This window comes from Terrapene carolina, unplaced genomic scaffold, assembly GCF_002925995.2.
Source record: "Terrapene carolina triunguis isolate 2854851 unplaced genomic scaffold, T_m_triunguis-2.0 Scaffold189, whole genome shotgun sequence".
Lineage (NCBI taxonomy): Eukaryota > Metazoa > Chordata > Testudines > Emydidae > Terrapene > Terrapene triunguis.
Window position 1 is genome coordinate 14,325,869 of NW_020664540.1, and position 133,151 is coordinate 14,459,019.

General features: G+C 48.4%; 1 protein-coding gene across 2 annotated transcripts; it reads right to left on the reverse strand.

Annotated features, from left to right (window-relative positions):
• Window positions 1–47,534: 47,534 nt before the first annotated feature.
• Window positions 47,535–119,780, reverse strand: FRMD6 (FERM domain containing 6). Of its 2 annotated transcripts, XM_024214802.2 has the most exons (15): window positions 119,724–119,780; window positions 116,469–116,538; window positions 85,942–86,191; window positions 84,124–84,214; window positions 80,183–80,262; window positions 78,764–78,840; window positions 75,909–76,095; window positions 68,206–68,361; window positions 64,795–64,860; window positions 63,485–63,553; window positions 60,337–60,511; window positions 57,157–57,492; window positions 55,981–56,112; window positions 52,878–52,969; window positions 47,535–51,329 (listed from the first exon to the last, which is right to left on the reverse strand). In XM_024214802.2, exons 3-15 carry the CDS (start codon window positions 86,038–86,040, stop codon window positions 51,057–51,059), a joined length of 1,833 nt encoding a protein of 610 aa, XP_024070570.2. In that variant the 5' UTR covers window positions 86,041–86,191; window positions 116,469–116,538; window positions 119,724–119,780; the 3' UTR covers window positions 47,535–51,056. The 2 variants fall into 2 exon arrangements, with proteins under 2 accessions (XP_024070570.2, XP_024070571.2); XM_024214803.3 differs by lacking the exon at window positions 116,469–116,538 and having other exon boundaries at window positions 119,724–119,774.
• Between the last annotated feature and the right edge of the window lie 13,371 nt (window positions 119,781–133,151).

Genomic DNA, 133,151 nt, shown 5'->3' on the forward strand with positions numbered 1-133,151 from the left:
GGGCTGGGGCAGGAGGTGGGGTGCGGCTCCGGCAGGGGGTGCAGGCTCTGGGGTGGGGTTGGGGGTGCAGGAGGGTGCTCCGGACTGGAATGGAGGGGTTCGGGGGGCGGGAGGGGGCTCCGGGCTGGGACAGGGGGTTGGGGCATGGGAGGGGTCAGGGGTGCAGGCTCCAGGTGGTGCATACCTCAAGCAGCTCCCAGAAGCAGCTGCACATTCCCCCTCCGGCTCCTATGCAGAGGCGCGGCCAGGCAGCTCTGCGCGCTGCCCCGTCCACTGGCGCCGCCCCTGCAGCTCCCATTGGCCGCAGTTCCCAGCCAATGGGAGCTGTGGGGGCGGCACTTGGGGTGGGGGCAGCATGCGGAGCCCTCTGGCTGCCCCTACATGTAGGAGCCAGAGGGGGGACATGCTGCTGCTTCCAGGAGCCACACGGAGCCACAGCAGGTGCAGAGCGGGGCAAACCCTGACCCCGCTCCCTGGCTGGAGCTCGAGGGCCGGATTAAAACGTCTGAAGGGCCGGATGCGGCCCCCGGGCCGTAGTTTGCCCACCCCTGGTCTAATAGAAAAGTTCTGGCCTTTTTTAACACTCACAGGACCATATCCTCAACTTGTTGGGTAAATCGTTGTAGTGCCATTGAAGTCGAGGGTGCTATGACAATTTACACCATCGTTTTTATTCGCTATCTGCTGCACTGCCTGGGTTACACGCCTAAGCATGGACCGGAAACAGGCCACTTTTCAATTCAGTTAGAAACATTGTAACTGTGTATTCTAAATGAGACCACATGGGCCCGATAGTGCATCACAGCTTTAGGAGAAAAACCTTTGCTGGAGAGCTATCATTTGCAATACCGTCGATTAACTCCTGCATAAACACATGCGACAATCACCTTGTCTTGCTAGGGCATTTCATAAGAATTTTTAAGCTTTTTTTTTTTCTTTCTTTCTTTTCTTCCCCTTTTGCTTCTTGCATTCATCTAGAATTTCTGTCGATTTCCTGGAAAGGATGCAATGGACTGTGATAACATGGGTTTCCCCTCTAGTTACCATGGCAACACTGAATGACTGATTTCCTATGTTGCCAGGCAAATGCAGTGGATGATGCAGCCTTTGTGTAACACAGGGCAGGCAGTAATTAAAAAAAAAATCCACAAACAAAAAAAACCTCTCCAAGAACCTACAAAATCACAAGGAGTCTGGTGGCACCTTAAAGACTAACAGATTTATTTGGGCATAAGCTTTCGTGGGTAAAAGCCTCACTTCTTCAGATATCCTATTTCCTCACACCCAAGAGAGGGAAAAAACACACTCTCATTGTAAATCTTTGTCTGTCCCAGATGGGGGGTGGGGATCCTTTTCAAGGGTGATGAGCCTGGATAGGAGAGGTGTGTGTGTGGGGGGGGGGGGAAATACCTTTTGCCAGGCATATTGGGCAGATGACAGAAGAATTACACGGATGCCTTTTTTTTTGGTGACTGTGATTCCACCAGACTGGAAGCCTTGACCATCCACTTTATTTATAGCCACAGTGTCTCTCTCGTGATTTTTTCTTTCATCCGATTCACAAGTTTTCATTTTTATTCAGTGCACACGCACACAGCTCATCTGTGTCACAGGTCCTCTACTGCTAGGGTGACCGGACAGCAAATATGAAAAATCGGGACAGGGGGTGGGGGGTAATAGGTGCCTTATAAGAAAAAGACCCAAAAATCGGGACTGTCCCTATAAAATCGGGAAATCTGGTCACCCTATCTACTGCCAACAACCAATGGCTACTCTCCATTAGCCCAGGAGGGAGGGGCTTGTGCTTCTGAAGCAGGAGGAGCTGTGCACCATCCCCAATGTCGCTACGAGGCCCGGTACTAACTGAGAATTTCGTAACTGGATTTGTTACATTTAATGGCCCGAGCGTGACTACCGTTGCCAGCCATCGGGATGTCATAGGATGGCTATATATAACGGCTGCACATCTGACTTTCAGAAACGCTTTCTCAGAACCCCACTCAACAGCATTAGCGCATGCCAATAATCTAACCAAAGCCAATGGAGGAACAGCATGTCCGATGCCAGCATCCCAGCCGCCAGTCATGAGAGCTGCTTTGAAATCAAACTCTGAATTGTCCAAGGATCTAAACTTGGGTTTCTTTCCCCTCAGTTTTCCTTTGTGCCTCTCCAACCGACTGTATAACAAATAAACACGCAGTAGGAAAGAGGGACATGTGACTAAAGTCCCACGGACAAATGTCCTTTAACACGGCACTTCCTTTCCCCCCTGCGGCGGCGCCCCACTCACGGTGGTTGTCCTTGATCAGCGGAGACCCAGAGTTTGGAGGTGCTGCTGCTGCGGCGGCCTCAGCTCTGCCACTGGCTCACTGCTGTTGCTCCCCACTGTTGTCTCTGCCACCGCCGGCCGCCACCTCTGCTGCTGCTTGCCACTCACTGCCACTTCGCCACGCTCCGAGGTTCCACCCTTCAGCCCAGTTCTTAGCGATGCCACTTCGGCGGCCGCTGCTTCTTCGTTGCCTTTTGCTGCAACGCTGTCCCCACGCCCCTAAACCGGCTCGTGTGCGATTTCAGCTCTAGTCATCACGGATCGGAAACAAGGACTCGCAACGGAGTCCAATCGGTTCAGTCTTTAAACACCGGGGAGGGTCAAATGGCACCCAGGGACTTGGCTGCACTTCAACTGCAGCAGCGCCACTGTAGTGCTTCAGCGTAGACGCTACCTGTACTGAGAGGAGGGGTTCTCCCATTAGCACAGGTAATCCCCTTCCCTGACAGGCAGCAGCTAGATAAACAGAATTCTTCCAGCAACCTAGGGCTGTCTACCCCAAGGGTTATGCTGGCTTCACTGAGACTGACAAGGGTGGTTGCATTCAGGACTGTTTATTAGTTTCCATAGATCAGTGACGCTCTTGTGCTCTGAGAGTAAAGTGTCTGTGGCTAAGAAATTCCTTTGCTAAGCCCATGTTGCTTGCTTTACCGCCACATTGTTCCCTGAAGGGGTTAACTGGCAAACCAGAGCTCCCACAGCCAGGTGGGCTCTGGGAAAATGTATCTGAGCAACTGGAAGCCAGGGAGGGCCCTGGTTCTGGTTCCAGGTGGCTGGACTGCAGGGTCCCACTCCCCAAGGAGGGTGTTGGACACAGGGTCCATACCTGGGAGTGTGTCTGAGAGATCCAGAGCTATGACCAGTGTTCAACCACTACCCATTGTGACACCCTGGTACCCCTTTATCCATATTTCCCTATGCTAAATACGAGACACCTGGTAAAATTACTCGTATTCAAGCGAGTTCAATGGCAATCAGTCAGAACTATGCAGTACAAACATTCAAATTAACATCAAGTTGACCGAGCCCCTGTTAAAAAGAAATACTACGTAGTTGGATTCTTTTTATTTACCTTCTTATCTTTAAGGCTTTAGGGTGACAAACACCCCAACCCCCCCCCCCACACACTGGGAGATGTGACACACACACAAACACACGCTCCCATACACCTCTCTTACACGGGGCGGGGGGAAGTGTCACCAAGTAACATGACCCTCCCTTCTCGGTGTTCTCTGCCCTCCATGCTTGGCTGGGCTGCCAGAATGGACCCGCCTATCCTGGTACCTGGTGCCACATCTTCCTGAGGCAACACGTGGGGGGGGGGTGCAGGGTCACATAGAATCATAGGACTAGAAGGGACCTCGGGAGGTCATCTAGTCCAGTCCCCTGCACGCATGGCAGGGCTAAGTATTATCTAGACCATCCCTGACAGGTGTTTGTCCAACCTGCTCTTAAAAATCCCCAATGACGGGGATTCCACAACCTCCCTAGGCAATTTATTCCAGTGCTTAACCACCCTGACAATTAGGAAGTTTTTCTTAATGTCCAACCTAAACCGCCCTTGGTGCAATTTAAGCCCATTGCTTCTCGTCCTATCTTCAGAGGTTAAGAAGAACAATTTCTCCCTCCTCCTTGTAAAAACTTTTTATGTATTTGAAAACTTATGTCCCCGCTCAGTCTTCTCTTCTCCAGACTAAACAAACCCAATTTTTTCCAATCTTCCCTCAGAAGTCATGTTTTCTAGACCTTTAATCATTTTTGTTGCTCTTCTCTGGACTTTCTCCAATTTGTCCACATTTCTTCCTGAAATGTGGTGCCCAGAACTGGACACAATACTCCAGTTGAGGCCTAATCAGCGCAGAGTAGAGCAGAAGAATTACTTCTCGTGTCTTGCTTACAATACTCCTGCTAATACATCCCAGAATGATGTTTGCTTTTTTTGCAACAGTGTTATACTGTTGACTCGTATTTAGCTTGTGATCCACTATGACCCCCAGATCCCTTTCTGCAGTACTCCCTCCTAGGCAGTCATTTCCCATTTTGTATGTGTGCAACTGGTTGTTCCTTCCTAAATGGAGTACTTTGCATTTGCCCTTATTGAATTTTAATCTATTTACTTCAGACCATTTCTCCAGTTTGTCCAGATCATTTTGAATTTTAATCCTGTCCTCCAAAGCACTTGCAACCCCTCCCAGCTTGGTATCGTCCACAAACTTTATAAGTGTACTCTCTATGCCATTATCTAAATCATTGATGAAGATATTGAACAGAACCAGACCCAGAACAGATCCCTGCAGGGCCCAACTTGTTATGCCCTTCCAGCATGACTGTGAACCACTGATAACTACTCTGTGGGAATGATTTTCCAACCAGTTCTGCACCCACCTTATAGTATCTCCATCTAGGTTGTATTTCCCTAGTTTGTTTATAAGAAGGTCATGCGAGACAGTATCAAAAGCCTTACTAAAGTCAAGATATACCACATATACCGCTTCCCCCCATCTGCAAGGCTTGGTACCCTGTCAAAGAAAGCTATCAGGTTGGTATGACACGATTTGTTCTTGACAAATCCATGCTGACTTTTACTTATCACCTTATTATCTTCTAGGTGATTGCAAATTGACTTCTTAATTATTTGCTTCATTATCTTTCCAGGTACAGAAGTTAAAATGACTGGTCTATAATTCCCCGGGTTGTCCTTATTTCCCTTTTTATAGATGGGCACTATATTTGCCCTTTTCCAGTCTTCCATGACTTTCAGAGATAATTGCTAATGTCTCAGAGATTTCCTCAGTCAGCTCCTTGAGTATCTAGGATGTATTACATCAGGCCCTGGTGATTTGAAGACATCTAACTTGTTTAAGTAATTTTTGACTTGTTCTTTCCCTATTTTAGACTCTGATCCTACCTCATTTTCACTGGCATTCATTATGTTCGACATCCAATCGCCACCAACCTTCTTGAGGGCTGCTTGTTGTCACATTAGAAAAAGCCAGTCCAATTTACTGTGATTTTACTAAGAGTCTCTATGGAATTATGACATCACACGTACAAGAGACTGAAGCTTGAACAACTGAGAGTGGGAAGGTGTTTGGGGTAACAAAAACCAAAGAGTTTCTGTTTTAACTTCTATATACTTCAAACTCCTGACAGCTAGTTGGGAGAAAAGTTCTCTTTGCTAAAGATTCAAGCACAAGCAAGGGCTGAGACAAGTCTTGCTTCAGTTCTCTAGTCCTCCTAGGAGTTCTCCAGTAAAAAACAGGGAATACAACTGTTAATATTCCTGCTATTCCTAAAGTATAAAACAAACAACATTAATTTTTTTCAGGCTTTCTTCTCAATCATAAAGCAGCAAAAGCAGAAACTCAGCAGAAACAGACTTCTCCTTTTCCATATCACTTGTAGAACATTAATATTTGTATCAGCCAGCTCCAAGACCACTTCTGCAGTTGCTCTGTGGTTTCCTTACTCCAATGCCATTTTTACATTTATCTTCAGAGAACTTTTGTTCTTAACTAAGCATGCCCACATGCTTTCAGATTATGCTTTACTGGCCTGAAGTGGCAAGCCTCATCTTCTGCTTTATAGGGGCGAGTCCTTTACCAGGGTGCCACCGGCAGCTAATATTAGCAAAGCAGCAAGGGAAGAACTATGCAGCAGTCTGGAGAAATCAAGAATACTTTGATACCTTTAACTTACGAGAAAATGTACTGGTAGTGGAAGGAGTCACAGGGGACTTGCTCTACCAAATGATAACAGTTCTAACTGCAGTTTCGGTGTTTCAGTTTCCAACAGGTTTCAGTGTCAGCTGCCTGTTGCAGAACCTGGAAAGGGGTCCGCAAGGTATTTGAAGCAACAGTTATACAAATCTTTTCCTGTTGGGTTAATTGCTCCCCACCCCTGCCAAATCAGTTCGGAGCTAGAACTCTTTTCTATGTCTAAGAATAAAGTAATACATTCTACATTTCACCATGCTCTGTGTTTGTAATAGCAAAGCAAGGTCAAAGAAGAGCTCCTAGCCAGTCCTGGTTGTATAGGGCATAGGTCCCACCCCAAACAAACATACGCTAAGATATTAGCCCAAACAACAGAAACCACAGCTCATATCAAGAGTAGGGCCCGGTTCTGATCTTACTCTGATCTTACCAGTAGACCTTCACTGAGTTCAACAGCTTTACTGCTGATTCCCACCAGGTGTGACCCAGGTCCTAGGCAATCGTCTCGCAGTGCCCAGAGCGTCTCTTCAATGCAGACCAGGAAGCGGTGGGGGAGTGTCACTGCCTGCTCTGCAACTCAGCCTTCAATGCTAGGCTGCTGAGGCTCACAGCCTGGGCACCGACCGCCAGCATACACGTTTGCAGGTCCCATCCTAGCTTCCACTGCCCAGTGACTCTTTGCAGGGTGATCCCAATCCCCTCCCAGTCCCGAATTTTCCCAACACTGTCTGCCAATGTGACAATCTGCTGAGGCGCTCAGAACTGAGTTACTGCGTTATCCCTCTCAGCCTCAGCAAGTGAGAGTTTTGCTACTGCTCAGCTGCGTGACACCAGCCTGTCGGGCTCTGCCAGCCTAAACCTTGCCTTTCAGGTAACAAATCGTGAACCCCAACTCCCGAGTTCCCCAGACATCCCCCTGCAGTGTCCAGCCCTCTCCTGGAACACACTCAGAAGTTATTGACTTTGTTTTTCCTTTAAAGAGACCATACACGGCAGGCTCATCAATTTAACTGGCATCGACAAACATCAAACGCGTTTAATAGTAAAAGTATATTTAACAAAAGGACACAGGATTAAGTGATACCTAGTATAAGGAATAAAGATAGAAAGGGTGGCAAGCAAACAAAACTTTTAAGACTAAAACTTTATTTTTGCACGTTACAATCTTTTCCTAAGCAGGTTTCTCACCTATATTCAGTTCCCGGAGACTTCAGCCCCCTTGGTTGAAGGATAAGTTCATGGAGGATAGGTCCATCAATGGCTATTAGCCAGGATGGGCAGGGATGCAAAAACCATGCTCTGAAGTGTCCCTAGCTTCTGATTGCCGGAAGCTGGAAATGGGCATCCCCAAATGATTGCCTGGTCTGCTCATGCCCTCTGAAGCACCTGGCATTTTCCACTGTTGGATACTGGGCTAGATGGACCATTGGTCTGATCCAGCCTGGCCATTCTTATGTTCTTATCCAATGTTCTGTGATTTGAAGAGCTTCGTCCCTTTGAATCTCCCAAGTGATGGATACCAAAATGGCTTCCTGGTTCTGCTTATATGTCCCAAAGTTTATTCACCTTGTTACAAGAGGAAGGAAGGTTTCCTGCTGTTCTCCCCTTACTGTTGACTTCCCATCACTCTGCTGATTCATGTGTAAATGGGACTTCCATTTTTGTGATCCCATGATACTTAATTTACACTGGAGACTCAGACGGGTAGATAGCTGCTTTCACTCCTGTCTGGGAGCAACCCTGTTTCTCCTGGTGTTTGGTCACAGACTTTAAAGCATAATATCAGTGAGTATCCATAACTCCTCAGATAGTATTAACAGAGATATTTCACAACGAGATGAATCACCAGTGCGTCGCAGAAAAGACCTTACTCGATACACTTTTATATTACAGTGATATTGTATACAAGGAGCTGATTCAGTTGTTTATCATTCAGCCCCCCTCTCATTTTAGACCAGTAAACATTTGCAATGTATTCTTCTGAGGCATATCCCCAGATGAAGTTTCTCTCTCCAGCTGGGATATAGAAGCCATGCTGTTTTCTCTCCTGCTTGTTAGCTTTGTTTACCTTACATGTAAATGTACCTTCCTTGCCTCTGCCGGCCAGCCAGCCTGGCCAGACAAGCAAATACACATTCCTTTGTCCAGGGCAGACTGGGCTTAGGTCTTGCTTGCCAAACACACTTTATCCATAACTCTTTGGACTCACCCTGTACATACATCATCCAAGAATATTAATGATCAGTGAGTTATTAGCTTTCCAGTGAGATCTTACATGTCACCTTTTGGGTATGCCCACTTCGTCAGACCCATGCATCTGACGAAGTGGGCATTCACCCACGAAAGCTTATGCTCCAATACATCTGTTAGTCTTTAAGGTGCCACAGGACTCTTTGTTGCTTTTTACAGATCCAGACTAACATGGCTACCCCTCTGATACTTTTGGGTATATATCATGACAACAGTGTGTTAGGTGTAGTGAGTTTGTCAGACCTGACAAGAGTTGCTAACACAGAGTAGTGAACCACCAATGTGCCTCTGTGTCACAGGGTTCGGAGCTGGCATTTGTTCCATGGAGTGCCTCCCTGTAGCACAGCCTGATCAAGCAGCCGTGCAGAATCCCACTCACTCATTTGCTGCCCCGGGGGGGGGGCAGGGGGAGATCATTGAGAGTAAAGTAACAGTTTTCTCATTACAGTGAAGGGTGACCGAATAGATTTTGTGGCTGAGCTGGCAAGTTTTCCACGATGGTTTGGCCAGGCTGGGCCAAGGGGATATTACAAATGGTCACAGAGCTAAAGCAAAGAGCTAAAGTGGCTATGTGGGATGAAGAGGAACTGGGAGGGTGTCTGGCTCATGGTGTCTGTAATGGGGTTGGCATGCATCTCTCACAAGTATCTCCCCCCCCGCCCCGGGTTGGGTGTGTCTGCAGTCTTTAAACCAGTCCCAACCCTGCCATTGGGTTGTACCCCCAGAGCTTCCTTCCTGGAGGCAACGGTTTTGCAATCTTAGTCTGTTTTGGCCCCAGTCTTCAGCTGGGCCTCCTGACAGTTCAGTCCCCTTCTGGGGATTTACTGATCATAGAATCATAGAATATCAGGGTTGGAAGGGACCTCAGGAGGTCATCTAGTCCAACCCCCTGCTCAAAGCAGGACCAACCCCAACTAAATCATCCCAGCCAGGGCTTTGTCAAGCCTGACCTTAAAAACCTCTAAGGAAGGAGATTCCACCACCTCCCTAGGTAACCCATTCCAGTGATTCACCACCCTCCTAGTGAAATAGTTTTTCCTAATATCCAACCTAAACCTCCCCCACTGCAACTTGAGACCATTACTCCTTATTTTGTCATCTGGTATCACTGAAAACAGTCTAGATCCATCCTCTTTGGAACCCCCTTTCAGGTAGTTGAAAGCAGCTTCCAAATCCCCCCTCACTCTTCTCTTCTGCAGACTAAACAATCCCAGTTCCCTCAGCCTCTCCTCATAAGTCATGTGCTCCAGCCCCCTAATCATTTTTGTTGCCCTCCGCTGGGCTCTTTCCAATTTTTCCACATCCTTCTTGCAGTGTGGGGCCCAAAACTGGACACAGTACTCCAGATGAGGCCTCACCAATGTCGAATAGAGGGGAATGATCACGTCCCTCAATCTGCTGGCAATGCTTCTACTTATACAGCCCAAAATTTTGTTAGCCTTCTTGGCAACAAGGGCACACTGTTGACTCATATCCAGCTTCTCGTCCACTGTAACCCCTAGGTTCTTTTCTGCAGAACTGCTGCCTAGCCACTCAGTCCCTAGTTTGTAGCAGTGCATGGGATTCTTCCGTCCTAAGTGCAGGACTCTGCACTTGTCCTTGTTGAACCTCATCAGATTTCTTTTGGCCCAATCCTCTAATTTGTCTAGGTCCCTCTTTATCCTATCCCTACCCTCCAGCATATCTACCACTCCTCCCAGTTTAGTATCATCTGTAAACTTGCTGAGGGTGCAATCCACGCCATCCTCCAGATCATTAATGAAGATGTTCAATTGTAGGCCCTTCCCCAGTGACCTATGGCGGGGGGATGGGAGGGGAAACAGGGCCCACCCACTACTCCAGGTCCCAGCCCAGGAACCCTAAGAATAGTAGCTACTCACTGCTGTGTCCCTTTAGTAAAACTGTCTTCAGTTCCCTAGGCCACTTTCCAGTGGCCCCAGCCTTCATCAGCGTCTTACCCTTAGCTCAGGGCTCTTCTAAGCTCAGGCCCAGTAGCCAGCCAGGAGCTCTTCCTTGCTCCCCTGGTCCCTACTAGTACTGGGCTGTCCGTTGTGCTGCAGTTCCAGCAGCCAGCCACACCATCCACACTCCTCCAGCTCTAGCGAGGAACTGCACTCTCTCTCTACTCTGTAGATCCTTTATATAGGTCCCTCCTGGGTCCTGATTGGCTGTTTCCCCTGCAGCCCCTCTAGCCTGCTTGGAGGATCTCTCCACTGCTGCTTACCTGGGATGAGTGTGGCAGGACCCTGAGGCCTCCACCAGCGGGCCTCTGGGCCTAGTCCACCCTGTCACAGTGTCCATGCAAGGAGCGCTTGCGTTAAACAAATATATTTATTGTCATTTGTAACTTTGTCGCCTCATAACAGCACACAAGCGAAAGCCTGCCCTTGGCTGCAGCCAGCTCTCTGCTCTGGGCAGCGTTCACAGAGCCCTGCTGCGTGGCCAGGTGACCCTTAGAATTGCCCACACCCTTACGTAGCAGTAGCAGCTGCAACCAGAGGTGTGACTGCAGCATGTGGCGGGATACCCGTGCCAGTTTTGATCTAGCTCGCTCACTAAATATAGCGGTGAAGATACAGCAGCATGGGCTTCAGCATGGGCTAGTGATGGGAGTTCGAACCCAGGTGGGCGAATACAGTCCACGCTGTTGCGTCTTCATTGCTATTTTTAGCCAGGTTAGCTGGATCAAAGGTAGCATGGTTTGCGTCTACACAAGCTGCAAATCACACCTCTGCATACCCAGAGGGGGTTTTAAAAGACTCTCAAACAGACACTGCAGAGCATGCAGTGCTACTCATGACAGCACAATCAGGGATCATTAAATACTGACTGTGTAGTGTGCAGGACAAGCCTACGATTCTATCCTAGGGCATGCCTGCCCAGCACGCCCCCTTGTGGCCTGCTGTGGCCCTGCAGGCATATTGTGTACAGTGCCCGTTGGGGACTGGTTTATTCACTCATTCTACAGAGGGAAACTCCAGTTCACACCCACTCTAGGTCCCTATAAGAATCTTGGTGAGTTGCCCTCCCCCCCCCCATTCAGGAAGTCCCAGCCCTTCTTCTGGAGCTGGGCTGCATTTCACACAGTCCTTTTGCCCCTCTCCTTAAGACAAGGGCCTCCTAACTCTCCTTCCACAGCTGGAGTTGTACTTTAAGCCAGCCGTAGAGGCACGGGCAGCTGGCCCTTTTCCCAATCCGTCCTTCTACCCTCAGGTTGGGTGGGTTCAGTAACCAGACCTGCCCTGTCTTCTCCCAGCTAATGCAGGGCCCTGCAGCTGTCCTCTTACTCCCGTGAGTGTCTCCAGGCATCTGCCCTGATACGATGGAGGGTGAGAAGAGAGCCCTGCCTTACCCTCTCTGCAAGGTCCAAGGTACAGTAACAGGAGTCCATCTAAATGCTACATCTGCCCAGGACCTCTATGCCCATATCTCCTCAGGCCTTGCGTATCAGACCACCTCCACCTCTTAAAGAGCCATGCCATGTGATGGAGAGGACTGACCTTAAGGGCCAGATGACTTGGTCACAGACCTCAAAGCACATTTTCAAAGAGTCGCTCTATCACCATCCTATGTCTCTTGGCCCAGCGGGGCAGAGGGAACTATAGGCCGGACCCACAGCATCCACTGAAGTCAATAGAAAGATTCCCATTGACTTCAGCTGGCAGGGGATTGAGCTCTTGGGCACCGTGGCGGTGAACAATAGACCATTTTCCTAGGGATGCAGAGCCCAAGGGAAGGTCCTTGACCACTGACGCTCCCAGTGCTTCACACGAGGGCCGTGTCAGGGCACGTCTGAGCCAGGATGCTGTGCAGTGCCCCTCTTTGGTTGGGCAGCAGCGTGCGGTGCTGGGGAGCGCAGGACTGGCTGGGCTAGTGCCATTCCTTGCACGGTGGGGATTTTCAGAAGCATCCAGCACTGGCCTACCTACCTCTGCCACCACTGACGTCAACGGGAGGGTTACCACCAGCTTCAATGGGAGCAGAACTGGGCCATTGCTGAGCTCTTTGAAACACTCTAACCTACCTTTCTTTTCCCCAGACCTCAGAGGTGGCTCCCGGTGGTTGGGAAAAGAAGGCAGAGCAGGGCCGAAGGTTTGTGCGCAGGGAACTATCAGATCATAATTTGAAACCATTTAAGTTTTCATCCGACTATAATAAAATCTGCAGGATATTCTTAGTAACAAACAACAATCAAAACCCCTCCGAGTCTGTTTCTCTCTCTCTCTTCTCCTGCCTCTGCCTCCCGAATGATGCAATTAGCTATACTCGGTATTTCCTGTTGCACTGGCAAATAGCAGGGAACGATTGTGAGCCGTTTGCCAACCCCTGAAGCCCACCTGTCACGGCTAGTGCCTCAATTGTCCGTCTTCGGGCACATCTCTTCTCGGGGCCAGTTCTAGGCTTGGGGCACAGAAGGAAAGCTCGTCAGCGGCAATTGTTGTTTTAGGAAATCATAAATGAGGTGCACACCGTTCTATGAAGCGCAGCATGGAGGGCCGGGGGGAGATCGCCCTTAACACCAGTGGGTTACAGAATTCCCAGGGGGTCACTTGTACAGCCAGAGGGGCGGGGGGGGGGGAGGTTTCTAGTCAGCCTCTGTTTTGCAGAGTGGGTTTGTTTGTATTCTTAGAATTGCACAAATGTAGCTGAAGCAATAGAAAGCTCCTCTTGCGGAACGCGCCAGCCTACACTCAACCCCATTAAAGGGCAGGGTAGGAAAGTCAACTGCTGTAGGGTTTGCATCCTGGTAACTAGAGCTCCTAAACTGCACATGCCCTCCACTGCACTGTGTGATTGTCTTACGAGAGGGCGCCAGGATCCCAATCAAGAGTCAAGCCCCCTTTGTGCTTGGCGCTGTTCTGACATAGAACAAAGCCAACAGTCCTGTCTCACCGAGCTCACAGGCTACACATCAGTTTGGCCACAACGGGGGCCTGAAACAGACCAACCGGGCGGGTTGGATGGGAGGCCCGGGGAAAGCTAAAACAAAGTTTAGCAGACTGGTCACAGCTCACCCCCTGTCTTGCCAATGGCCCAGGCTTCGTGACAGAGGCAGGTTTTGAGGGGGGTTTAAAGGAGGACAGAGTGGCAGCTTTATGGATCTTGACAGGGCTTCCCCCCATATTTGTGGCAGTTTTGTGGGGGAGGGAGATTGTCAGAAAGGTACTAGAGGAGAAGTGGACAGGCAGGTGGTTGAGGCCACCATCACGGGCAGAACAAAGGCTGGCGCCGATGGCTTAGTAAAGTAGTAGATCGTATGGAGAAGGTGGGGTTGAATGGTAAGGGCTTTGTAGGCAAGGAGCCTGTGTTTGCTCTAGCTGATGAGGGGGAGCCAGCGGAAGGACACAAAGAGGTGATGTGGCCAGAACAATGAGCCAGGAGTTGGATCCTGGTAGCAGCATTCTCAATGGGCTTGGGGTGGGTGGGAGGAGGGGGCACCGTGGCTGGCGACAAGGCCAGGGACAAAGAGAGTGTAGTAGTCAAGGGGCATGATAAGGCTGAGGATGATGATGAAGAACAAAGTAACAACTGGAGATGGGCTCAAAGCATCGCCAGGCCTGGAGCACCTCTGAATTCTAAAGACATTTGGATCTGGAGTGGGTGATGCTGACCCATCGCTAGTAGCTGTTTCCTACAGTCCATCATCAGTCCGATGGCTGGCGGGATGAGAAAGTGGAAATGCAACCCACACACCTCCTGGGTGTGGTTCTCTGTCCCATCTAGTGGCACCGAGACCACGTAGAGAGAGATGAATGAATCTGCTCTACAGACTTAGCTAAGGGCCATGTGGCTTTTAGCTCATGCAGTAGAGGCTCATGCACTAAGCTCCAGAGGTCCCAGGTTCAATCCTGCCCACCAACAACCGGGGTCTGTCGGCATCACAGAAATAACCCAACTGAAAGGGTAAAGTCTTGGATTCCCAGGTGGCCTCAGCTAAGCTCACCTGTGATCAAACGCTACAATGAGAGTAATTGACCCGTCAGTCAATTACTGTTCGAATCCACTCAGTACGCCTCCTTGAACCAGGCAAGCAAATCTCCTTCCTGAGTCATGTTGTACCCTGGAGTGAATAACATTTACATCTGCCTCCTTTGATCCGCTCTCGCTATCCAGCACTTGGCAAATGTTACCCTGCTGGCTAGCAGCAGGTCACAGTCAGTCAACAGGCCTCAGCCTGAATCTCCTCACAGCAAGGGCAGCTGTACGCAAAGTGGCTTGGGGAGGACCAGAACAAGGCAATAGGAGGAAGAAAAGGCACCTGAATACTTCAAACCCAGTCCAGGCCATAAGGGAATCTTATTTCAGAGCCGCCTGGCCCATTGCAAAAGATCCTGGGTGTTTAGGCGGGGGAGGTGCCAGAGCCCCTGGGGATGCTGGTCACATGTGGGTTTCGGTATCTGAGAGGCAGTTGGGTCTGACGTTTGAATCACTGCATCCCAAACAAGAGGATGGGCCAGTGGAGAATCCTGGGCAAAGAGGACCAGATGTCTAGTGTCTGTAGTTTGATCCAGTTAAAGACGCCGAGCAGGAAGAGGCTCAGTCGGTCTCATTCTCGTTGGTGCCCAGGCATTCGGCATGACGTGTAATGTGCGTTTATACCACAATAACAGACCCTGCCTAGACAGCCGCACACAGCGTGTAGCCCTTCGCTGGGTCCATTCGCTGGGGCTAGAGCGGGTTGGGAATTTTCCAGCCGATATCCAACACGGTTTGATTGTCCAGTGGGAAAAACTGAACCGAAATCTCCATGCAACGTGAACTGAAATATTCAACATTACACCACCTTTTCCTGCGGGGGGGGGGGGAGGCCTGCATGGGCTTGTGGGAGTTGTAGTTCAGCTCCTTGACGGGCTGAGCTCACTGGACTACATCGCCCCCATGCACCATGGGTCTCGTCCCCTCTGACTGAGATGCATGGTGCATCCTGGGAGTCACATGAGTGCTTGAAGATTGATCTCTCAGCTTCGGGGTGCTGCTGTATCTGTAGAAACATCTCCCATTCCCCCCACCATTCATCCCTCCACCCTTTGGTGATCTCCAATCCAGCCATCCCTACATTTCTCTGCAGCTCTTGGTCGCCCCCTCACTGCACAGTATCTCCAGTATCTCCCCCTATCTCCACTCGCTTCCCAATCCCTCTATGCGGGGCAGGGCGATGTTGTCCAAATTGCAATTTTTAGGTCAATTAAAAAAAAAACCAGGAAAAAATGAAGTGTTTGCAAATCCAACCCCACCCCCCATCTCTCTTGCCTTTTGCCTCAAGTTCTACCCTCTCCCGCTCACCTTCAAACCCCAGTACATCTTTTCCCCCCACTCCTATGTCCCTTCTCCCACACAGACCTCTTCAACACCTCCTTTGCTTCTTCCTCCCACCAATGTCCTGAGTCCTCCTGCCACGCCACTCCTTGCTCTCAGAACTCCCTCCTGCACCCTGCATGCCCAACAACCATATGGATGCCCACCCCAGAAAGCAGAGGGGGCATCTGAGACTAGGCCTGCATCTGGACTGCACTGTCTATGTTAGACTGCCACTGCTCCTTCGGGCGGGCACAGATCCTTCCTTTATGGTTGGGACAGCAGACTGCAGACATAACCGCACCAGTACCGGAAGACAGATTTGCGTGAACTTGTCCTGGCTCCCAAATTAAAACAAGACCCCTTTGATGGCCTCATGAGAACCACAGCTGCAGGAAGCTGAGGAGATGGGTAGAATCACTTCTTCTGGCATGCCCAAGTGTGTGACTTCAAACCTTCCCCATACCTGCTGTAAACAGATGATCCTACAACCCGGTCCATCCATTGGCTCTTCCTATCCTGCCACCTACTGGTCCCCCCTCTTGCCCAAATTCTCCCTTTGTCCTGCAGTGCTATTCAGAGCTCAGCTGGCCCATGACTCACTCTTAACTATTCAAATGCTGCTTCTGCTCCTGGCGTTCATTCGCAAGGCCAAGTGACGTGCCAGGTGTTTCAGGCGGACAATAGGAAGAGAGCCCGGAATCCCCTGCGGAAAGAGGATATTTTTGGACGGCCGTTCAAGTGCATTTGACTCTGGCCGGATGCAGGAAGAAGAAAAACAAAAGAAAGCAAGAAAAGAAGAAATAAAACCAGGAAGCACACTCCGGAGAGGAAGCCAACGCCAAAGAAAAGAGATGGGGCATTGGCAGACTGGTCTCATTTGATTAGCCAAATAACTATGGGACGCCCCCCATGCCACCCCCTTCCACTTCCCACAGGGGTAGTCAATAGGCGGACTGTGAGCCAAATCCGGACTCCCAGATGCTTTTGAACAGACCCCAAAATCTTTTTATTTACTTATTATGTTTTGTATTATTTTCTCTGGAGTCTGGACTTTGAGTCTCCCTTGACCAAGAAATTTGGACCACCACAAAAATAATTGACTATCCCTTTCCTGAACCCTTATAAAGTGATGTTTCTGCAGTGGGCACCTGCACGTGGCAGCTAATCCAAAGTCTAGTTGAGTCAATGGAAGGGTTTTCCTGGGCCTTGGATCAAGCCCTTGGTAACCAGTTCTGTTCTTTAACACGGCAAGCACTGGGCTGTTTTTTTGCAGAGATTAAATGTCGTCCCTTTGCTCTACCTTCCGGGGGCTCTGGGGCAGTGTAATGGTTTTGGGGAGTCTCTCTGTATAACTTATCTGGTTGATACGTTGAAGTTACTGTTATGATACTGCTGTATCATGGAAGGCCTCTCTGGCTCTGTGCATCCGACATTGCTATCAAGCCTTTAAGCGTGTATCTCCCAGCCCAGGGACAGCGGTGGGTTGTCAGAACTCAACAACTGTCTATTTGAGGCCCTTGGGACAATGTCTTTGGCAGCAGAGGCTTCCTCCTCTTGTCTGAAGAAGGGCGAGAAATGGAGAGAATGGAAATTCTCTCAGCAGGACAGAGGTGACCAAGCAGGAGGTTATACAAGGACTCATGGGGAATGGGTCAACAAGGAGCCATACAGGAAGTTTGAGCAGGCCAGAGAAAGGGAATGGACTGGCCAAGGTCAGAGTAGGTGAGCTGAGGGAAGAAGGCTCTAAGCCATGCACTGCGAAATGAAGGACCCTGGACAGCTCCACGTGACCCTGACCCCAGCCTAAGGAGTGCCCTGGAATGGTGAGGAAACTGAGGCAGGGAAGTGTGCGTAGGGTTTATTATTATACTTGGATAGGTGTGTGTATTTGTCGTGCTATTAAAGGAAGAGCAATAACGGGTTAGCATCCAGTGCAAAGTCTGTATGCGTTTCGTGCGCCATCTTATCCTGTGCCCCTGAGAGCCTTAAACTGCAGCCAGTATGGTGCACGGCTGGAGTTCAGAGAGAGCGTGGGCATAAGATACAGGGGAAGTTTGGTTCCAGCAGCTAGGCAGCAGGCTGCTTGGTCTAAGCTCATAGGAAGGGTGCCAGATAGAAGATCTGCAACCTGTGAGTGCCTGCAGATCCTAAGGCAGCATCAGGGCCTGGGCTCTATGGGCTTGAAACACCCGGGGAGTCAACGGCAGGATCCTCTCACAGCCATCTAGTGCGTGGCCAAGGTGGACGGTGCTCAGCTGGAGCTGTGACAAGCAGGTTCTCCTTTGCTCTGCACACTGGGCAGTTGTTAATAGCAGTGCAAGGAGAAAGATGGCCCAATGGTTAGGGCTCTACCTTTTTTCTTTTATTGGGGTATTGGTTTTCATAATCATTTGTCCCCATAACGAGTGGCACTGGTGGGGATACTGGGAAAATGGAGTGTCTAAGGGAATTGCCAATAGAGCCAATATTCATAACTTCAACTACAAAATTTCTACACACATATAGACAGCATAATCATAACCAGCAAACCATCACCTTGTCTTAGACACCTCATTGGACCCTCTTTATACAAGATGTGGTGCCACTGCAGGACGTGGTTGCAACTATGTTCTATATGGTCCCAGTTCAAATCAATAACATGACACCCCCAGCGCAAAATTGATGCAGGAAGGGATGACACAAACATCACTGACTGCATCCCAAAAGCTCCCCATCGTTGGGTCTGTCTCACTACAGCTAGTATTGGGTTAGAAGCCGTACCAGTGTATAACAGAAATGGTTTATCAAAGTCATGTTCAATAACATGATTGAATCTCTTTACAAACTCAAGGTAAAACTTGGTTAGAATAATAGTGGATTGGATCTGCTCTTGCAGCATGGTTCCTGTATGTCTCATGTGACCTTGCCAAGAGCTAAAGAAAACAGCTACTTTATCCATACAAGCTCTGGCAAATGTTTGGAACCCGATTAACATTAAGTTAATGTAGATATTAATGTTGTTCATAGTACAGGAATCTTGGCATTTAGCCACGGAAGCAATATGGTAGTGTGCCTCGATTTCCCTTTTCATACAGCACATTAGGTCTGGAATGTCTTTTCCCCTGTGAAAAGTTCCAATACTGTTTACAGGCATTAACAGTGCAACATCAGTATAACAAGGCCTTTTAACATAAAGTCTGTTCTCATGTATTTCTTTTACCACATTCAGGGGATCTTCCAAAAGATTAGGCACATTGCACATTTTTACAGTTTTTGGTAATAGCAACACATTAGTTACAAAAATTACCATTAGCAATAACAACAAATCCATTGCAAGTGTCCATTTACAATTATGTTTGCTATGCCACACCTTTGGCTTAATACCACTGGGGATTTGGCATTTTAGGGTTAACCTGTGGCTTCCCTTTGCAAAATTAAGTTCTTCTTTTTCTCCTTGTCCTGCAGGAACAAACCCTGATTTCTCTTGCTTAACAGAATTCACTGGCTGATGGGGTGGGTTCTCTGTGCTAACAGCTATTAGCAAGTCCTTCCTCTCCCAGCCAGGCAAGTAATTTGCATTACCACAGACAGGAGCCAGTTCACCAGTTTTCATATCCTTAACTGCTATCATTTCCAAGGCTGGATTCTGTCTTAAAGAGATACCACATAAATCCAAAGAGTCTGAGGGTGAGAGTTTGCTTGCTCTCCCCTGCATCCTCAAGCATTTAGCCATAAAACTGTTCTGCTCTGACACACCAGTAACCAAATCTGTTCTCAGACCCTGAAGCACAGACTGCTCACTTAAAGAATCAGAATGGATTCTGGCTGTCTCCTGTTCCATCTTGTGAATCTCCTGTTGCCTCTGTCGAGCTTTCTCCTCAGCAGCCAGAAGCTCCAGACGGCCCTTATGAGCTTTTTCTTCTCTCTCATCAGCTTCTTTTCTAACTGAGCCAAGGCTTGCTTCTCTTTCCTTCGAATTTCTGCCAGTTTTTGTTCATGTTCAGATTGCAGGCTGTCCATCAGGGCTGGCAGTTTCATTGCTTCTGCTGTTGCTTTTTGGCTCATGGTCACTGCTCTTTAACCAACAAACTCTCAAGACCAAAATTCAAATTTGGATAGCATGGGGTTCTGACCCAAAACTTAACTGACCCGGTTCTGTGGATCCTAGCACGACTACACCACTGTAACGATGCGGTTCTGGCAGGACCCAACTGAGAGTGCCAATTCAGGACAAATCGCTTAAAACAGGGCAGTTACAGCCCTAGGCTGGGGTTTTTCCACCTCTAAGGCAAACCAAACCAGCCAGACAAAGAGGACTTTGGTCTCACCCCACTGGCTAACCACAAGTTACACAAGCAATTCCCTTAGACACTCCAGTTTCCCAGTATCACCACCACTGCCACTCGTTATGGGGACAAATGGTTATGAAAACCAATACCCCAATAAAAGAAAAAAGGTTCGCTCGATCCCAAAGGACCAAGCCCCAGATCCAGGTCTATATACGAATCAGATTTTACCCTCAAATCATGCTGTTGCCAATCCTTTAGAATCTAAAATCTAAAGATTTATTCATAAAAGGAAAAAGATATAGATGAGAGCTAGAATTGGTTAAATGGAATCAATTACATACAGTAATGGCAAAGCTCTTGATTCAGGGTTGTAGCAGTGATGAAATAAACTGCAGGTTTGAATCAAGTCTCTGGAGTACATCCCCAGCTGGGATGGGTCTTCAGTCTTTTGTTCAGAGCTTCAGTTTGTAGCAAAGTTCCTCCAGAGGTATGAAGCAGGATTGAAGACAAGATGGAGGAGAGGCATCAGCCTTTTATAGTCTTTTCCAGGTGTAAGAACACCTCTTTGTCCTTACTGTGGAAAATTACAGCAAAATGGAGTCTGGAGTCACATGGGCCAGTCCCTGCATACTTTGCTGAGTTGCAAGGCGTATCTGCCTTCTCTCAATGGGTCAATTGTATAGCTGATTGTCCTTAATGGGCCATCAAGCAGGCTAGGCAGAGCTAACACCAACTTGTCTGGGATGTTTCCCAGAAGCATAGCAGAAGTTTGAAATACAGACAGTATAGAGCCAGTATACAGCCAGTATTCATAACCTGAACTACAAAATTGATACACATATAGACAGCATAATCATAACCAGTAAACCATAACCTTGTCTTAGACATCTCATTTGACCCCCTTTATACAAGATGTGGTGCCACTACAGGACTTTGATTGCAACCATGTTCTATATGGTCCCAGTTCAAATCAATAACGTGACACAAGGGAACTGGAGTGTCTGAGGGAATTGCTTGTTCTCAGGGAGGTGCCCACATGTACCCATCATGTGATGCTCCCAATGGTGACACAAAAGCATGAATACCAACCTCAGGGCAGACTGTTAGAAACCAGGGCACAAGCCCCAAGGTGGTTGTGAGATCTACACTTCAATTTCACCAACCCACTGTACCAAGGGCAAACTCCTCAGGCCCTTTAACAGCCTTAATACAGAGGCTCGGACACTCCCCTTGGGTATATGGGTCTGTCTTACTACCCAGGTGAGCATAGTTCTGTGATAGCTGGGCTCTTACACCAAGAATCACAGCAATATTCAGATGAGTCCTGATCCCAAAAGGCAGGTCACTTACCCGAGGTCAATTGCACTTTAGGTCTCACACCGAAGACAACGCTTGAAGCCAATCCTATAGTACCTATATAGGAAAAGGAAATTGGAGCATTATTTACAGGGTTAAAGCAAGCAAATATAGACACATGAATGAGTTACCGTCTTAGAGCACGTCTACACTTCAAACGCTGCATCAGTGCAGCTGCGCCGCTGTAACGCTTTAATGAAGATGCTCTAAGCTGACAGGAGAGAGCTCTCCCATTGGCCTGGTTAACCCACCTCCCTGAGAAGCGGTAGCTACGGCAACAGGAGAAGCTTTCCCACTGACACAGCGATGTCTACATGGGGGGGTTAGGTCAGTATAACTACGTTGTTCGGGAGTGTGTACGTTTCACACCCCTGAGTGATGTAGTTCTGCCGATTAAGGTCTGTAGTGTAGACCAGGCCTTAGGTTTCAAAAGGTAATGTAGGCTTCTATAATCAGCAAGCTCTCTTTTTCCTTTAGGGCTACCCCAGGCTAAGCAGCTGGGGATCTCTTGCTTATGCCTAGAAACCCCCTGCCCGCCCAGAGTCCAAGAGATCCTGAGCGCCATTGGTCTGGAGTTTTGATCTCCCTCCTGACATGTGCGCTGAGCTGCACACTCAGCTGATGGCAGCAGTCCGCTCACATGACCCCTCTTCCTGGGGACGAGAGCAGAACAACAATAAGAGTCTTTAGTCCTGTTGTTGATGGTTTCTCAATCCAGATGTAGGGAGTTTCCAGTTGTAAACTCCAGTGGTAGCCCGTCTGGTATCAAGGGGTCTCGTCTTTCAGGTGGGGTGGGATGCTTTCTGCAGATGAGCAACTCCTCCCACTCATTAATGTCCCTCTCCTTTGTGGTGGTTCGTACAGTCACATTTCAGAGTAGCAGCCGTGTTAGTCTGTACCCGCAAAAAGAACAGGAGTACTTGTGGCACCTTAGAGACTAACAAATTTATTAGAGCATAAGCTTTCGTGGGCTACAACCCACTTCTTCGGATGCACAGATGTTCACACGACACCCGCTCCAACATTGCATTATTATATGGAGCACAGATATTACAAGTCAGATTTAACGCAGGCAGCAACGCGCAAGTAGCCGACAGAGTCCAAACACTGAACACTTCCTTATCATTCTAACACCTAGTGTATCACTATTAACCCACAGATGAGCCAGGCAGATTGCAGCTGAGACCTTGGCATCAGCTAGCCCCGGGCCTGCCAGCAGCACAGTCCCTGTACATACATAATGGCTGGATTTCCTCACTGCTTAGTAATTGCATTCCCCAGCTGCACTGAAACTCCTGGCGAGACAATGGAAACGAGGACAGCTTAACTACATGGCTGCAGAGAGCGAAGCCGAGCGCGGAACGGGCGTGCGGGGGGATGGTCCCCTCCTCCAAGTGTTTTGTTGTTAAAGGAAGGCCGACGTGGTTCTGGTATCTCAAGGATCACTGGCAGTGGGATGCAGCACAGGTCCTGGGCCAGGGACTGATGATGGCTCTGGGATGGGGTTGTATAAACCCACACCAGCACAGAAGGGGGTCAGGAGTTGCTTTGGGCTGGAGTCGCCTCACTCTGCTGCACCTGCAAGTCATGCCAGGACTGGAAGGGGAGTTTAAAAGGAGCAAACACTGCTCAGTAGGGAGAGAGAAAGGGACCAGGTTTCTGAGCTTCCCTGCTCTGCTCTGAGGAAGAGGGAACACAGATCCTCTGTCCCCAAAAAGGGGGAGGAGACTGTCTCGTAGAGCTTGTCCTGGCGTTGAGGTAAACTCTTGCTTTGGTATGTTTCTCCTCTAGTCTCCATCTTGTTCTGTAGAAACAACACGTAGGACTCCATTTTGGACGCCCTCCTTCATGGACAGCTTCCCGCCCCTCCCTTTGCCTTTTTCAAATTAGAGTGGGAAAGGCAGGGAGCGGTTAGGATCATGTGACTGCGTAGTCTGCCCAGCGACCGCAGACTAAGTGGCAGCCCCACTGGGGCCAGGAGTATCGCGTAGGGTGTCAGGTTCCAGCGGTGTCACACACTGCATGCACCTGTTTCCATTTCCACCGGCGAGTCCGCACACTACCACTCAGGACGACGCACAGGGGACTGAAGACAGAAGAAAGAAGACAAGCCACGTACCTGGTGATTGTCGCATCCTGTTCCAGCGTTCTGGTGGTCCAGCGTTTCCAGTTTTCATTGGTTCTGTCCAGGATTCCAGAACCATCCTCGTTGCGGGGTCGGGTTCTTTCCGTGGGACAGTCGGGGTTCATCCCTTGGACGATCGGGGTTCGAGCCTAGTTCATGGAGAGAGATGGTACTGTAGTTTCCTTTTATTGTCTTTTGGTTATCAGGTTTGTGGGCTCCGGACTTCAAGTCCATTTGCATCTGCTGTTAACGACCGAGCCATTTGTTATTGCTTGTGCTTTTGTTATTACTTGTGCTTATGTTATTTAGCTTTGTAACAAGGGTTCTGCTTGTAAGACCACGCTGGTCTAATACATCTTGTTGTATTTGCACCTTACCCTGTTGGTTTTATTCTTAACTACCCTGGGGACAGATATGGGAGAGGGAAGGGCCTAAAGATTAGCCCATCTTCTGAGCGGCCGCAGAAAGTATACACCTTAAAATCTGTTTCGGGGTAACACTGGAGCCCCAGCAAGCTTTGGGGAGGCTATGACCTGTCCAGGGCCCCTCTGAAGAACAAGAGGCCAAATATCCTGGCTCGACCTGCCTGCGGGCTTCTTTTGTCTTCTTCGCCTTTTTGTTTAATTCTTTCGCTCCCCTTGGATTGCTCGTTTGCTTCCCTTAGGACTCTGAGAGGGGAGAAATAGTCAGAAGCCCTTGGCGGGAGGGCGGAGAGCCTGTCATAGCTAGATTGATGGCGGTAAGGATAAGGCCTTCTCCTGTAGCCATGTGGTAAGGCCTAAGGCCTATGTCTGCAGCCATATTAGGAGAGCAGCAGCCATTAGCTGAGAAGCAGGAAGTCACATCCTCACTTTCCATCTAAATGACATTAAAACAACGTAAGATCAGGCCGTGAAGAAGAAGACCCCGTCCTAATGGCACCCACTATCACCGGATAAAGAAACAAATCTTAAGATGGTTAAAAGAAACTTAGTTGGATAGTATCCTGTCTGGCAAGGAACCACTTCTCAACCATTGTGGTTGTGAAATCCTCATTTCTGTATTGTTTTGTCATTATGGTCCCCACTTCCCTGTTGTTTGTCTGTATGATCTCTGTCCGGTTCTTTCATTGTTTCTGTCTGTTACATAATTAATTTTGTTAGGTGTAAATCAATTAAGGTGGTGGGGTAGGATTGGTTAGAGAATTTTGTTACAATATGTTAGGATTGGTTAGTAAAATGATTGGTTAAGGTACAGCTAAGCAGGACTCAAGTGTCACTATATAGACGGGGGTCCCAAAGGAAGTTCTTTGGGAACCAGCTCCAGGACACAGCCCCAAGATCAGAGCTGCCAGACCTCAATGCTCTGCCAATGACACCGTGCAGAAGCTGGAGTCCCCGGATGACCTTGATCCTGACTGGCCAGCCGGGCCGGCTCCAGGGTTTTGGCCGCCCCAAGCAGGCAAAAAAAAAATAATTGCTGCGATCGCGATCTGCGGCGGCAATTCGGCGGAAGGTCCTTCGCTCCGAGCGGGAGTGAGGGACCATCCGCCAAATTGCCGCCGAATAGCTGGACGTGCCGCCTCCCTCCGGAGCGGCCGCCCCAAGCACCTGCTTGCCAGGCTGGTGCCTGGAGCCGGCCCTGCTGGCCAGCAAGAAAAGTTTCTCTCTCTTATTGGGAGTGGTGAGCATTGTATGTGTAGTGTGTGCATTCTGTTTTGGTGATTGTTAATAAATAGAGGTTAAGTAGGATATTACTGTGTAAGGCTCTTTCACTGGTAAAAGACCCCATAAACCTGCAAAAGATTAAGCCGTGAGTCCAGAGGGAATGGGTGTTTACCCGGAGCCCAGAGGAGTAGAGCCCACGGAGGGGTAAAGTTAGATGCCTAAATTAAGAAGGTTACACCTGAGCCCTAGGAACAGGGTAAAGGTGGGTGCCCTAGAGTATGCGAACAACAGAGAATTGTGTGCGGGTAACACAGCGGCCGTGCGCTCCGAAAGGACTAGACGTGTGTGAACGCACTTTCCAGGCAGCATCTGATGGGGAGAGCTCCCTGACAGGCTCTTGCGGTGCTAAATTCACACTCCCCTCCAACTCCCGGAGGTTAATCTACTCTCTCTCGCCTTCCTAAACCTGTCGTGAACCCCAGGCCAGCTCCCACCTGCTCGTGTTCCAATGCAGAGACCTCAGCGCAAACCTTCCCGCATGGCTCCAGCCCCATTTCCCAGTGGCTTGCCGGGGCTGTTTTGGGCAGGTCGCCTTGCCATCGCAAGCTACCGGGTCGTGGGTTAATCAGCCTGCTGCAGCTGGTCTGAAACGCTGGCTAATAGCTCGCTGCCGCAGCGCCCATTACTCCCCCGCCTGCGTAATGGTTCTCGTGCGTCTAATCAGGCCTGTCAGAGGCTGTCAACTCGGGCAACGCGTCGTGCACGCCAGCTGCATTGGGTTTGAGCTCCAGCAACGAGCGCGGGCAGTTGCTCTCCCCCTCACAGGGAGCTTTGCACCTCGTGGTTAGGGAATAAAACCAGCACAGTGACAGTTCTAGTCACACGTTTCAAGTGGCCAGTTCTGTGGGTTTAAATCACCCCCCCTTCAGTGCCAGGGCTGGAACCCTGCCTGAGCGTTTCACGGACGTGCACAAGACTCTTCGGGTCTGTCTACCGAGCAGAAAGAACCCCCAACCGTCAGCAGCGAGTCGCAGAGCCCGGGTCAACTGACTTGGGCTCAGGCTGCGGGGCGAAAAGGAGTGCAGCCGTTCAGGCTTGAGCGGGAGCCTGGACTCTGATCCCCTCCCCCACCATGCCGGGTTTCAGAGCCCGGGCTCTGAGCCCCTCCCCCCACCCCAGGTTTCAGAGCCTGGGCTCCAGCTGCAGCCTCTGCACGGCTATTATAGCGTGAGCCACATGAACTCGTGAGTCAGTTGAGCTGGACTTGGAGACTGGCTGCTGCGGGTCAGTTTTTGCTGCCTGTACCTGTTGTGTTCTAATTCTGCTGGGCGTGTCTCCAGCCAGGCGTGCAAAAATGGAGGCATCGGACACGTCGGAAAGCCTGGGCCTCTGCCACATGGCCCAGGTCCCAGAGAGCTAGCCATGCAACCCCCATGATCTAGCTCAGGGGTAGGCAACCTATGGCATGCGTGCAGGAGCACCGCCAGCTTTTTCGCCGCCCTAGGCGGTGGAAGGTCCCGCCCCCGAAATGCCGCCCCCCACAGAGGCGGCGGAAGGTCCCACCCCCGAAATACCGACGATGACCGGGGCGGCCGAAGATCCGGCCGCTGCGGTCGCCGCCCCCAAAATGTTAGCGCCCTAGGTGACCGAAGATCCGGCTGCCGCGGTCGCCACCCCCAAAATGTTAGTGCCGTAGGCGACCGCCTAGGTCGCCTAATGGGTTGCACCGGCCCTGCATGCGTGCCGAAGGCGGCACACGAGCTGATTTTCAGTGGCACTCACACTGCCCGGGTCCTGGCCACCGGTCCGGGGGAGCTCTGCATTTTAATTTAATTTTAAATGAAGCTTCTTAAACATTTTAAAAACCTTATTTACTTTACATACAACAATAGTTTAATTATATATTATAGACTTAGAGAAAGAGACCTTCTAAAAACGTTACAATGTATGACTGGCACGCGGAACCTTAAATTAGAGTGAATAAATGAAGACTCGGCACCCCACTTCTGAAAGGTTGCCAACCCCTGACTAGCTTATCTGGCCTGGTGCTTTAACCAGAAGAGCATCCTTCCTCCCCTTCAAACGGGAGAAGGTGCTGGCCATCAGCAGAACACTTCAGTTTAGTGCAAACGGAGAAAATCTCAGGTTGAATGTCTGAATATACCCCCCCCCCCGAAAAGAATTATTATATTTTATTTTGACACAGAAAAAATAAAAAGGATGCCAGTCAAAGACTCTACCAAGCAGCAGCCCACAATCCCACACTGACATGCCCATGTATCCCAAACTTGCCTACAGTGGGGTTTCCTGCAACTTCATCTGGGGCATCTGGGACCAGCCATCACTGGAGACAGGACCCTGGACTAGCTGGACTAATGGGCCAATCCAATACAGCAATTCCGATGGCCTATAAAGCTAGATGAAACAGACAATCCATCTCTCTGTTAGATGCCTGGGCACACCGAGTGAGGATGGAGACAAGAATATTCAGGAAAAAGAGCAAAATACCCAGGCTTGCCCAACCACAGTCAGAGTGGAGTTCTGGCTGGGGGCTGCATTGCTGGGGCCAGGAAACACATATAGGGGCATTGCTCTTGGAAGCTTAAATAACCAGCATCCTCCCTTTCCTCTGCACATACTCAGATTGACTATTCCACAGAATCATAGAGATGTAGGGGTTGGAGAGGTTAGTCCAGTCCCCCCACCTGTACTGAGGCCACCCCTGACAAGTCTTTGTGTAACCTGTTCTGAAAACCCTCCAATGATGGGGAATTCACAGCCTCCCTTGGAAGCCTGTCCCAGTATTTAACTATTATTATAGTTAAAAAGATTTTCCTAATATCTAACCCCAAATCTTCCTTGTTGCAGATTAAGCCCATGACTTCTTGTCCTACCTTCAGTGGACATGGAGAACAATTGATCACTGTCCTCTTTATAACAGTCCTTAACATATTTGAAGACTGTTATCTGGTTCCCCCATGTTCTTTTCTCAAGACAAAACAGACCCAGGTTTTTTTAGCCTTTCCTCAGAGGTCACATTTTCTAAACCTTTTATCATTATTGCTCTCCTCTGGACTCTAGCCAGTTTGTCCACATCTTTCTTAAAGTGTGCTGCCCAGGACCGGACACCATACTTCAGCTGAGGCCTCACAAGTATCAAGCAGAGCAGGACAATTACCTCCCGTGTCTGACGGACAGCATTCCTGTTAATATACCCCAGAATCAGACTAGTTTTTTGGGGTTTTTGCAACTGCGTCACATTGTTGACTCATGTTCGGTTGGTGATCCACTATATGCCCCAGATCCTTTTCAGCAGTTCTACCACCTGGCCAGTTATTTCCCATTTTGTAACTGTGCATTTAATTTTTCTTTCCTATGTGAAGTACTTTGCACTTGTCTTTATTGACTTTCATCTTGTTGATTTCAGACCAATTCTCCATTTTGTCAAGGTCATTTTGAATTCTTATCCTACCCTCCAAAGTGCTTGTGTAACCACACACCTCCTGGGTGTGGTGTTCTGTCCCATCTAATGGCACTGAGACCACTTAGAGAGAGAGATAAAATGAGTCTGCTCTACAGCCTTAGCTAAGAGCCAGTTGACTTTTAGCTCATGCAGTAGAGGCTCATGCACTAAGCTCCAAAGATCTCCGGTTCGGTTCTGCCTGCCGACAGCCAGGGTCTGTGGGCATTACACTTGCAACCCTGCCTGGTTTGGTGTCAACCACAAATTTTATAAGCATGCTCTCCAGCCCATTATCCAAGTCATTAATGAAAATATTGAATAGTACCAGACCCAGGACAGATGCTTGTGGGGCCCCACTAGATATGTTCCCCTGTCTGACAGCAAACCACTGATAACTACTCCTTGAGTACAGTCTTTCTACCTGATAGTAATTTCATCTAGACCACATTTCCCTACTTTGCTTATGAGAATGTCATGTGGAACTGTGTCAAAAGTCTTACTAAAATCAAGATCTATTACATGTACTGCCTCCTCTTAGCCACTAGGCCAGTAACTCCATCTGAGAAGGAAACTGGGTTGGGTTGGCATGATTTCTTCGGCCTGGTCTACACTACGACTTTAATTCGGATTTAGCTGCGTTAATCCGAATTAACCCTTCACCCGTCCACACTACAGAGCCAGTTAATTCGAATTAAAGGGCACTTAAAATCGATTTCTGTACTCCACCTCGACGAGCGGAGTAGCGCCAAAATCGATTTTGTTAATTCGAATTAGGGTTAGTGTGGCCGCACACCACCGAATTAATGTGGTTAAATTAATGGGGTAGTGTGGCCGCACACCACCGAATTAATGTGGTTAAAAACCGAATTAATGTGCTTAGTGTGGCCGCGCACAATCGAATTTATACAACCTGTTTCCCAAATTCGAATTATCTAAATTCGGATTAATCCCGTAGTGTAGACATACCCGAATCCATGCTGGCTATTCCTTATCACCCTATCATCATCCAAGTGCTTACAAATGGATAGTTTAATAATTCATTCCTATGTCATTCCAGGTATCAAAGTTAGGCTAAATGGTCTATAGTTCCCGGGGTCCTCTTTGTTCCCCTTTTTAAAGATAGATACTGTTTGCCCTTCTCCAGTCCTGTGGGACCTCAGCCAGCCTCCATGAGATTTCAAAGATAATCACTAACGACTAGCTTAAGCTAGTTCCTTCAGGATTCTCGGATGAATTTCATCAGGCCCTGCTGACTTGAATACATCTAACATTTCTAGACGTTCTTTAACCTGTTCTTTCCCTGTGGTGGCTGGTGCCCTTCCTCCTGTTGTTAATATTCATTTTGTTCATTTTCTGGTCTCAGTTTACCTTTTTACAGGGAAGACTGAAGCAAAATAGGTATCGAACACCTCCGCCTTCTTGCTGCCATCCGTTCTTAGCTCTCCTTCCTTGCCACGCGGAGGCCCTACACTTTCCTTTGTCTTTCTCTTGCTCCTAATGTAGTTATAAGATCTTTTCTTCCTGCTTTTTTGCCCCTTGCTAGGTGTAACTCATTCTGGGCCTTAGCCTTTCTGATTTTGTCCCTGCCTGCGCGTGCTAATCGTTTTGTACCCCTCCTTAGCCATGCATCTGTGTTTCCCCTTTTTGTAGGACTCCTTTTTGATTTCCAGGTTGTTAAAGAGCTCCTGATGGAGCCATTTTGCCCCCTAACTATTCTTTCTCTCTGTCCTTCACATTGGGATAATTTGCTGTGGTGCCTTTAATATTGTCTTTGAGAAACTGCCAGCTCGCCTGAACTCCTTTTCCCAGTAGATTTTCTTCTTTCCATGGACTTTACCTGCCAGCAGTCTGAGTTGGTTAAAATCGGGTGGGTTTTTTTTTAAGTCCATTGTCCTTATTCTGCTTCTCTCACTCCTGCCTTTCCTAAGAATCATGCCATCGACCATTTCATGATCACTTTCATCTGTGTTGCCTGCCACCTTCAGATTTGCACCCAATTCCCCATAGTCAGGGCCGGCTTTAGGCCGATTCAGCCGATTCGGCTGAATTGGGCCCCGCGCCTAAGAGGGCCCCGCAGCACTCCACCCCGCCCCCAGCTCCTCCCCTCCCCTGAACGCTCCGCCCCCTGTTCCTCCCCCTCCCCTGCTTCCCGCGAATCAGATGTTCACGGGAAGCCTGAAAAGAAGCAGGGGCAGGCGGCGGCAGCAACAGGTAAGCTGGGGGGGGGTGCGCGAGGAGGGCTCCGGGGAGGGGAGGCGCGGCGCGGCCCAGTCCAGCCCTGGCCGAGCACCCCCAGCCCCGGCCCCAGCGGCTATGGCTCCGGCCCGGCTCGGGCCCCGGGGCAGTGGCCCCAGTTCCGGCCGAGCACCCCCAGCAGGGCCCCACGGCTCCGGCCCCGGCCGAGCACCCCCGGCCCCGGCTCGGGCCCCGGGACGCCGGCCCGGCCCGAACACCTCAGGCCCCGGCGGCTCTGGCTCAGGCCCCGGGGTGCCGGCCGCGTCCCCAGCCGAGCGACTCCGGCCCGGACCCAAACCCCACGACCCCAGCCCGAGCGGGGCCCCATTCCTGGGGGCGGGGCTTGCCAGCGGCAAGCCCCGCCCCCAGGAATCGGGCCCCGCTCTCGCTAAGGCCGGCCCTGCCCATAGTGGTCAGAATCGAGTCTAAAATGGCTGTCCCCCTGGTTACTTCCGCCACTTTCTGAAACAAAAAGTTGTCCCCAACATGTTCCAAGGACTCATTGGCCATTCTGTGTTTCGCTGGTTTGTGTTTTACATGCATCACAAATGCAGGTTTCAAGTGCAGACACCGGGTCTCCTCCCATAGTAGGGAACAGTGAAAAGGGCTCAGCACAGACCGGTGACTTCACATGCTACTCCTGGAAAACAGACAACTTCCCTCCACACATAAGACTGGGAGGATTTCATAACGCAGTACAGAGAACAGCCCACGATAATGCTCCTGGCTGCTGCATTTGAGGCCCTCTAATTCTGCTGTCACAATCTCTTGACCTCGGCGGAGAGGAAAATTAATGCCAATCTCCTCAAGTCATATTTACGCCCGAAGAAAATGTTTTAAACATTAGCAATTGTTCCAAAGGCTTTACCACCTCAAAGCAGATCAGAAAAAAAAAAATACTATGGAGCAAGATTGTCCTTCATCCCCACTTTGTCGGGAGGGGCATCAGGGAACTCGGATCAAAATCATAGCCCGCTGCCTGGTGTCCTCGGGTGAGGTGCACTGGGCCAATTAGTCTTTGCAAGCAGAAGCCCACATTCTTTGCTGTGCACTGTCTCCAGGGGGCTGAAGGAGCTCTCAGCTCCTTGATTCTCCGTTTGTTTTTTGTGCCAGTGGCAGCAGCCCAGGGCAATATAAATATTAAACCAGAATGAGACTGAAGACAGGATTTGGCCCATTACATGTCATGGGCAGGTCTACAGGAGATTAGGAATCGAGGGCCCCCACCTCCTCTCCTTCCCCAGGCAGCTCACCTATTGCAAGGAATGGCACGTGCACAGTGCCGACTGCTAGTTACCATCTCTGGTAGCATTTAGCAGGTGCCCGGATGCAGGCTCCTGATGCGTTCCGAGCATGCTGGTCACTTCTACCCAGAGGAGGAGAACTACAGCTTCTCTCACTTTCATAAGTCTGTTTGGACCTTCTGGCCAATGAGAATTAGGGCTGAATTTCTACCCATGCTGGAGTAGGAGGAGCACCCAATAACGGCCCGAGCAATGCCATTCCCAGCATCTTTGCAAAGGGCTGGCGTTTCAGCCAAGAGGCATTCCCATGCAGCAGCCAGGGGTGGGGGACAGATTGGGAAGGGTGCTGAGCACACAACTCCAGTCGGGGCCAATCGGCGCCATGGCGCCTCAGCACCTCTGCAAATCAAGTCCTTAGCCTCTAGCGCTAACTTCTATCTGCTCAATCAGCTGCAGCCCCCCTCAAATCCACCCTCCCCCCAGCTCAGCCGGCAGGGTGAGCAGTGCCGCTGATGGAGCCTTATCTTTGCCTTCCCAGTCTTCTGCCCCTCAGACCCTGTTACTAGTTCAATGATGGCGACAGGCTCTCGTTACAGCCACTACCCTAGCGCCCGGGGGGATGTGCCAGCAGTAAATGCCACAGGATTTAGTGCTTAAGACAGCAGAATGGGGTGATGGTCCCAGATTTGGGGCGAGGAGCACAAACAAACCAGGTCACTTCCTTTGCAAGGGCCTGATTGTTTTTAGACACACCTCTCCCACTCCTGCCTCACTTGACTGTGACATTTACAAATTTCCCATACTAACTCACACTTCATTTTCATTTCAGACTTACCTCGCCGTCTAAGCAGTAGTGAAATGCCAGGCTCTCTCTGTTCGCTGCCTCCTTTCAGCCGAGATCAGGGCCCCACTGAGCGAGGTGTTGGACACAGAGAGAGTCTTAGCACTTAGCAAAATGCAGTCCAATGGCACAAACAGCAGGAGGAGAGAGAGAGGGGAATTGATCTGGCAAAGGTCACACAGCAGAGCTGTGAACAGAACTTGGGTTTTCAGAGTCCCGGTGTCCTACCCTTCACCGACATTCATTATTTCTCACAATGACAGATGCTCAGAACTGAGCAGCATTGGACTGTTGTGATCATCTAGTACCACAAGATGGCACCGGAGTCCTCTTTTTCTCTCTCCCCTTAGGGGAAGGTGGAAGCAGTCCACTTGCAATGGAAGGGATCCAATATTACAGGAACGCCGAGTAGGCACCTGAGTCCAAGACGGCCTTTGTGGCATGACCAGCATCAGCAGGATGTGTTCGGTGGTGTCACTTCCCGGCTTGGCTGTGACGGGTTTGTCTGGCGCTCGGCGAGGCGGAATACACTAGGGCCTGCTTCTGTAGTTTATAAGTCTTAGTGGCATGGTTAAATGAGGGGATGTGATACTAGTGTACGAAAGATCCTCGTCTTGTGCCCCTGCTCCCCCGTGTTATGGTTATTTATGCTGCAGCATTTTTGCTGTCTAGTTCCTGTCCCACTTCCGTGTCTTTCCCGTGAGCAACAGAGAATGAGGACATGTGGGAAACAGTTGGGTGGTCTTCACAATTAGGCAAAAAAGAGATCTGGGTAATTGCCTTGATTTAATTCTGAAAGGCCAGGTTGAAGAAAGCAGCATCTGGGGTCAGTCAGAACAGGAGAGGGCCAGAGAAAAACAGGACCCGAGTTTGAGCGTGGGTATTAGAATTAGATAAATTCATGGGGGACAGGTCCATCAATGGCTATTAGCCAAGATGGTCAGGGACGCAATCCTGTGTGCTGGGTGTCCCTAAACCTCTGACTGCCAGAAGCTGGGACTGGACGACAGGGGATGGATCACTCGATAATTGCCCTGTCTTGTTCATTCCCTCAGGGGCACCTGGCATTGGCCACTGTCAGAAGACCGGATACAGGGCTAGATGGACTGACCCAGTGTGGCGGTTCTTATGCCATTGAAGCACTGGGACAGTCGAGGCTAAACCTTGGAGGACTGCAGGCTGAAGGCCCGGGCTGGGAAACCTGAGCTTTGACGGTGTGGTTTTCTATTTGAAAAGCCTTATGCGTGTCCTTTCCCAGCTCGGGGAGGAGGCTGAATAAAACTTTAGGCCGAGAGAGAGAGAGAGAGAGAAGCGTAATGAAAGCCAGACCCACTGCTCGAGCTGCGCCTGGGTCAGTGTAGAAGAGGGGGGGAATCCTTTGTCCTTGGTGTCTCTAGGGACGTACCTGGTCCTCACTGTCACATTGGCCGGGGGCTGCCCACCCCACAGTAGATTTTATCCTGATGGCACCCATGGGAGCCGGCTGTGCTGTTAGCTAGAGACCAGAGGCACTGAGCACCCCAGCGATTGACCGGGGTCACACAGGGAGCCTGGGCAGAGCAGGGACCTGAAGCCAGGTCTCTCGAATCCCCAGCCAGCACCCCATCTTACCTGTCTCAACCCAACGTCGTCCCCCTGAGCCCTTGACCCTCTAAGCCTGGATCCGCTGGGAAGGAAAAACTCCAGCTCCCACTTCAGCAGCCTCTGAGCCTAACCTGCCCCAGCTGGTGTTAAGGGGGTGGGGTTTCTGTATAGCCCAGTGCATCCTGGGGCATTGTGACATCACAGAGGCCGATACAAGGGCTGGTGCAGCCACACCAGTGGAAGCAGTAGGGGTCTCTCTGGTTGTGGGGGCACAGCTGGTTCTTAGAGGACCACCGGCTCCTTGAGGAATCCGAATGGGGAGGGAGGCAGCTGGCTGCACCTTAAAGATGGCCTGGGGTGGGGGTTCAAGACTGGGAGTAACACTAATCCTTGTACCACTCCCCGCTCTGCCTAGCCCCATTAGTTCTACACAGCCCCAGCCCCGGGGAAGGGCTCAGCGACTGACAGACCAGAGTGAGGCCTGGAGCGTTGGAGGGGCGCTTCTCCCGCCCTATATCGGTGCCCATCCCCATGGCCTCTGAGCACCTCCTCCGCCACTTCTGCTGCCATCGCTGGGCCAGAGCCGGCCAGTGCTGCTTGCTCCCTGGGCGCTGCCAGCTGCACTGCTCCCACTCCCACGCCCCAGCAGGATTGGGATAAAGAGGCCAAATCAGCGGCTGCTAAAAAAGGGTGGAACTCCACGGACGTTGACGGAGCTGCCCCGTGCAGCCCAGCCAGGAATGCTGGGTGACAGATCAGGCGATGGGAGAACTGGGCGAAGGAAAACCAGGCCAGGGAGAGGGGGCGAAACAGGCAGGAGAAAGGGCTTCTCAGCCCCTAGTGCTAACACAGGCCTGCGTGCTCACTCCTCTGACAGTCGCATGGGGGGGTGTTAACCCTTCCAGTGCCAGAGCTGGGAATGCGCCCCTCTCGTGTTGTTTGCTAAGGCTAAATGGTTAAGGTTTGGCAAAGTCATAAGGGACTGAAACCAGACTCTTCTGATGGAACGTGTGAGCTGACAATACTGCCTAGATCTCTCGGCCTGTGGCAGGGGTTTGGTTCGTTGGAAGGTTTGAAAGCCTGGAAATTCTAAGTTTGTGGAAACAACCTTAACTCTGCCCCCATATTCCAAAACACGCTCCACGTATCCTCTTTCTAATGGTAAGTCTTAGTCAATTGTTACCAATACCTGGGGCCAGGTTCTCAGCTACAGCAGGACAGCAAGTCAGCCGGGGCTGCAATGGTCACCTATGTACTCCCTGGAACCCCCTGCCACCCATTTGTAGGGCTGATCTCTCGGCATCGAGTTACAGCAGCCTGAGAAGTGCTCTAACTAACTGGTTCTCAACCCGAGGTACGCAGAGATCTTCCGGGGGTACAGCAACTCATCTAGCTATTTGCCTCGTTTTACAACAGGCGACAAAAAACACTAGAGAAGTCAGAATAAACTAAAATTTCATACAATGACTTGTTTATACTGCTCTATGCACTCTCCACTGAAATGTAAGTACAGTATTTATACACCAATTGATTCATTTAAGAAGTGTATGGTAGCAATGAGAAAGTCAGCCATTGTTCAGTACTAGTGCGCTGGGCCACTTTGGTATTTTTAGCGCTGATTGTGTAAGCGAGTCGTTTTGAAGTGCGGTGAGACTTGGGGGTCCGCTAGACAAATCAGACTCCTGAAAGGGGGACGGTAGCCTGGAAAAGTTGAGAGCCGCTGCTCCGACTTACAGTGGCTGCTAATGGCCACAAGGGGCCGACATTGCAACCATGGATTGGCGTAGCTGAAGTGTCTGTTGGCCACCTCCCCTTTCTTTGCTACACCGGCCGGGGTGGAACGGGGCGGGCAGTGGTGTCAGAGTCTCTGTCACACTGCGAGCGGATCTTACCAGCCCCAGATAAATAAGCTTTTGGGCCATTGCTTATCACACAGATCAGTTGCATCTCCCTGTGTTACCTTGTCCCTCCCCCACAGTCTGTTTGTAGCCGCCTGTTGGCTCATCTTGTACTTAGATTGTAAGCTCCAGGGGGCAGGACCCATCTCTTTGAGCTATGTTTGTACAGCGCCTAGCACAACGGGGCAGCAGCAATGCAAATAATAACTCAGAACATGCTAAAGCCCATTGCTACCCTTCTATCCCCGTGGCCGGGGGGGCGGATCAGCTGTATCACAGCAATCAGTGGTACAGGGAGTGCAGCTCATCTCTACGGGTCTGATTGGGAGTGAAATCAGGAGTCGCAGCGCTTTCAAATGCCTGGAAGTGAGATCAGAATCCGGCCTAATTGATTTACCCTGGGGCAGCCCTTTAGAGCAACGAACCTGTAAAGCCCCTTGTTTGTAGGAAGGCAGCGTAAAGGGCTGGCAAAGCCCACGTACCTGGCACTCATTGTGAAGAGCACCGGAGGGTACCTCCCCCCTGGCTGGCTTCCAGAGTCCAGGCTGCAGCCCGAGCAGGAAAATCTATGGTGCTATTATTAGTCCTGTAAGCCCAAGTCCATTGACCCCAGCTCAGAGTCGGTGCCACAGGTTTTTCTTTGCAGTGTAGACACACCCTGGTTTGGGGCCTGGCGAGCCAAGCACTGCAGAAGGGACCTGCCCCCAACTCGTCTCAATCAAATGCTTTTATATCTATAACTAAACGAAAGGACCAGCTGCTGGGTCACCCCTCTGCACTCCTCTCCCCCACCGGCACTAACGGGGAACAAGAGATCTCTGACGATGTATTTAATGGCCTCAGGACTTACCAAGGAAGGTAGGAAAAGGGCCTTGGTCTCTTTGTAAAGGGAGAATAGGAAAATAAACAGACAATGTTTGGTCCAGATTCCGCCCTGAGTTACACACCAGCTGATTTGCAAGCAGGTACGTAGGCTCACACATGTGCACGCACCCATAGATTCCCTTTGCTTCACTCCCCTCTGCAACCTTTTGCCAAATACGGATGTCTAGGCCATAAGCTGTACATAATCAGCAGGGGCCAAGGAGAGAACACAGCCCCAAAGCCGGGTCTAGCCCCTGACACATTCCATACGGCAACGAGCAGGCAGGGCTGGGGGAAGAGAATAGCAGGAGGAGGAGGAGGGAAGGGGAGAAGCGTGTGTGGCTGGTGGGAGGGGAGGACAGAAAAGGACGGGCAGATGGGCTCTCTCAGGTATGCCCAGGTGAAACACCATGGCAAGGTTTGCCATAGGTTGGGCGTCAAAGAGGGTGGACATGACAGACTCCCCCTGTCCTAGTGAGGTTCCAGCTTCCAGCATAGACAACTCGCAGGCCCTGGTGCAGCGGTCAGGCCAGGATGGGAAGAGGACATACGGGGGATGAGAAGCTGTGGCTGAAGCACCAACTCCAGCTGTTCTGTGCTGGCATAATGGCCCACAGCCAGCCTCTGCAAGACACCTCAATATAGAGCCGCCCGGGAGCTGCTCTAAGCTGGGAGGTGTGTCATGGCTGCACAGGCCCTGACATTGGGAGGCACAAAGTTGGCTCCTTTCTTCTCCCTGCTCTTTTCCTGCGCCCAGCGCAGGAAGGGCGCAAGGCAAAGTGGCTCCCTGCAGCTGGCCCTGCCTCCTGGTGCGTGGGACGACGATTTACTGCGCTGGATTGTCTTATCAAAGGCAGGTTCACACTCCTTCCTCCCCAGTTTGGCTTTTGCATCTTCCACCTTTATTAGAACCTTGTGGTCAAGGGCACAAAGTGAGACCCAGCCAGAGTCCTTCGTGCCCAGCCACACTTTGTGCTGACGTGCGCGAGTGACGAAAATGACCTCAGGGAAACGCTGCCCCGCAGCAGGTGCAACAAATCACAACAGACGGAGCGCCTGGAATTTCAGCCCGGCTCCGAAATCCGAGCTCCCCTTCGCGGAGCAGGGAACTGCGCTAGCAGCACACGGGGCCTGGGCAGGAGACAAGGGGTTAACGCTCACCAGCCTGGAGCCCTGCTCTGACAGCACAGCCCCGGCAGGCTCACCAGGAAAACAGGCCCAAGGGACTTTTAATACAGTGATGTGGCGAACCACAGTGATGCCGTTAAAGGGCCAGATGCTGTCCTCACTCCCACCTGTGGCCCCTGCTGGATCCAGTTACAGGGATCCCATCTGCTGGTTTGTGATGCACGGTGGGAAAGGGCTCCCAGAGGCGTTTTGTTAACGGCCACACATCAGCACAACTCCCACGCCAGGGCTAGGGCTCCTGGCTGAGTCTCGCCTGCCGCTGGCCACCTGCCTGGAGGAGAAGCTGCAAGAGCCAGACAGTAACTCTGGGGGCCAGATCCTCAGCGGATACCAAATCAGCAGATCTTTCCTGACTTCAGTGGAGCTTTGCTGCTCGACACCCGGGAAGGATCTGGCCCAAGAGGTACAAAACTGCCTTCGGTCTGAGTCACTGGAGAGCTGAATCCCCCTGGAGCGCTGGCTGCCTGGGGTGTGGGCAGCCTTCTTGCCAGATGGGCTGCTCTCCATGTTCAGGGGGAAAACAAAGCCTGTAGAATAATAACCCCCCCCTTAGACCAACTGCTGTTTAATCAGTTCAGAGGTACAGTCCTCTCGCCACACCCCCACTGGACTGCATCTTCCCGTCCTCTCCGAACATGGCCCAAGTGGTGTCCTTGTTTTTACTGCTTCTGCTTTTCTACAGTCTCTCCTTTCTTAACCCATCTTTTCCTTCGCTCTCCCAAGCCCACGCGGTGGTTGTCCCAGTGGGCACGTCACACAGCTCGTCTTCGCTACAGGACTTCGGCCTATCGATCACTCATAGATCATTCCCGTTAGAGAAACAACAGAACTACATGTTGAAGAGGGACAGCGGGACACTCACAGATCTGCCTGTTGTTTAACCAGGAACTTAACCTTATTGACACAGCTGTAAGGATGGGGGGAGGGATAGCTCAGTGGTTTGAGCATTGGCCTCCTAAACCCAGGGTTGTGAGTTCAATCCTTGAGGGGGCCACTTGGGGATCTGGGCAAAATCAGTACTTGGTCCTGCTAGTGAAGGCAGGGGGCTGGACTCGATGACCTTTTCAAGGTCCCTTCCAGTTCTAGGAGATGGGATATCTCCATTAATTATTATTATGAAAGTCAACACAGCCCACAGAGGCAGGGGTCTGATCAGGGAGGTGGAGTGTTAGATTAAGTCCAGAGGAGAGGAATTAATGGGCAGAGAGCATGTGAAGCTGTCAAAGGGAGCCCATCTCAATTCCCTTCTCTGCCACAGACTCCTGGTGTGACCTTGGGCAAGTCACTTTGTCTGTGATTCAGTTCCCCATCTGTGCAATGGGGATAAGAGCCCTGCCTGGCCGGGGAGTTGTGAGGATAAATACAGTCAAGATTGTGAAGTGCTTTGGGATCTCCTGCTGAAAAGAGCTAGTGGTATTATTATTATTGCTTGGTCTACCATCTGGTGCTGAAAATGCATCACCTCCACATATGCACCATACCTGTCCATACACACCGCTTCTCTAGAGCTGGCCCGTCACGTGCCTCAGCCAGGAAATTCAATGGTACAATTCCTTCGCTTGTTTCCATTTCACACAGATGCCCTGTTAAGGCCTGGCCGTTCACAGCCCAGAGAGTTATTGATATCACACGGACTCAAGGGCTCTCCCAGCCTGCGGTTCTTGCTGAGCCGTAACTAGCATTTTTCTGATTCTGGTGCATGTCATAAAGAAACCCACCATATTGTTGCATTGATGTCACTGAAGCTGTTTTGTCTCATTTAAAGTTAATACTAACAGCATGAAGAGTCATTCTGAGGCGCCTTAAGAATTCTGCCCTATACGCGCAAGCTACTTACGTTATCATCACTTTATAAGAGTTGTCATTTTTTCTACCTAAAGCACAGAGCAGAAAACTCTGGGGGCGTAGGTTCTGCTAGTGGGCCAGCCCCTGGCCAGACTCATTATTTAAGAGTCCCTCCCCCCCATCGGTCCCAGGAACGCTAGTGATTGCCAGCAGCTGAGGAGCTGCCCCATATCACCTTGCTGAGTTATTGAATCGTAGGACTGGAAGGGACCTCAAGAGGTCATCTAGTACAGGCCCCTGCCCTCATGGCAGGACTGAGTATTATCTAGACCATGATGGTTCCGGCGAGAATTAGAAGTAGTCTCACTGATAGGAAGTTCCATCGATAGCCTCACCCATGTAAGGGTCTGTCTACACTGCACTGTAAGCCCAGGCTCAGATTTGGGTTTAGGCCCAACGGCCCCTACCCTCCACGCACAGATCTGTCTGACCCGGGTCAGCAAGCACCCAGAACCCAGGTCCTAGGACTCGGCCATGGGGTGGGGCTGAGCCCGAGTCCTACTGAGTGTTGGGCCCATGCCCTGTCATTCTGGAGTGTGGACGCACCTCAAGCCGCAGACCCAAATCACCTTTTACTCAGAAGAAATGCACCGTCCCCCTGCAAAATAAGGTCGCAGTGCTGTCATCGAACATAACCCGTAGGGTTAGGGGGGACGGCAAAGGTCATCTAGCCTAACCCCCTGCCCAGATGCAGGATTGTCCCCGGGACAGAAACGGGTTCATTGCTTGCAGGAAGACGTGTAGCTTCAGAAGTGCCTATTGCATAGCGATGTCAAGAAGCAGGTGTTCCAGGGGGAATGTTGCGCCTCAAGAAGGCAATGGTGCTCTTTACACAGTTCGGAGGACATCGCTCAGGGTCAGGGAGTGGAATTCAGAGTCATCTCCTGTGCTAGGATCTCATTTTCGGCCAGAGCATCATCAAAAGGCTATTTTTGGCCTCAGCAGGTGAGATGCCAGGGGAAAAAACAACACTTTCTTTGCCATGTTACGCCACCCAGAATTCAAGCTTGGAGCCAAACCTTCATGTGCCGTGCATGCCCATCCCTGCAGCGTAGGCAGATTCACTGTCCCCGAGGCTTGCTTGCTTGAGCTCATTAAAACATCCAGACTTGGTTGGATATGGTTTCTTGAGGCAAAGAAAACAAGACAAAAAACTATATTTGCTTAAACTCGTTAAGCAAGCAAATACTTTGTTCAGGAGCCCCGTTCACCCAGCCGCAATACGCCGATACCACTGCATGCATGGCAGCTTTACATGGGGCTTAGAGACCAATCGACTAACCCAATGGCACATAACGTGCTTTGCATTTCGGCTTTCCCCCATTTCTCCAGGGGTATGTCCACTGGCTTCCGTGTGATGGAACGGCTCATGTGATCAAGGCCTATGCTGACCTACATGCTTTTTAAAAATGAGGGTGGCCAAGATTTTGACTACATAGAGGCCTGAGCTTCTGAAAATACTGAGCACCCAAAGTCTGAACATTCAGCTGAGTGGAGGCACCTGCGAAATCATTGGTCACTTTTGCCACTCTTAGCCAGCGTGCACTGCTTCTAAGTCGCAGCGTAACTTCTATGCAGTGTCTGGACTTGGGTACCAGCATCTCACCACCATCCTACTGGGAGGCAGATACTGTTACGGTGCCAAGATGATCGGAGCTTTAGGCAGAGGGACTGAGAGCTGAACATTCTTAGCAGCTAGGAGTCCGGTGTCACCTTAAAGACTAACAGATTTATTTGGGCAGAAGCTGTCGTGGGTAAAAAAAAACACTTCTTGCATCTGAAAGCATCACGAAAGCTTCTGCCCAAATAAATCTGTTAGTCTTTAAGGTGCCTCCTTGTTGTTTTTGCGGATACAGACTAACACGGCTACCCCCTGATTCTTAGCAGCTGGTTGTCATTTCCAAGGGGATGTTACCATCAGCATGAAAAGTAGAGGTCCCTGTTGCATACGCTTGCCTCAGTGTCCCCAAGGCCCCTCTATTGACTGTGTGCTGGTGCCTGCCTTTGCAGCAATAGCTACATTAATGACACAGGTAAAATCCATTCAGGCATTAGAAAGATTTGCACCTTCCAGCCATAGCCCCATGCGCAGAAGAGGGAATACAATGGAACTGCTGATATGGAATGACCCCTAAATCAGTGACAGTCCATGTAGCTCTCCGTGCTCTAGCGCCGTGGTCTTCATTCATACCAAATGCCCATTGAAGTCAGTTCGCAGCCTGGGCCCCAAACAATGGAGGCTCCCAAAACCACTCGTTGCTCTTGCCGATCTCAGCCAGTGTGTGCAGGTTTGAAGTGGCAGCGCAGCTCCCCTCGAAGTCAGGGGAGTTTGGGAGGAGTGAGAACTCCAGGATTTTTGGAGGCCAGGGGGAGGAAGAGGAGAGGCTTGTGTTTGGGTATAGAGCTTGGTGATATTTTTCACACAAAACATTTTCGGTAAAAAAAATGCAGCTTCAGATCAACAAACATTTCCCGCAGTCATGTCAATTTTGGTGACTTGATTCAGTAAAAAAAAGCAAACAAACAAAAACCCAACCCCCCAAAAAACAAAAAACACCCAAACCAACCACTCTAAACAAGTTTTCAAAAAAGTAAAACCCATTTCACGTCAACGTCTTCTACATGCTACATTTCAATGCTGATTTGAAACGACTGCTCCTTTCCAAATGACCACTTTCATTTAAAATATAATTAAAAGAAAAAAAAGTGTTTTGTATGACGCCGAACAATGTTTGTTGATGTTTTGATTCACCAAAAATAGTTTAAAAAAAATTGTTCTTGAGTCAATCCAAAAGTAATTCCCCTCCCCCTAGAATTGCCATTGGGGCCCGGTCCATAGAGCGAGTTCTTGGGCACTACAGTAAAACAAATAATGATTAATAATTACGCTCACAGCTCTATTTGGGCATACCCTACATCTTGTCATGTAATTGCTCACGCACACACACAGAGTTCATTATTTAGGATCTTTAGTTTATTTTTAAACACCAATGGTTGTTGCACACAAAAAGCCCCTGCTTCAGAGAGGCGCGGGGGCCAGAATTGGATTGTTGCCTCGGAGCACCTGGCTTGTGGACCTTGCCAGTAGGTTAATCATAGAACTGTAGGGTAGAAGGGACCTTGAGAAATCATCAAGTCCAGCCCCCTGGGCGGGGCAGGACCAAAGGGCCAGCTCATGCCCTGGAGATTTCTGGATTACGCCTCCTCCACTCTGACCCTCGTTGTAAAAGGGATTAGCGCCTGCTTCTATAGCGTGACTCTTTGGACAGCTCTCTGTGGGGTCAGGATCCTCGTGGGGGATGGGCCAGGGAGTCCACAGAGAAGATGGCCGGAGGCCTTTTATTAGGGTTGCCAACTTTCTAATTGCTGAAAACACAACACCCTTGCCCTGCCCCACCTCTGCTCACTCCTCTCCTCCCTCCTCTCCATCGCTCACTCTCCACCCCCCACATCACTCACTCCCCCCTTGCCCAGGAATCACCTGCTTCCTGCAGACACAGGCTGGGAGGAGCCGAGATGGAGGTGCCCAATCGGCTCAGAAAAGGAGCCTCGGTAGCAAACTCGCAGCCTTTTAACACTCCCCTTCCCCATTCTCTCTCTTTCAATGTACAACTGGACTGAGCTTTTCCTGATTTCACTTAATCTCCCCACCGACGTCTCATTAAATCAGAGCCTGGTAACATCGTACAGAGGAAAACGACGGTGAGATTTTATTGTTCGATTGGCTCAGATCTGGGCAACGCAATTTGCATAAATGCAAGGTAGATGTTTAATTACAATTTTTCCAGGCATAACAAAAAACATTAGAACAGACTCAATAAAGGTTTATTGAAACCTAATAATTTATCCAGTCTAAGGGAGCTAGGTAAAACCTTTCAAACCTCCCTGCCTAAAATCAGGCATCTCAACTGGACACCTTAATAAAGCAAAGTAGGTTTTCAGGGGGGCCGAGTACCCACAAAAACCTCTGAAAACCAGGTTGCTTTTTTGTGTGCGCTTTAATATACAGTTAGGAGCCAAGTTTTAAATTATTGGACGTCACTGGATGCTGCATTATCATTTCTTACAAACTTTGCATCTTCTTTACACGTCAGAAGTTAAACAAAAAAACGGCAAGAAATTCCCTACAACAGGATCATATTCATTTTTCTGCACTACATGGACTCTGAATACAAGATATCCATTGTTCAGACCTTTGCTGAGTGTTGTGTCGGAGAAGTCGGGCCAGGGCCGATCAGGGCACAGTGGGGCAGAGGGAGGGGTCGGTCCCCAGAGCAAGGGGGCAGGGAGGGGTTGGTCCCCGACTCCGTAGCAAGGAGGAACCAGGCCAGATCAATTGGGGCATGGCGGGGCAGAACGGGGAGCGGACAAGATCCCCCCTCCGGGTGGTGGCACCTACCTCTTGGAGCCCCATCTGGAAGCCAGCCACTGGCTTTATCAGGCATCAGCAGCTGCTCTTCCTGCCCCCCAGTGACGGAGGCTGGTTACTGCGGCCAACTGGACTTTTAGCATCCAGTCAACTGGGTTGACTGGATGCTGCCAGGTTCCCTTTTCAACCAGATGTTCAGGTCGAAAATCGGACACCTGGCAACCCTACCTTTTCCCAAGGAAAAGTAATGCAGCTCTAAGGCCTCCTGATGTGGAGGGTGCAGGATCCAGACACAGCCAGGGAGGCAATCAGATCCACTGAGGCTGCGTCAAGAGGTGGAGGGGGAGATGTGACGACCGTGGGTAGGGCATGGAGGCCGAGGGGCCCGGATCATACGGGCCTGTCTGCAAGTCTGTGAGGATTAGCAGTTTGGGGACAGAGCTGAGGCTCATTGTAGGGACGGAGGAATGCTGGCCCCCTGAAGAGGGGGAACTGGAAGGGGGGGCTGCCCTCCTCCTGCAGGTTTCACTGGAGGAGGATACGCCCGCTGGGGGAATTCCGTGTAGTCCCTAGGGAACGTTCACACCCTGTTGGACAGAGCACCGCTCTCCAATCCAGCGTGGTGTCCCGGCTGCTGCGGGGCAGCCCTGCACTCACACAGAAGGGGTGCTGGAGTCTGTTCAAGGGGCACAGAGCATTGTTCTCACTCTGTGGAAGGAAGGAGCACACCGAGAGCTGAGAGCAATCCAGACAGGATGGGCGGGCTGCAGTTAGACCACTAGCCTGGGCCTCAGGAGGACTCAAATCCTGTTCTGCTGCTGACATCTTGCGTGGCCTCGGGCAAGTCATTTAGGCCCAGCTTCTCAAAGATGCCTCGGCCCCTAACTCCCACCCCATTGGCTTCGGTACCAATATATCTGGGCCTTAGTTGGTCCGTGCCTCAGTTTCCCTAGACAATGGGGATAGTAGTTCTGCCCTCCTCGTGTGGAGAGGGGGAGTTGTGAGGATGACAGATGGTGAGGCGCTGAGACATCACGGTAATGTGGCCAAGAACCATAGATAGCAATGACTGGGCCTATGGCTATCCACCCTTTCTGAAGTGCTGACCTGACACAGTGTACGTCTGCCATCTGCGGTGACCTCTACTTAAATGAACTTTGCTCTGGAGACATTTCTCTGTTCCTGAATCAAATGGGGTACATCACATGACGCAATGCACCTGCTACCCATAAGCTATTCCCCCCGCCAGACATTATCTGATGCGATGGGAGTACTTCAATAAATCATGCACCAGGAGTTCTCAGCACTGGCATAAGATGCTGGATTGGTTGAAATGTCATTTATGTTCAATCTGAAGGAACCTACCCCCTCCTTGGGCTCAGTCCCACAGGTACCAGAGCAGACAATCAGAGCTACTGAAGAAGGAATCTGTGAGCCAAAGGAAATCTCTACTCTAAAAAGCTCAATGTTACACAGATGGAACCCCGAAGGATGTTGTAGAATTCACAGATGTTAAGATCAGAAGAGACCTTCTCTCATTTGACCTCCCGTGTACGACAGACTAGAGAATTTCACCCAGTTACCCTCCATTGAGCCCAAAATCTTGTGTTTGGTGAAAGCATCTCTTCCAGGAAGACATCCAATCTTGAAGACACCAAAGGATGGAGAATCCACCACTTCCCTTGGTAGTTTGTTCCAGTGGTTAAACACCCTCACAGTTAAAAATGTTCAGCCTTATTTCCAATTTGAATTTGTCTGGCTTTACCGTTCAGCTATTGGTTCTTGTTTTGCCTTTCTCTGCTAGATTACAGAACCCTTTAGAGCCCAATATCTTCACGGATTCCAAGGCCAGAAGGGACCATTGGGATCATCTAGTCCAGGGGTGGGCAAACTACGGCCCGTGGGCCACAACCGGCCTGCGGGACCGTCCTGCCCGGCCCCCAAGCTCCTGGCCCAGGAGGCTACCCCCGGCCCCTCCCCTGCTGTTCCCCCTCCCCCGCAGCCTCAGCTCGCTCGCTCCGCCGCCGGCGCAATGCTCTGGGCAGTGGGGCTGCGAGCTCCTCGGGCAGCGCAGCTGCAGAGCCCGGCCTGACCCGGTGCGCTGTGCTGTGTGGTGGCGTGGCTGGCTCCAGCCGGGCAGCGCAGCTGTAGCGCCACCAGCCACTGGTGCTCCAGGCAACGTGGTAAGGGGGCAGGGAGCAGGGGGGGTTGGATAGAGGGCAGGGGAGTTCAGGATGGTGGTCAGGGGGCGGGGGTGTGGTTAGGGGGCGGGGCAGGGAGCTGAATGGGGGCAGGGGTCCCGGGGGGCAGCCAGGAAGGAGGGGGGGTTGGATGGGGCAGTCAGGGGCAGGGGTTCCCGGGGCAGTCAGGGGACAGGGAGAAGGGGTGGTTGGATGGGGCAGGGGTCCCGGGGCGGGGGGCTGTTAGGGACGAGAGGAGGGATTGGATGGGGCGGCGAGGGTCTGGGGGCGGTCAGGGGACAGGGAGCGGAGGTGTGTGGATGGGGCAGGGGTCCCAGAGGGGCCGTCAGGGAACAGGGGGGGTTGGATGGGGCAAGAGTCCCTGGGGGGGGAGGGCAAATAGGAGGTGGGGGCCGGGCCACGACTCCCTCCGCTAACCGGCCCTCCATACAATTTACGAAACCCGATGTGGCCCTCAGGCCAAAAAAAAGTTTGCCCGCCCCTGCTCTAGTCTGACGTCCTGTATGACACCAGCTACAGAACTGCAATCGGGTCTCCTCTCAGTCTGGTTTTTGATACGCTCAAAGAGATTGAGCTTTCTCCCTCTCAGGCATTTTTTTTGAGACCTCAATTTTTGTGGAGCTTCTCTGCACCCTCTTCCGTTTTTCAACATCCCTTTAAAAATGTGGGCACCAGAACTAGATGCAGAATCACAGTATTGGCCTCGTCCATTCTCGCATGAGGGATAATTTCTCTGCAACTCTCTCATTGAAGAACTCACAAAGCTTCACCAATTAGTTAAATTTTCTTTTATATTGTCAAGACTCATAGTAATGCAAACAACGGTCACTTTATTGTAATCTCTAACTGTACCATGAAAGGCACATAACAAACTTCAATGTAACAAAATAATTCCGCTATGTTTTCACAAGCACACTCCCTCTCTCGGATGGTCCTGACAGGAAGATCCTTTCACAGAAAGGATTATTTAGTTTGTGCATGCATATAGCTCATTATTGCAAACGTATCAATGTACATGTCAGAAGGCAACAGACACCAAATCCGGACATTGACCATCTTGAGATTTCTAACCGATGCAGAATAAATAACATCTTTATATCACACAGCTTTCTAGTACCAAGTGTAGAATACAAGATATTGCCTTTTCAACTGCCTGCACCCCGCCTTACAAAGACTGATTTGCAACAAATTAGGAGTATTATGATAAAAGCAAGGACGTGTCTTGTTATGGGTCAATGCTGTCTATTCATGTAAGTTAATTGCTTGTGAATCCAAGTAAAACACAACTTGAGCAAAACCACCACGTCTGTGAAATCAAGTGAATGATTTCAGACTCTTTTTGGTTGGACTATAAAGCAAAAGGCCCTGATCCTACAATTGGATCCATATCAGGAGACCCTCATGGAGGCCCACGAACAACTTTGGGGCTCTGCATGATTGCAAAAGGTCTGTCTTGTACAGACTGGATTGCAGCATCTGGACTGAAAGTAGCCCGCTTTCTCGACTGCATAAAGCACTATTTGCATACTTAACCCTTTAATTACATCCTTCCCCCTATATTTTAACAAAATAAATAACAAGAACAAATAGGGCTCATATCATGTTGGGGTCTCTTCAATTATATGGGTGCTTTACACCTTTCAGTTTGGCCAGGGTCATACCAACGTGCAGCACATACCATTTCAAGGAAAACGGGTTTGCCAACAATGAACGCGTGAAGATGGGTAGGAGGGAAACCTTACATATTGCACACCACCACTGGGGAATACGCTGACAGAGGAGCAGGTATTTCGTACAATCCTTTTGACCACAGAAACTTTGGCTTATCCAATCAGTTGGCAAGAAACAAAATAAATCTGACCCCATGAATTCAGAATAATTTCTCTTTTCCATTTTTGAGAGTTGAACTCTGATAACTTCAATGTGATATAGCTGTGTATATTATATATGTTGTATATACTGTGTGTGTGTGCGCGCATATATATATATATATATAGTGTCTCTATCAAACACATCCATGTACATAGATCTGTGGTCATCCCCAGAGACACAATCCTAGAACCTGAAAATTCTGCCTGTTCTGCAGGAGGGGATCATCTTTTGTGCAGGAACTCAACGTGACTCAGTAGAGAGGGAAGAAACTCCAACGCCAGCAAGGTGGACTTTTAAGGCTTGGAGACTTTGCCCACACCCGAGTTAGATCCGGCTTTGGCTTGTGCTGTTGTGGAAGGGAAAACCGCTTTCAACGGATGCAGATCCTCTCCATTGCTAGCAAGAGAGAGGCTAAGAGAGATGCTCTAGAGGATAGCGGTGCGAATCTAGCTCCACAGGTCATCTGTACATCTCCTATCATCTGCAGGAAGCGATGGCCAGCCGTGGTCCTATTATACAGCACACTGCAGTGAGGTGCTGGGTGCCACCGAATACTGCCCCCTATTGAGCTGCCTGCATGCGTCACTGCTCACTCTCCCTGCACTGGCTAGAGAGTACCATGGCAGCATTTGGCTATCTATCTTACACACAATGCAAACACTAATACATAATGGGCAAAATTCACTGGTATGTTCTGAATGCTTTTCCCCACTCTGGCAACAGAAAGCCATCACAAACTTGGCAGCAGAGTGATGCAAAGTAGCCAGTGTTTATGGAAAATCTGGCCCGTTTTCTAGCAAAAAATGTATCAGGCAGCAATGCTGTAGCAAATTTTGCAGTGTTCATTATTTGCTCTGTAATACTGTCTCCCATATAGCAATAACACTGATTACGTTGCCCTGTACCGAAAATCTAAAGTCCTTAATGTTAGCAAAAACACACCCGCATTTCTTATAAAAATATCACACTCCTTATTTATAAAATAACCTTTTGTTAAGAAAAGTTTCCAGTTAAAAATATGATATAATCAAAATATGGTAAACTATGGCTGTAAAATACTTAATCCCTAATTAAAATATTCATTTTAAAAAAGGCATTGTGCTGTAAATATTAGTTGCTGTAATGCTTTGCCCCATATTTACTGATGGTAAAATACCATAATACCTGTTCATTTTAATTTCATTAGGACACTCCATCTCGAAAGCTGCACCTGCTGCATTTCTGATAGAACATCTTCATCCTTTCATCAGAACTACTGAAATTGGAAAGTATTTAATGATGCATGAAAAGCCTTATTTAAAATAAGAACAAAACTATGTTAACTGAAAACAGTCATGCTAACAATGCAGTTGCATACATATTATTTGCAACAGGAAAGTATTTTTTCACCTTCCAGAAAGTTAGTGTTTAGGAAAAAAACAACAACGATTGTCTATACGTATTATTAAAGGAAGGAAGCATATTCTTTGTATAAAAAAGTATTTTAGAACAAAAATAAAAAGGGTCTATAAAGATCCAAACATATATAAACATATATATAATTTTATATATTTATATATGTATATTATATATATTTAAGGTACTTTGGTCAGCAAACATTATTGCTACATCATTATATATGATGTTATTTTTCATTTTTCTTTAAAAAAAATAAAGAAGAAGTTTAGAAGCTTTCTAAGTTCCCATGTAACATCAAACTGATTTTTGTAAACTTTACAAAATGCTGAACAAAAGCTCTGTTTGGAACTACAGTCCAAAGTAAATTTTTGGAAGAACTGGGATCACACACTATGTCAACTGCAACTTAACGCACCGTTTTCCAAGGTATTATGAACATGCATAGAGTTTCTTGTCTAGTTATTGCTTAAGTCTCATCTTCTTGATACTGGCATTTAGGAGATTTACATTTCTTTGGCTTGACAGAACACAACAAAGAAACTGACATTTTCTTTTTAGCATCTACAGAAGCTAAAGCGATGGCTATACAACAAGAGGCAAAGGCATCTTTAGGGAAAAACAAAACAAAACAAAACACCCAAGCAAAAAACCAAAAAAAGACAAACCCGACTAGACTCAAGAGCTTTCCCGAGGCAGGAAGAAGAAATTTAGGATTATCTTTGATTAGGTTAAATAAAGAAACGATGTTGTGCTTCTCCAAACTGAAATAAGACAATCCGTGTTTTGCAAAAACTACTTCCAAATAAGAGAGAGAATGTCTCTCCCCCTCTGACTGATTAACCTAGACAAGGCTCTGTCATGTCACACAATCTCTATCCCTACTGCCTGGGTACTACTCAAAGTGCAATGGTAGCTAAGGCCTTGATTTGTAGTAGCAAAGAGCAAGGTGTGTAGGGGGAGGGGAAAAAACATATGGCACCAGACACATTTCAAGGAAACACCAATAGATTTCAAGTCTTTCTAATAGTGCAGGTAGCCAGTCCTGCCACAGTAAAGCTGTGGAGCTTAAACAACGAACTCTGGAACTTCATCATGGGTCAGATCCAAAGAGAAGTATTTGCTCGTTCTTTTGACTGGGAAACTTTCTTGGATATTGATACATTGCTGAGCCAAGCAGCCATTACAATAGAGACCGTCTTCATCCAGTTCGTGGCCACAGCCAAACGTGTAGCTCTGAGCAGTGTCCGCTAGCTGCAAGAAGTCTTTTTGGTAAAGCCGGATGTCATCCAGGCTTAAGCTGTGCCGGTCGGTGGAAGTCTTTGGTTTTCTGCAGACGGTCTGTGCAAAAGAGAAGTTTACAGGAAGAGCGTCAGCAAGAAGCAGTCATGAATCTAAAAACTACATCACTGGAGCACCTGATACGGCAGCCAGACAGCACCATTATGCATTTGATGTTCTTTGCTCACCTTAAATATAACTCTCACGTTACATATACATTTGGAGATATGGTGAATATGACCAGGGACTGAGGGGGAGTTTTTTAAAGGCAAAAATAGCAGTTAGGTGCCAAGTCAGCAAAATTCAGGGGTCAAATTCTGACCCTACTAAAAAGTCACTGGCAAAACCCCCATTGACTTCAGTAGGGTCGAGACTCACCTTAGGTGTTTAGAAACAAGGTTTTGTTTGGACTCATTATAAAGATACGGGCCAGCTGTCCAATTCAAATCCAGATGTGGGGTTGGATTTCAAATAACCCCTAGATCTGGGATCTTGGTTTGGACCCATCTCTAGACAGTGATAACAGTTTGGTACAGTCATTCAGGAGAGCAAACAAGTCAGATCCAGCATTGAGAGTTAGGCCAGGGGTTGCCAACCTGAGCTTGAGAAGGAGCCAGAATTTACCAATGTACATTGCCAAAGAGCCACAGTAATACGTCAGCAGCCCCCTTTCAGCTCCCCCCCGCCCTGCTCCCAGCGCCTCCCGCCCACTGGCAGCCCCACCGATCAGCGCCTCCTCCTCCCTCCCCGCACCTCCCAATCAGCTGTTTCGTGGTGTGCAGGAGGCTTTGGGGGGGGGGGAGGAGCGAGGGCACTGCAGGCTCAGGGGAGGGGGCGGGAAGGGGTGGAGAGGGGGCAGGGCCTGTGGCAGAGCCAGGAGCTGAGCAGTGAGCACCCCCCAGCACATTGGAAAGTTGGTGCCTGTACAAGGAGCTGCATATTAACTTCTGAAGAGCCGCATGTGGCTCCGGAGCCACAGGTTGGCCGCCCCTGAGTTAGGGTATGTCTATTCTGGAGTGGAAGGGGTAATTTCCAGCTCAAGCAGACATTCCCGTGTGTTCCTTGGAATGGTCTCTGCAGACAAAGTGAAAGCAGGATATGGGTGATGCTGGGGTGTTAAGTGAAACTGTTGAAGCCCATACTGCTGTATGTCTCTGGACAAAGGAAACTTTCCTGGGCATTGTAACACACTACCAGTCGGGATCAAGATTAGTGATGGGTCACCTCAGACGGGCTGTGGGTTTGGTTTGGATAAAAAACTGGGATATAGGGCTGGTGTATTCCAATCTATGAAAGTCTCTGGGATCCCGAGATTTGATCTGCTGTCCTTGTAAGATTTCCAGCATTCCCTGTTTCTGGTGGGGTGAGAAATGCAGCGGGAAAAGGCCCTCCCTGCTGTCTGCTTCCAAAAGGCTCAGGTTTGCAAAAAGGAAATACAATGTTTTTTTCACCCCCAAAAGCTAAAATTTACCCAAACTCAAAGAAATTCCATCCGAGTTTGGAGCGGTTCTTTTTTCCTCCCCTCCAGATGGGTTTGTCCATGTCTAAGCAAGACACGTTGTTTGCTTTAGATCAAGCCGTATGTCTGAAGTCTCAACGCAGGCATACCTGGGGCAACGAGTCGCTGCTTTGACCACGAAGTCTGACCACTGTTTCTGAAGAGCTGGACGTGGATGAGCTCACTTCCTTTACGATTAACCCTGAATTAGGAAACAAGAAGCAGATCTAAATTCTGGAGTGATTTAGAGTCACCTTCTGGGTTGCTAGCATATGTAGCGCCCTGGTTAAGTCACCTTATGGAAGGCCACATTTAAAATTGCACAGATGAAAATACTCAGTATCAACATTTTGTCACATCCAAAGAGATCCTCTTTAGTTACTCGGGGCCAGATTCATAAATCAATCTAGAGGGAGTCTGCACTGGTGTCTCTTCAACACGTATGTTACGCCAACGTAGCCTCCCTCGGGCACACAGGACCAAATTCAGAGGTGCAATGTACGTTAGATCCCTTTACATTAATCTTCAACGCCTCTGCTTACACACAACACGTCACTGTATACATAGGTCCAAGCAATTGTGAGTTACACATTAAAGGGCCCGAAGATGATGCAAGAGGTTGAGGTTTTCCCTGCCCCACTTTAACTTGTGTCTTTCTCCAGATCCTCAGCAGATATGACTCCCATCAGCGGAGCAGAGAGGATTTCAGAAGCACATGGAGAAACTAAGTATAAAGAGTTCACCATATCCCTGCCTCCGCATTTGGCTCCTTGAGTTGCTTCTCTAGCCACAGTCGAAAGCTGAGATTATTAAAAGATACAGACTCAGTTTCAATTAACTCCTATGCAAAATGTAAACAAAGCCAATAACTCATTATTCCTGAAGTAAGAAAATAATGGAATGAACCTCTGTAGCTCTGGCACTATATTGGAGCCCCAAGGTGAAGGGTTCTACTGAGGCTGGTAGGAGTTTTGTCATGGACTTCAGCGAGGCCAGGATTCCTCCTCTGGCTTATAGGTGGCCTGTGACTGAGGGAGAAAACCGGGATGACAATGCCAGGAGACTCCATCAGAGCTTCACTGATTTACACCTGCTCAGGATCTGGCCCTGTATGTTTGTATGCTGATGGGCTAACGGTGTTCATGTTATAGTGCTGGAACTTCAAACTTCAGTCCACAGTTTTCTCACCTTAAGAATGCATCAGGTGTTACTGTCAGCATTAGAGCTACCTAATCTTAAGCAGTTATAAACCCTCCCCATAATCTCCTGCACCCGGGTGAGGCTGAAATGTCATTAGTACTTAGGAATAGGAATTTCTCCTTTTCTAGGCGTGCCGCGAAAATCTGAAATACAAATCCCGGCACGCCTGGGTCAGGGCCCCAGGGCGTAGCGACAGTTCACTGACACAGTCTCTCCAGAGGGCAGGGTGGCTTTCATCTGACAAAGGGCAAAGCTGACAGAGGAGAAGTGCTGAAGCGTTCCTGTCCTTTGAGTGCAGACAGGAAAGGGAAGCGAGATCAAGGAAAGAAACTGTGAAAATGGAGACAAAATGTGTTAAAGTATCTTCATTTGGAGTGAAGGCCAACATGGCAAAACCCCCACGCAGGTCAGTTTAACAACCCCGTTTACAAGATAGAAAATAAAAACCTATCTAGATGAAAGAAGAAAGGGCCCTGTGTAAAGATCATTAGAACTGGTGCTAGTAATTCAGAAAGTAACTGAATTAGTTTTTAATCTCTCACAAATTAAGAGACTAAAGGGATATTTAAAAACAAATCACAATTTTGTCTGATGAGGTTTCACCTGCGATTGTTACAAGCAACACCTACAGTTGCTATAGCTACAAGAGACTAGAGAAAGATGATTCCTCCCTATTTTTTCCAGTTTGTGCCTTTACTGGCCTTGTGCGTAGAGTCAGTTTCACCATTTCCCCTGGATAGTCAGTCAATCTCCTTTTAATTGTGGGCCTGTCACCCAGCAACAAAGGAGTGAAAACCTCATTTAATAAAAGGAAAATAGGATTGCAGAACGACAGCGAGTGCCAGACGCCCTCCAGGGCAGGTGCAGAGCCTGCATCTTCCAACTTATTTCTGAAATGGTCTAGATTTCAAGTCGATGATGTCATTCAAAATGGGAATGGATCACAGAAAAGTAAAATCCTCCAAACAAATAGCCTTTGGCTCAACTGATGACATCACCTAAGAACCCATTTTACATACGTAAATGAGTCCGATTTTCCAGAACTCTGGATATGTGCATCTGCACAACTATTTGCGACTGTGCCACGGTAAATTGCATGCTCATATAGACGGGATCTGCACGCGATGATGGAAACTACACATGCAATCAGGGAACTGTGCATGAAAAAGAGCTGAGCAAGCGCACATCTGTTCTGAAGATATGACAGGTTTTGTTCCTCAACTCTTGGACTCAAGAAAAACAACTGGGACGGCCTGTTGAGCCAAATTCTGCCTCATGTAAGTGGGCTAAACTTCCAGTAGCTCCAAAGGAGAGAGAGACGCTTACACCAGGACTGAATTTGGCTGTGTCTCTATTTTCACTCAGTATGAAATTCACCTGTGTGCATAAAGTTTTATTTGGAGGGATTAGTTGGGACTGAAGTGATGTGGTAAATAGACTTTCTGCCAAGAGGTGAATTTCACCCCTAGATGTACTGATCAAAAGATACAGTACATATATTACAAGCTACTGAAGTGAAATGTGCTTTTAAGATCCTCCCACTCCTGGCAATCCCTTATCTTAAAGCATCACCATGGTTTCCACTACACGTTCATCTGATCTTTAGTTGGACCCATTGCTACTGTACAAACCCTTTGTTGTTGGTCCCTTGAGTGGTTGCAAGTTTCACTTCACTCAAAATTAAAACTGGAATTTGCACCATTGAACCCAAAGCGGCCCCACAAAGGAAGGGAGATGAAGGGAGCTGGAAAGGGAGCTATTGACCACCTCCTCCCCTCGCCCCCCAAAGCAATCTAGTAGACTGTCCCGCTTGGTGCTTTGATCTCAGACCCAAAGGTAAATTCATGGGGATCTGATCTCCTAAAAAATTTGACTCCAGCTCTGTTGTGGCATTTGTCAAGATGACCCTTTTTTGTATGGCTTCTCATCTCCAGCACTTCTGTCTACGTGCTCGGAGTGATTTCACCCGTCATGATAGAAAGCAAGGTCAGGCATTTCCCCGTGGCATTTTACCCGAGTGTCCGTTAAACTTCCGTGATGTCAGCATATCCTCAGTGATGTAGATACACATGTCCGGGCTAACCTCGAGGGGCGACTCATTTGTCTGCTCCAGCTCTCGGGGGTCATCCACCAGCATTTCTATTTCTGAAGCAGAAGAGGAAGAAAAGATTGAATGATTTTCTAACATGGAAAGAGTGCCTGAAACAAAAAACACCACAAAACCCACCAGAGGCTCTCTGCACTATACAATGGTCCCTACCGGCCAGCAGCTGCCGCATAAAGACAATTCTTGAGTCCATTACAGCTGCAGAGTCCTAAAAAGCAGCACTGAATGCCAGTCATGAGTGCAGAAATGCTTGAGAAATTGACCATCTATTATGTGTATTACGGTAGCGTCTATAGTTCTAAGCTGCATGGTTGCTAGGTGCGGCGCTAACTAGCTCAGGGTACATCCACACAGCAACTGGGAGGTGTTGTTCCCAGCCCGGGGAGACAGACCCCCACTAGCTCAGCTCAAGCCAGTGCACTCAAAGTAGCAGCGTGACCGCTGCGGCATGGGCGGGCACAAGTCCAAGCTGGCCTAGTGGCCTGGATTCAAGCTCTGGTGGCTGGCCCGGGCTACTGCCTGTGCCACAGTGTCCACACTGCTGTTTTTACTGCACTACCCACCTCTAAGCGCCAGTGCGGACGGACTCCCAGGGGCCCAATCACCCGCATTTTGATGCTGGAAAGGGATGTCTGTGGGTGTGACACAGGGGGAAAATCATTTGCCCCCTGGCTGTCTTTGGCCAGCGCTCCATCCTACCAGCAATATTCAGCGCCATGCCTGCTTCTGATTGGATGCTGCGATGCAACAGCGAGGCTCAGGATTCTCACAGCCCAGCCCTGAGTTCCACCTCCCGCTGTCTCTAGCATCCCCCCAAGCGATTTCAAGCTAGGATACTAGACTGATGAGGCCGAGCTGCTTGGAACTGGTACAACACAAAGCGCTTTCCCTGCCAGCAGCACTGAGATAGCAGTCTGAGCCAGAAATCTATTCTTTCCTACGTGGAGCCTATTTCAGGGGCTCAGCTGTGCACGGATGGAGCGCAATCACCCTGATGGTTTGGTCACAGATCTATCGCAACTCAGCCCCCAGTGAGACAGACTGCAGAGAGCGCACATGGCAGGGCCATCCGCTCGGCTTACCGTCATCCTGAGAGTCCTCCTCCAGCCGGTCCTTCCCCCCGCTCTCCACCCCGGAGGTGTGGGAGCTGCCATGGCTGGTCATGGAGCTGCAGGTTTTCAGTTTGCGGTGCACGGCGGTGCCCAGGAAGCTGTCCTCCGGCCCCATCTCCCTGGGCTTGGTGTCCGCCTCAATGCCGGAGGTGTGGGAGCTGCTATGGCTGGTCGTGGAGTGCCGCGAGAGGCGCTTGTGCTTGGCGCTGCCCGCGCTGCTCCCGCTGGCTCGGGAGCGTTTCTCCAGCTGGTCCATGTCCAGGTCCACCGTGTCGCTGATGTAAGACTCCCGGTACTGCTTCTTCTCTGCAAGGCAAGCCAGCAGCATGGTCACTCCCCCACGGGAGCCTGGCGGGCTGCGAGGGGTGCCAATGCACCCGGGATACATACGTACTCTGGGCCAGATTGGGCCTGGGGGCAAGAAGCTGCTTGTTCCCTCTCCTACCCATCCTGTGGCTCCTGCCTCTGGGCAGCTGCTAGGCAACGGTGCAGGGACAGGCCCTTCCCAGCATCCCAGCAGACAGGGCCATGGCCCTCAGAGCAACTGGCTGAGCACACAAGTGGGGACCAGCTGCCCCGCGGGCGTGATGGCAGGAGCACTCCCTCCCCAGGCTGGATTCTGACACCCCTCTCTCCCCCTTCCCCCTCTGAACAGCCCCTACCCCAGCTGGGCCAGAGCCCTCCCTGGTAGTTCTAGACTACCTTGGGTCAGGCAGCGCAAGGGTCAGACCCGGCAGCAAAGGGAGCACTGACACTACTCCCTCCCAGCACCTCTGTGGTGATGTGCAGCCCCAGAGGGGGCCAGAAGAGGGAGATGGAGCCAGAACAAGCCCCCACCCCCAGCCTGTGAAATACCAGCTAAACGGGACCATGCAGGGTGCACCCTCCCCTGTAATCTCTGTATCCTGATGCACAATCGCACCCCCCGCGCATTAAGGCCCAGTCAGGCTCTGTTGATGCAGTGCAGCTATCTAATTAGGGTTGTGTTTATCACAGCTCAGGGCCTCCTCCTGACTTCTCCGATGGCCTGCGGCCTTATCAGTAGGCCAGCATCTGCCTCCGGCGTGGTTATCGCACAGCCTGTTCTGCGGACGCTCAGCCCACACAAACAACGGCACGCAGCAGATTTCCCGCAGGGAACACATTCCTGATCTAAGAGAGCTGCAGCCCGCGTCAGGCCGGGCTCTGATTGGGAACACGCTGGACAACGCTGGATCCCCACACAGCCCCTCGGATGGAGATGGAAGGGATTTCTAGTGGCATCGCAGCGCGCCAGGGTAAATTCAAACCATTGGGCTTCAGGATTGTGGAAACTGAAGGCAGGCCGAGTTTCAGGGCAAAGGCCCGGTCCTTGCCTGGCTGCCTTTCGCTGAAAGAGGCAGCGCGGCAGGCCGAGTGCACTGGGGAACTCAGGCCGGGGCACAAGGAGATCGGCTGCCTCTCTCATGCTGGAGCTGCTAACATGACTGCGTCCTGCTGAACGGCACAGGCTCATGCACCTCTACACACAGCTCTCTGCAGTTTGGTCCCAGTGCTGGCAAACAGCACAGAGTCCAGGGAAACGGCTCTGGACACTCAACGGTGCAGGGCTGAATCTTCAGCCACAGTCTGTCTGCTGTGTCAGCCGGCCAGCGTCACCCCCATGGGGTACAGAGGGGCAGTAGCTCTGATCCCCCACCATAACCCCCCGGCTTGGGGACTCACATGACCCCCACGGCACACCCCCACTGGCTATGCCACCTGCACTCTCCCAGCCTCCTCTCAGGCTCCTAGACCGTGCCCATCACCATGGTGTCTGATCTGCGTCGTGGGGCTTGACTCCTTGGTGTCATATGGCTCCGGATTCCCTCTGCACTTCCTAGCACAGTGGAGAGATGGCATTTCTGTCTGGCTTTTGGCCCTCACACGGAGGGGTTTGCCCCTTCGATAGTAACAGCCGGGGCTGAAACTCCCCCTGATTTCAAGAGCACTAGGAGGTGGGGAGCTGCCTGGCCCAGCAGCCCACAGTCCAAGTCCCTCCTCCCAGCACGGGTGGGAACTCGTTCAGAAACCTGTGCACACAAACCGTACGGCATGTGAGCCAGGGCAGGAAACCACAAGAGTAAGGCAAGCCGGGCCGGCTCGTGCCTAGAGCGCGCTGAGCAGCACGGGTGCTGCAGGAGAAGACGCTGGGCCCTGGCACGGCTGGCCGTGCCGCTGCGCCAATTCTGTCATGTCAGGGGGGCCGGTCGCTTTCTCGTCAGTTTTACGCAATCGCCTCCAACACTTGCCGTGAGGGATTGGTTTATTTCGAAGGGTTTTTAAACGTTCCTGTCTGTAAAACGCATTGGCTCTTTGGGGGGAGGCTGCAGTCCTGCCAGCCCAGGGCTGAGATAGCCACGCTACAGGGGCCGGAGAGATGAGAGGCACCTGAGAAGGCTGGAAACAAGCAGCACGACAGCCAGCAGCAACAGGCCACAGCCTGTCTGGGTGCTAACGGTGGGACAGAACGAACGCTCTTGGGAGGAGGATGCGCAGAGAGGCTCCTTCCAGTCCCCTGCAGCAGCGTCCTCGGCCTGAAACAGCTCAGCTCCAAGGCTCTGACACCAATCAATCATCCCTAGAGCAGGAGGCTGCAGGGGACCAAACTGCAGCCGCGGACAGCAGGAGAGCTGGTCAGAAAGGGGCCAAGGAAACACATCTCATTGGAATTTGCCAGTTCAGTGAAATCGGAATGTTTCTCTCACGTGGTCCGATTTCCCCCAAGAACCCACTGAAACCCTGCCAGCTGGAATGCCGCAGCGCTGGGGACCCCAGGGCTTCCAGGGTCTGCGGCTCTGGATCACCTCTGGGCCTGCCCACCAGGCAGACTGCCCCGGGGCTGGGGGGTTCTCTGGGCCCTGGGCCTGCCCACCAGGCAGACTGTCCCGGGGTTGGGGGGGGTCTCCGGGCCTACCCCGGGGGGCTCCATCCCCTTTCATGGAGAATTTTGAAATTCTTGTTTTTCCTCCATGACCTGGAATAGCCTTTCTCCACCCAGCTCTAGACAGCAGCTCAAGCCAGATGAGAGGCTGCATCTCCACTGTTCGGAGTCAGACGGTTGTAGGCTGCGGGGTAGGAAGGGGGGAGCAGTAAAACACAGTACAGCCAGATTAAAACACAGCCAAGTACCTTCGTTCTCCTCAAGTTTCCTGACCTGCCGCAGGATCGGCTGCAGATTCATATAGAGGCGATGGCTGTTGCTGAGTAGCTGCAGGAGGTGCCTGGAGCGCATGGGACAGCCCGTGTAGTAGATGAGTTTCCTGGCCGATGGCAAACCATCTGGCAATATCTCAAATTTCTTACCCTGTGCGGAACAAGGAGGAAATATCAGTCTCTGCACTACAAAGGTTTGTAAAGGGAGGCGTCCAGCCCTGCATACAGAGACCCATGACTCTGTTCCCGCTGGTCCCTTGTGAAAGGCAAAGGGAGCTTCGAGGAAACGGTGGAAGTTTGCTCTATTTAAGAAGACTCCTTGAAGTTACTAGCAGAACAATCAGTTACCCCCAGGCACATTGTCTCACTGCATTTCAAAATCAAACATAGGAAACAAACACGGTTTGCTCTGCATTACACAACGCTGCCAAAATCCATGCCCAGTGTCAGGACTGGCAGGTTCCCACTGCAAGACCAGGCAGGTGGTTTGGCTTGAGTTAATTATTCAGTTTCACGGGGGGAAAGTAGTAAGTGCATGAGACACTTCAGCAGGAGAACAAACAGATGCATTTACACAATTTAATACACAAACGATGCTTAATGCTCCTGTGTCAGGCAGGAGGTTAGACAAGAGGATTATAATGGTCTCCCGGGCTTAACATCTATGAATCTTTCTAGCACCATCTCTGCTCCCTTTGGTGTGACGGGGAGCTTTGCCACTGATTCCAGTAAGAGCGGCCCTGGTTTAACAAGTTCCCAACCTGACCATTCCATTTGGTGCTTTAGCTGTAATGATCTAAAGGAAATAACAGATGAGTTACTCTGGATGAATTATTTCCCCTTTTACTACTAAGGCCATAAGAACGGCCATACTGGGTCAGGCCAATGGTCCATCTAGCCCAGTATCCTGTCTTCCAACAGTGGCCAATGCCAGGTGCCCCAGAGGGAATGAACAGAACAGCTAATCATCAAGTGATCAATCCCCTGTCGCCCACTCCCAGTTTCTGGCAGACAGAGGCTAGGGACACTCAGAGCATGGGGTTGTATCCCTGCCCATCTTGGCTAATAGCCATTTAAGGACCTGTCCTCCATGAATTTATCTAGTTCTTTTTGGAACCCCGGTACAGTTTTGGCCTTCACAACATCTCCTGGCAAGGAGTTCCACAGGCTGACTGCACATTGTACTGACTTTATGATGCTCACATTTAAATACCCAGCCACCAGGCAACTCGATGGATTGAAGAGATTCTAGCAAATTTTCAGTAAAGCAGAGTTTCTAAAACTGCTTTCATACCTGTACCATTATGGGGAAAAAGAATCAAACCAGGACTGTTCAGATTGATTTTCCTCACATCAACATTTTTTTATTGTTCTTCAATTCAAAACAAGTTCACACTTGAGATTCAGCTTCTTGCTGTTGCTAGGTCTAGAGTGCAGAGTGGGGCTGGGCTAAAAAAAAATAAAAAATAAGAGGCTAAAGGAAACAGATTTTTCCCAATCAGGTGCAGAATGTATCTATGATCTTAGAGCTTGATAAAAGGTATGAATGTCTTTGCAGTCTATTGTGTGTCCATGAAGCAGTATTCCTCAAAAATGTATCTGGGCAAAAATGTCAAAAGTAGCTAGTGATTTGGGGGTCCTCAGAGTTTAGATGCCAAAATCTGTGACACCTTAAAGAGCCTGTTTTTCAGCAACGCTGAGCACCCGGCCTCTGAACATTTTGGCCACTGTTAACACAAAACCCTAAGTCTAAAATATTCAAGACTCCCACCCAGCTCAGCCAGCTCCTTCATGGCTTGGAAACTGTTGTTGCAACCCATCAGTTAACAACCCAGCTTATAGACTCACATCCCGGTCCTAAGAGCACTGTAACACTTGCCTGTTTCTGTCCCAGGTTCTGATCAGTTGCACTGGTGTACGCAGGGAATAATTCCACTGGTTTCAGGTTTTTGAAAGGGGTTCTCTTCAGTGGAGTTACATGTATGTAACTGAGATCAGAATCCGGCCATATGACAGTCACAGATTTGTAAGATATACAGTTAAGTCCAAAGCTGACTGCGAGGAGTTGCAAAGGGATCTCACAAAACTGGGTGACTGGGCAACAAAATGGCAGATGAAATTCAGTGTTGATAAATGGAAAGCAACACACATTGGAAAACAATCCCAACTACACATATAAAAGGATGGGGTCTAAATGAGCTGTTACCACTCCCAAAAGATCTTGGAGTCATTGCAGACAGTTCAGTGAAAACATCTACTTTATCTGCAGCGACAGTCAAAAAAGCAAACAGAATGCTAGGAACCATTAGGAAAGGGATGGATAATAAGACAGAAATGGTCATAATGCCACTATATAAGTCCATAGGAATCCCACATCTTGAATACAGCGTGCAATTCTGGTTGCCCCATCTCAAAAAAAGATACCTTTGAATTGGAAAAGGTACAGAAAAGGGAAGCAAAAATGATTAGGGGGACAGAACAGCTTCCATATGAGGAGAGATTAAAAAGACTGGGACAGTTCAGCTTGGAAAAGAGAGGACGAAAGGTGGATATGGTAGAGGTATAAAATCATATACGGGGTGGAGAAAGTGAATAGGGAAGTGTTATTTACACCGTCACATAACACAAGAACCAGGGGTCACCCAATGAAATTAATAGGCAGCAGGTTTAAAACAAAAGGAAGTATTTTTTCACACAACGCACAGTCAACCTGTGGAACTCTTTGCCAGGGGATGTTGTGAAGGCCAAAAGTGTAACCGGAGGACCTGGAGGATAGGTCCATCAATGGCTATCAGCCAAGATGGTCAGGGACACAGCCCCATGCTCTGCGTCCCTAAACCTCTGACTGCCAGAAGCTGGGAGTGGATGACAGAAGATGGATCACTCGATAAATACCCCTCTTCTGTGCATTCCCTCTGAAGCGTCAGGCATTGGCCACTATCGGAAGACAGGATACTGGGCCAGATGGACTATTGATCTGACCCACTACGGCCATTCTAATGTTCTTATAGGCAGTTTGCAGGTCAGTGGGAAGCTGATGAACAATGGGAGGAAACCTCACTGTTAAAAAAGAAAGATACCTTTCTTTACATATGTTACGAACCCTTTATTGTTCTGTACTCACCACAAATACAAGTTTTCCCACGTTTGTCCAGGGGAAGTCATAAAGCAACTGTTTTTCTTCATCTAAATTCTGAGAAACAAATTGCACACTGAGAATGGGATTTAGGAAACCTGAGACAGATTCATTACTTTTACTACTTAGGAACAAGCTGAAACACAGCTGATAACTTCTTTCCCCCGGCACGCTCAAATTTCGAAGCACTGTCCTCTAAGGTCTCTAGCGTAGACATGGTTTAAGTTTCATGAAGCCATCCAAAGGGTAAAATTCTCTGTGATGCACATAGGTTATTCTGCATTCATTCCTTGCCTGCCAATCCCAATGACATCAATGAGAAAACAGCCTGTGGAATGCGTGCAGAATATCCAACACAGATCCAAAGCGCAGCTCAGAGAAGAGGATTCTGCTGAATGACTTTTCTGTAGCTGACATCTCGCAGAGTCAAAGCAATTAATAATATTTGCACCCTTTTTGCAATTTGCTTAGGAAGACGTTTGTCTGTGCAAATCCAAGTGCTGTAATACACTGTAAATTGTCTAGGATCCCTGCTGGTGTGTGCGTGTCTTGCAGGTCCCCCTCTGTGTTACAGAGCTCAGCTAGGGAGCGGTGATTCTTTAGTTCATGCTGTTGGCGCTGGAGATCCCCCATTTGTTCCTTGGTGCACTAGCAGTTTAGCACATTTCTAGTGCAGTTAGTGTCTTAGTATTAATTTTTACTAGATGATTGACCCAGGCAGTGATTGTTGAATTTCAAAAGTATTTGAGAAACTTCTGATTTTAAAAGAAATGATTGAAAAATAAGCATGAGTCAAAATGGCCAACTTCCACTGGTGAAGCAAAAGCCACTAATTCTAGACCGGGGTAGGCAACCTATGGCACACGTGCCGAAGGCGGCGCGTGAGCTGATTTTCAGTGACACTCTCACTGCCTGGGTCCTGGCCACCGGTCCGAGGGGCTCTGCATTTTAATTTAATTTTAAATGAAGCTTCTTAAACATTTTCTTAAACTTATTTACTTTACATACAACAATAGTTTAGTTCTATATTATAGACTTATAGAAAGAGACCTTCTAAAAACATTAAAATGTATTACTGGCACGCGAAACCTTAAATTAGAGTGAATAAATGAAGACTCGGCACACCACTTCTGAAAGGTTGCCAACCCCTGCTCTAAACCATGAAACCTGAGGTCATCAGATGAGAAAAAGGTATCACTGTTTTCATTTCAGACAGCTTGATTTCAGTGAGAAATGCTCAAGATACGAGAGCATAAATGAGAGCAAAAATTGGCTGATGGATACATTCAGCTACGTACCTGAAAGATCTGTATGCCCCGCGTTGTCAACCCAAGGGTTAATGAGGCTTCGATTTCCCTTTTGTCCTAAAAAAATCCACAGTGCTTTTTGTAAATACTTTTCAATATAAAATAAACATCATACAGTAGATCTTTAAATTAAATAAATAATGGAGATATCTTATCTCCTAGAACTGGAAGGGACCTTGAAAGGTCATCGAGTCCAGCCCCCTGCCTTCACTAGCAGGACCCAAGTACTAATTTTGCCCCAGATCCCTAAGTGGCCCCCTCAAGGACTGAACTCACAACCCTGGGTTTAGCAGGCCAATGCTCAAACCACTGAGCTATCCCTCCCCCCAAGAGGGATCCCTGAAGAGAAGAAAGGCAATAGCTCAGGCTGTCATTTTGCGGGAAACAATTGTAGCATTATGCTATTTAATAATTGCATGCGGATGGCTCAGGCATCTTGAATACAGTACGTAAAAAGGATTTGGGTCTGAGAGAGAGATTTTATAAATAAACAACATGGTCTAGAATTGGTGATACACCCACAGTTTTGACAGTGCTGCGATTCTCAGAGACAGGCATGAACGCACCCCCATCAAGAATTCCATTACACTCCCTGTCAAAACCACCCAAACATTTTCTAGTTTCGAATTCTATAGCAATATACTAAGCCCAACTCCTCTGCATTTCTGAACCAACACTTTTGCATTCCCATTTGCTACCGGGAAAGATTTTGAAACCTGGAGCCAAAGATCGCACAAACTTCCTGAATCGCTTAAGCCTATTGCATCTGTTCCAAATACTGGACGTGTTTGAAAGACCTACGGTAAATAAATCCACTCCTGCTGCGTAGGTATCTTCTCTAATCGCTTCCATCTGCTGCGCAGTAACAACACAGTCTCAAATGTTCTATACTAGATGTCATGTCATTAAAAATGCACATCAATTGCTGGGTTTATTTGAAGCACTTTATGTAAATAAATCTAAGCCAACTTCTCAACTCAGCCCCCAAAAACAGGACTCTCAGAAAAGTGACAGAAATTAAAGACAGTCCCAAAAAAGGGGGCGTAAAAACCTTTAGGTTTCTGCAGAAGACATTTTAAAAGAAGCTCAATTGTCTTTTAAAATAAAGACGACCCATTTTCTGATGTTTAGACAAAAACTTAAGAGGGAAGGAGAGCACGCAGAGGCAGGGCTGGAAAAGTCTCTGATGCATGTTAACCCTGGATATTCAGGACACATTAGGCATTATCCATCCAGGCAAACACCTGTGTTGGAAGGTGTGTGATGTCATTATTGGGCATCATCCGTATGGGTTTCATAAAGACCGTGGCTTGAGAATTGTTACTGTTACAGGCATCCAGGGCTGGACTGTCGTTGTTACGACCATCAAGGGCTGGATCGTGACATTACAATGTGCCCTGTGTAAGGGCTGGTGCATCACTGTAGTGCCCCAGGAGTAGACCGAGATATTGGGATCCTCCATGGCTCCCCTTTGCTGTGGTGGGAGGAGCAAGCTACCCCCCGTAACCCCATTCACTTGGCCAGCTACTCTGGTCAGTGAGTATGGATGGAAGGGGATGGGGGGGCCGAGTCTCAGATTACTTGCACCCAACATGGGGTACCAGGTGAGCAGCCAGAAGTCACTATCTTAGCGGAGGAGGAACAGGAATGGCAGGACGGTGACAATCACCACACCCATGTGCCAGAGTGCGAAAGTAAGAGGCTCCAGATGTGCGTTTGCAGCAGAGCAGTCCTTACCATTCTGAACCGAGGATTTGAGATTCATTAAAGAAATGGGTATTTGGGAAGGGTTCTCTCCCCCCCCGTCATTCACACAGCAAAGCCAAAACCAGGCATGTAACGATGCATAATCTGGGCCATTACTTCAAAAGCTCCAGCGACTGACACGTATTGAGTCCTCTTACAGGCAGGAGAATGCTGACAAGAGGAGAACTGCCCCAAAGAACCCATCATTGGAGAAATCCTTTTATCCCAGCAACAGGCCAGCTGCGCAGCCGGTGGAAGTGGGCATGCCTCTACTGAAGGCAGTGGAGCGACGCCGATTTACAAAAGGGGCTTGAGAACTAGATAAAGTCATGGAGGTTAAGTCCATGAATGGCTATTAGCCAGGATGGGTAAGGAATGGTGTCCCTAGCCTCTGTTTGTCAGAGGGTGGAGATGGATGGCAGGAGAGAGATCACTTGATCATTGCCTGTTAGGTTCACTCCCTCTGGGGCACCTGGCACTGGCCACTGTCAGAAGACAGGATACTGGTCTGGATGGACCTTTGGTCTGACCCAATATGGCCGTTCTTATGTTCTTATGACACTGCAAGGAAGGCAATGGGTGTTTTGCCATGGACATCAATGGGAGCAGGATCAGGCCCCGGCCCCAGGTGAGGATTTGGAACCACAGCGCAATAAAAAGGCTTAAAAACTCAATTGAACAGTTCAGGTCCAGTGACTTCAGTGAAGTGACTCCTGATTTCGGCAGAGCACTGGCTTGAAATTAAGTATGTGCTTAGGTATATGTCTTTGTTGAATCGGGGCCTAACTTGGCTTTAGATCCGTGTAACTGCATTTCAATGGAGTTACTCCTGATTTACGGCTGCATAAGCAAGAAGAGAATCATGGCTTGCGTGTTAACACAGCAGTATTAGGAATGGTTCTATCCGAGCTAATGTTGGCCTCTGTTGAAGCGTAACTGGGTAGTGGTTATTAATGCACTGGGGGGAAAAGGAAGAGAGACGTGGAGGAAGAATACACCCTGCTTTACTATTTCACCCATTTAGCCAAAAAGAGGACGAGCAAACGTTGGTCATTTCAAGCACAGACAACGTGGAAAAATAAATCTCCCAGCTGTTTCCAGCCGGATGCCATCTCCATAGTATTCAGCGTTCGAATCCTCTTTAATAATTCATTCCATTGCTGGAATTCATCGTATTTGTATTTGTAGTTCGCTGTTACTCTGCTCTCCAGCAGACAAACGTCTTCTCTTTAATGTGAGGGCTATTACAAAACGCCGTGTGAAACATCAGGCTGCGTCAAACAAATTGCTTCATTCCCAGGAGGAAAGAAATGTAAAATGTGTCATGGGAGGATGAGAAATTACCCCGGAAATCTTGTACGCGGCGCAGCATCCAGCTCACCCATCCCATCGGTATATTATGCCTGCTTTTCATCTCGTGTCCTCTTAACTTTTAAAAATAAAAGTACTATATAAAGCAGCAATATCCGGCCTCTTGGAGTTGAGTGCATCACTGATCTGCCTCGAAGACTGATCCATGAGAACGACCCAGTGACCTCTCAAATGCAGCACTTCCCAAAGCATGCTAGAAATTATTCAGCAGCTGTCCTTCTTAATAAAAAGCGCCCCAAATCAAAAGCATCTCATCCGCCCTGCGGACCTGCTGCCCTCTCTTACCTTATACAATCTGTAGTAATGAACAGCGACATCATCCAGCCGGACTGCCTCCTTAATATATTTAAGATGCGCTTCAGAGGCTGTGAGTGCAAACTGATCTTTGTGCATGTTTGGAATGTGCTTTAAGATGTAGTCTTTCCCTCGCTTTGTCAGCACCTGTTAGAAGACAATCAAGGGACACCATTCAGTGCCTGCTCTTGGGATGAAAGCAGCAGCCCGCAACTGGTCTGCTGCCTCCGAGAGGCAGGAAAACAGGAACGATTTTTTTAAAGTGAGGTTTCCATGTGGGGTTATGACCTATTGTACCACCTGTTAGTCTATTGCTCTTAGATATTTGCACAATAGCTGAGCACCTCACAATTCCCCTGTGAGACAGGGCAGGGCTAATATCCCTATGGGGAACAGCAGCAGAGAGAGAATAAGTGACTTGCCCAGGCTCACACGGGGAGTCTGTGTCAGAGGAGGGAATGGAACCCTGGTCTCCTAAGCCACAGGCTACGGCCCTAACTACTGGCCATCCTTCCAGCTACCGTCTGTCACCATGTTCTGTGGCTGAACCGGCAACACCGGGAAGCCACTGAGCTCCTCCCGCTAGCGCCGCACAGCTAAGGAGCTGTTACTTAGCACCGAGGAAACAAAATCATGGGCAACAGCGAAGTATTAAAGCAGATCCACTGTCCAGAGTTTTAAAGACAGATCAGGGCGTAACAGCCTCCTCCCCGCAGTGCTGCCAAGCAAGTTCCCCGGTTAAGCAGGCTTTATTTCACCTCCAGCAGCCCAGAGCTGGATGGGGGCAAACAGACCCAGCCCCCGCCTTAGGGATAACGCACCAGCGGCACTGCTCCCAGGGGGACAGGGCTCCTGGACTGCCAGGGAAAGGGTGGCTGCAGCACCCAGTGCCCCGGAGATATAGGAAGGAAACCACCACAGAGCGCTAGCCTTCCCCCACCGCTGCCTGGGCCTCGCCCCCCACCCATCTCCAGTTGGAGAGAGGCTGGTGCAGGCCCCTGCATGGCCTGTGCCCCGCAGCGGGTCAGACTAGCCAATCTAATAGGCCCTCCTGGCCTTTAACGCTATAAAGCTATAGGACGACCTGCTCTCCCTCTCTCCTGGGCCAGGTGTCCTTAAACCTCTCTCCTGCCGAGGGTAGAGGGACTACCTCCCGGGAGTAGAGGGACTAGCTCCCGGGGGAGGTTTCTAAAAGCTCTGGGGTGGTGGGGAGAGCAAGGCAGCACACAGGGCCTGGGGCAAAGTGCACCAGTCGATGGAGAGACCCACCCCCCCGACTCCAGCAGGCTCTGGGTCAGGTCACAGCTTTTCAGAAAAGTTCAGCTCCTACAACTGGGGCCAGATTTTCCCAGGAGCTCAGCACAGGGGGTTGTTGCAAGGATTCATTAGTCAGGGTTTGCACAGCGCTTAGCCAGTGCGAGGGGGCTATTACTTCTCAGTGGATCTGTTCCTACACAGGGCTGAAATTCCTCCCGATCACAAAAGCACGTTTGCAAAGCCCAGACCCTGGCTGTGGAAAGGCTCCGAGCTCCCTTCCGAACTATGCAGAACGCAGCATTTAACCAAGCGAGCCATGTACCTTGGGCTTCCACTCAATACTTGGCACTTCCACGGCCCTGAACAGTCACAGCCTTGCTGCAGGCAGCCACCGATCACCCCCATTTTGCAGGTGTGGAAGCAGGAACGGAGGGGTGAACAGGCAGTGTTGGGAATACAACACTCCCCACTCCCAGACCCACACTCCAACCACTAGGTTCAACATCGCTGCCCTGGATTCATTCATTCTGGCTGCCAGATGTAGCGGCGGTATCACCGGAAGAACGTCGGTGCTTCTGCTGCAGGATGCTGGGCCTCAACAAACAACCTGACAGATGATCCTGGAATTGTCACAAACGGCTCCAACAGCATGAAATGCCAAGCACGGGCTCTCTTCTCCATTTAGTTGGGAATTGGTCCTGCTTTGAGCAGGGGGTTGGACTAGATGACCTCCTGAGGTCCCTTCCAACCCTGATATTCTATGATTCATGTTTACTGTAGCCAAGAGATTAGGTCCCCGAAACCCAGCAATAAGGGACCGTGGCATTCGAGGCCGGCCATGCACCTGCTTTTCAGGTGCAGACGGTCACCACGCTGCGTCATGGCACTGCTAGCGTGTTGTACTCCACAGTGTGCGTGCTAGGCTGGCATAGCCCCTTACTGCAGCCTCATCTGTCCATACAGTACCAACGCCAACGCCCCGCCCGGCATTAGCTACGCCGGCGAAAGCACTCTTCTTCCAGCCTGGCTCTGACAGCACTGCTCTGTTGCGTGGGGTGTGTGTGAGAATTTTTCCACAAGCCTAACTGCTCTGCTAGAACTTCACAGCACAGGCCAAGCCTGAGAGAGACAGAGACACTTTCCACTCCAATGACATGCCTATGGCAATGTGCCCCAACGCCCTTGGACATTTTGGGGAAGCAATCCCGTTTTGTTCCCTCACTCTCCCGTTCACCCACCCAGTCCCACTAGTCAATGGCGTTTCACAGAGGTAAGTTCAAGGCAGAATTTGACCTAGCAACATAATAAAACGGTACTGTTTTCTCACAACGTATCACCCCCACAGACTGAAATTCTAGAAGATCACCTTACATTAATGGCCATTATAAGTGGCTATAGACTATATTCATGCTGAGTAGTGGGTTTTCTCCTCTGCAATTTCAGAGGCTGGACTAAGACATAAGGATATAGAACAGTTAGAACATAAGAACGGCCACACTGGGTCAGACCAAAGCTCCATCTGGCCCAGTGTCCTGTCTTCCAACAATGGCCAATGCCAGGTGCCCCCAGAGGGAATGAATAGAAGAGGTAATCACCAAGAGATCCATCCCGTTACCCATTCCCAGCTTCTGGCGAACAGGCTAGGGACACCATCCCTGCCCATCCTGGCTAATAGCCATTGATGGACCTATCCTCCATGAACCTATCCAGTTCTTCTTTGAACCCTGTTATAATCTTGGCCTTCACAACATCCTCTGGCAAAAAGAGGCTAAAACACGGGAGTGGGGAGGTGTGTGTTTTTATTTTCTATTCTTATTAAGTTCGACTCTTCCATGATGCTCACAAGGTTCTCTGGATGCGAAAGTTTGCACAGAGATCTTTACATCCATCATTCAGTATTTGTATGCAGAGACGCGGCCACTCTCCATAGACTCCACCTCTGAGAAAGCAGTCAGTTATTTCACTGGCAGCAAGATGTGGCCTAACATGTGCTCCTGGAAAGGACTTCATTTAAGCAATTTCCAGGTGGTACAATGTGGATAAATATCACAGCGCGAAGGGCTGTTCTTGAGCCCTGCCCTCTGAGACAGGGAAGCAGGCAAGTCTCTCAGAAAGCCTACTTAGGTATTTAGCAGAATCCGAACAGTACTAGCTGAGCACTTCACTTGGATGTCGCTCAGTCCGAAAGCCATGGTCAGCGATAAGCATGTGTGGATCTGAAGAAGAGCTTTGCCCTTCGGCCTCATTTAACCAACTGTGTTGGTTAAGTATGAAAAAAACCCTACGCTCCTAACCGCCAGAAAAAGCCCTAGTGTAGATGCAGCAAAAAAGTCCTTTTGGTGATACAATGTAGTTTGTTTGGGGAAGTGGTATAGTTATACCAGCAAAAGAACTTTTAGAAGCTGCATCTCCACTCGGAGGATTTACCAGTACAGCTGTAGTGGCAAACCTTGCCTTGTGTAGATCAGGCCTTAGTGTTCACAAAGAGAAGTATAGTGATCCACTACAGACAGTTAGTCATGACCATTTTTCAAACAGCTTATTGCCCCATTCTTAACGAAGAAAAAGGACAAAGCACCTACAAGCACAGAGTGACCTACACTTTAACAAAACTCTTGGGAACCCACAAAGTTGCAGCGGGATTATCCTAGTGTTCAAGACATAGGACTGACTCCCCAAAAGCAGATTTTTTACTTCCATTTTCGGCTACCGATTTCAAAGTCAAGCCCCCAAATCCAATTAAAACGCAATGTGAACTGAGTGCCTAACTCCCTTAGGCTCATTGGTAATGCTTTAAGGCTGGGATCGTCAAGCATTTCAGCAACTGGTTATGAGACCAGTTGGCTAAATTCTGCCCATTCAAGTACACCCCAGCGTACTAAAACAACTTTCTGAAGTGAGATTTTAGATGCTGTGTGGGACATGCAGCGACTCTGGGCTAAGAAAACGAGGTAATTATTCTTCAGCTAAACCAGTGAGTTCTGTTAAAGAGAATAAGGGCAGCAATCAACAGAGACAACAGTGCCTACGTCTTTATTAACCTTTTCATGTTGAACATCCAATGGCTACTGCAAAACCATTGACACCAACGAGTCACTTTAGGGTCTGGGTGGCCAACGACTGAAGATGATTTTCCAGGGTGATGCGGTGGCTGAAGAGCAAATGCAAACTTTGGAAGCATAAGCAGGGGCATATTGACTAGAAGCAGGCAGGCGCTAACACTGCAAATGGCACCAGCGAGGCCACCACTGCAACACTGCGTCCAGTTGTGGCGTCCACACTTCAGAAAGGACGTTGACGTATTGAAGGGGTGCAGGGAACAGCTCTGAGAAGGATTCAAGGTAGTTGCTGAAAATTTTTCATTTCTCAATGAACCTCCCCCCCTGCCCTCACCAAAAGGCATCGAAATGGGATATTTCCCATGGAAAACTTCCATTTTCATGAAAAGCCGTTGTGAAGAGCTCTACTTGCCATCCTGCCCTCCGTTCAGGACAGACGTACAGCAGTGGCACAGTGGGGGCACTGTGACGGGGTGTATAAAACCCACTCCAGAACTGAAGGGGTTAAGGAACAGCTCTGGGCCCAGACAACTCCACCCCTCTACCCCTCCATGGCTGGCCTCAGTTGGAGGCGGAGCTTAAAAGGGAACCAGACAACTCAGAAGGGGCCAGACAGGGCAGGGCAGAGACCCACCCTGAGAGCTCCTAAGGGAGGGTGCTACAGAAGCCATTCGCTGGGAGGAATGCCTGCCTGCTGAGCCTTGTGGGGCTGCAGTGGCTGTTATTTGCTTTTCCTTTATTACCTTGCCTCAGACTTCAAGGCTTTGGCTGGGAGGTGGATGATAGGAAGCGGCCCAGGGAGAGACAGCCTTGAGCTCTGCCTTTTAGTCACTATATGGCCTTGAGTGAGTGTCACTACTCTCCTGCCTCGGTTTCCCTAAGTGTAAAATGGGATTGTTACTACTGTGGCACATGAGCGATTAGTGAATGGCTGCAGTGTGACAGTTTACATTTGTCAGGTGTTACAGACGGGTTACATACCATTTCTGTTCATTTTCAAGAGAGCAGGGACAGTGAGAAAGGAGCTCATTTGTCTGCAGGTTGTTGACAGTTCTATAAAGGGTTTAAAGTTTAAACAACTCCCAGCTGGGCTGAAGGCTTGTATACACTGTTCCATCCTGATGCACTTTCAAACCAGGTGGGATGTAAGCTCCTGAAAAGGGAGGTTTGAAATGGAAACACTGGCTCAACCCTGCTCTAAGTGTGTAATCAGTCTACACTGGGAGTGCACTCATGTTTTCACTAGGGGGTGTCATCTGGAGTGTTTTAACATGCAGCGAAAGCTCACAACTAGCCAGCCAAGCACATCAGAGACGGCAAGTGGTAACGTTAACCCACAGGCAAAGAGAAAGAACCGTCCGTGCACTAATCATCAAAGTAAGGCCCCACTCCTACAAACATGCACAAGGGTAAGTTACCTATGTGCATAAGGGTTTGCAAGACTGGAGTGCATGATACATGCAGGTTGGATGGCCCGCTCCAGTAATGCAGTTAAGCCCATGCTTAATTTAAGCACCTGAGTAGTCCCGGTGGACCACTTGCATACTTAAAAGTTAAGGGCTTTTCTGGACCAGGGCTACTAAAGGAGAAAACAGTGAAACTGACTATACTCAAGGTGCTGTGAAAAACCCAGCTGACTAAATGGAGAGCAATGACTTTTCCCCACCAGCGTCTCTCAGCGACCGCACTCTGGTAACTGCAGCAAGTGCCGGTATGACAACATTCGAGGACTGAAACGCGACTCACACGTAGACTGCGTCCCTTTAGCTTCACACCTGTTTTCTGGTGCAGGACAAAGGCTGGCCCCACCTTGGCTTTCGGTTACGTGCACCCTGGCTGGCTTCTGCTGCGGGGAGCGATGCAGAGAAAGGCGAAGATTGGCACTGCCTGCGCCGCGGCCGTGCAGGAAGGGGGCTGCCAGAGGAAACGGCTGGGCCGGGAGGTGGGCAGGCTTGAGCGAGATACGTTCCTGTAGGTTTCCTTATGTAGGATTTTAAACCCATTAAAACAAATTCAGGGTGTGGATGTCCAGCTGGACGGCGCGATCCCGTCTGTAGATTATGCTGGCCCTGCAGTACCACTGGGGACATTCTGCTCTGGACAGACCTTCCACGGTCACACAGGTTACAGACTGTAAACATCTCCAAGGCAGGGCTGCAGCCTCCTCTGAAGTGTGTCCTGCATGGATCTCACCCAATAACGACACCACCACCTATCAGCTAGCCATGAGACAGTCACAGGCTCCACGTGATCAAACAATACAGCAGGAAATGGACCACTTGCACCTACTGTCAGAGTAAGGTCTTAACAGCACCTGCCACTCCCACGTGAAGACAGGAGCTGCGAGGAGCCGCGGGGGCGGCGATGGGCAGAGTGCAGGAGGGGACGACTCGCTCTCTCCGGAAAGCCCAAGAACCACACAAACCCCCCACCCGCTAGAGCCCCCCAATGAGCTGGGGCCGAACGGCCCCTCTCAGCACACTGGGCTGCTCCCTCCGCCTCCGGAGGGACACACGAGCAGCTGTGCCGAGGGCGGGAGAATCAGGGACTCCGATCCGGAGCTCTGGCAGCCCAGCAACGGCTGGGTGGTGGAGCAAGACCTGGCCTGCTCAGCTCAGCACGGGCCCAGCTGACCCTGCAGGGCAATGGAATGTGTGCGGGTACAGAGGACCGAGTGTGCACACGCTGAATGTACAGCCTGGCTTCGCCATCCCTGCAGCCCATACCACTCACTATTACTAGCTGTACACACAACTCTAGTCCATCCATTGCAGCTCCAGGGGAAAACAGGCCCTTGGTTTGGGCCACCTGGGCCAGCTGCGTGCTGCGGAGTTCCCACCAGCCCGTGGCTTAGTCCGCAGGCCTTTCCAGTCTCAGGGCTGCGAGCCCTTCCCTCTCTCCGGAAATCTGAGTGCACTGAATGTAACAGGAACATAGGCCAGGCAGGGATGATCTTGGTCATCAAGTCCAGCCCCCGGCTACCATAGGCCACCCCGGCACATAATCCCCCCTAGGCGTCTTGGGACAACGAACAGCGAGCATTATGCTGCAGGAGAAACACCGCAACCCTGATGCCCAAGCACAGCATCTGCATTCAGACCCTATCATGAGCCCAGCACGCATTTCCCACTATGCACAAACATACCCACCTTCCACCCCCGCCCTGACGCGGGATCCCACCACGTGGAATGGATCAGAGCAATGCTACCAGCAGCTACGACCGCTTGGGTTCCCGCTCCCCTACCAAGCTCCCATTTAAGGTATTTCTCGTCCCAATGCACTTCACCCCTTTGGAAACGAGCAGGGGAAGAAGGCAGTCGTGCACGCGGAGGCTCTCTGCCCGGGGAACAACGAGACGGCATAGCCCACAGCACCTACCCATGCAGGGAAGTAAGCCTCCGGCTCAAAGTATTTCCCATAGTGCTTGTTCCTTTTGAAGTTCCCCAGGTCGGCCTGCAGTGCGAAGGCTGCCAGCAGGAAGTAGGCCTCCTCGCGCAGCACACACTGGGAATGCAGCACTTGTTTTCTCAGGTGCCAGTAATAATAGTACCTGGCGGTTCGGTCACTGCGGAGAGAGGAGAAAAGCAGAACCGTGAGCGCATGCACGACAGAACGAACCTGCCCCGCGGACCACGGGCCTGTGACGCAGACCAGGCTGCTCAGCGGCACGCTGCCGGCTCCAGCACCTTTCCCCCTGCAAAACAAAGTCATTTCCCAACGCTGGGGCGGTGGGCGTCTGCGAGCGCTGGGAATCTACACAGGGGCCAAATGCGCCTCCGGGCCCATCTCAGAGCTCCCCGCAAGAGGGCAGGGGCAGAGTTTCCAGCCTCCAATACGCCTCAGAGGCTCTGCCTGTGACTCTGACCCCAGCGAGGCAGCTAGCACGAGGCGCTGGCGTGAAGGACACTCAAGGGAGGGCATCTGAGGAGAGGGCAGCGGGGAGGTGGGGCCCCGCCAGCGTAGGGAGGGAGCTGAGACGGGGAGCAGAACTCACGGCTGATTTGGGGGTGCAGAGCAAGGCTGCTGAGAAAGGAGGCCGGGGATTGCAGGGAGGAACTGGGGGAGCAGGACAGCCACTGATGGGCACTGATGTGGTGGGGACAGCTTAGGGAAGGAATTGGAGCTTATAGCTAGAGGGCAGCCAGAGGGACCCTGCCTGATTCCCATGTCCCTCCCCAACTTACTCAGAAGTTAGCTGCCCCCCAGACCCGTCTCATCCACTGCTCCAATGGGTCTCTCACAGCACCCGCCTTCCTCCCCTCCCCATGGTATCTCTGGGTTGGCTGAGTCTAGGCAGGTCTTGCCTGAGCACAGGACAGTGGGGATCGGGGGGCACAGGCGCCCTTACATCTGTGCACGCTGGGCAGGTCCGAGAGGAGAGGGAAAGGGGTGTCTGGTGCAGCCAGGTGCTTGTTGTAATGTTAGCTCCGTCTCTGGTTTCTCCCTTTCCTGGCAAGGAGGGAGCTGTGCTGCCAGGGGAAGAGGGGCAGGTCCAAGAAGCAGCAATAAGACACAGGCTCGTGCGGAGGATGCCCTGCCATGCACCGAGACTGGGGCTCCTTCGGGTCTGAAGGCTGCTACTGACAGAGCTAGCATCTTTTAATGGCTCTACATTCACCCTTGATTGTTCAGTGACGTTTCACCCGCACTGGGACCTCACTCCTGAGGTGGGGGGCAGTGTCGCTCCCTGTCATGGTGGCTGGCGCAGACCCGGTACACAGCGACGGCTGTCAGTCAATGCCTCCCTGTGGGGCTCTCCCCATCCCCAGGGCTGGGAGCTGGGGCCTGGATGGGCAGGATCCAGCAGCTGCCAAGGACCAATCAGATGCGGATGCAGGGGAGGGACCTATCGGGAAGTGGACCAATTGGGGCTCTTTCTGGATCTGCAACGTCTGCTCCACAAAAAACCCGGACATTGCCGCCTATTTGAAAAATCCGCCTGGACAGACGGCGGAGGATCAAACAAGGGGCAATGTCCAGGAAAACTCAGACGTATGGTAACCCTACCCTAGAGAAACTACATGAACACCACACAATCCCATCGTAGCAGAGGAATTCCTAGGTCAGGGTTTTCTGTTGTGCACACATCTGTGTGGGAACTGCCTGTGCAAAGGACAGGGGGTTGCCCATCTATATAAATACAGTGAAAAGTTCATGTAAACAATACATGACTGATTCAGGTCCTTAGTCATTTTCCTCTGTTTGCTTTAGTGAACAATTTCCCACTCGAATTAAAATGGTTATTCCCAGTAGTCTGCAAACCCTCAACACAATCACAATAGTTCTCTACCTTTATTGTACCTCCGGGACTGAAGCTGCTAGCCAGTCCCTCTTACGGTTGGGCAAGTAAAATATCTGAAAACAGCTCAGCTCTGAGCTGTGCTGGAGGAGACTCAACCATATTTCTAAGCAGCGACTAGCTTAACAGGAGGAACATATTGCAGTTTTAGCTATTGCACAGACCTATTTACCTATTCCTGACATCCTCAGGCCAGTCTGATCTCACCCAGACCCAGACCTTGCCAACAGGGTTATTTACACATCTCAGTAGTCCCGGTGATCAAGGACTTACATTGATAGAACCCCCAATTTTCAAGAGGCAGGGGTTGGGCAGAAGTTGCACACACAAACATGCACACCCAACTGCAGGCACACATTGGCTAATAGGATAGATGAGGCCATGCAACAAGCAAATGGATAGCTGCGGCGATACGGGCTTGTGCACGTACTGCTATAGTAAAACGCAGGCCCAATCACGGATGCACGTCTACATGCATTGGGATGAGCTGCGTCACCCTTCTTCTTGAGAAGTTTGGCTCCGTGGCATAGATTGTTAATTGAACAAAAGCTGAATTCTGCCTGCTTTTTGCTGTACAATGGAAAAATACAATATGTTGTAAACCAGCCTGCCCAAACTAGATCACAAAAGACTCATTGTATTTTGCTAAAGTAAAAAACAAAACAATTTCTCCCCGCTCAGACCAGCCACAGAGGAGCACTTTGCTAACGTTAATCTTTATAAGGATAGAGATATGAAACTGATCGAGTAAAGGCTAGTTACAAATAATTTTTTTCTAGCAATCCGCTGTTACTGAGGGTCTACAACAAAATTACAATACATGCAATGAACTCTAACCAAACAGGAATAACCCAAGATATTTTCTATTTTTTCCCATTAACAATACAGCATTTTTTGGTGCAAAAAGGCATTCTTTGGAATATTTTCCCCTTACCTGATTAGTCTGCCATTTTCCACATAATATTGCACTCGAAAGTGGATAATCATCGGGGGACCAAACTGGTCAATGCCCTGCAATGGAGAGAAAATATTCAGAGTTCTTTCCACAGAGGACATAAAGAAACCATTGAGAATATAATTTTTTTTTGCAAAGTTTGCTGTGAAATCAGAAAGCTAATGCAATCTTTGATGTTTTGTATCAGGTTTTCTCAGTGCAAAATTTATCATGACCACCACATCCAGGAAACCAGAGAAGGTGGAGCTAGTGGAACAATGTAGATCAAAGTCTGGCTGTTTTTCTAAATTGGACATTTTTCATAAAAATGTTTTGAAGTTTTCAAAATGTTCCATTTTTTGGGAAAACTTCCAAGGGAAAAAATATTTACCCTGTTGGCTGTATGATATATTTTCTCCCTTCATTTTTCATGCATCTTTTTCTGAGTTGCCAATTTCATATGGCCAGGTTAGTCACAGGGGAGGATAGTTCTCAAAATGAGAAAGCTTCAGTTTCCGTTTCAAAACAGAAAAGGTTTTGTGTTCAACAGTTACTGGATTTCAAAAATGGGGCAAGGGCGAATTCTGAGGAAAATTCTGCAAAAAAATTCATGTTGTTCTGAAACTCCCCCCCACCCCCCTGCAAGATTCCAGTTATGAAATTTTCAAAAATTCTCTGAATTTAAAAAAAGGTAATTTCCAGCAGCTGTAAGGGGGGGGGGGGGAGGAAGAGGGAAGAAGAGGAGACAGACACCAGTGTTGTGTTTGGAGTTTGTTATTTTAATGCATTTTTTTCCTGTTATCTACAACCTACAAGAGATGCCGTAGATCTGTCTCGGTTGGAACTTTTCTGCAGAGATTCAACTCACACTCAGCCCCACTGCTTTCCTTTCAGTGACCTCTTGTCTCTCATTACAAGAAACCATCCCCTAACCATTCTTGTCTGACATCTCCTACCTCAGAGCTTGGTATATGGGTTGACTAGTTTTGACAGATCTGCCGGTGATCATGAGGGCTAATGCTCTGGGGTCCTAACGTAGTTCTCAGGTTTCCCCAAATGTTCCGTAATTTAGCCTCCCAGACATCCTGCAATCCACCAGTATTCAATTGCCATCTAGGTCATCTTTATTTTCTCAAGCTTTTCATTTATAAATCACAATGATTGAGAACTTCAGATTCCCTCTTTTGCAGGTAGAGAGGGACACACATTAAGAAGTCTTTTTGAGCAGCTTGTGCCACTCTCATCAGTAGCCGTTGATTCGTTTTTAATTAATTTTGCATGCTTCAAATTTTCCTCTTCGTCTTATAAAATATGCACCCTTCAAACCTTCCCCTAAGGTGCAACAGCTCCAGATACGTGAAACACTGAATCTGTAGAGAGGAAATAACTGGCCCCTCTCAACCCAACTCACGGTCATACCTTGCTAGCTTCTTTCTTCCATTCCTTTGGGCAGTATTTGTAGAGTTTCTGTGATAATTCCATATACACGTGTTCATTGTCTGCATTAGAAAGGGGATAAGAAAGGAGAATGCAAATGGTTCCCCAAGATTTCTTTTAAAAAACATACTATAAAAATTTCACACCCACAGTTATGCAAGCTCCCAAACACATTTCAAAAGAAGAAAATGCAGCATTATTTAAACACACTCTAGCATAAACAACAAATCCACCTATTTCCTGTGGAAAAAATATCAGATAACATCCTTGGTGCTTTGTTCAGCCCCACTGTTTGAAATCTCTGAGGGTATGTCCACACTGCAAGTAAAAACCCACGGCTGGCTTGGGCTAGCGGACTCAAGCTTGTGGGGCTTGGGCTAAGGGGCTGTTTATTTGCAGTGTATACGTTTGGGCTTGAATTGCAGGATAGGCTCTGGGACGTCTGCAGCCTGAGCCTGGAATGTCTATACCACAATTCAACAGCCCCTTAGCCCGAGCCAGCTGGCACGAGCCAATCACAGGTGTCTAACTACAGTATAGACATACCCAGAGTGGTTAATCGCTCCCTGAGGGGCAGAGCTGAGCTAAGCAGGGAGACGTGTTACAGGAAAGTCACTTGCTAGGCGAACTCAAGAGCCGCAAACAGAGGCAGCTAACAGGACAGTTTTGGAGGGAGGGTGAGAGGCTCTTTTTTCCAGGTTCAGCTGTATATGTGATTTCAAGATGGCCAGCCATGGAACAATGGTGGTGACTTGCAACAGATGTGCCGTGTTTTCTTTCCTGCCTGAAGCCAGAAGGGACTAGCTGTGCCTGAAGTGCATGTTGGTGGCTGTGCTGGAGAAAAGGATTCTTGGATTGGAGGAGCAAGTAGAGACACGGAGGAGTTTCTAGACAGCCAAGTTCGGGAAACACCAGTACCCCAGGTTCAAGGCAGAAAGGAGCTGGGCACCAAGGAATTGGAGAGGAAGGACGTCAGAGAAGTGATCTGGTGGTTTGCAACCACCAGAAGTAAGAGGTCACAGAAGCATCCGACGTGGCTGGAGATAGACGAGGAAGGGCAGCCTGCGGCCACGAGAGAGAAGAGGACCAGGAGGAATTCCACAGAGCTAGAAGTTTCCAATTGATACCAGGTCCTCCATGTGAAATCTGTGGAAGAAACCTCTCAAGATCCAGCTGGTCCAAGGGAACGGAGGGATGTACAGGGCACATCTGGGGTTGGTAGCTTGCCCAACCTGCAAGAATACTAAGCTTGCCCACAAAGTTCTCCAACTATCCAAGGGAGACAGACAATCCTTGTTGGAGGGTTCAGTACTCAGAAGAATCTAAAGAACATTTGCCAAGGACAGGCAGACAACAGGGTGGTGTGCTGCTTTCCCAGAGCTAAGACATGAGATGTCACTCTAAGACTGGATAGGCTTCTAAAGCTGACAGGCAAGGATCCACTGGTGATGGTTCATATTTGGCACTAATCACACCACGTTGCAGGATAGATCTCAGATAGTCGATCACTTCAGGGAACTTGGAAGCATGCCCAAGCGATCTTCTCTGAGATTCTGCCTGTCCCACGAGCAAAGGAAGCCAGAAGGCAGAAGATCTGGCAAGCGAACCATTGGCTAGGTAAGCGGTGTAGAGTTTTGGTTAAGTGGAATATTGGTTCCCCTTCTACTGAGATGGAAGTAATCTTAACTCGACGCTCCCCGTGTCCCCATAGAAGGTGGACCAATCTCCTCAGGGATCGGCTGGCTTGAGTAGTCAGGAGGGTGTTAAACTAATAATAAAAGGGGAGGGTAAAAAGAGGGACAATATAAGCACTCAGCACAAAATCAAGACAAGAACAAAATTAATCAAGGAACCAAAGGATATGAAGAGAAGAAATTCCTGAATTGCCTGTACAGCAGTGCTAGGAGCCTGAGTCAAGAGGAATTGGAATTGCTCATTTGTGAGCAGAACTTTGATCTAGCTGGTATTATTGAAACCTAGTGAGATGATTTGCATGATGTGAATATTAAAATCAGTGATTATAACCTATTTAGGAAGGCATGAGTGGGCAAAGGGGAGGGGGAAGGGCACCCTATGTCAAAGATGGCATTATCTGTTTCTGTGTCACTGATAACTTAGAAGAAAATGATCTTGAATGCTTATGGGTCAGTGTCCTAACAGATAAAGCACAAGATGGGATATTAATTGGTATCTGTTAAAGACCACCAAATCACACCAAGGAACTGGATGACCCTCTCCTTACGTACCTATCTATAAAGTGTAGGAAAAAAGCTGAACGATCAGGGGGACTTCATAATGAGTGACACATGCTGGAAGTCTCATACCACCAGTAATAGAACGTCTGTGGACTTTCTAAATACACCTCCACCCCGATATAACGCTGCCCTCGGGAGCCAAAAAAAATCTTACTGCGTTATAGGTGAAACCGCGTTATTTCTAACAAAAGTGTTGTCTCCAACATGGGGGAATTCTATACTAGACCTCACCTGAATCGCATGCAGGGGAAGTGTTGCTTTCAGAGCCCCCTTCAACTCCTTCCATTGCCAAATGGATCTCAAACATGGGAGTTGCTACTGGGAGCTGGATTTTTCATGGGCAAGGCAGCAAGGCCCAGATCCTCAAGGGTATTTTGAAATCACTAGAATTTAGGAGCCTAAATACCCTTGAGAATCTGGGCTGGAGCTCCAAGTGAATGATCAAAGCCTTTAGAACTAATGCAACCCTGTAGACCCAGTCCCGCAATTGGATTTGCATGATCAAGGCCTTCACCGGATAATAAAAGCTTCTCAAATAAACCCCAACCCCTACATTTCTCTTGCTGAGTAACTTCAGAAGAGAGCAGGGCACTCTGTGTACGCCTACACTGCATACGGAGTCCGAGTCCCCCTCCTGTCCATGTACAAAATCAGCCTGACTCGGCTCAGCAAGCACTCAGGTCTCCGGTCCTAGGACCCTGCGAGGTGGGTGGCTCAAAGCCCGAGTCCTGCTGAGAGTCAGGTCCAAGCCCTGTCATTGTGCAGTGCGGACGCAGCTCAAGAGGCAGACTGAACCCCCGAGCCCGGGGCCCACAGACCTGGGTTTACGATGCAGTGCAGATGTACCCTCAGACCCTGATTCAGCCAAGCAATTGCGCATGTGCTTAAATCCCATTGACTTCGATGAGAATTAACCACGTACTCAAGCGCTTTGTTGAACTACTTGGGTATGTGCTGAATTGGGGTCTCAATGCAGCACGGCACTCCGCACATACTGCAACTCCTCGGACATTTCAGTCTTGTGTGGTTAGTCCGCCCTCCGGGAGTGCCTAGCAAACACCCCTCCAAGAGATGCTGCTTGGTGAACAGATAAGGATGTAAACAATCTAGTATAAAAGCTGTGGGGTACTTTGAAGGAAACCAAAACACATTTTGACTCAAGATGTAAAGAAGAATTATTTGTTTTCTGAAGCGGTGATTTACCACCACTTCAGGAACTATGAAAAGTACGTGGGAGTGCCTCATTAACAGCAGCAGTGCTCACCCGGGGCTGGATCCAACTCTCACTGACTTTACTGCGGACTGACTGGGTTCCCTGGAGACTAGACAATATCAGAGAGCACATGACAGTTTTTTTGAACTCACAAAATATATAGAAAACTGCAAGAAAATAGAACTTAGACGTGGGCCAGCTCCAAACCAGGGCCTTATCCTGTGACCAATCAGGGCACACAATGAATGGGGATTTCCGGGTGAAGAGGGACAGTGCTACAATGGACAATACTTTATATTTATCATCCCTTGTTATAATAACGCTCAAGTGGTTTATCAACATTTCACTCATGACGTGGCAGGTTTATTCTTATCCTGGCAACCCGGATACTTCTGTTGCGCATCTGTATGTGACATAGCATTGTTTCAAGTACGCAAGTTCAGACGGAGACTTACTTTGTATGACGCTGAGTCCAAAGAGATGACAGTCTCTTAACCTCAGAAGGTCGCACACCTGGACAAGTAACTCACGACATAGTATTTTAACCTGCAGCAGAAAAACACAGGATTGAAAACATTAATGAGAATCTGCCAATATGTTCTTCGGGTGTTTTATGATCTTTAATCAAGCCCCATCCTGAAGCCATTGTACATTCACGGCTTCCACTGAAGGTCAATGGGAGCTTTGAGTGTGTACCAAGAAATGTAAAAAATTAGGCACATACATTATGTATTTTATACCATGCATACTCCAAATTCCAGCTGATCCCATTACCCACTGCACGAGACAGACATTTAACTTCCCAAAGGTAGGCCAAGATGGTCACTACTTTTGATATCAGTCTAACAAAATATTTGCCTCTAACAAAATAAAATGTCTGCTACAGGCAAGGCCTTTCACACCTACAGGCCTTGGCTACAGTGCAACAGATCCAGTGTCACTTAGGACCTCAAGGTTGTCACTATACTGTAGGTGGGGGCCACTCAGCACTGCACAGGAAGGACTAAACTCTGGTCTTCTCCAAGAATGAAAATCAACCTTGTGCAGAGGGCTGGTGTTAGGCCTAGGAACCACCAAAGACCCAGGACCTTAGTTCTGCAGAGTCCCTGAGAAGGGACAAAACCTACCACTTGGGCTAAAAGAGGATCTTCTTTAGTGGTATCAGTATTAGGGCTTAGTTATGACACAGTCCACCAATTCCAATTCCAGCCAGTAGAGGGCTGTGGTTCAAAAACCCATTAGCCCATATATTACAACGTGAAGGACTCACGAGAGTTTAAGAATAAAGCGAACTAAAAGTGACCCCCACGTTGCTGCCCCTGTTAATTTGCAGTACAGTTTTTCTTCCCGTTGGAGTTCTCCCAAAGGGCCTGGTTCTCCATTGCCCTGCACTGTGCGCAGTAATTTACACAGGGACAGGGAATCAGGCACACAACTCCTCATTTAGAATCTCATTAACAATTTTGGTTTCTTTCTCCAGAATAAATTCCAGCCCGGCCCTTTGGAAGAACCAAGTTGCCCATATTATTGCCAAAAGGCTCCATTCTGCCTCTATGTTTGTCCTTTCAAAACCAATGGGGGTTGGGCATGCATGTCAGAGGGCTTAACTGGACCCAGGTCTAATGATACATAAAGGAATAGACCACACTTAACATAATGTCACTTGGATTTAGCTAGAGCAGTGCACGAAGAATGAATTCTCCGAGCATCAAGCCCAGTGAGACAGAGAGAGTAAAATCCTGATGCGCCTGCAAATGTGAATAACTGTAAATGGAGGAATACATTTAAAACAACAGAAGACTGACCTCTTTTAGAAACACATTTGTTAGATACACACACATTTTCTGTGCCCTAAATCAAATATATGTTATATAAATGGAGAGGCTACAAAAAACGAGTGATGAAAGTAACTAACTGAGCTTTTGTGCATGCCCTCCAGTTGCCACTTTTCCACGCTGTTTGATGTAAACGTACATAGAGAAGTAAGGAAAACTGCGTGTCAAGTGGACTTCTTAAAAAAAAGCCTGCTTTAAACTAATTTTGAACAATGTGTTGCAAGGAAAGTTGCCCGGGGCAGATAATTCTGCTCATCTGTCAGTCAAGTAGCAGACTGGAGATCACCTGTGTCACAGGTGTCAGAGTGTGATAAAGCGAGACAGACTCCAGCAGTAAAACTGAGGCAATCAGGACAATGCCGGCTGCGGGCACAACATCCTAGGAGACCAATGCTAGACGAATGCACAGGACATACCTGGGTTAAGGCGTTTACCTACATTTATAATGATGTTGAGAGAATCATCGTTGGGAAGGAAAATACAAACGCTGCGGCGGTCTTGCATGACTCTGTTATTATGGAAGTTCAGTTTGTTCATGGTGTTCTGGGCTCTCTCTAGTGGTTCAATGCGGCGCTCCAAGACCCAGCAGAAACCTCAGGTTCAGAGCACTCAGCAGCCAACAGCTTCTCCTCATCACAAACCCGTCACAGGAGGGACATTCTGGCCTCTCTCTCTGGGGGTGCCATAGCTGGGAAGGAGAGAATACGTGAGTGTCATATCAACAGGGAAGGAATCTCAGCAGCCTTCTTTGAACTGAGGAAGGGCTCCAGAGCTTTAGACCCTGGGATGCATTTGAGTGGAATCATTTCCCTCAGTGGCTCTCAGACTCTCCCATCCTGAGACCGTATGTTACAACCGAAAAGGGTTCCCCGCTCCAGGGCTGGATTAACACATAGACACACGTGGCATGTACCTAGGGCGCCAATTCATGGGGGGCCCAACCCAATCAGTCCTGCGACCCTGTGACCCAGGTCACAATGCCACTCATTCAAATTCGGCCTGGCTGCCCCTCTGTCACGATGGGGCTGTGGGGGGATGCACCAAATCTGAGTGAGTGGCATCACGACCTGGCGCACGGGGTCACAGCACCACTCCAACCTGGCCCAGCGTCACAAGGCCAAACCTGAGCAGGCAGTGGGGTGGCCAGCGCTGCTCCTCCTTGCTGCTTCTACGGGGCCAGCTCCTATGCGGGGAGCTTCCAGCAGCCCGCGTCCCCTCTACTCTGCCCGCAGGACTCGCTCAGCAACAGCCTCAAGACCAGCTACAAGTACGGGGAGCTGCAGTGAGTGCCCATGTAGGGGAGCCAGCCAGGAAACCTAGCGGGATGGACCCAAGGGGGTTAACAGGGCAGCGTCTGTGCAGCAGAAGCCAGTCACTGACTGATCTGGAAAGGGGAAGGTTAACTAAGCGACATCCATGCAGCGCAAGCTGGCTGTACTTGGGTTACTAAATCATTAGTGCAGCTGTGCTGGGCAGGGCAGGGTTAGTATAAATGCATCTAGTTTAGCTGGCCTGCAGAGGGGCCAGAAGTGCATGTTTGCCTGGGTTAATCCGGTCCCACCCTTCTCTCTCGGGCACCTGCCCCTCAGGTTGGGAACCCATCACTTACACCTAGCAACAAAAAGCCAGCTGGATTTACATTAATTTCCTAACACCGTTACGCATCTACAAAGTGATGTGGAATTAACAGCTGCAACTCTCAATGCAGAAGTATTTGTATTTAGTTGGCTTGCTATGATGAAATGCAATTCATTGTTATTCAGTGTCTTATGCGGTAGCCTCTATACTACCTCTCTAATGCTACCAATGCATCTTCAAGGTACGTTCTGACCATCTGCCTCTCAGAGGATTAACATGGGATTTATTATTTCTCATTTAAAACATCCCAGCCCAGTTCTAAAGGTACAGCAGCAGACAGAATTACCAAGGAATATCAGTTTCATAACAGGTATTGCAGACAGCAGCAAATGATGCTGAAATGTCACTGCCCCACTTCTACCGACCTGTTTCATGAAAAACTACACGGCTACTGAAATGGCAGTCAAACGACATCATCTATAAGGGGTTCTCTCACACACACACACACACCTTAGCTGTCTATACATGAGCCATCTCATTGAGTTCAACATGTAAATGTTTTACAAGATCAAGGCACTAATTCCTGCTCCGTATATTTCCCCAATATACAGACACTCCTCCCCTCCCTGCACTGTCTGCATGCAGAGTCTGCACTCCTAGGAGTGGTATGTTAAAGCCTGACAAGTTGGTGAGGTTTCGAACAAGGCAAAACGTACTATTAAATCAGCTTTACCTTGGGCAGACTTTTACCACCCACTCTGTTCCATTCTAAAGCTAGACGCCCTAAGTGATCTGCAAGGCACTCTGTTAAAACAGTCACTCACGGAAACTATTTGGATTCGGTCTTTGCTCCCAACTCTATTAAGGCCCCAATTCAGCAAGAAACTTAAGCGCATGGATAACATTAAAGCAGGCTGCCAGTCCCACTGACTTGGGCTATTCATCTGCTTAAATATCTCGCAGAATCAGAGACTTACTTAAAAAACCCATCCATTATGTTACTTGAATACCACTCCGAGTTCCCACCTATACAGGCCCTGTTGCAAAGAGGACAGGACATACTATTTTACCCATACGAACAAAAACAGGTCTGAGGCCAACCTAGTACGCATCAGAGAGCTACACAGAACCATGAAACCTCCTAGGACTGAAAGCTCACAGAGACATTAATTATAGTGGCCAAACATTCCAGCTGACCCTGAAAAGCATTGAATTGGCAGTTTTAGTCTTCTGGCTTGGTTTCAGACAAGCTTCTAAAAGGCTTTACTGGCATATTAAGAAGGGGAAAATGTATTTACAGCAGGAACAAAACAGTTCTTTTTGGAAAGAAATAGCAGTGCATTTGGATCTATTTTGCTGCAGCTAGCAGAAAGAATGGGTGGTACCTTTAGAACTGCTCAGCAACACCCCCCCCAATAGCTCTGATGCACTTAATCCATTTATTTCTTCCACAATCACTTACATTCTGACCTCGGATTATTTCAGGATTTAAACAAACCGAAAAAAACCAAAACGCGCTTCTGTTTTTACGAGACTATAAATTGGAAGCTCAGCATTCTTTCCTTTCGGGGTTTATAGAGGCGATTTATTCATTCCTCTACAGTTAGCGCAAGTGCTTCCCATTTCAGCGTCCCCCTCCTCCCCATCGAAACGGGTCTATAGGAGGGATTTTAGAAGTTATTAATGTCTTATTGAAATTCGACTCCTTAAATGGTCTTAACCTCAGGAAACTTTCCTCTTAAAATATACGTCAAATAGCCTCAGTTGATGTACATCAGCACAGCTCCACTGACGTCAACCAGCTGGAGATCTGGCTCTGTATTTTGAATTAAACGGCGCAGTCTCTCCTTTCAGGAATTATCTACTGGTAATTAACGCACCTAGAAAATAGAAGGAATGTTTCTACTGACCCACTTTCAACGTGTTAAATGCGAAGCACCTGAAGTCTCACCACTGGGAGGAAACCACAATTTTCTTAGCAGCTTTAAAAAGGAGAAAGTGGAATAAGCTCCGAGACGTGAATTATCACTACATACAACATTTTGTAATTCAGCAGCTGAAAGGCTCCAGTCAGATGGGAGATATTATTACTGCAGTTGCTTTACTGATATAATTTGCAACGGTCTAAAGTGTAAAATTCACCATCTCTTACGGCTCCGTTTTGATCTTGTAATAAAGCGGATGGGCCAGCCCAAGGCTGCCCAGAATATGACCGTGCTCAGATTCCAAGCACCTCAAATGCTGGAGTACATTCAGATTCCTCTATTTCTATCTGGTGTCAGGGAGAGCACATAGCGATGCTAACCCATCTCCCGCCCAGCAGGGAGATCTTGCAGCAACAATCCTCCAGGCTGGCTAGCAGACAAGGGCAGCATTATCTTTCCAGGTACCCAGGCGAGACTTTATGAAGGGCAGAATTTACTATTGCTTCTGGCCTTTTCCAGGAAAAGATCCTTGTGTCCTTAGATTCTGACTTCACTTGTTTTCAAATCAGGACACTTATAAACTGCATTGCAGAGTAAGACACCAGCATGTCTCCATTCTCCCACAAAGATGTATCTCCATTGTTGTTCCCCATGGATCCCATATCAAATAGGTTTTATTCCCTCTCGTTCATTTACTTGTTTGTTTGATGTTCTGAATGCTACATTTAGAATGAAGGACACAATTTGGTCCCTCTCTTCTAGTCTAGTGTATCAAAGTTCTTATACTGCGCTCACACTCAATGCCACGACTGTACATCTGACACGTGCCATCCAAGGCAGCACGGTCCAATGGTTAGGGTACTGGATGGGGACTCAGGATACCTGGGTTCAGACTGAGAGCAATGTTCAACCTGGAAATAAAATGGCTTTAACAGTGAGAGTGAGATTGCTAAGGGGTGGGGTAAATTCTCCATCACTTGGAGTCTTTCAATCAAGATTTGTAAAAGATTCATTCTAGTTCCACTGTAAGGTGCTGGGCTAGTCACTGGATGAAATTCCCTGGCCTGTGTTATGCAAGAAGTCGGATTAAACGCTCATAGTGGTCCCTTCTAGGCTTAAACCCGGTTAATCTTGTACTGGCTCTGCCATGGGCTTGCTGTGCACCCTCAGACAAGTCACCGCACCTCCCTGTGCCTCCGTCTCCCCGCCTACCCTCTGTTTTGTCTAATTAGACCAGCGCTGGGCAAATTTTTTGGCCTGAGGGCCACATTGGGGTTGCAAAACTGTATGGAGGGCCGGGTAGGGAAGGCTGTGCCTCCCCAAACAGCCTGGCCCCCGCCTCCTATCCACCCCCTGACTGCTCCCCTCAGAACCCCCGCCCCATCCAACCCCAGCCCTGCTCCTTGTCCCCTGACCGCCCCCTTCCGGGACCCCCCGACCCTAACCACTCCCCCAGGACCCCACCCCCTATCCAACCCCCCTGCTCCCTGTCCCCTGACTGCCCCCCCGGGATCCCCAGCCCCTTATCCAATCCCCTGGCCCCCTTACCATGCCGCTCAGAGCAGCACGTCTGGCAGCTGCGCCGCTCGGCCGGAGCCAGATGCACTGCCCTGCAGGAGCTCACAGCCCCGCTGCCCAGAGCGCTGTCGGCGTGGCTGCAGGGGAGGGGTGACAGCAGGGGACGGGACGGGGGCTAACCTTCCCGGCCAGGAGGTCAAGGGCCGGGCAGGACAGTCCCGCGGGCCGTAGTTTGCCCACCTCTGAATTAGACTGAGAGCTCTTCAGGGTAGGGACGGTTGTCACTTAGTGCAGCGCCTAGCACAATAGGGCCCTGATCATACTTGGGATCTCTGGATGCTACCGTAATACGAAAAACAGACCTGGGGAGATTTACCACTGACAGGCCCTAAACTAACCAAACTCTTGTAATGGTCACGGAATAGTTCAAAAGAACCTGGAAACTGGCCTCAACTGCACATTTATCACCATCTCCTCTGCTCAGACACTCCCCTGCGCTTTGTGGGCGTCTGAACCAGGCAATGCAAAATTGTTGTTGGCATCCTTTCATCTGCAAGAGACGGTGGGAATTGCAGCCTATGATGTAGATGGTTTGCAACGTCTCATGTGACTGAAGAGGCCAATCCGAGATTTGCATGATCTTTGGCAGTTATTGAAAATGCATGGATCTTGGCTGGGAGCGGCTCGCTTCCTACGGGCTCTTTTCTCTTCAACTGGAGGAGCCAGCTTCTGTTATGGACTTTGATACCCCGATGGAGACGATGGCGCCACTTGTTACAATAGGATACGCAAAGAAGCTTTAAATAGGATAGCAGAGAAAAACTGGGTTCTCTCTCCTTTGCAGCAAGCTCTTCACTGAGTATTTCAGTGGCCCTCAAAGAGGAAAGAGAAAAAGTCAGCTCAAGGCAAGATGTCTTATGAAATACACTTCAGAGTACGTGCCCAGCATACGCTAGGCAGAGAAATGAAGGGGTCCCTCCAGCTGACGGAGGTTTCGGTTGAATAGAATGAGATTCATTTACAGCAGCTGCCCTTAAAAATCTTTCCAGTTTTGCCTTTGATAAGAAGAAAAGGAGCAGTTTTGATGGTATTTATAAAGAATAACTAGGCAACACAGTGGTAATGTTATCCGGTTATCGAAAGCCTTTTCTTTTAAAGGGTGAGCTCTGAACAAGTAGTTTTAAGTCACCGTGGTGATTTATGAAGGCACAGATAACCTACAGAATGAAACATGCAAATGTCTCGCAAAGAGACTAGTTTTTCCTTTTTATAACCTGTTGATTGACACTTGCCCTGAGGAGGAGATCTGCCTCCGACCGAAGGAGAGCGCTGGCCTCCGTGCCAGTTCCATTTGCCTAGTCTGAACGTGCCTCACACTAGACCCCAGCCATACCACTGCAGTAACAAAGTCAGGAAACTCAGAGCGAAGGGCCCCACGCTAAACTCAGCTCTGAGCTGCTGAACGTAGGCATTACGCAGACATCTTTCGGTAAGGGCAAGTCAGCCCCCGTGCTCTGTGGCCGCAGAGTCCCCCCAGGAGAACTGGTCTGATTCCGCTGGGCAGAAAGGGAGCTAGGGATTGTACAGTGGGGGACACACTCCTGAGCAGTGCCTCATTCTGCATGGGCTTCCTGCACCACACCATGATGGGTGGGTGGACACGCAGGCAAGGCCGCATATTGTGTTCATCTTCCTATGAAGGGGGCTGGACCTGGCTGGGGAGCCTCTGTATCGCCCACATGGGGAAGGAGTCTTCCTCCCTCTCCCTCTCTTGCATCTGCTCAGGTATTGGCTTGTCCGCACGGGGCAGACACTGGTCTCGGGATTTAGGCGTACACAATTACATGACACTACGTAACGTGGCCCAAGGGGGACGAGTTGAGTGTTGCCGATGAAATTCCCTGAATTGACCTGACATAATCAGTCGTGACTATGAACAAACAAGGGTCTACACAGAACAGCCACGTTAATTTCAAGTTGCAAAGTAACAGCTGTGTTAGTCTGTATCCGCAAAAAGAACAGGAGTACTTGTGGCACCTTAGAGACTAACAAATTTATTTCAGCATAAGCTTTTGTGGGCTACAGCCCACTTCTTCGGATGCATAGAACGGAACACACCTACAGAAGATATTTATGAAAAGGTGGAAGTACACATACCAACTGTAAGAGGCCAATCAACTGAGATGAGCTATCAGCAGCAGAAGAAAAAAACCCTTTGAAGTGATAATCGAGATGACCCATAGAAGGTGTGAGGAGAACTTAACATGGGGGAAAAGATTCAATTAGTGTAATGACCCAACCATTCCCAGTCTCTGTTTAAACCTAAATTAATTGTATCTAATTTGCATATTAATTTGAGTTCAGCAGTCTCTTTGGAGTCTGTTTTTGAAGTTTTTTTGTTGCAAAATTGTCACCTTCAAGTCTGTCACTGAGTGGGTAGAGAGGTTGAAGTGTTCTCCCACTGGTTTTTGAATGTTATGATTCCTGATGTCAGATTTGTGTCCATTTATTCTTTTGCGTAGAGACTGTCCGGTCTGGCCAACGTACATGGCAGAGGGGCATTGCTGGCACATGATGGCATATATCACATTGGTAGATGTGCAGGTGAACGAGCCCCTGATGGCGTGGCTGATGTGGTTAGGTCCTATGATGGTGTCACTTGAATAGAATTTCAAGGCTCATTAAAAATTACAGGGGAAAACAAAACGCACTTGCCATGTACCCATAGTCGTGACACCTCAAACTGGAGAACTCCGATTTCCTCCACACTCATTATTTGGTCACTCAGGATACGCGGGCGGCGGGGCAGCAACCTCACCGAGGTTGGTGAGATGGAGCAGAAAGGAAATCAGGTTCTTCTAGTTTTCACCAAAATCAACAGGGTTCTGCCCAGAGTAGGAAGGGAGAGGGATGCGTGGTCGTAGCGAGGGTGAGGGCCTGGCCGGGTGTACAGCTTATGCAACGAAGTATGTGACCCTCTACTATTCTCCCTGTCCCCCTGTAATTTCAATCTAAGATTTTTTTTTTCCTTCCTAAAAAAGCTTCTTTCCAGCATGTAACGTCACTGGTGCAGAATGGCTGCTGTGATGCAAAAGCTGGCTCGGGGATTCCTATATACAGAGTCAGGAAAGCACTAGAGATGCTGGAGGACACGGAGCTAATTCAATGCAAATTATTCAAAGGCAGAAGCCTTCATTAAAAGGGACACCATCAATCTAGGGCGGAAAATCACTTCTGCCTGAATTCCTATTGGTCCATTCTATAAGTAATACTCAAATTATTATGAAGTGAGATTAGAGGAAGAGAGCTGTTTTTTCAGCTTGTTGACTCTGGACAGCATTTGACAGCATTCTGCAAACAGTCTCTCAATGGCTCTGTAGCAACTATGCTCAGTATACAAGCTAAATATGTCCAGGGATTTTAGCGAGTGCTAATGTGAGGGCCACCCTCTGAGCTGACATACCGGGGATCGAACTGGGGCCCTCCAGACCTAAAAGCGAGAGTTGCTCCAGCATGACCTAAAGCAGGGGTTCTCAACCTTGTTCTTTCTGAGACCCCCCTCAACATGCTATAAAAACTCCAGGGCCCAGGGGGTGGGGGGGAGACTTGGGGCTCCGGGTGGGCCCTCGGACACAGGCGTAGTTTGACTTCTATTTTGGGTGGGGGCAGGGGCCGGCGGGGCTCAGGCCAGCTCCGAACAGCAGGGTCCAGGAAGGCAGCGCCACCTCCACCTGCGACTCACCTCCACAGGTCACCCACCTGTCTGGGCTGTGTGGGGTAGGGGTTCAGCTCAAAAAGTTTGAAAACCACTCAGGGTGCAGGGAGGTGGTAGCTAGGGGCTGTACGCCGGCAGGGGGGTAGCTCAGAATGCAGGGAGGGGGTAGCGAGAGGCTGTGCGCAGGAGGGGCAGGTAGCTCAGGGGGCAGCGAAGGGGTAGCTAGGGGCTGTGTGCAGGCAGGGGGGTAGTGAGGGGCTGTGTGCCACTAGGGGGGTAGCGAGGGGCTGTGTGTGGGCGGGGGGGTAGCTCAGGGTGCAGGGAGGGGGTAGTTAGGGGCTGTGTGCGGGCGGGGTGTAGCGAGGGGCTGGGTGCCAGGAGGGCTCCCCTGTGGTCACTGCTCCACAAGGGCTCTGCTGGCCACAGAGCGGGGTCCCCCTGCCTGGGCGGCTCTTACCAGCGGCACGAGCTGAGGAGCCGCCGCAAGCCCGGGCACCAGCAGCAGAAGGGGGGGAATGCCGTGGGTGCCTGCTCCATGACACCAGCCAGAGCTGGAGCTGCCGGCCTCTGGCTTCCCGCCTCTGAGCTGGCAGGGGGTGGGGCCTGGGGAGTGGAGGAAGGGGGAGATGTGGAGATTCCCCAGGGACTGCCCTGCTCTGGCACTGCAGGGGGTGGGGGGGAACCAGTGCTCGGTGGTTCCCCCCCCCCAGCGAGGGACTCCGTGGCTTGGGGTTTCAGCCCCGTGGTGGGGGGTGCTAGGGCTTGGGCTCTGGGTTTCAGTTGTGGGGTCCCGAGGCCCACCTGAAACCCCTGGTTGAGAACTGCTGACCTAAAGAACCAAGGCTCCATAGCTGGGAGCTGTAACAGACGCCTATCTTCTGTCGAGCGGCCGTGGAGGAGGACCAGGAAAACACACTCGGCCGTGGGTTACGCCAGCACCACAGCCTGGGCCCTGAGTGTCGAACAAAGCTCTTTCCGTCTCACACCAGTTGGAACAGAGGGCCTCTCCTCAGCAATACCTGTGCAACCCCTGACCTTCCCATTACCCGCTAGTGGCAGTTCTGTAACCCCCCCCCGGCCTGGAGATTACACAAGTGTGACTGACTGAACCCGAAGACCCTTTGGTTGATCATGTGGAAGAGAACCCAGCTCGCTCTCCCATGGCTGGGCTGTCTCTGCAAATCTAACAGGAGTCCAAAGCAGTAACCGGTTATTTTTCCCACTACAGGCAGCAGACCCGATTCTGATCATACCCAGCTGCTCCAGTGCTTTGCAGCACAGAATTCTGTGATCAGTGGGAGTGTGGTTCCCTTTCGGGTCTCTCCGGATCTCAGCCAACCTATAGTTCCCAACTTTCTCCCTCTCGTTAGTCCAGACAGCGCAGTCCCTAATTATGCCGGCGCTCTACTCCTGCAGAACCCCTCAGTCCGAGCCCTGCAGCTCTTAGCATTGCAAGACATGCTCCGCAAGGTTTCGAATTTCTGCTGGAGCTACCTCACCCTCAATAGCTCCCAATTCCTTCCTTCTTAGCTTAGAAGCTCTGCAGAAGCATTATATGGGCACATCTGACTGATACAGGTTTTTATAAACAGTGCACTGGCCTGAGCAATGGTTCCCCCCCCCCCCCCCCCCCCCCACCATGCCTGCGCCACGCAGGCTTTACTATGAACATGAAAACCTCAGGGTTGCCAGTTCTCACTTAATTTGGTGTTTTCTTAAAGCCCCATTTCCTGACGCAGAGTGATTGCGTGAGAATCTCAGCTTCCATTTAAAATCAAAGTGAGTTTCTAGCCCTTATGGTTGAAGGGAAAAGCCTGAAGATCTAATCCAAGCCCACCCTAACTCAGATGCAAACAAAAAACCCTAACATTTATTATTTTTTAAATCTCATAATTTTTAAGACAACCTCATGATTTTGGGGGCACCAATCATGATTTTTCAATATTTGGGTTGGCAATACCGAAAATGCAGTTAATAGCCAACTAGTTCCACACAAAACGAGCCAAAGGCACTGTTCCTCAAGGGGATCAACAGAATTACCCAAGCCTGGAGTTTCTAGGCCAAGCCATTTGAATGAAGTGAGCCAATAGAAACCATGGGAACAGTTTCCAAAAGTGAAACTCATCTCATTTTTCAGCCCCCCAAATCTTCGCAATACCCCGGTCAGGTTTGTCCCAAACTTTCCAAAAATATTCTATCCTGGGCTAAAATCCGGCATGTGAAATTTCAGATGGATCAGTTTGATTTGGCAAAGTAGAGTGTGTAGGATGAAATTCAGCTTGCAAAATCTCAGCCATAAATTTAAACTAATATTCATCATAATCACAACCGCAAGGGAGAAAAGTGATTTATGTTTCCAAGGAGGTTTTGTAAGCAGACAGCCTATTTTCACTTATGCTCTTGGCCATGTAGTGTAATTGAGAATCTGGTCCAGAGGGCATTCTGAAGAGCTATTATACAATTTTCTGATCGTGTCCCTTAAAACAAAGGCTTCCTGTTAGAGGAAAGATCTTTGTACATATTAGATTTAAAATAAACAAATTGAAAGCTGAAAGTGTATTTCATAATACTTCTTGCAATGTTTGCAAATTAGTGAAGACTTTCAATCATAAGCTCTTTGGAGAAGGGAACTTTCATTTACTGGGGTAAAATTTTTCATAGCATCTACGTTCATTAGGAGTCTCATTTCAAAAGTGACTTAGAATCCTTAGTGCCTAAGTCACTCTCTCATTGAAAGTCAGTGGGAGTTGGGTTTCTAAATGGCTAAATCACTGTCGAAAATGAGACTTGGGTAACATTTTCAGATGTGTCTTAGGCTGCTCAGTCACTTGGGCACTGCTGGAAGTTTTACTCAGTTTGCATAGTGGGACTTTAACCTGGTTGGCTTTTATCTCAGATAATATTTCCGTTCTTCAGATCACCTGCTCTTCCTAGGTGATCCTACAATAAAATTCACAAGTGCTAAGTTGTGGCATCACATTAATTTAAATAAGTAAGAGGCTGGGCGGATAGTTACTCTGCTGACGAATCAAGCAAAGACAAGCTGAACTGTGAGGGATTCGGGTCCTTATTAAAATACAGGCTTCAGAGACAACAGCAAAGGGAATACAGAAGAGGGCAGACTTAGCAAATTGCTTTTTTTGTAACCGGTTTCTTGTTTCCAGTTTGCTCAGATACAAAAAAGGTCTCTTTAAAGCAGTAGGAAATAAAACCAACCGCTAAAAGTAAAGCAATACCAATGGACACAGACAGGAATACAAACTTCATCTAAACCTGAGGTCAGGGAACCACACAAAGAAGAGCCAGGCACAACTGTCGCAATCTCCTCAGCCTGCGGGAACAGAAACCAGGATTCCTTACTGATCAACACTTGCTGATACTGAGGGGCGCACCCAATAGGTTTGGTGAATTTAGCCGCTGGCATTGGAAAGGTTAAACTAAAAACTGTTCTCGGAGTCAGGAGAGAATACAGCTCCGATTCCACAGAGCGTCAAGTTAATATCATATTTCCTGCTTAGACTTGAGACTGGTCTTGTCATTTAAATTAGAAATTAAAAGGCCAGAAAAGATACACCAGCTGAAAATAGCTAGAGCCGCAGAGCATGCACGCATTGCTTTGTTCAGACAGACAGTCAGCGCAGCCTGATGCAGAAGCAAACATCTACCACCATGTGGTTCAGAGACAGCCGTTTAAGGCACTCCCTGCAAAACAAGCCAATGGCCTTAGGATACCGAGCGAAGAAACTAACTCGGGGAAAGGGCTGGCAACACTAACACAGCCCAGTCTGTGGCAGAGCAACAAGCTGTCGACCACCACCCAGCCTCTCTGTTGCCTAAAAACACGTTACCATTCCTGTCCCTTTTGGTCTCCATTTGGCAGCCGGGACTCCCCACAGTGCTCAGCTGCAGCATAAAAAATCTCTTTGCAAGGAGCTGAGTTTAGGTCAGTTCCCTTCCCGCCATGCCCTCTCTCTTATAGGCTTCACAGCGAATGATTCAGGAGCATCACACAACATTATTTAAAGCAAATAAGGTATCTCATGCATGCTACGTACAGTGCAAATTGATCAGAGACTATTTATCAGGAGTAGCTGAGCCTGGACTGCGGAGGTCTGTGTGAACAAACACTCACCATGCTCAAGACTACCGGTTAATATTTTCAAAAGGGACTAGCAATTCTGGGTGCCTCACTTTCTAGAGGCCCAAACGGAGATACCTGAAGAGAACCTGGTTACCCATGAGCAGGACGTCAGCCGTTAGAAATCCGGCCTGCTTCAGGGGACTCAAGTCGGGCCCCCAGAACTGAGAAACCCAAAATCATTAGTCCCCTCTGAAACTCCTGGCCCACCGTGCTTTTCACATACAGTATCCTGGCAAACATACGTTCGCCCCCCCCATTACCATCTGTGAGATATTACTGTACTGGATGGGAGCTGGCTTTCTTTGCAAGCCACAGAAGTGCGGACAGCAAGATTGGTCTGATTTGGGAGTCGTCAGGTTTGTGGTACCATGGCTCTTAGTCAGCTACAATATCTGGTACTATTTTTTGCCCTACAGTTATTGGAGTTGATTCTTCTCCTCACTAGGGCCGATGCTATTAACCAATTGAAAAAGGAGATTTGGGTTTTTTGCATTGCATAGCTCTAAACCCCAGAGGGAGAGATTACATTACAGCCTAAGGCCCACAAATCATATTCAGATGAGCAGTCCTGCTGAGCCGAATTGGGGAACCCTTCTTCGCATCAAGATTGTTCCAGGAATAGGACCTTCTGTCAGGAGAGCAAGAAGGCTGCTTAGAGTAAGGAACTACCCATGGTGGTGAGCTTTTGTTATGCTGAGACCACTACCTGTCATGCTGACCAACATTACCCGGAAACAAGGAGACACTCCCCATCTGTCTGCATCCGTCTGTTGTCTCTTGTCTTAAACTGTAAGCTTATGGGACAGGGATGGTCTTTCTGTTCTGTGTCTGTGCAACACCTAGCACGGTGGGGTCCTGGACCATGACAGACTCCTGCACAGTATGATAAAATAATTAATAATAATGATGAGTAACAGCTTCATAAACTGACCCACTCAGAGTAAGGCAAGCAGGATTTAGCCCCGTACCTATAGAAAATATCATCCAAAACACCACTGCTAACTTTACCAGTGACGGGGTAACTTTAAGAACACTGGCTCTGGTCTGTGAAGCTAGACGGACCCAGTAACATTAGCCATTACTGCTTACTGTAGGCATGCAGAAGGATTAGTTGCTTTGCAATATTAAGCACTTCCAGACATAGCACAAGTTGGGTCTCCACTGGCGTCCCGAGTTCCAGGATGGGAGTTGGCTGCTTTAATCCCGCATCAGCCCTGCTCTTAACCGATGAGTAACAACAGCAAAATAGGAAACGCTATTTGGTGAGAGCCCCAGAGAAGCCCAGCTGCCCTGTCTGTGTGCAATGCCCTCTGGTACTGGTCACATGCTGCTGACACAGAGACCCGGGGGGGAGGGGGGGGAAATCTAGGCGCTACTGCAACACCAATAATAAAGAGGAGTAAGAAATGGCGCCAGAGAGAGAATGTGTACAGGAGAGAGGCTGCCAAGCCCTGGCGAAGGATCCTACTTGTACCAGAACAAGGGAGCATTGTATTAGCTATAATAAGATAATAAACTAGGAATAAATGCTGGATGGAAACACAGATACAATGACTGAGTTTTAGGGTGAAGAGTACAGGTTCTCCTTTCCTGGAGCCCTGAGAAATCCAGAGAAGGGGCCGCAGGTGGAGAATGCAAAGCGTAATGGTGGGGTGAGTGGTTCTAAACAGGTCTGGTTCTTATTTCATCCCACTTGACGGCTTCGGGGTACGAACTTTCAGCAAGAGAAGGAATGTCAGATGCAAAGCAAGGTGTTTTGCTGATGGTGTCATATTTCCCTTCCCTTCCCATACACCACTAATCACCCAGCAGACCCTGGGCTTTCCTGGGGCAGTCCAGGGGCCGGTTTGCTCAATACGGACCCCTGCTCTCTTCCAGAGTCCTTCCTTTTCCCTCCCGCTTGCTGTGATCACCGCAAATCGCGTCAGTGGTAAGTCCATGTGTCAAACCGTAACCGGGGCGGGGCAGTGGCTGAACGGGCAGCCACCCAGTCAACCCAAGAAGGCAAAAGAACGTCTCCTGTGTTTACTGACTAGTCTTTGCCATCTCTGGAAATGGAAGCTTCAGTCCATTCCTGACCCCAGGCTTTCCTCCTTGCCAAAAAATCAGCGGCCTGTAACAATTCTCTGGGGCCAGCTCCCCCATTGCCCTAGGATTTCATAAGAATATTAGCAGAATAAGGCTTGGCCTACATTTAAAAATTAGATCAATCTAGTGACATGGCTCAGGGCTATGAAAAAATGTCACACCCTGAGTACCGTGGTTAGGTCCACCTAAGCCCCAGACTAGACATTGCTAGGTCGACAGAAGAATTCTTCCTTCGATCTAGCTCCCACCTTTTGGAGAGGTGGATTAATGCCTGTGACAGAAAAACCCCTTCTGTTGACGTAGAGAGCATCTATGCGACGGCAGCACCGCTACACTGTCACAGCTGCGTGGCTGTAGTAGAAAAAACCAAAATGAAAGCATGAAGAGTATCCTTTTATAAAGGAAAGTTCACGCCGTTCCCAGGGCAGGAATACCATTCGACATTCAGAGATGCAACCGGCAGCTATTACCTGTCAACTCACATTCACCCAGCAGTTCCTGTTCCACCAAATGCTACAGTCAAAAATGCCAGAAGGTGCTCTGAAGGGTAGGAGATGCGCACATCAGAATAACCAGATCACTTGATTTTTTTTACTTGCAAGGAAGCAGCTAGAGTGACTTTTGAAAGATCTTTAGAGCATAGCTTGGGTGCATGAACACAATTCCTCTGAACTAAAAATGCTCGTTAGTCAGGAAAGATTAATTAAATGGTCCAATAACAGAGAGGCAGCTTACTACGGACACTGGCCATAAGTCGTCCCTTGCTTAGCAGAAGTTAAATTTTAGGGACCCATCTTGTACCCATTTTTCTTCCCTCACTCCATTTGTCTGCAACATCCACTTGCGCCTTCTCACAAACTAGCTTTATGACTTCCTTTGGGCAGGAACTCTCCTGTTATTTGTTTGTACAGGGCCTAGTGCAAAGGGGCCTTGATCTGTGAGTGGGACCCATAGGCTGTGCTCTTTTTCAAACAACAACAGTTTCCCACACACCAAGAACTCCCCGTGAATTTGAAACTTAGGGGGCCAATGGTCAGCCGACCTGTCATCTCTCACTCACTATTGCTATGCTGACTCCCGTTTACAGTCCACCCAGGACACCAACCTCCATTGCCTACTTGCTACACTGTCAAACAAACAATCGCCTTCGTCTTTTCTCCCATGCTGCCCTACGTCTGGGAGGAGCTCCCCATAAACAGCCCCCAAACTAACTCACTGGCCTCCTTCAAATCCCTCCTCGAAACTCTCTTTTGCCATGGTGCTTACAAAAAAACTTGATTAGTCTGAGACCAGTGCCTAGCATCTTGACCCATATTGTCTCACTGTCTCCTTGTATTCCGCCAGCCTGTCTGCATCCCCCTTTTCTTACACTTGGATTGTCAGCTCCTGGGGGCAGGGGCTGTCTTTTGGTTCTGTGCTTGTACAGCACCTAGCGCGGTGGGGCCTTGGTCCTGGACTGGGGCTCAGAGGTGCTACGGTAATACAAAGAACCATCAAAACGACTAGTCTGATACATCCCCAAAAAATCGGTTTCCATGTTGAAAGAGATGCAGGCATTTGGTTTTGGTCCATTAAAGCTCAACTTTTAGGCTGACAAGTGTCTTGGAAAGGCACCGTACAACCAGGCTGTGCACACTTCTAAAATTCATGAATTTTAAATGCCAAGATACTTTTTTTTTTTTATTTTGACAACCATCTGCAATATGAGGCCATGTCAGATTTAGCAACCAGGCACAAAAATTCCTTTCAACCATGATGCAGCCTGTATCCGGGGGGGGGGGGGGGGGGGGGGAAGAATGCTGGACTCTGGAAAATTCTTTTCAAGCATCTGCTTCTTATTTCTACAATGTAATCTTTGATTCCTTCATGCATGGGTCTTCCACAGAACTCCCTTTGGCATATATACCGTGCTGTTTACTACTGGGTGATTCTACTGTGAAATTCCTATTATCTGGTAGTTAAGAATGGAATCTGCACATTTAACTTTGGTTATTCTGTCCCTAAAATATCTGCATCGGTTACCTCTAAGAAGGGTCCTGACACACTCAACTGCCCTGGATGAATTCCAGCCATTATTTGATCAAAGGAGGCATTAAAAACCCAGGGCCTGATTTCCAGAAAAGCCAAACACCCACAGCTTCTGCTGACTTTAATTGGATCGGGGGTGGGGTTGGGGGAGAAAATCAGTCTATAAGGAGCTAATGCTCTCATCCTGTGGTGGATGAATGGGGGAGCAGTGTGGGGGCAGTTTAGCTCCAAGACATGTTTTCTCTCATCTCCAAGCTCATGGAAATCCTTCAGCTCCCACTCCAGAGGGTCAGGCCTCCCTCGCCGGACATCACGCGGGAACTGTTGGTGTTCCAAGCAGTGTTATCTGCCACTCAAGGAGTTGTGCTGCGTATCTGCACAGGGGGCAAGGTCGCGGTCGCTTGGCTGCTGACGTGGAGGCAGATCACAGCTCTGGGATCTGTGGGATTGAGAGCAGAGCTTTCTGCAGATCCCTGGCCACTGCAGGGTTGGAGGTCCATGCCAACAGCTCCTCTGTGGTCCCCAATTTCCTGAGTCGAGCCCTCAAAGGAAACTCCATGAATTTCACCTTGGAGCACCCAACCAGGGCCTCTGCTCTGCTCATGTGTTTCCTGTGGCCGTAGAAGGCTGGTTATTTCTCACACTGTAGCATCATTTTTCCTCATTATAAACACAGATTTCTTCCTTCACCCCAATCACATTCCCTGCCAGAACACACCGAGTTGGCATTGTCATGAGAATGCTATTTGTGACCGCCTTCTATGTTCATTATTAAAACTCACGATGAAGAGAGAACACTGAGAACATCAGTTCAGAGCGATCGGCAGATAAACCCTGGAGCTAGTCTGCACTGCTCCGATGCCAACCCGGTTGGCATCGGAGCAGTGCAGACTAGCTCCGGGGTTTATCTGCCGATCGCTCAGTGACACATTTCTTCCTCTTCGGAGTGTTACAACAGATTTTCCACCTACTGTATTTAAATAGCAAAGGGATTATCATTGATGGACACGAGAAACGGAGTTCTGAATAAGTCCTTGCATATTTTTACAACATTTAAATGCCAGCTTCAAATGTTGCCAAATGTTTTTCATGCAGCCGCCTTAGAGTATTAAACGAACTCACTAGTCACCGACTACTGGCCGAGCCCTTAATTCTTAAGAGCGTCTAATATGATAAAAAGGAATGGATGAATTGAGGGTTATACAATAAAGATTTGTGCAAGGAAAGTAAAGCAAGGATCAAGTGTCCAAGTGAGGGAGAGTGGAAAGATGAAATTTACCATGCTTCATTTCACTCTGGAGGAATTTTTTATTTTTCAATTTTAAAAACTGTCTGCTTTATGATACATCATTTCAATGTAGGTATGCAGCAAGCTACTGTTACAAGTTTTAAACCCCTCACTTAACACAACTTCTGCTAACCAAAAGCTGGATTAATTCATGTTTGCGGTTGCCACATAATTAAAATTGTCTCCAATTCTGCATGCATTAAAAAAAGTTTCCATGTACTGAATTCAAGCAGATGAAAGGGACCTTCATTGGAACAAGAACTGTTCATTATAAATATCAGATTACTTCATCTGCCACAAAAAGCCAGAGATTGGATGTTGGAAAACCAAAGAGAGAAACAGAGGATTTGCCATATTGAATTAGATGATTGGACCATCAGTTTCCATACCCCACCTCTGGGGGTGGCCGATAACTGATGCTTTTGAGGAAGGAAAAATGAACACAAGATAGCCAATTATGCACTGCTGTGTATGGGGGAAACAATTCATTTTGATCATAGCCGATGACGGTCAGATCCTGAGCATCTTAATACTGCTTTCAACTTTCTTGGCTCTAATAAAGTCAAGAGAGTTACTCCAGATCTACAACACTGAGGCTGAGATCAGAACCTGGCCCAATCGCTCTGCAACTGTCCGTATGACTCGAGTACCCTTATCTACAAACGTTAGCAACGGTCACCGTTCTCCAGATCCTTTCTGAAACCCAGCCACAGGATTTGATCCATGACATCCTTCAGCACCATCGTGCTTATGTCTCATTCTGAAGCCAAGGGTAGCGCTGCCAGAGCACATGCCTCAGCGCAGAGAGGATGGAAAGGTAGCTGATGTGCTTACCCAGTGAGCTAAGAAGGACAAGTCAAACTGTGGACTGCTCTGGGAAGGATGAAGGCAGAATACTGTTTTACCCTTCAAAAGGGCAGATCTTAAGAAAGTTAACTGCTCAAAAATGTAAGTTTCCATAGGGTCAATCCGAATGGCCCAGCTCCAATGGTCAATCAATCAGATCCAAGAGTGACATTATATCAAGATAGGCTCTGACAAGAAGTACAGCGTCACAATGGCACATACCAACTGGTTCATTGATAAATTAATTTTAAAAAGTCTCATATAGGTGGTAAGAGTCGGTGGCCATTTTAAGCTGCAGATAATTGCACGGGTTAGTTACCAACCTTACCAAAAAGGGTTACGGAAACAGCCTTGGGAAGTTTGAATTACCATTAGTCACCTGACCAGGATACTTAATGCTCAGTGGCTCCTCCCAGCGGCCAATCACATTCCTTTGACAGTTGCTTAGCCCTCCCAGCACGAATCTGTCATTGCAGTTTTATTTTACTCCATCATAAAGCAACAAACTGGATTGGAGGGTTATGTCTTAGGGTCAAATCCTCAGGCCTAGCAGAGCTGTATTCAGTGCAGGAGCTAAAGGGAAGCTCTTTGGGGCAGGGACTCTCCTTTGTTCTGTGTCTGTACAGCATCTCTAGCACAACAGGGTCTTGGATCCGTGACTAGGGATCCCAGCCACACTACAAATAATGAACGACAGGAAGGAGGACCTGAGCAATAAAGATGGCTTTATCCTTCCTTTGCCGCCCCATGATCCTGGGGCAGGCTGGGTTCCGATTCAGCCCCCAACCGGATTACAGCTGCCTCAAGACTGCTCTAAATTTGTACCTGTGACACGTACAAGAATCTGAATTTCTCCTAGGAGAAAATCCCATGACTGTTCATTTTACCACACAGCAGAGTCCCTAGCAAAGACACAGCCAGTAATTTGAGCACAGGCTTGGACCCGCAATCGCAATGCAAAAGCAGGAGCTGGCCCTAAAGCCATGTAATTGATCATACTTCCATTTTCCAGCTGCATAAGATGCATGTAAATTAGCCTTATGAGGGGCAATCATTTCAGTTGTCTTCATTTCTTCACCTCAGCCCCACTGCAATTAAATGGTGCACCCCGGCCCCTGAAAAAGATGCACGCAGAAAACTGATGGTGCCCAGCTTCCACCGCCATCCATCAGCCCCAACAATGCAAAAAAACTGCTCAGATTTGCTACTGAGCTCAGGCCTTCACTCCCTGCCTGGTGTAAAGTATATTCTCTCCTTGGAAATGTCTGCATGACCCCCAGGGATTAACAGGAATATCTGGAAAGAACTTCCAGCCACATCAAGGCCAGGAATTCTCGTGCCAAAGTCGGTTTCTGCCCAAGCTAAGTTAGGACTGTTAATTTAAGATCAAAGGGGTGGCACTCTGAGGATTTAAATAGGTGTTTCTGCAAGTGCTGCCGATCTACCCTGGGCAGCTGAATCCTTACATTTCGGGGGGAAGCCTGGAGGGAAGCCCTGCTTCTCATGATAGAAGTTATCCAATGTAAATATTGGAAGAACGTATGCTGCAGCACAAAATAAAAATCACTGGACAAGTCATTCCTAGCGTAACTCCAGTAAAGCCAATGCTGTTACCCCAGGGAGGTGTACCCCAGCTTAGGTGTTCAGCAAACAGCGCTTGGGGAGCTGTTGGAGGGGGAATGGCAGAAGTCACATGGGGCCCGATTCTCCTTTGCCCTGCACTTTGGGCACTCATTCACTCCAGTGCACAGCCAGGCTTTCCACAAATAAAAACGAGCGCACAAGGGCCCCGATCCAGTTCCCGCTGATGTCAAGGCCCCCCATTGCCACCAAGAGGAGCTGAATCAGGACCAAGACGCAGGGCAATCGAGAATCAGGAATGAGCTTTGAAAGATTTTAAAAAAACCTGAACATCCAGACAAACACTGAAAACTGAGTAAGTCCCCCGGTATCAGCGGAAGTTCTCCTCTCAGCTATGCTGTTTCACTAAAACTGGTGTAAATCCACTGACCTGGCCCCCATAACCACCGGATTTCTCCTGAACTCCTGGTAAGTTTCACTCTCTACTGTTCATTGTGGAGCTGCTCTCCTGTCCCTCCTGCAGCACCCCGGGCTTCAGACACCTCTGAAGACGGGTTACCCCTGGCCACCCCTTCTCACTGGAATGTACAGAACCCTGGCTGAGCTGTGCTGCAAGGGACAGACGGTCCGCGACGCTACTTGCAAAGGAAATTTGGCTGAAATCATGTCATTTGCTCTGTTCAAACACAGAAACAAAACAAACCGATATCTTGAGAAGGGAGAACATTTCCTGCTGCACAACACAGTATCAGTCATATCTGTGCTGGTCTGGATGCAGAACGCTTGGCAGTTTTCAAGGTCCAGAGCCTCATCTGGTATCAACTGGCAAAGTATAGATCTGCGTAGCGTCACTAACTATGCAAAACCTACACCAACTGAGGAGCTGGCCTTTCATGAGGGATAGCTCAGTGGTTTGAGCATTGGCCTGCTAAACCCAGGGTTGAGAGTTCAATCCTTGAGGGGGCCATTTAGGGAACTGGGGTAAAAATCTGTCTGGGGATTAGTCCTGCTTTGAGCAGGGGGTTGGACTAGATGACCTCCTGAGGTCCCTTCCAACCCTGATATTCTATGTTCATGTGTAAAGATACACCTTCATCTGCAGCCAATTTCCTGAGGAAACACATTTCTGAAGACTCAACCATTCAGGTCCAAATCCTGGTTGCTTTGTGCACCTAAAACACCCACTGACAACTGCACCAGTAACGCATTTCGTCTGCACTAACTTGTTACCCCCAAGGAGAAAAACAAAAGCTTGTTTAATGGGCCCCAGAATTGCTAAACCTTCGCTTTGTTTCAACCCACCACCACGTCATGCTAACAAACGGGTTTCCTGATATATCTGCTTCTGAATCTTTGGGGCGAAGTGTGATTTCCTACAACAGATGAGAACTGAAACCATTTCTGATTGCGACCAACCCTGAAAATATTTGAACACATGACGTTCCACTAGAGGTATATGCCACTGAATAAAGGCAACACTGCAAAAAGCAATGGAAATACACCGGGCCTGCTGTTTTAACCACACACAATTGAAATGTTGTTTGTGTTTTTTGTTTTAATCGTAACAAGAACAGAAAGGACCTGACATAAGGCAGCATATGACAAACGGGGGTACTGTAAATCGTCTTTGTTTTAGACCTTGCTCTGTGGGGGCTGGATGCCCAAGGGATTTGGTACTAATTGTAAGGGACTGGCGTGCTGGAGATCAGTGTCCAGTTCCCGGCTCTGTGACAGACTCCCTGTGTGACACTGAGTAAATCATTTTGTCCGCTCTGTGCCTCGGTTCCCCCATCTGGAGAATGGGGATAAAAATGCTTCCTTTCTCCCACGCTTTGTCTTGCCTATTTAGGCTGCAAAAACCGAACATCCGGAAGTTCCCAGCTTGAGATGCTGAGCCCCTGCAGTGGGATCAGCAGGTGCTGCACAGGTTTGACAACCAGGCACCCAAGGGAGCAGCCACCTATTTCTGAAAGTTTGGCAGCATCTGGCGGTCCCTGGATATCGAGCCTGAACTGCTGTGGGCCAGTGTAGGGAAGATCCCACTGCCCACGACACACCTGTGGAACCAAGCCCTGTTCTTTTCAGTCAAGCACAGACTCGGCAGGAGCTTTGCTTGAGCAAGGTCTGTTCGTTATGGAGCTAGACAAAGAGCTTCAGGCAGTAGGGCCCTCAACATCGCACCTTCCATGGGCCACGGCCCTCCCTACTCCCCTGTGCTTCCTATCCTTGTCCCAGACTAAGCAGGGAGAGCAGCCTCTGTGGAATAGAGTGTGTGTGTGGGGGGGCTTGTCTCTGCCCTGCCTCACAACACACAGAAGTAATCTGTGCCAGGTATAGGGCTGAGGCAGGTACCTTGTTCCAGAGGAGTTGGGGGGGGCAGGGGAGCCAGAGACCAGGGTGTGAGTGAGTTGCAATTCACTCTCTGGTCTGTTCCTAGGGCAGAACCTCTAAGGGTATGTCTACACTGCCACTACACACACGCGGCTGGCCCGTGCCAGCTGACGTGGGCTCAGGCGTAGGGGCTGTTTAATCGCAGTGTAGACGCTCGGGCTTAGGCGGGAGCCCTGGCTCCAGGACCCTGCAAGGCAGAGGGTCCCAGAGCTCTGGCTGCAGCCCGAGCCTGAACATCTACATTGCAATGAAACAGTCCCTACACCTGAGTCCCGCGAGCCGAGTCAGCTGAAGACAACGGCACGGATGTGTGTGAACAGCTTTAAAGGGAAGGGAGGCAATTAGCACAGACAGACGGGGGAGGGGGGGCGGCGGAGGGATTTGCCTTGATGACAGCGATGTTTGGTACACTCACAACTCAACCACCGTCTCCAGCCTGGCTGCACGAACCCCAGGCAAAACACAGACTAACGCTGGGCCCGTTCCACCAACTCCTCCTCATGTCAGCAGTTCTTGCTGTGGCAGCGCTCTCATAGGAACCAGGGGCAACACCGGAGTGAGGAAGGGCCCGATCCTGCCAGCCTATGTGGTTACATTTTCACTGTGGGCTCGATCGTGCATGGCGCTGAATGCCCTCAACTCCCATTGAGTCAGTGGGAGCTCAGAGCTCTCAGCACGTTGCAGGATCATGCCCAGAGCACAGAATGGTTCAGGGACATGGTCCAGGGCGCATGACACACAAGGAACAACTTGGGGGAGGGTCGGGGGCAAAGATGGCTGCCAGCCATTTTTGCATCCCTCATATTCTGGGTCAGCTGGGGGCTGATGCGGTTTCTGGCATACAGGAAAGCCAACAGAGGGCTGCTCCAGGTTGCAGCAGCCCTACCCACGCTGCTGCCCCGCAGCCTGGAGCAACCCAGAATCTTCATAGCAGTCAGTGCTGCAGAAACCCCTCGCCAGCCCCAGACACTGCCCCATCACCAGCCCCTGCGAGGGTCAGGGGGGCATGTAGTCCTGCACTGCTCTGGTACCAAGGGGATTACCCCCCGGCAAGCTGCAGTGCCTTTACAACCCCAAGATACCTCCAGAGTAGGGAATAAGGACCTAGGGCCAGAATCCCAGCCCCCTTTCTTTATACAGAAGTAACAAACCAGCACCAAGAATGTAACATGCCAAGAACTACTGAATATATTTAATTCTGGGGCACCCTGGGCTTGATCCTGCAGCCTTTCCCCACTGAGTGTAGTCAGACTGCTCATTCAAGAGCTCACATGGGTGAGGGCTGCAGGACGGAGCTCAATTATAGCAGTTTGGGGCCCTGCTGAATTCGTCTGGGAAATCACAGAAGTCCTTAAAATCTCACGTGAGAGAAGTTCACTAACGTTGTCCACTGAAGGATGCCTCCTGCCTTTTCTTAACACAGCTACGACACTAAACAAAACCGCACAACCTGTGTAAACACCTTTTCTAAACCCTTTTCTAAACTGGTGCTCCTTTTCCGATTGTCCCCTTTCCTTGGGGAGGAGCGTGGCCTTAAACACTGCGCCCAACACTGCACCCTGGAAAACTCCCACTGATGTCAATGGGAAATTTGCAAGAGCAGATCATAGATTATTCGGGTTGGAAGGGACCTCAGGAGGTCATCTAGTCCAACCCCCTGCTCAAAGCAGGACCAATCCCCAAATCCCTAAATGGCCCCCTCAAGGATTGAACTCACAACCCTGGGTTTAGCAGGCCAATGCTCAAACCACTGAGCTATCCCTCATGAAAGGCCAGCTCCTCAGCGGGTGTAGATTTTGCATAGTTACAGTGGAGGGTATATACGAGATCAGACATATAGAGAGAGATCACTTCATCTCTATGCTCCTGCTCCCTCTGAAATCTAGGGGAGCTTTGCCTCTGATCAAATGGGAAGCAAGTTCAGGACCTATGATCAGTTGTCTTCCTACACCATAGTAAGTGTGCCACTCTTTTTTGGCTCCTGTTTCCCTCCAGTGTATCCTTAGGACACAGAAGTTCCTATGTGTTGCTTTGCTTTATAGCCGTAACTAATGAAACAGTTAGTAGTAAGATACGGAGAAACCCTTAACCCCTACAAATGATTAAATAGCGATATCAAGGCAGAGCTCTGTTTATCATTTTTTAATTTTCTTCAGTAGTAAAAACGTCAGGAACAAAATCTTACTATTTGACCCAACGCTGCTGCAACATACAATATCTTTCCCTCTGATTTATAATAAATCCCAGCAAAGCTGAGCTCTCCCTGGCGTAGCATAAAAATGGCATTACATGGACAATGAATATTTTTCCACAGGCAGTGGTACATTCACCCCAGGACTGCAATTAGCGAGGAGACTCTGAAGGCTGTGACTCTTCCTGTTTTTAAATGACCCATGTAATATTAATCAATAGAATGGGTAAGCGGAGCACAATTATAGTGCAATTTAAGGATGGTGTGTTGTATCTGTGAATTGAAACCATTATCCTACAAGGCAGGAGCTTAGGAGGGGAGACATAATTATGTTTAAAATGGAGGCTGCTGGGTATTAGAGAAGAATTAGAAGAGCTAACTGGATCAATTAGTATTGCAGTTAATAGGCAGGGGGTATCATGTATCAGGCCAGCTGGCACAGTTTAAACTGTGTTTGTATCCAGAAGTTCCAATCTGCTCTGATGACATTGTTAAGGGGGGGAACAGACATAAGGAATTGCTGGACAAGAAGGCGGCCCTCAGCTAAACAAGTCTGTCCCGTTTGTTTATTTTAGCCACATGGCCAATCCTTCAGCATTCTCTCCCTCTCTCTAAGTTATCTAGTCAAAATATCCTGTCCCCTCTTGATTTCCTATTTACAGACGCCTAGACTTTAAGGTCAGAAGGGACCCTCATGATCATCTAGTCTGACCTCCTGCAAGTTGCAGGCCACAGAGCCTCACCCACTCACTCTTGTTATAAACCCCGAACCTCTGGCTGAGTTGCTGAAGTCCTCAAATCATGGTTTAAAGACTCTGAGTTACAGAGAAGCCATCATTTACACTAGTTTAAACCTGCAAGTGACCAGTGTCCCGTGCTGCAAGGGAAGGCGAAAAACCCCAAGGGTCTCTGTCAATCTGACCCAGGGGAAAATTTCTTCCCAACCCCAAATCTGGCGATCAGTTAGACCCTGAGCATGTGGGCAAGACCCCCCAGCCAGACACCTGGGAAAGAATTCTCTGTAATAACTCAACCCCCTCCTCATCTAATGTCCAATCACCAGCCACTGGAGATATTTGCTGCTAGCAGCCACAGATCAATTACATGCCATTGTAGGAAGTCCCATCATACCATCCCCTCCATAAATTATCAAGCTCAGTCTTGAAGCCAGGTGGGCTCAGCTGGCTTTATTAAAGCCCTTCACAAGATTTCATCGGTCACCTCCAAGTCGTCTTTTTTCTTTTTCAGAGCAGGAGCTCTGGGATTTAGAAAAGTGCCTCGGGCAGCAAGGTGCCCAGTTCCAGACGACATCAAGGGGAGCTGGGCACCTCATTCCAGCTTGTCTCCCCCTGTGTGAAGAGTGGGAACTAATACATCTGAGGCCAGACAGGGAGACTCTTGCTCATAATTAACAGTACCTTTGGGCAGATTTTTAAAGGTATTTAGGCACCTAACTCATTGACTTCCATGGAAGTTAGGCATTTAAATATCTTTAAAAATCTGGCCTTAACGCCACAAGCGAGCCCACTCAAGTCACTGCGGTGATGCCCTTTGTCCCTATCTGGCCCAAAATAAGGATGATGAATAAATTCAAGCTTTTAGCCTCTCTCGTAACTATGTACGTCGCCTCTTACATAAAGCTTTTCACACCGAGTCTAACAGGAAAGAGAGAACATGTATACAAAAGGATATTTCCCATGGACCCCATTAGACATCCCTTACTCATGGGAGCAGTTCAGTGAAGATACTGGGATGACTTGCTTGAGTAACAGCTACTCAGTGTGAAGGTGTAGAATTGGGTTCTTTAAAAGAACTCTGCAAGTAATATGCGAAAGCATGCATTTGAGTCAGAGACGTCTCCCTCCACGGCTTCTCTTTCTACAATTAAGTAATAACCAGTGTGTTACGAAATCACAGCCACGGGAATGTCTGGGATGTCATATGTTCAGGCGTTATGATTTGGCTGCAGGAGGAGGCAGAATCCATTTGTTGTTCCACATCTGTAATAAGCAACAAATGATAAGTGGAAATATTCAGAACCCAGTTATGATCCCACATTGTACAGATAATTGTCTTTAAATATCTTAAATAGCCAATGGAAAGGTGTCCAAAATGGACTGAAGAATTCTAGACAATATCTCCCCAGTGCCTAGCACAACAGAATACAAATCCAAAGAAATGATTCTCTCTGTCTGTGACACATTCCTGTACCTTGTTTATTTTCCATTGGACTCCAACAGTGAGCTGAAGGATTCAAGGATTTTTCCACAACATACTCTCAAGCCCAGAACCTCAAAGATATTTTAACTCGTAACTTCCATTTAAATCAATGCGAGTTAGAGGCCTAAATACGTTGGAGGATCTGGGTATAGATCCTTTTCCTCGTCAGTAATGTACACTGCACGACTGCTCCTTTACACACACACACACAGTGCTTAATCTGTAATGAAAGAGGTGCTGGGGTTCAAGCAACTTTTCTACCTTCATAACTGATGCAGCAAGCCCAGAGGTGCCAGGGCTATGAACTGCCAAGCCCAGAGGTGCCGGGGCCCAGCCTTGGCACACATTAAGCACTGCACACCCACATAGGCTATATACAGACAAGCACAGTGACGGCAAGAGTAAACCATACAGGTAACGTGCTGACCGCAATTAAAAACATTTTGTCCCTAGTTGCTAACGTAACTGTTGCCATTGGGGTCAGTCAAGAAAAAAAAATGACATTTTACATTTCCTTAGAAAGTCCAGCTGAAAATTTTCCTCTAGTTCCATTTGGTCTGCTAGGTTTTGCAACAGATTGATTCATCTACTTGTGTCCAAGCTCCTGGCCCCTACTTAAATATTTACATCATTGTAGTATTTGAGCACCCACAGAGAGACTAATGAGTTGACTGGAACTTCTACTGGGGTTATTACTCTCATCCAGATGTTTCACAAAGGAGATGCTGCCCCATACCAGTAGATCTCTTGGAAACTCGTCCCAACTAAGAATTCTAGTTCTCCATCACTTTTTTAAATGGACCAGTCTTTTCTTCACCTTCTGTTTACCGGGATTATAGTTAAGAATCCTGCCTTGAACTCCTTACAATTCAAGAACCAATGTTTCCTTTTTGGTCCAATAAAAGTACTTTTAATTTGTTTATCTATTTTTTCCCCTCCAATGCTCTTGCCTGCTAGAATGTTTACATTGTTGAAAGCCTTCTGTGTATTGCTCCTACTACTCTTCATATCTCTTCTTAACCGCATTGACAACTGTTGCCCTTTTCCTTGTTTATTCTTCCCCAGGATGAATATCAGCTGCACTTTCTTCAGCTGTTTATTAGCTACATCTCATTTCCCCCCATCCAACACTACAGAACTAGAGCCAGAACAGTTTAGTATGTTGCAACAGAGAAAGATAGTATCTGCCTACAAAGTAGTCCAATGCGTATCGACACTGCAAGATAACCAAAAGCTTCTTGGAAGGCACATGATGGGCCTAATCCAAAAACTGCTGAAACAGGGGTTCTCAGACTTCATTGCACCGCGACCTCCTTCTGACAACAAAAAATTCCTACCCGACCCCAGGAGGTGGGACCAAAGCCTGAGCCCGCCTGAGCCCCACCGCCCCAGGTGGGGAAGAGGTCAAAGCCAAAGCCGAAAGGCTTCAGCCCCAGCCAGGGGGCCTGTAACCTGAACCCTGCCACCTGGGCTGAATCCCTTGGGCTTTGGCCCCGAGCCGCTGCAAGTCTAAACCAGCCCTGGCAACCCCATTAAAATGGGGTCGCAACCCACTTTGGGGTCCCAGAAAGACTTTAATGGGTTTTTGATAGACCCTAATAAAGTGAACTCCATTTATGCTGAAATGAACAGAATCTGATCCTTCAAGATTGAGGCCCAATCTTGTTCTCACTAAAGTCTATGGCAGCTTTGCCCTAACTTCAAATGGGAGAAAGATTAAACCATAAGGAATTACTTTTTAACCCCTGAAATCATCTTCAATGGCATTCCATAAATGAGCAACCAAATGGCCATAAACAAAATGGCACTGAGGTGTTTTTCTACAAGTGACTCAATATTGCCTTTCTTAAATAATCCTGTATGAATTTAGCATCCTTACAATGAGCACACACTACAAATGAGGTTACTGGCTGCTTACATTACAGCTGGAAATAACGTCTACTAAACCAGAGCAGCAATGTGCTTTGTTTCAATTGACAATGTTAATAAACTTCATTTCCTCAGCAGAAACAGGGAAACGCTGATTGTTTAAAAAAACATTATAAACCCTCTTTCCAGAAAGCGCATAAAGCTAGATTAACCACCAGGCAGATATTTTAACAGCCATAATTTGTATATTCCATATGGGATCCACAGCATTTAAAAAACAGGGAAGAAGGAGTTGAGATCATCTTAATTTGAAATTCACATATTTTTACATCTGGTCTGAATTAATCTTTTCAGAGCACTGGCTTTCATGTAAAGGAATAATTGCTTGCAGATTTTGATTTAAAAGAAAATTTCTTAGAATCACAGAACCATAGGGTTAGAAGGGACCGCAAGGGTCATCTAGTCGAACCCCCTGCCAAGATGCAGGACTCGTTGGGGAATTCTTAGTTTGAATAAACTTAAGAGTTAAAAATGAATATGACCAAGAACTCCCTTACAAAGTGATCCTGGAAACAAAGTACACGTGTCCAAATCTGAACTCGCCATTAAAAGTAGCCGAGTTAAAGGAAATTGCCTCAGTTCCAAGCATTTTGTCCAAAAAGGCCAAACTAATCCACAAAGTTATCCTCCATTTAAAAGAGTTAGGGTACATCTACACTACAGGGGGGAGTCGATTTAAGATACGCAAATTCAGCTACGCGAATAGCGTAGCTGAATTCGACGTATCACAGCCGACTTACCCCGTTGTGAGGACGGCGGCAAAATCGACTTCTGCGGCTTTTTGTCGGCGGCGCTTACTACCACCTCCCCTGGTGGAGTTAGAGCGCCGATTCGGGGATCGATTGTCGCGTCCCGATGGGACGCGATAAATCGATCCCCGAGAGGTCGATTTCTACCCGCCGATTCAGGTGGGTAGTATAGATCAGACCTCAGAGATTTTATATAAATGTTGTTAAATCAACCTAGGAATAGAAAAGGTCTGGCAGTTCAATCAGCACAGTTTTGTAATTTTTCTGCTGGAAAAAAAGCTTTGGGCTTGGCACGAAAACATTCTTATGAAAGTAAACTACCCCAGCCACATACAAAAAAGCCGACTCCTGTCCCAACAAGACTAACATATTCAAATGTTTTGGCTGCACTAGCCAAGTTCTTCACACTGACTAAATAGGTGGGGCAAGTAACGCCACTTCTCACTAAAGTTGCCTGACACTTCTAATTATAAGACCCTGTTTTCAGTTGATGACAAAGTTGCCAAACTTTAACCATTTGGATTGAAATTTTTCATGCTGGGTGTCTGCCTTAGATTGATTTTTTTGGGGGGGGGGGAGAGGTGGGGGGGGGGAGTGGGTAGGGTAAATTAAAGCCAAAATGGTTCTGGTCATTTCTGAGACTAGGGACAAATACATTGTTTTACCCAGGTTACAAAATTCTGCTGACTTTTTTCTGAAAAGCTCTAGCACCCCCAGGCTTTGGAGCAAAAAACAAACAAAAAACAAAAAACAACAACAACAACAAAAAACACTTACATTTGGCAGAGGGATGTGCCTTTTTCTGTCCCCATAAAGAACTGCCCAAATTCAGCCAAGTTATAAGCCTCTGGGGAAAAAAAAAAAAATCTCAGTTTGCACATGCTCAGTAGAAACTTTTAGCAGCTAAAAGCCACCAAAGTTTCTGTTCACACCGAGCGCGCTCCAGCCCACAGCTCAGCAATACTTTCCCTGCAACTGCAGCTCTGGGCTAGGCATGTAATTAAAGACTGTATCATAATACACACGCACAAGGAGGCAAATTGAGGTTGCACAGGCAACCTGAATTCTGGTTTTTCCTAACTTCTGAATGCTTGACTTAGCAACCTTAATATTGTTCTTTTAATATAGTTTTTTTTGTGTACAATATATATATTTTTAGAAGAGCTGCTAAGTCCTACAGCAGAGACGACCCATGCCTGCCGACGGGGCGGGGGGGAGAGGGGGGAAGCAGAGTGAGGGCAGCCCCGGCTTCAGCAGTGTTACTGAGGATGCTCAAGGCATGTGGACATGCTCAGTACAAGCCAAGCAGTAAACCTGGGGGGCATGCGACCCAGCATACTGCCCCCCACCACGCGTAACCTCTGCCCTACAGCAACTCTAAACTTGCAGCTCAACTTTTCCCCCTTCCAACAATGTTGCTAACACACACTTTGGGCATGTCTACACTACAGCAGGACAGCTACTGGGGTTTCTCTGTCACTGTAGTAAATCCACCCCTCAAGAAGTGGTAGCTAGGTCTATAGAAGAATTCTTCCATCAACCAAGCTGCATCTACAGTGGAGGTTAGGTCGACCTAACTACATTGCACACAGGACAAAATTTTTCACAGCCCTGAGCAATGTATCTAGGTCAATCTAATTTTTAGGCAAAGACCAGGCCTTCCTGTCTGCTTCGGCAGTGCTTCCATGAGAAGTGACAGACGTGCTGATTGCTGTGGTCACCCACTGGTCAGATTTTTATGTACTCTTGCAAGTCAATTAAAACACTAACTCAAACTCTAGGTATTTTGCTGTCTGGAGAAGATACCATGCAGATAAAATAACCAGATAATAGCGCTCTGCTGTAGACTTCTTTCTTGCTGATATATTACTCCAATAAGAGTTTAAATACAGATTTAAAAATATCTCATTTTATGTTCTAAAAATGTATTACTTCATTTTCAATACTCAGTACAAGAGTAAATATTTAAGGCCCTGATTCCGCAAAGACTCATGTTCACATATAACTTTACTCATGTGAACAGCCCCAAAGGATACCCCAAAACAGAAGCACTCAAAAATCACTAGTTACACTAGGAAATCTTGGGGTAATATGTCTCAGTTTAGATGGTAACTTGCTCCCTATTGGACTACTCTCATGATGAAAGTTAACTATGTTTGCAGGATTGGGACCTAAATTTCCACTTTCTCACCAAAGTGCGTCATTAAAAGGCTAAGCAATTTTATCTACCAGACTTCCATAATCCAGAGAGGATTCATCTGTTTTATTTCTTTTATTAGTCACATGTTTTAACAGAACTGTCTTATCAGTTTACTTATAAGGTGTTTTCCTACAAAATCCTAATAATGTGATATGAAATCATCAAACTAATAATTCACTTCAGGACCCCTTTCCTACCCCCACAAAATGGTTAGCAGAACTATTGATTAAAATGGGAGCAGGATTTTGGGTAAATCCTACTCATATTAACCAACTGCTATATTGATATCAATAGGCCTACTTGTGCAGGAGCAAGAACTGCTTCTGTGAGCTAGGCTAGGAAATGCAGAGAGCCGAAATGACAGTTCAGCATGGAAAAGTTTTCCTGTAGAAGTACCGATGCTGTTAAATTTCAACTCCCTGAAATCACTGAAAGGAAATGACTAACATTCTTGGAAAATGAAGCAACTTGCAGTTTCTCCAACACCACTTACTAATCTCTAAAATTGCACCCTGTGGCAATAAAGAGTAGTTCATGCAATAAACAGCAAAATTAAAATAGATGCCTATGAAACCAAAACATTGAAAATGTCTGTATGTTATTACATCATCTCCGCTTTTCAAATTACCAAATTCAAAATAAAAAAAAATACATTTAAACTCAAACTTTTATAGGACAAAAACAAAAAGTGTTTTGAATGTCACACTGCTAGAAATAATGGCATCTACTAACTGGGTTGACTTTTATTTCCAAAGGAAGCTATTTCTGCTGCTACATTTGTGTCATATTAAATCTCTCACCAAGCCACCGGCTTTAGCAAAAATTTCAAGGTTCCTGTTCATCACCAACTTAACAGGGGATACGTCTAACAAACTGCCAGCCTTCATTTGGGCTTTAAAATGTCCTTGTTTTGACACATTTTCACCAGTTTATGCCTTCAATCCTTAGTGGAGTCAATGGGTTCTCAACTGGACATACCTATAAGGGTCTGATTTTCTGAAACACCCACCTTCCGCAAAGCAGGTCCCTTAAAGGTCTCACCCAAACACAGAGGCACCCCAAATCACTAGCCACTTTTGGAAACTATGGCTCTTAATTATTTGCATTTTAGCAGCGCCCTCTATGTTCAAGACACTGTCTACGCACCTGCCCTGAAGAGTTTTCAGGTTTGCACTCCCCGTGCATGTCAAGCAAAGTGCCAAGAGAAGTCAATACCTCCCCTTATTATTAGTTTTCGAGTAACTCCTGGAAGCCCCGGGCATGGGCCAGGACCTCACTGTGTAAACACAAGACAAAAAGCGAATCGCTGCTCCAAAGAAGCTTTTGTTTTAGACTTGGATTATAAATATGAGGGTCCCTTGGATTAGGGCAGCCCTGCCTGGCTGCTCCGGGGTCGGCATTACCCTGACACCCAGTGCCCAAAGCTCGCCTCCTACTCCCACAGCTGTATCCCGCCGCGGTCCTCGGACAACCCGAGCCCGGCAGAGCCCCCGCCCGCAACAGGACCCCCGCCGGTGCCCTTCTCCGCAGAGCCAGCCGCCGGGGAGCCGCCGGGGCAGCCCGGGACCCGTCCCGCAGCCCCCACGCCCCAGCCAGGCGGGGTGACAAGCGCCGCCGGGCGCGCATCCCCCGAAGGGAAGGGGCCGGGGGCGCCGGCCCAGCGGGGCTCTGCCCCGCAGGGACCCGGGCCGGGCGCGGAAGGGGGTCCCCGGGCCGCCGCCGCCCGTCCCCCGCCGCGGCTCCCTTCCCACGCCGGTCCCCTCGCCTCGCCCACCCCGCGCAGGCGATCGTGTCCCCGGCCCAGCCGAGCCGGGTTCGAGCCGCTGCGGTACCTGGGCGAGCGTCCCCCGGGCTGCCGCGCTCCGCCTGCCCGCTCCTCCGGCCGCCGCGCCGCCCTCCCGCCGGCCCCAGAGCGCGGCCAGCTCCGGAACGCGGCCCCCGGCGCCGCCAGCCGGGAACGTACCAAGCCCTGGGCTGCGGGGGAGGAGAGAGGCGGGGGGCAGGGCCCGGGCGCTCCGGCAGCGCGGCGCGGCGCAGCGCCCCCCGCCGACAGCCCCCAGGGCCGCCGCTGCCTCCTCCTCCCGCTGCGCCTCGGACCCCTCCGCAGGGCAGTCCTTGGTACAGCCCTGACCCGCCCCCAGCCTCGGAGGGGATGTCTACACTGAGCCCCGGGAGTGACTCCGGATTGAGCCTCAGGCTGCCTGGGTCAGCGCGCACCCAGGACACTGCGGGGGCTCAGAGCCTGAATCCTGCGGTGACTGGGGTTCAAGCCCGGCCCCTGTTATTCTGGAGCAAGCCGCCCAGTCCAGCCCAGCCCAGCCCAGCCCAGCAAAGCCAGGACAAGTACAGCTGTGCCCGGGTTTGAAGAGCAAACAGTCATTAGGTTGTAAACCAAACTGAAGAGCAATTCCACTGAGAGCGGCTTACAGCGTGGAGTAGTTTTCAGCACAGAGCCACACTTTGTGTTGCCTGATTATATTATGCAAGTACATGCCCATAGGGGCTGGAACTAGGGGTGCAGCTGCACCCCCTGGCTTGAAGCGGATTCCATTATATACAGGGCTGACAGTTTGGGTCAATGGCTCTTAGCACACATCTCCCCCCCATGTTCCTGGACCCCTGTATGTGCCTCCCCCCCACATGGACATCACAGGCACCTATCTCATCACTAAAACAGTCATGTCATAAGTCCAATTATGCCACCTTTACTCATATTGTGCAGTACCTTAGGGCATGACTCAGGAAAGCGTTAGTATTGGGCAAAACACTAAACTGGCACCAGTGGGATTTAAGCACGTACTTAAGTGCTTTGCTGAACCGGGATGAATGTAAGCATTTTCTTGTATCAGAGCCTTAAAATACCAATAATCCCATTGCTTTTCAATGGTACTCAGACAAGGTTAGTTAACTGAATTTGTTATATTGCTATCTGCAAGAGAAATGCCTTTGTTGCATTGAAGTTCAAAGGGGAATCATTACAAAAAGCGGACATTTAATTGTGTAGGCAAAGATGTCCCTGGTAGATTTTGGATTAGTCAAACAAATGAGCCCCGTACCAGGAAAAATATGCTCTACTTTATTCTACCATATGAGTGGACCGATCTGGTAAGAACCAATACCATTGCTTTCTTGGAGTTCTATTGAGAACGATCATTAATTTTAGCTCAATTCACCAAATATTTTAGCACCTGTGCTTAAATGAACAAAGTTGTTGCAGGTCAGACATCTGGAAAAGGCATTTTCAATATTTTTTATGTTCCTCATAGGATTGGTTCATGATCATTTCTATATTGCTAGCTCTTAAGACACATTTGATGCCAAATAGTAGTTTTGTATCTCATATGGAAAGATAAATTAGTTCTGTTTAATATCTTGGAACATAAACACATTTCTTAGCCTGCCTTTTCCACATCATTTACAACCTTTGAGCTTGCACATTTTATGCATTATGAATACTGCATTTTCTTGGGGTATGAAACCTTGCTACAAAGAAATTGAGATGATTAGATGGAGCAAATGAAGTATCATTCGAAAGCTTGGATAATTTACAGGAGTTTCTTATCTATGATTATAACAGGATGTACAGTACACATAGCAATACAGTTAACATGCACATTTAATTTACATATATGCTAAATGGCTAAGTGAAAGTTTTTGAGCCAGATTCTCCACTGGCATAAACCAGTATTGCCAGTGGAGGCTAATTGTTCTATGCCAGTTTACACCAGTTGACAATCTGTCTCTATGCAGAGAGAGAGAGAGAACTTTAGCTGGTATCCTCCCTATCTTTTTTTTTTTTTTTTATAGATCCATTAAAAATTCTGGAATTAATGCTATTAAAACAGGAAATGGAAGCATAGATGGAAAATGCAACTGCAATAAATTAATTTATTTTTGGACAAGATGTAATAGAGTCTTAACAATGGCTTTTCTCTGCAAACTTCAGAAAGGGAGCCATTACTGTGGCTGAATATATCATTCACTTAAAATAAATATAAATATTTCGAACTAGGATATATTTACGTTAACAGAATTGAGTCTGCAGGACCTAGCAGCTGCTTTCTTCAATCCTGTGTCATTGCCGGTCAAGTTGCTTCTGCAACAGCATTTCAGTGGTCGCATTGTTGATGGCAAGAATAGCTACACAACTACGCAACGAAGAAAGCTGGCTTCTCTCATGCAGATTTTCCTATGATTTTGTTTAACCAGTTGAAAAACATAAGCAATGACCCAGAGTAGAAAATGAATTCATCTGCCCATGAGTACCAAGCCCATTAAAGAACATTTGAAAAAATTGGCAACCCAAAGTTAATTGAGCCATTTCGTACGGAGATTATTTTTAAACATCTTTAATTCTATGCATTTTCAGTTTGTGATGGGATAGAGCATAATCCATTGTCAATATACTTTATAATTATAGGCCATTGCAAAAAATTTGACATAATTAAGATTTTTTTTCATGATATAACCAGATTTCCCATGTGTATTATACCACAATAATTAAATCCAGAGGGTTGGTTTTTTAACAACATGTGAGCTTTCCCTTTATATTATTATTTAATATTTGCATTTGCACCTAGAACTCTCAATCTGTGATTGAGGTCCTGTTGTGTTAGGTCCGTACCTATAATTAAAAGATAGCCTCAAATAACTTACTGATATAATAGAGTCTAAACTACTGCACACAATATATCAACACATCTGACAATAATACAGGCCTATGGTGTGTAGAGAGATGCTGGACTGAGGGCTTCACCAGTATAGTATGTTTTAACCCAAACAAAAGCTTTGTTTAGTGATAATTAAGGCTGTGGTACCACTCACCCAAGACTATACTGAATATAAATTTTAATGCTCTTCCGTCTAATATCTTAAAATTCATAAAGCCCTCATCAGGAGGTTCTTAAGTTTCTTACATCTCCTTTTCCAGTTTCACTTACTATTTTTTTTAAACTACTTTGCCTAGTAATACTACCTAGTGCTTTTAAATAAATAAATGGAGATATCCTATCTCCTAGAACTGGAGGGGACCTTGAAAGGTCATTGAGTCCAGCCCCCTGCCTTCACTAGCAGGACCAAGTACTGATTTTGCCCCAGATCCCTAAGTGGCCCCCTCAAGGATTAAACTCACAACCCTGGGTTTAGCAGGCCAATGCTCAAACCACTGAGCTATCCCTCCCCCCTTTTCATTGGTAGATCTCAAAGCCCTTTGCAAAGGAATTCAGTATCATCTCCATTTTACACACTGATATGAAGTTTGTCCTTGTGAAAGGTGCCAGCTAGGTTGACATCACTAGAGACTGAAGTCCTCTTTCCACAAGAGCATACAGGCCCCAACCCTGGAAAGCACTTCACCACAGGTAGAGCAATGCCAGCAGCAATATGAATTTAGGACCGGGACAGCAAGAACAGCAGCAATACAAGCTTCCTGCATTGTCTTGATAGAGAAGGAGCTCTACCATGTTCAGTATCAATGGACTTGCCTATACTGGGGATGTGCATGTTTTACATAATACAAGGCTAATGTAACTGGTTTTATGCACTTTTGGGTAAGTAAGTACCATTTTAATAATGTGTCGTCTTTATAAACTTCCAGAGCCACTGGTACGTGGTATAAAATATCTCCATGAACTGGTACCTTGTTTAAGGAGGAATCAACCACTTTTTATTCTGCAAGCCTTATTCACGATGAGTAAGTAGTAATGGGACTGCGTGTGTGAATAAGGGCTGACAAAATAACTAGGGGTCTGATTCTCTGCTCACACCTGTGTAACTCCATTGTCTTTTGTGAAGAAACTCCCCCTCTTCATGCTGGGGGGTGAGATCAGTAGCAAGGCTAATGTGTCATTAGCATTATTTGGCTTGGCTGCAGGGCCAAATGCTTTTGTTTCCAGTTACATTAAACCTTACTGAGAAATCCTTGCATGGACCATGTAATAAAAAAGGAGTTCTATTCATCTTGAAGGGGGGAAGAAGTTGGTTTTTTTCTGTATCAATGTTTTGCTAAAGGATGACTTAGACCTTAATTAAAAAGAGCTGCTCTCTACAGAGTCACCACCGTATATGGATTGCTGTAAACTGTAATGAAGACTTGGGACATTTTTTTCCCCAGAGGATCTGGGAAAGTTCTTGCTGCATCTCCATCCAAGCTGAGAAATGGCATCAACATTTCAATGCAGTATACGGAGAACACAGGGATAAATTCAGCCCTTGGACTCCCATGAGCTGCTTCCACTGGGGCCAATGCCAGCACATGAGGGCAGAATTACGGAAGGCCACACCCATGGCTTTCTTTGAGCACACATCTTGCTGAGAGTATGGATAACAGAAGGCGGCATCACATACAGTTAAAACCTTTATATCCCGGAGGAAAATATAGTAATAAAAGTGTGACTGTGTTGGAGAAATGCTGAAGCCTCTCAATTGTTGTCATGAGTAACACCACAGAGTGCCCTTTTTACAACCAATATCCACAACCCGCTACAGCAAATAGAGAGATCACTTTAGTGCTCCAATAATTAAAATCTTGAAGCTGTTTCGTGAGACCATTACAGCCCGACATTTTGGGGGAGCTATTTCTTGAGATCATTACAGCCTGACATTCTGTCCTTAATCTTTTATGATCGTGTTTAGAATAAGTAAAAGTTGCTCTGTAAGTGGATCACACTAGAAGCCATTTGCTAAAGATAAAGCTTGGGCTTTTGCTGCTCTCATCAGGACAGTCTCATTATATTTTGGTTCTAGAAATAGCCTCCGTCATTCTAAAGACATAATTATGTCTTTGTCTTACTTAAGAACATGCACAATAGATGGGCACTAATGCATATTCATGCATGAACACACACACACACACACACACACTTTCCTCCATCAGATAAAATTCCCTTTGACTTCAGTAGGAGTTTTGCCTGAGAAAGGAGTTCACAGGTTCACTGCAGAAAGAAAGGAGGTAGTATTGCCTAGAGGATAGGGCACTCGAGTGGGATTCAGGAGACCTGGGTTTTATTCCTGGCTCTGCCACTAGGCTTATGAATGATCTTGGGCAAGTCACTGTGTCGGTGCCTCAGTTTCCCCATCTATAAAATAGGGATAATGCCACTGCCCTTTTTTGTAAAGTGCTTTAAGATTACTCATGAAAACCTCTCTATAAGTGCGCGGTATTATGATCTTTATTAACATTTTGTAGTATCAGCAGTTTTCAAATTAAATAGAAGACTCATTTTACCATTCCAGGAACAAAATGTGTTACCAAACCACACAGGAGACGGAATATAAAATACCGATCTGTGCCCTTTCCCTGGTAGACTTTCCCTGATAGCCTCTCACATTATTCCTGCAGTGCTGTGTTATTCTAAATTCCATCCATTAGTGCCATCCATTCTGCCACGGAATCAGCGCCAGCCTCCCTCATTACCTGGTTGAGCTGAAAATAACCAGCAGTAAGCTCCAGCTATAGGCCATACAGCTGAAAGAAAGACATATGCACGTATGAGGGGACTCAAATCATAAACCTCTGCAACATACATTTTAGATTTTCTTTTATGGAAACAGTCTTAAATTATGTTGAGGTTTTAGGGGCTGCATCAGCTATCTGTGCTAGGCTATAAGTGGTTTATTCCTGAGGATTGTATCCACCATGCCACCAACTCGAATTTGCTCTGGTAACGTTATCAAGCCATGTTACATTTTGGTTTGCTGTTATCTTAGTCTGTAACTTTGCCCTATGGCGATCCAAAGAGTTACTGGCAAATCCAACGGAGAGGTTGTTTTCTGTCTTTGAGTTTTGCATCTGTGTAAAAGCCTGGCTCTTGCTGTTGGTTCCTACTAGTCTGGTTCAGTCCATTAGCAGAAACTGACTGCATGCTGGAAATCTGACTTCCATCATCAAGGACCCAATCTTGCAAGGTGTGGGAGAGTCCACAGCTTCCATAGCAATCAATCACAGGGGTGGCCCTAGGAAGATAAAAACTGCCTTCCTCAGGGAAGTGAAGTATGGAGTGCATTGGAATGTTCATTAAAAAATGAGGTGGATGATTGCAAAGGCTAAACTCTAGCGAATGTGGGGAGGGGCTGGGTGAGTTTGCTCAAAGAGCTGCCCAAAGCAATGTAAGGCTCATCTACATGTGACAGTTTTGCACCATTTTAATTTTATAGGTGTGTTTTTAAACTGATTTTGATATACTGTTGCAAACCCCTCTGTGGACACACTTATTTTGGCCTAAATCAGGCTTATTTCGATTTAACTTAATCCGATTAGGAATCAATTTAAGCTAAACAGAAATAAAACTGTTTACACGCGGGTTTGCGCCAGTTTAACTAAATCAGTTTAAAACCCAATTTACATCAAACCAGTGCAATTTTCTTACTCAATAAGGCCTTAGGTTTTTCTTATCTTCTGCTTAAGATCTCTAAGCCTTTCCTACCCATCCACAGTGCTAAAACTCTTGTCCCGGCTGTCATGATCTCACGTCTCAATTACTGCAACATCCTTTTTTCTGGCCGTGACAAATGCAACCTGGCCTCACTCATTTCCATTCAAAGTGCTGCTGCGGAGATCATTTTCCTAGCCTGTTGCTTTGACCACGTCACCCCCTCTTTGAATTCCTCTGCCGCCTTCCCCTTCTCTCTTGCATCAAACAAAAGCAGCTTGTCTTCACTGTCAAGAGCGACAAAGAGTCCTGTGGCACCATATAGACTAACAGACATATTGGAGCCTGAAGTGGGTATTCACCCACGAAACCTTACGCTCCGATACTTCTGTTAGTCTATAAGGTGCCACGGGATTCTTTGTTGCTTTTTACAGATCCAGACTAACATGGCTACCCCTCTGATACTTCACTGTCAAGGTCCTTCCTGGCCTATCCCCACCCTGCCCATCATCTCTCATTCACTTTCAATCTGTCAGTGCTCGTCCCAATCGGCCCGCAATGCCAGCTTCCATCAGCCCCTTGTTACGCTTTCAAACGAGCAACTTCGGGCATGCTCCCATGCTGTCCCTCACGCTTGGGAGAAGCTCCCTGTAAACATTTGCAGAGCTACCTCATTAGCCACCTTCAAAACTCTCCTTTGCTCTGATGCCTACAATGAAGCTGACAACGATTAGGTTACTGATGTGCTGAGAGCACTGCCAATCATGCCGACCAATGCTGTCTTATTCTTTCCTTGTGCTCTCTCTGTCTGCCTGGATCCGTCTGACTCTTGTCTTAGACTTAGATTGGAAGCTCTGAGGCTGTGACCATCTTTTTGTGTCTGTTTGTGCAGCACTTAGCACATCAGGCTCCTGGACTATGGTAATACAATAATAATATTAAAAGTTGTGATCTCTAGCTGAGCCAGGCCTCTCAGACAGACCATCAGTTGCAGCAAATTACAGGGTAGTCTTTTGCTGTTAGTAAAAATGTCCAAGCATGACCAGTTCGAGCTCAAACTCATTTGGCTTGTGATCTTAATCAGATTTGGATCCAGATCTCCTGAGATGGAAGACATGGGAATTAACCAACCCACTGTACCTACCGCCTAGCATTCCATCTGCAATTCTGCTTCTTCCACTGTGTTGAAAAAAACTTCCCAGCTGTGCACAGGAGCTGAAAACAAAGTTCTGTCCTGAAAGAGAAGTTGGTTCAGGTTACAGGGGAAACTGACCCACTGTCACCGAAACTGCTTCAACCTTTAGGCTTTGTTTGAAATTGCTGGAGTTGTTGACTTCAAGCTAAATTGTTAACTTTACCCAGCGATGATCGATGATAGCTGGATGTGTCAGCTGGGGTTGCCAGGCCAGTGGCAGGCAGCCATCAGAGACTCAGGCAGGAATGTCAGAAATGCAGAACCACACACAGTTCCAGGATCCCGGACTGTCCTTCCCTCTGCCTGCTGGCAAAGTGAGCCTGGATTCCCCTTATTGGTGTTCTCCACGTAACTCACAGCAAGAGCACACAAGTATACATTGCTGTTATAAATGTAAACTTCTTGCCGAATGAGAGTTCGGGTTCTGGTTTGACTCCAGTAGCTCAGTATATTCCACTCTCATTCGAGATGTGCTCCCCATACACTGCGGAACCGTAATAATGCTCTGTCCTAGCTGGGGAAGCTAATATCTAACACACACAGGGATTAGCAAAATGAATCAACAAGATCTGTTCCTGAGGAGAGCGAGGTTAGACTGGAATGAGAGGATAAGAAATAAGATCCAACCTCAGTTCACAAGAAATGTCTGAAAGACTGAGAAAGATTTAAGGATCCATTCTCAACTTCTCTTGGTATATTGGAATTTACATCTTGTCTGTAGCTCCTTAATCGAGACGAAAATACAGCTACTACTGATTCAGTCAGTGTGTTCTGACCATCATTTACAGCTGCCTAGGACTTAGAATCATTTCGAAGCTGTGAGTCAAATTCTTATGTCATGCACACCAGTCTAATCCCAGTGAAGTCAGTGAGGTTGCACTGGTGTAACAAAGGAAATGGTGGCCCTGTATGCCTTCTGATGTGCAGATATTTAGGTACCATTGGTTAGGGGCCTGAGCACAAGAATGAGCAGTAGGAACTCTTGATTTGCACTCAAATATATACGAGGCCAGATCCTTAGCTGGTGTCACCTGGCAGAGCTCAGCTCCCCAGACTTCACTGAAGCTATACCTAGGGTGACCAGACAGCAAATGTGAAAAATCAGGACAGGGGTTGGGGGGTAATAGGAACCTATATAAGAAAAAGACCCAAAAATTGGGACTGTCCCTATAAAATCGGGACATCTGGTCACCCTAGTTGACACCAGCCAAGGAATGGGTTCAGGACTGCGGTGCAATGCACTAAACATATTTGGATAGTGAACGCTGCTGAAATAAGTTGAGAGTCATAGTGCTACCACTCACTGCTGAACCAGCACGAGGGCAGGGCACACTATTCACGGCAAGTATTTTAGTCAATGGTTTGAGCGTTTTTTCAATTGGCTAATTATTGATAAACACTTTGGGCCAGATCTCAGCTGGTGTAAATTGGCATAGCTTATTGAAGTCAGAGCTACACTGATCTACATCAGCTGAGGATCTAGGCCTTGAATTTTTACATCTCAGATCATTATTTGAAATTGTCCACCGAGCCCTTTATGCAAACGTTTCCCGCTCTGGGTCATTCGCAAAGCACCTAGTAGATAATCAGGGATTCCAAGGCCCAAAGGGATCACTATGATCTAGTCTGATCTCCTGTGCACCACAGGCCAGAGCTTTCACCCGAGAATTCCTGCATCCAACCCTATAGTTTCTGGTTGAAGTACAACATTATTTTCCAAAGACATCCAGACTTGATTTAAACACTCCATGTGATGGAGAATTTACCATGTCCCTTGATAATCTGTTCCAAGGTTTGATTGCCCACAGAATTAAAGATGTGCACCTTATTTCCAGTTTGAACTTTGTTGACTTCAACTTCCAGCCATTGGATCTTGTTATGCTTTTGCTAGATTAAAGAGCCCTCCAGTAGCAAAAATCTTCTGCCTATGGAGGTACTTCTAGATCATGATCCTGCTGCTTCTCAATCTTTTGTTCATTAAGCTAAATAGATTGAGCTCCTTTAAATTTTCAACGTAAGGAAGGTTTTCCAGATCTCAAATCTTCCTATCGTCTCGTCATATGGCCAAGCTATCTAAGCCTGGACTCCCGTAACTTTTCTATAACTGGTACCACCTTCGCAACTTTCCTAAATGGGATCCTTCCGAACATGGTCCGTCCTCATAACGCCAAGCATTCATCTTAACATTTTCATTTTAAGGGGCAGGAGGGATAGCTCAGTGGTTTGAGCACTGGCCTGCTAAACCCAGGATTGTGAGTTCAATCCTTGAGGGGGCCACCTAGGGATCTGGGGCAAAATCAGTACTTGGTCCTGCTAGCGAAGGCAGGAGGCTGGACTCGATGACCTTTCAAGGTCCCTTCCAGTTCTAGGAGATAGGATATCTCCATTAATTTATTTATTTCCACTGCATTCGATATCTGCTCCTGTCTCCCCTCAGTGCCCAGCACTCGGAGCCATACAAAAGGGGAAGTCAAGTCATCATCTTGTAGATCTACAGTAGACTGCCTATCAAACTGAAAAGTAAGATCACGCCGCTCACTTCTTTCCAGGCCTTTCCTGTTCTGATTATAAACTGGCTGTTGAGTTCACTTGACAGGATCAAGCGTACGGGGTGATTTCCTGCATAACTCTGTTTGATCCAGAAGAAGTAAACTAGGAAGAAGGGGGAATACACTCAGCTGGGGTTAAAAAGAGAAAGTAAAGCAATGGACCCATTAAAAGGTATGGTGGGAGCCCTCCATGGTGCCACCGGAGAGCTCCACATTCAGGCATCTCTTCCCAGATTGGGCAGAACTTGAGGTGATGTCTTGTGTTAGGTCTGAGTGCAGGCATTCATGTCCTTAGAGTGTCCACCGTGATGATATCCCCAGCTCAGAGGAGGCTGGTCGTCCGGCTCTCCAAGACAACGGTGCTGCCATGGTAAAGTAAGTGAGACCTGTATTGTGAGTGAAGAGACGGGTGACAGCCCCACCTGCCTGGCAGTGGGGGAAGAGAGCTCAATGAAAATATTTCATTCCAACAAATAGAGCATATGGTGATTTTATGAGCAGGGTTTTGTGCCGGTCCTGTTTTTTGGCAGATGGCAGTGGTTGGTTCCTTTAGTGGAGCACTTGCCTTTTGCCAGACACTGCTGTGTAAGAGTCCATCCATCGTACCAGCCCTTAGAAATGGCCAGGACAGAGGCTTGGCCCATGCAGTTCAGTTAGAATTCACAGATCTTTTAACTTCTATCTCCCTTCCCTGCACCTTCAGTACCAGGCCATCCAGGCCCAGCCTGCCCCAGCCAGCATGGCAGAGCGAGAGGGAGGGTAAGGATAAGACACTCCAATACCCAGGGGTTAAAGGAAGGCCAGCAGGTGGAGCATAGCCCTCCCACCAATGCCTGGCTTGGGGGAACAGTTTGCAGCTCCCCCTCCTCCCTAGCGGGTGCGGTCAGAGCACCCTTTGCTGTTTCAACCTCCATTAACCCCGATGCAGGCTTCCACCAAAGAAGGCGGCCTTCCCGTTGACAATAGAGAGTTTATCATAGGACCAAAGATGGCAATGTCTTGTGCAGAGGTAGCTGACCCCGCTTGGGCTGACCCCCGGGTTTGAACCCAGGACCTCCAGAGTTAAAAGCATGAGGCTCTGGCGCTCCAGCGAAAGAGCAAGGCTCAGATCCCCAACAGTATTTAGGCACCTAAGTCTCTTACATGGGAGCAGTAGCAAACGCATAAACCTTTACGTGGAGCAGGCAATGGAGAGTGACAACCAACAACCCATATGTTCCCAGTGTGGGTCCCAGAGGCGGGTTGTGCACAAGCATAGATGGCCAGTAGCCATTGCTGGGTTTTGTTTTATTTATACACCTCTACCCCGATATAACACGACCCGATATACCACGAATTCGGATATAACGCGGTAAAGCAGTGCTCCGGGGGGGTGGGGCTGCGTGCTCTGGCGGATCAAAGCAAGTTCGATATAACGCAGTTTCACCTATAACGCGGTAAGATTTTTTTGGCTCCCGAAGACAGCGTTATATCGGGGTAGAGATGTATATCTTATAATTACACCCCCTTCCCCAAACATTCAATGCCTCGGAGCCATCACATTGTGCTACCCTGTTCCTGTTGTAGTGTGAGAACTGAGGTAATCTCCGGGAGCCGCTAGCCAGGGCACCAGGTTCCAAGGCCAATGATACCTACCTGCTGGCTCCAGATAATCACCGTTCTGAGCACTGACACAGCGATTCACACGTTCAAAGCGCTGTACAGACGCCGACTCACTACAGAGAGAGAATACACCTGACGGCCTGTCAATCAACTTCTGGACAGGCGGCGTGTTCCCCGCTGCACTGCACTGCACTGGGATTCAGTGGAGCCACTGAAAGCACATGGAACATTCACAATGAAATTAGTGCATTCGAAACAGGATTTTGTTTGGTGCACGTAAGCCCAGGCTCAAGGGGACAGAGGATGGTGGCGGAGGAGAGATCAAGGAACAATAATATTTTCATAGATTATTATTATATATTTGTAGCATTAAGAGCCTGGGTCAAGACCCAGTTGTGCCAGGCGCGGTATAACCGCAGAATAAAAGAGACAGTCCCTGCTCTGAAGAGAATTATTGTGGTGAATTGTATTGGACACCAGCTGGGGGAGCAGAAGTGTGGAGGGAAGAGCTCAGAGAACCTCAAAGCACAATGGAAGCACTTGAAAGGGGTGTTATCGGGCTAAGAATCGTGGGCCAGATTCTCAGCTGGGATAAGTTAGTATAGATTTCAATGGAGCTACATTGCTTACACCAGACAAGACTCTGGCCCTGTGTTTTTAAATAATACATTTTCTTACCTAAAATTAGGAACACTACCTTATATTATTAAGAAAAGAATTTTAAAACCTAGGGCCCGATCCTTAGCTGGCCTCACTCGACACAGCTCCACTGGATGAACGAAATCAATGGATCTACAGCGATTTACGCAAGCGAATGACCTGGGCCCTATATTTATGCTGGTGGTTTACTTTTTGGCTCTGACCCAAGCTCAGGAAAGTAACCAAAATAGCGGTCTGCTCTGGGATCTGCTGGGAGCAGGAAGAGAAACAAAAATCATCAGCTAAATGATCTGCATGAAAGACTGGCTCAGTGTTAGAACGGTCCCCCTTCTTGCAGGCAATCAGGAGGAGCTGTTGCTTCTCTCCATGCTGCTGTGGGTCCTGACAGACAAGGATGGATGCTGAGAAATGACAGTTCAGCAGGAGAAGCTAGAACACAGTGGGAAAAAAGAATGCTCTGAACAGGAGTCCCCAAGGAGTCCTTCAGTCCTGCTTAACAGGCCTAGCGCTGCCTGAGAAGGGGGCAACAGGCAGGGACCAATTCAATTAGTGCCAAACCAATGGGGGGGAAAAAGGTAACCCAGAGATTTAAAGTGTTACTTGGCTTGCCCTTGCTTGCCTTCTTAGGTTAACCCCTAGATAATAGAGGGAATTTTCATGCAGCTCTTGAAAGCATAACATTTCAGTGCAATGCAAGGACTTTTGTTCCCTTCAAAATTTTCTGATTTTTCTATTCAAAAAAAAAAAAAAGCACCGAAAAAAAGATTTGATTTTCAAAAACCGAAGGCTGACCATTTTTCAATTGTTCAAAAATGGAATTTTCTTTTGGCGTCTGATAAAATTGTGTTGGTATTTGGTTTTCTAAAACTCCACATTTTTACTGAC

Coding starts and splice junctions, on each gene's coding strand:
- FRMD6 (XM_024214802.2), bottom strand. CDS start 86,040: ATGAACAAACTGAACTTCCATAATAACAGAGTCATGCAAGACCGCCGC. Junction 84,215..85,941: donor CTCTCAACATCATTATAAAT/GTAGGTAAACGC, acceptor TTTCTGCTGCAG/GTTAAAATACTATGTCGTGA. Junction 57,493..60,336: donor GAAACTTGAGGAGAACGAAG/GTACTTGGCTGT, acceptor CTTGCCTTGCAG/AGAAGAAGCAGTACCGGGAG.